At 43.3% G+C, this 113,101-nt stretch overlaps 4 protein-coding genes across 6 annotated transcripts; all 4 read left to right on the forward strand.

Moving 5' to 3' along the window:
* The first annotated feature begins 19,716 nt into the window (after positions 1-19,716).
* Positions 19,717-29,758, forward strand: LOC142185201 (class II histocompatibility antigen, M alpha chain). Its single transcript, XM_075260481.1, has 5 exons — positions 19,717-20,052; positions 22,524-22,784; positions 24,199-24,480; positions 26,270-26,398; positions 28,322-29,758. The coding sequence occupies exons 1-5, from the start codon at positions 19,971-19,973 to the stop codon at positions 28,324-28,326; spliced, it is 759 nt and encodes a 252-aa protein (XP_075116582.1). The 5' UTR covers positions 19,717-19,970; the 3' UTR covers positions 28,327-29,758.
* A 5,996-nt stretch (positions 29,759-35,754) lies between these two features.
* Positions 35,755-45,147, forward strand: LOC142185099 (HLA class II histocompatibility antigen, DM beta chain). The gene is made up of 6 exons (XM_075260351.1): positions 35,755-35,821; positions 36,082-36,366; positions 37,384-37,662; positions 38,310-38,426; positions 43,784-43,832; positions 44,389-45,147. Exons 1-5 carry the CDS (start codon positions 35,761-35,763, stop codon positions 43,819-43,821), a joined length of 780 nt encoding a protein of 259 aa, XP_075116452.1. The 5' UTR covers positions 35,755-35,760; the 3' UTR covers positions 43,822-43,832; positions 44,389-45,147.
* A 4,505-nt stretch (positions 45,148-49,652) lies between these two features.
* On the forward strand, positions 49,653-74,610 carry LOC142184800 (class I histocompatibility antigen, F10 alpha chain-like). The gene is made up of 8 exons (XM_075259886.1): positions 49,653-49,829; positions 52,481-52,738; positions 57,659-57,937; positions 58,524-58,796; positions 63,403-63,501; positions 65,494-65,523; positions 66,291-66,336; positions 72,638-74,610. The coding sequence occupies exons 1-7, from the start codon at positions 49,763-49,765 to the stop codon at positions 66,332-66,334; spliced, it is 1,050 nt and encodes a 349-aa protein (XP_075115987.1). The 5' UTR covers positions 49,653-49,762; the 3' UTR covers positions 66,335-66,336; positions 72,638-74,610.
* Positions 74,611-75,912: 1,302 nt separating this feature from the next.
* Positions 75,913-94,525, forward strand: LOC142184798 (class I histocompatibility antigen, F10 alpha chain-like). Of its 3 annotated transcripts, none has more exons than XM_075259883.1 (8): positions 75,913-76,047; positions 82,739-82,999; positions 85,754-86,032; positions 87,485-87,757; positions 88,787-88,882; positions 89,646-89,678; positions 90,297-90,371; positions 90,450-94,525. In XM_075259883.1, the coding sequence occupies exons 1-7, from the start codon at positions 75,978-75,980 to the stop codon at positions 90,341-90,343; spliced, it is 1,059 nt and encodes a 352-aa protein (XP_075115984.1). In that variant the 5' UTR covers positions 75,913-75,977; the 3' UTR covers positions 90,344-90,371; positions 90,450-94,525. The 3 variants fall into 3 exon arrangements, with proteins under 3 accessions (XP_075115984.1, XP_075115985.1, XP_075115986.1); XM_075259884.1 differs by having other exon boundaries at positions 90,297-90,345; XM_075259885.1 differs by lacking the exon at positions 75,913-76,047 and adding an exon at positions 76,079-76,404.
* The last annotated feature ends 18,576 nt before the right edge of the window (positions 94,526-113,101 follow it).

A 113,101-nucleotide genomic window follows, 5' to 3' on the forward strand; every position in this document is an offset into this window, starting at 1 on the left:
ACACAAGCCTAGGGACGCCGGATCCAAGTTGAATCCGGACGTTTCACCATTTTGCCCACAGGCAGTTCTATATACTGCCGGAAAGCTGACAGTGCGCTGAGTTCAGCACACTGTCGGCTTTCCCGATCTGTGCCCGGTGTGAAGAGCTTACGGTCCGGTACCGTAGCTCTTCTATGGTCAGAAGAGCATCTCTGACACTCAGTCAGAGACGTCCTTCTTCACAGCACAGCCAATCGCGCTGTGCTGTGAGAGCCGGGAGGAACGCCCCCCTCCCTCCCTGATAATGCTCGTCTATGGACGAGTACTGCGAGCAGAGGGAGGGGGGCCTGTGGGCAAAATGGTGGAAGGTCCTCTTTAAACATTGAGGTGGAATGAAGGGGCTCATGACACTGGGGGCAGACGAAGGGAGGGGGGAGAACGGCATGACACTGGGGCAGAAATGGAGGGACATGAATCTGGGGGCAGAGATGGGGGGGACATGAATCTGGGGGCAGATGAAGGGTGTATATGTAACTGGGGGAAAGATGGAGGGGGGACATATAGTTTACGGGTGACTGTAGGAGGATTATACAGTGTGGGGGCACATGAAAAATGAATGGGCGGAGTCAACATAAAAGTGGGTGGAGCTAAATTTGCCGCGGTGCGGCCCGCCGACTGGCTGGGATCTTGCTCTGCGGCCCACATGCTGAGTTGAGTTTGAGACCCCTGGTTTAGGCTGTGGATTTTCGCATTGAATTTCATTTCATCCTTTGCAACTACTTAGTGTGACGTCCACAGCAAATCATCGGCCAAATCCACGTATAAAATGTTCAGATTTTGTCACAGATTCCACTGAAAATCTACAAGAGTTGTCAGTTGTGTCCCATGATGATATAAATACACAACTGAGTTTTCAGTCCTTTGGTGTCCAATGAAAGAAATAAAAAAGTCAGATCAGACTCTTGGGTCATTTTCATGGATCTGATTCTCCCATTGAGGTGAATGGGTAGACGAAAAAACTGATCTCACGTGGATCTGTGAAACACATCGCAAAGAATCGGCTCAGTTGTGTGAATCTAGCTTAAAGCGAACCCATCAGGGTGACTCGGGACCCTAAGTCCAGTACTGAAGCCATGACGCCGGGATGTGCGTCCTCATCCTCCTGAAGGCCTGCGCAGGCACAGGGAGCACCAGAGATGAGTCCCATGAGACTGACTGGTCCCGGATCATGTGATCGCCATTTTTTTGGTTGACTAATGACAATCGTGATTAGTAAAGTTATAGATACAAAAATGTGAGTTTCTCTTTTCTCGCTGTTTATAGTTTATGAGAGAACCCGAGCTGACTTTACAATCGTCTTCCTGGTGCCGAGGGTGTTCTTTCTTTTTGTTTTTTTCTTTGCTTCGTAAAATAAAAGAATGATTTGTTCTAATAAAATGATTCCTAGAATGTTCTTTGTGGAACAAGTTTATGTCTTGGTATGCGCTGAGTGTTCGGGGTGTGACATCGAAACACTTCAGAGGTGGATATCAGAGTCTACAACTTCTGTATCTACTGCAGGACCCCAAAACCCTATAGTACTAGTTACAGCAGTCAGCAATGTCACGTGTCCATGTGCAGGGTCTAGTGTTGTGGGATCCCATTATCTTATTTCCTCCGTGTACTCCAGGGATACATGGGGATGTCAGTCAGTTTACATTTGTAAGTGACCAAGTCCTGGTGTGAACTACTCAATAAACAGATGAGTGTATGAGACAGCTCATTATACATAAACAACCTCTGCCCAGACCAGATGATGGACCCCACTATGAAGCCATATGGTCCAGTTTACATCTGTGTTTGGGTTGCCGTTTGGGGATCTAAAGAAACCTGCGGACCCCATAGACTATAATGGGTCCATGTGGTTTCCACACGAAAAATGCGGAGAGAAAAGTGGTGCGCACATGGCCTGTACGCAGAGGTGACCCGGGCTGATTACAGTTTGTGCGTTTTACATATAACCTCCAAGTTCTCCCCAAGGAAGAGACCTGGTTTATGATCACCTGGACATACCCGGGTCATTACACACCTTCCCAATTCATTCACCTTTAAATCCATACACCCCTGACCAAAATGTATCTATAGACGAGTCCCTTATACGTTTTATAGACAACCTTTCCCTCCATCTCGTCATCCGCAATAAACTACCTGAATTATGTGTGAGGGCACAATAGGGCGCCCAGACTGTATTACGGCCACAGCAACCATCAAACTTTTCTCCAGGTTACCCGCAGACATAGCTTGTAGAATTTTTGGGATCTAATAATGGTGACATAGGATATCCTCCTGTGCACAGGTAATGTGCGGGGGCTCTTGGAAGGGTATGGAAAACAGCAGGGTTCACACAAGACTAGATGTCCAGACCTGCTGAAAGGGGCCTCATTAGCACTTGTATGTGAACAGTTCCCAAAAGGCAGGAAAGGCATGAACATGTGACCCCTGTGTATGTAGAATGTCAGAACGGGGGATTACTGCTAATATACAAAGCCTGGTGTGGAGACTTTGCAGCAGAAACTGTTGAAAATCGGTGGAGAGAAAAGTCTACAGATTTCGGTATAAAAACGACAGACCCCATTATAGTCTATGTGCTGCTGTTTAACCCCCGGCAGACCCAAATGTCAGAGACTCGTGCGCAGATGTGAACCTATCCTTACAGGTTATCGTATGTTCCTGATACGTGCGGATCTCTCTGTCTATGGTGGAGCAAAAGACCCTGGTACAAAAAGGTGGCAACTGTCTAATCCAGGCTGTAATGTAAAATGAATTTGTGTCTGGGTGTCGGACCCTCGCAGATCAATTTCATAAACCTTCACCTTTAACGCCCCAAACTGAACTGTGTCCTTAAAGGGTGTAATAGTGACCCACCTAGTCTAGCTCTAGTAAGCGTCACTCTACATGTACAATCTCCATAGAAAAAGCTTCAACTGTGCAAGACAAGGTGTCTGCAATAAAGTGGCCTCTCAATGAAATTGTCATGTAAACGCTACAGGATGGAGCACAGACTGGTCACAAAGTAAAAAAAATCAGCATAGGCCTGTCCTGATACATTGTATGCTAAACTGGGATGTAAATAAAGCTACAATGTGAACAATGTCATGATTAAATTGCAACCAACTCTTTAATTTTCATGCAAACAAGCCGGATACATCCCTCTACACACAATGCTTGGTACAATGTAACTCCTGGACTCCCCCGTCTGAATTCCTTATTATTTTGTCTGGTTTATTGTTATAGTCTTGTGTGAACATCATCCTAGTAAAGGGCCGTCTAAACTCTACATCACATTGGTAGGTGTAAATTGACTCAGTCTGTGTGTTGGCTGGATTTACAGGCCTGAACCCTGCGCCAGGAGAGGGATTCCTAGTATAATAGTACAGGATTGTATGTCGCTGGGAGGCCGGGACCCCTGGCATCAAGGATTACTATAATACCAGGAGCAAGGTGCAGGACAGTAAATGTGGCCAATACACGGACCGAGTTTCATTTCTGAAATTCGGTTTTGACCTTGAAAAGGACTCCTAACATTGTAGTTATCTATGCTACTAAGGGAGTGTTCACACAGCCGGAAATGAAAAGGAATTTCTCCTCAATTTCTCCTCATTGAGGCACCCCACTCCTGATTAGGCCCGGACGAATGGGACTAGTAAGGAGGGAGTCTCAAGCCGTGGACCTGGCAGCTGAATCAGCCACGGAATCTGCAGCAAGAGCGAGCAGAACGCTTCTTTTTTCCGCGTCCTGCTGCAATCTCTTCCTCCCATTGAAAACAATGAGAGGCGGAATTCCGGGTGAAATCTGCCCCCAAATCTGTGGCCAATTCCTCCGTGTGAAGAGTCCCTGACATGGAGCCATGATCTGCTTTATTGTTTTTCTTACAATGAAACTTGATACAGAAACAAAACCCCACATGCTTGAGAACAAAGAATTGACGAATCGATTTAGTCATTAGCATTACAATTTACTCTTTGGCCATTCTTTTTAAAGGTAAACTTGTAACTAATACGCAATTCCATAGATAAGGCTGAACCGTTTGGTATTTAGCATTTCCATCCAGTTTGGGGGAGTTAGATTATTCACAGGACAACTGCACTGAAAGTCTGAGAATTTTACATAATGACATCAATATTAATAAATATGAGTGCCCTGAAATCATCATTTATCTGCCCCCCTATAACATGTGCATGTGGGGTGGACCATGATCCCTAGCGGCACAGTGATTCATGTGTTGTGTATTTGATTTGGACATGTCTCTCTTTACATTCTATATACTTGTGACTATTTCTTATTCAGGTATCAAAAGAATGATTTTAGAATTTTTCTAATCCATCAACCTCTTGTCAGTCACTGTGTTGCTATGATAGGCAACTTTTGTAGAATTAATCCCTTAATCATTTTATGATTTTGTGTTTCATTCTTTTCCCTCTCCACTTTCCCCCATAGGAGTCTTGTGAGTAGGGTTGAGATTTCAGGATCAATTTTAAAATCCGATTTCCGATCATTTTCCAGTCAATCCCGATCCCAGTCGTGAAATTTGCTCAATCGCCAATCTTTTCCGATCCTGATCACTCAACCCTACATATGAGGATTTTTGGGGGGTTTTTGTTGTACAAATTGTACTTTATAGTGGCACCATTGTACTGGAGAAACAATTCTGAATGTAATTGCACATTCTTCTTACAGACTTCAAATTTACAGTGTTCTCTGTACCTATATTCTGTGGGTCGCTGCAATCACAGCGATAACAAATTTATATATCTTCTGTTATATTGTAGCACCTAAAGTGTCCCATCACACGGAGGAAATGGATCCTTATAAATATTCTAAACTTTCTTTCCGTTGCCATATTGTGACACCCCTAACTTTTATATTTCCATGTACATTCCTGTGTCAGGTCTGTTTTTTTAACAGTTGTAAGTTGTAGTTTTTGTTAATAACATTTTGCAAATTATAAAACACTTTGATCCCTATTTATGCAATTGTTTGTGTCAGGGGAAACAATGAAAAAAAATGTGTATTGATTTCTTTTTTCCGCTACATTGTTGACTCTATGGGATAAATATCAATGTATTTTTACAGGTCAGGTAATTTCTCATTCTTCATTTCTATATGTAATTCTTGCCTGTGTAACTTTTATGTGTGATCTAGGGATTTAAGCTTTTATATTTTTATGGTTTTCTTAATACTTTCTGAGCCGTGCAGAAGTGTCGTACATAGATGGAGCATCATCACTGCAGTCTAGTATCTCAGGATGGATAGGGATATGGAAGGTAAGTGTGGGGTTGTTTCTGATCTTGCAAAATTCCCCCACTTTGGCCATGTTTTATGATATCAGACAATCCCTTTAATGCTGTACACAATTCTGCATCCTTCTATTTTTTCTGTCTTGCCCATGTTATCAGATGAGAACTGTTCTGTAAATGCCCTACGGATGTCATTGTCTCTTAGTAACTCTCTCGCTCTACCTGTTTACTATATTATTGTTGTAATGTCTAGATTTCACACTCTGGCTGCCGAAGGTGAACAAGTTTCATTTATTTGCAGGAATGCAACGTAATTGTCTGGAATATGTAAATCATACGGAGGTATTTGTAGAGTACAGGAGAATGGAAAGGGTTATTGTAAACTGTTATCTTACATTGTTTCCTTGCCACACCACAAGGGTTATCAGACTATCCCAAACTTCGTCAAGCACCTCTTAAAGGCATTATGCGGGGGCAAATACACATTACCAGTGCGACCCCTGCACTAGATAAATGTTAATACTATTAATGTAAACCGGTCCCCAGAGCCCCAGGATTACATTCACATGATTTGATTCTTAGTCACTTGGCTGACTCCAGTGGTTTTGGCTCACGATAATTCTATATATCACAAAGTGGAACTTTTACGTTTCGTTTTCTACAACTTTCCACCTTGATGGCCTCTGAATATTGGGAATTGTTGCCTCTCTCTAGTTACACAGAGCCACACTGAATGATCGTCCGTCACTGTCAGTCATACACAATATTTGTGAGATCTCTGCACCAGTCATGTGGACAGAAAAGTAGACTGTGACGTACTTTCCTGTCCGTATGTTCCCTGCAGAGATCTCGCGGCAAGCACACGGAGCCTATTATAGTCTATGGGGTCCATGTGCTTTCACTGCACACTGCTTGCAAATGCATTCGGTAGTCCATTTGGGGGGTTCCCATGCGGACTCCCCCGAATGGATTACTGGCACAGATGTGACGAGGCCTTACACAGCAGCTATGCCAGGGGTTTAGGTGTGTAACCAATAATCACCAAGGCTCAATATAAAGCAAAAGTGATTCCATCCTGTACCAAAGTGGGAAGAAAAGTCTACTCTGTCCAGTGTAAAACCCAGAGTCACCAGAATCTGGACCATTTGAAGTCACTCCAGGGTTCCCTTCCAATTTTCCAGCAGGTACCCGCATCTGGTTCATTTTTCTGGTGAACGGCGTACTTGTCACCAAGGAGTTCCACAGCATTGTCTTCATTTAGTTACAGAAATGAATGATTTCTATTTCTTTTGACATTTCTAGTTTATTATGTTATTAATTCCTATTTGGCACATGAATCTACACAGCTGTAAGTAAGGATGACTGTGACACGTCAGAGAGCTGACAATCTACAATACCCTCGTCCAACAAATGTATCAGTAAATTCCAAAGTTTGGCTTATACTTTTGTATGTACCTCCAGATGTCATGGACACTTACTTGCTTTCTTTATAGTTAATATACCCTACTGGATCCTTACCAGTGACTGCTGAGGTCATTGATTGATGGTCTGAGCAGTCACGTGAGACTCTGCAAGCCCCGGCACATAATGGAAAGGGGACTGGTAGCCGACAATGGAGTGCTCTGGATACCACAGGGTGCTCCGAATCCTGGACAAACTCTAAGTGTCCATCTCTAATACAAAGGAGCCGAGCCAGGTGCTGTCCTCTCTAAGGTCAGGTTAACAGTATTTTCTATGACCAAGGACACTGTAAATCCGGCCTCAATGTGGAGGACGTCAGTGGACAAACAAGATAACGAGGATCAGTGCCCTTTAAATGTATTCCTTGATCAGTAGAAGCAGGCGCTGATCCCACAATGATAAGTCCCTGACGTGTAGCTAATGGTTTATTCAGAGCATGATATTTATGATATTTATTCGGAGCATGATATTTCATTGGGTGAAGGCTTTCTTAACACTGAAAACTTCCTAAAAGATGTAAGTAAAAAACCATCCATATACATGAAAATATCTACTTCCCTGGATCAGAGATTGAAAGGAAAATTAAGTTTAACAAATGGATGGATATTTAAAAAAAAATTCAGCAAAAATTCAGCAAAAACACATAGAAAACATGGAAGAAAAGGAAAGGGAGAAAAAAATCTACCACCGTGAGTAAGATAGAAAATACCACAGAAAGGAGAGAAATAGACATGAAGGAAATACATCGAATGGTGAACATATGTGACAAATAAGTTTAACAAGTAACCCCGTATTCTTGAAATAATGATTATATGAAGAAGAATCTATAAAAGGCTGCTAAGGGTGTGACAAAGAGGAAAGCAGCGAGTTGTGGCCAAAAACAAATGGGTGTTCACTGTTCCGGAATGCGAGTCAAGCCGCCAAATGTGCGCTTATCTAGGACTAGCCTGGAACAGGGGCAGAAGGTGCAATGTGGTTAAAGGGATTCTACCATTAAAACTTTTCTTTTTGGCGATCACACGTCGGAATAGCCTTTAGAAAGTCTATTCGTCTCTTAGCTTTAGACGTGGTCTCAGCCGCACCGTTCCTTAGAAATACTGGTTTTTACCAGCAAATGAGTTTTCTGGCAGCGATGGGGGCGGGCCCCAGCACTCAAACAGCAATGAGAGCGTCCCCACCGCTGTCAGAGAAGTGTCTCCAAGCACCGCCTCCTTCTTTGTCCGCCGCGTCATGTTCAATGTCTTCTTCCCGCGCAAGCTCGTAACCTAGCAGAGCAGACTGCACAGCCCACGGGAAAATGGCCGCTAACAATACTGTGCAAGCGGCCATTTTCCCATGACCTGTGCACCTGCGCAGTCTGCTCTGCTCTGCTAGAAGTTACAAGCCTGCCCCAGAAGACATTGAAGATGTCAGACGAAGATGGCGGCAGACGAAGAAGGAGGCGGCGCTTGGAGACACTTCTCTGGCAGCGGTGGGGACGCCCCCATCGCATGTTCAGTGCTGGGGTCCGCCACCATCGCTGCCAGAGAACTCATTTGCATACCGGTAAAAAACGGTATTTCTAAGTAACGGCGCGGCGGAGACCACGTCTAAAGGTAAGGGATGAATAGCCTTTCTAAAGGCCATTCCAACGTGTGATCGCCAAAAAAAAAAAAAAGTTTTAATGGTAGAATCCCTTTAAGGCAACCAGACCATCCATGTATAATGAGTGCCATGTCCAAGGCTACAGTACGCTCAGGGAAAGTTCACACAGGGTTTTTTGGACCGGATTTTGACGCTGAAGCTGCTTCAGAATCTGGCTTCAAAAAACGACTCCTATTGACTTCAATGGGAGCCATTCACTTCTTTTTCCGCTAGCGGTTTCTTCCAACTCGTGGAAAAAGAAGCGAGCTCCCCCATCTTGCTGCGGATTCCATGGCTGAATCAGCTGCTGAAACCACAGCACGACACTTCCTCCCAACTAAGCCCATTCATTTCAGCCTAATCTGGAGTGTAATGCCATGACTGGATGCCGCGGCTAGCTGCGGGAGGAATTTTTTGGTCCGGATTCTGAAGCGGCTTCCCGGTCCAAAAAACGCCATGTGAACTTACCCCAATGTGGATTGGCTGGAGACAGGAATATAGACATGGCAGCAGCACTGGAAGGAGAAGATTCTGGAAGGAGAAATGGTTCACATGGCCGGGAGATGCGCGACTTCACATAAATAAATCAGGTGGTTGGAGGGGCGGCGAATGTGAATACAGAAGAATTGTGATTGGTGGCGGAAAGAAAGGGTTGGAGATGGAGGATCTGGAAGCAAGTGGGGGATAAGGTGGGAAATACAGGGAGGGGAATATGGAAATAAGTGCATGTGTTGTAGGCTAGGTTCACATCTGTGTTGGAGTCTCTGTTGGAGAAATTCTTCAGAGAAAAAGATTCTTCATTCTCAAACCATCGGAAACCCAACAGATGCCCAGCAGACCAATTATAGTCTATGGGGTACTGCAGGTAACCGCTGTTTTGGCGAATGGGCTCTCTGTTGTTTGGGTCATGACATGAATGACGGAGAGCCTGGTGAAAGTGTGAATCTAACCTAAACTGTTAAAATTGTGAGCTCCTGTGTGTTAAATCTCCCGTTCTTGTATACTATCTGAATACGCCTATTGTATAACGCCTGGTGCTCAACTGACGGATCACGTTCCAATATAACGTAATGCTAGGTGACCCTCAGATCCTGAACGCTTCTTTCAAATATTCTTTGTTATCTTGAGCTACTATCCCCATTATCTGCTGAGCACATGATGATTTTGTTGGTAAAGCTTTTATGCCGTTCTTTCATGGTGGTTACGCTGTTTTTGGGCAGATTCATAACTGCATTTGTAGGACATGTCCTCTATGATGGAGGTTGTAGACTTGTCTTCTATGTAAGGAGTCGCCTGGACTCTCTGCTTTCTCCTCACTAGTGGAATTTGCTTTTTGAGACACCATTTTGATATTTAAAATCTCTTCTTGTGATGTCAATTTTCTTGTGAAATGATTGAGGTTTATAAACAATTTAATATTGGCTGTGTCTGATCTGTGACTGTGAGCCAAGGACTTGGACATCTTCATGTGCATGAATGGATTTTTTCTACGTTTTACCAGTTGTATATTGAGCCCGGAGAATGCATTGATCCAATGCTGAAGTACATTGCTCCAAAACCCATCATATTTACCTACTGTACAACTCATCTTTATAGGACCAACCCCGAGTCCTGAAGGGTTTGGTGAACATGTAAATGCCACTAATAGTCTTATCATTTTTTCTGTCACTTTTATACTTATCAATACGTAAATGAAGAAATAATTAGATTATGTGCTTAAGCCCAGTCTGCAGCACAACGTCCCCCACCGTCAGGGGTCAGCGAGACGGATGGGTCCATTCCCTAAGTTAGAACATTGGGAATACTGACCGCTGTATTAGTCCACACCCAATGAAAGTAAGGGTAAGTTCACATCGCTCCAGATGAGATTATTTTAATACAATGCTCTTCAATAGTTAAATTACATGAATTAACTTACCCAAAGACAAAAATCCGATCTTGAATAATGTGGCCCTTTTTGTTGAGCCTCTTCAACATCATAAAAGTGGCAAGTATAGAAAAAAATATCTCCTATTCCCACAGCTAGGAACATGCAGTGTGATCCAGGGGTGCGGAGGTAGCAATGGCTACTAGTCCCTGGGGCCTCAGGGGTCCTGTCTACAACATAAGAAGACACCAGTATTGTAGATACCACATTGTCATTGGGGGCCATTACAGATTCTGAAACTTCACATTGTGTCTCTGCTGTGATCTATTTAGACAAGGGAGTTCCCTCCGATCATACAATACTGACATAGGTAATAAAATTGTTCTTTATAAAATAATAGTAAAATACACCAGTATTACCGATACCACGTGGTACGTTGGGGCCCATTACATACTTTGCTTTGGGGCCTAGGGTCTTTAGGTTACAGCTCAGTATCACATAGCGGACATTCACATGACCAAGTTTTATCTATGAAGCTTAGTCCATGTATGAGGCAGTGACACTACGCCGGGATTCGGACCCCAGGCATTATAGATATGTATGCTGTTAGAAGTCGCTGCCACCCAGCGATATATACTGCTCCATATATAATCACTACGTGTCAGTATTTCACGGCATAGTGTTCAGGCCAGTAAATCCAGCTCACACACAGACCAGGGATGAAACTCTGTCATGTGAATATTTGCGAATGGTGAACGACTTAGTGGGTGAGATCTATCATGAGGGGAATTTTACTCTGGAGTTTGTGTTGCTGAAATTTCAGCCAAATCTATCAGCTGTAGCGTGACGTCTAACACTTCTATCTTGACATCATATTTCACTTTTTTGCAATGCAAAAGGTCCCAAAAGTTGTGAGCAGATAACCCCAAAAAATTGCATATCCTTGTTTTGGTTTTTTTTTTAATTCAAACTTTATTAATTTTTTCAAAGTACAGAGAACAACAACAGTACCATAGGCAAAATAAGAGAACAGCAGAGAAAATGAGCATAAGACCAAAGACCATGACCATCCATAGAATAACAGCTGTCCATGGTATACGAAAAACAGTCAGGACCAGGCCCAAGCGCAAAGATGCGCTTCAGCATAAAGAGGCCAGAAATAACAATATCAATATAAAATTTGAAAATAGAGAAAGGTAAAGGAGGGGGGTGAGGCAGACGGGAGGGTAGGAAGGAAAAGGTAAAAAAAAAAAAAAAAAAAAAAAGAGTGAGGGGGGAGGGGGGGAGATGAGTGAAAAGAGCAAAATGAAATGAGTCGCAAACCAGAAAAAACTCCAATATGAAAACAAGTAAAGTCCGCGCAACCATCTGGAAAGAACATGGCAAACGGAGCTATCAACTCTCAGCAGAGGCCGACGCAGCATCCAGGGATTCAGAGCAACTCGGTGGAAGTTGCCAAGTCGCCGGTAACTGTAGCACCTCTTCCTGCACCAGCATCCAAGAGGGAACAGTGATAGGAGGGATGTTCAGAGCTCCCCATAGGCGCTCCAAGTCCTGAGGCATACGGACCACCAATCTCTTGCCATTGTGAGGAACCGAAAAGCCGAAGGGAAATAACCAGGCATAGTTAAACCCCTTAGCTCGCAGGTAATCCAAAAGTGGCTTCAGCACCCGGCGCTTCTGAAGGGTAGAAGGTGCCAAGTCCTGATACAGCTTCAGCAAGTGTCCCTCATAGGATAAATCAGCTGCATCCCTGGCTGCACGAAGAAGATCCACAGTATGCATATGGGAAAAAAGGGCACACACCACGTCCCGTGGCGGGGCCTCTGCACTAGGTTTGGGGCGAGCAGCTCTCTGGATCCTCTCCAACTTCATTTTTGAAGCGACATCCACACCCACCAATGAGGAGAAGACACTGGCTACAATAGAGGGAAGCTGTTCTTGCATGTAGGTTTCTGGGAGACCCCGTATACGCAGATTTCTGCGGCGGGAGCGATTATCCAAGTCCTCCAGTGCCAAATAAGTGTAGTTAAAGGGAGCAGCATGGGTATCTAAGCGTTCAGACACGGAGGAAGCCACATGCTGCAATTCTCCCTGACAGGTCTCCAGCCTATCCACCCGGTGGGTCACATTAGCAAAGTCCTCGCGAAGAGCAGTGAGCTCTTTCAGCACAAGGGCCATAGCATTTGAGAGAGATTGAGACAAAGTCTTTTTTAAATACCCCTTAGAGATAGATGACGAGGAATTATCCTGCAAGGAGCCATCCCCGTCGGAGTCAAGTGGCACTGCACGCTGTCCGCTCGATTCCTCAGGTGCCAACTTCCCTGGAGAAGAAGAAGATCCCGAAGCCTGCTGTTTTTTAAGGAATTTTTGCATTCCCACTGACTGGAGTGGCCTGTCCTTTGGTTCCGGAGAGTACCCAGCCTTACCCTGGCCAATCTTGACCATGGTCACTCAGCTGACAGGTTGAGAGCCTCCTGTGCTGCTGCTGATGGTTTGGTATGCAGCTGAAGAAGCAAACAGGGTTCAGGGGCAGGAGGGAGGAAGTGAACGCCAACAATATGAATGATAATAGCAGCAAGCAGAGATGGAGCAGAGCTGAGTTATGTTGGAAGCATCAGTGAGATGGAAGAAGCAGAGCTGATTGTAGCAGGAGAGCCCTTAGATAATGGGTTCAGGTGGAAGAAACATGCAGGTGATCGCATATCCTTGTTTTTGATGCAAGGTGCACAGATTGTATCGATTCAACAAACCTAAAGAAATAAAATATTATAGTTGAAGTCACTTCCATTTTTTACTGTCAATGGTTGGCCTGGGCATTGTGAGGCTGATAAACTAATAAAATGCACCAGAAAACCTCATTTTAGGTATTTTAACAATTCCTTGTGCCTTCTTAGACAGGTGGATGGGACTTGTTATAATGGAGACAAAGCTTAATATGCAAAACCTTGCACCAGAAAATGTGCCAGAATTCTGAACATTGCTCCAAATTTCTGGACAGAGCACAAGAACTTTGATGGAAACAAAGCTAAGTAATAAGTGGTGTAACATTAGAAATGACAGTGTAAAAGTACACCAGATTATATCAAATAGTATTAGACACCTTGTAAAATCCAGTGCAGTTCAGTCTGCTATCCAGTTTTCTGAGAGTCCGTGCCACAAAGCTCAGATAAAGATTGTCAGGTTTGTACATTGGTTGTCAGGAATGTAGAGCCGGTCATTGATAATGGACAGGCACTGTCAGCGGGGAAATTAGGATTTATTGGTCAAGCAAAGTGCCATGGTCATTGGTAGACAACAAGACAATGACGGGGTCAAAGGCAATGGCTGCCAGCCTCAGGGACAGTAATAATGATAGGCTCAGTGCCAGGGTCACTACTATGTCTGGGGCAGTGACAGGGTCTGTGATGATGTTGTGGCCACAAATTGTGTCCCTTATTTTTTGTTTTTTTTATGGACATCGATGGGGTAAACAGTCAGGCCATTGAGGAACTCTGACACGGTCAATGATCAAGGTAATCCCGGACAGGGAGATAATGAAGAGGATCAGACACATGGTGTGTATACTGGACATAAACATCAGCACAGGTTTATATTACATTGTACACCAGTTTTGGCATGCAAGGTATTATGTGCTATTTTTGTGCAAATAATTAGAATTTTGCAAATGGTGATGGGTGTGATATGGGCAGAGTCATCCTCCCCATCAGATGTATTATCATTTTGCCAGTTATTAGCACGCACCTCCTCTTACATCAGACTCATCCTCCATCAGCATTGAAGATACAAAGGCCGGTATTAAAAAAAACTAGTCTTCCTAAATCTCCCTCATTGTCTCAGACACATTGTGTGCGTATGTGACAGTGTCTACACAGGTGATGTATTTAAATGGTTTCTTCTACATAGTAAATACAATATACCCTTAGGCTGGGGACACATGGGGAGCCGAGGGCTATTCCGCTGTCATCTACAATAGCCACATTGTGAGAGAAGTTTGTTACAATACAGCTACTGTATATCACAGCAGGTTAGCCGCTCATCTACATGCTGCAACTAAAACCTGACCTGCAAGGTGACCTGCTCTGCGCTCCTAAACCCACAGTATGTCAATTGTTGCTTCACGTTTCTCCTGTAGCCATTACTGTGGGTGTGCAGGAAACAAAAGATTGTGGGTGTTTTTGCCATGGTAAATTTCACAAAAACAGTCTGAAAATATCAAGCAGTGTGAGCGATCCGTGTGGCCTCAGTCTGCATCTCTTTTTATATATTACTTGCCCTTTCTCTTGATCACATGGGGACCAGAAAGATGGAAACCCTGTCCGCTTAAAGGGCAGGTGCACGCAAAGACTAGGCTCTAAATTGATCCACCGGGATCCACTGATTTTATACTGAAACCAGCAGAGGGAAAAGTCCTACTTGTGGAATTTTTCTCTCGAGCGATCTAGTGTGAATCCAGCCTAAGCAATACATGTACAGTATATGCACATAACACATATACATGGGTGGCCCAATATTCTGCAAATTGTTCCAAAATTACTGTAACGTTTGAATATATATAAATTTATTGTGCATTTTAACATCACCTTGCTGTACAGTATATTAAAGTATATACTGTACTTTATAGCTTAAAGCTTGATGGATTTGCCAAGTTTGCTTGTTGCTGGCAACATGGTGGCTCAGTGGTTAGCACTGCAGTCTTGCAGCGCTGGAGTCCTGGGTTTGAATCCTGTCAGGAACAACATCTGCAAGGAGTTTGTATGTTCTCCTCGTGTTTCTGCAGATTTCCCATTCTACAAAAGACATACTGATAGGAAAAAAATGTCCATTGTGATCCATATATATATATATATATATATCCCTATAAGGGGCTCACAATCAAGATGGCTAAGCAAGGGCTATGGCTCTTTAGGTAAACTCAAGATCTAATACTATCTAAGCCCCCCACAAGGATCCCTAGACCAAGGATATATATTCTGGAATATCGATATTATTTCCTTGTTCTTCCCCAGTTATTGTCAGAGTCATGGTACTGAATGTAAGATCCAGGAGAGGGCAGCACATCCACGGCCGAGACAATGACATGTGCCCAGACAAAGTTCTTCAATTAGATTCTTCACTATTTGTAACCATGAATATAGTAATCCCCCTTATATGTACAATCATAGCAGAAAGAAGTCAGCTGGAATATCATTTTCTGGTGTAAAGTGGCAAACTCATCAGATTTTATTCACACCATGTTTGACACATTCAATTTTATAGCAAAAAAATACACAAACATATAGTAATGTGTAAGGCTGAGGCCTCAGGTTGCAGAAATGCAGCTTTTTTATTGCAGATTTTGCTCCATTTTTTATGTCAAAGCCAGAAGCAGAAATATAAGAGCGTTCCTGTATAGTTCTCCCATTCCTTTATAGCCTCTCTTGACTTTTGCTCCAAAAAACCTGCAGCACTGTATGTATATAGAAAAGAATAACATAGAGAGACGGCATACACATAAACCGTCTTCTTATATTCACTTGAGTTGTAACATTTCATCTCTACATTGAACCTTCTTCAAGTCTTTGTATTCTGATACTATGTATTTAGATTTCTATGTCTGTGAGGTTAATTTCTTTCTCATTTTGTTAACTATGTTATTTTTTTTTTTTGTGAATCCCTTTATATTCATCTCTCTGGAGACTGAGCGAGACGTAACACAGGACATGACATAAGGTCACATATGGAAGGTGCAGAGTTTGACAACTGAAGGCGGTAGATTTATAAAATGAAAGAGAACCTGTCAGCTCTGACACCATGCCGGAACCAAGGAATGGCAACAATCGTTACAAACATCTCTGTTTCATCGGGTGTTCCACAAGTTGTTGCCACTATTCAGCCATATTTTTGTGCATCGGTGGCTTTTAATGTAACGCTAAATGTATGCAGCTAATCTTATGTTATCCTCATTGTAATACACACAGAGAGATTCCTTATAACCCAGACAAGTCCTCAGTTCTGTTATTGACAATCTCAATGTGGTGTAGACAGAAAAACATTCTTTGCAGTTAATCGACATTGGGTCTTTTTTGTAAATTTGTCTGTGGTTTATTAACGGTTAATACATGTGGCACATAATTGTCCTGACCAGTCTGCGGGGAGGACGCGGCCTATCTTTGTGTCTTTGTGTATACGTCCTCATTCAGTACAAGTCTTAGTAAACTTCTCTACTTATTAATCATAAAGGAACGATAAGCTAAAGAAGACAACGTTACAGTCGGATACTCTGCTGCTGCTGCTGTGAATTAGCCGCTCTCCTGCCCTTCCCCTATTGCCGTAGCTTTATGACTCATGTAGGTGTACTCTAAAATAAAAATATATTTAGAGAAAATCCTTCTAGCAGGAACGTGAGCATTGCATCTTGGAAATCACCTACTGCAGATAAGTCCTGGGATTTCCCTAATAGTCGTGTGAAATAAAGTTTGACTTCCATGGTGACGATGGTTCTGCACTTACTACAAGCGTTCCGTCACACAGTTCTTAATGGGAAGCAATAGTGGACTACTAGGGACTACTGGGCGCAGGCGCGGCATTTCGCCTCACTGTACTTGTTACTGACTCCAAGCAGAACCTCCGCTCCTTCTCCAGCCCAGGAGTCACTGCTGCAGCCTTACTGTGGTCCCTTGGTCGCGGTTCTTCCCGCAGCGCTTTGAACAGAAATTTCACGGAGTTTTCCTCTGTGGACTTTCTGTTACCATTATATCTACGGGAAAGCCGCCGGCGTTTCTGTAGATATAATGGACAGGCTGCGATTTCCAAAACTGCGCCGGTTTTTACCGCAAAGTGGGCATGAGATTCGCATGAATCCTATCCACTTTCCAAGTACTGTAAAACGCCAAGATTTTTCCCGCAGCATTTCATTCAAAGTGGTTTTCCAGCACAACACTTGTTAAAGTAGGTCATCAGCGTCTGATCTGTCAATATCCAACACCTGTACCCTGTACAGATCAGCTGTACTGGAACCTGCAAAGTGGACGAGCAGGACATTCATCAGTGTGACTATTGGAATAATAGAAGCGAGTTTGTAATTCCCCATAACCACCGCTGTACAGTGGATCGACCGACGCGCCATGTCTATTACTTAGGTGTGCTGTCTGTCCACTAGTAGCTTCTGGAACCTGGAGGCTGCTAGAACAGCTGATCTGTGTGGGGTCTGGGTGTTTGACAGATCACATATGATGATCTACATCATGAGCATGAAAAATCAGTTAGGGGCAGAAAACCCCTTTAAGTTACAATGTCCTCAGGATACAATTTCCGACCTACCATAGTGTCTTCTGTACCATTGTAACTTGAAAACAGACTCAGTATACAATGCTTGGCCAAAGTGTCTAAGAAATCATCATGGTCATTTCAGTGGTAAAACGCCTGTATTTGTGAAGTGCATGCACTGACTGGCTGACTAATAGCGCCTCTCTATGGTATAGTGCAGTACTACATGCTCTGCACCTCTTTGTACCTCTGCTCTTTTGGACACAAGGTGAGAATGGCTCCGTGTATTTTTGGGTGCACTATTTATATTATTCAGGACCTTAAAAATAGCTCCTGTCCCCATGATAGAAAGTCATTTACAGTCTCCGGCAACTTCTATGTATGAGGAAGGGTTTGCTAGATGTATATGAGTTATCCTATTATTTTACCATAATCTTTGTTTTGTCATATTTTTGGGACATTTTGGAACCAATTACTAGTTTCCAATAGAGTTCTAGTCTCATGATACATTAGTGTCAAGTTAGAGCGGGTTCACACGGAATATTGTGGCTCGTCATTTGGTACGTACAAGCCGCGGGATCTTTTGCGGGCCGTATACGCTCCCATTGTTTTCAATGGGAGCCGGTACCATACACGTAGCGCTATTTTGCGGCCGCTGCAAAATCACGGCCGCAAAATAGCGTCGCGTGTACGGTACTGGCTCCCATTGAAAACAATGGGAGCGTATACAGCCCGCAAAAGATCCCGTGGCGTGTACATACCAAATGACGAGCCACAATACTCCGTGTGAACCCGCCCTTACAATGGTTGTTCCGGAACCTAATAAATGGGTTTTCCGAGCAAAAAAACCCATATTTTAAAAGGTTTGTTAGTGCTATTATTGGATTAATACCCTAATACCTTTCTGTCTTGAGTGATTTCTTGGTCTCTTTGGGAGCTCCTGGTGTCTTCTGCATTTGTTTACATGGCTAGCTTAGGGCTCTCTTATCCTACAACTACCATGATGCATTGTTCTTCACTCAGATCCCCCTTGTACTCCCTTCTCCTCCCTTCCCTGTTTCCCTAGCTAGCCTGCGGACTACTAGCTCTACTTAAAGAGGACCTTTCACCACTTTTGGGCACATGCAGTGTTATATACTGCCAGAAAGCTGACAGTGCGCTGAATTCAGCGCACTGTCGGCTTTCCCGATCTGTGCCCGGTGTGAAGAGCTTACGGCCCGGTACCATAGTGCTCTATGGTCAGAAGGGCGTTTCTGACCATTAGCCAGAGACGTCCTTCTGCCTCGCGGCGCCAATCGCGCTGTGCTGTGGAGCCGGGAGGAACGCCCCCTCCCTCTGCTCACACAGCTCGTCCATAGACGAGCATTATCAGGAGCGGGAGGGGGCGTTCCTCCCGGCTCCACAGCACAGCGCGATTGGCGCCGCGAGGCAGAAGGACGTCTCTGGCTAATGGTCAGAAACGCCCTTCTGACTGTAAAGCGCTACGGTAACGGGACCGATAGCGCTTTACACCGGGCACGGATCGGGAAAGCCGACAGTGCGCTGAATTCAGCGCACTGTCAGCTTTCTGGCAGTATATAGAACTGCCTGTGCCCAGATATGGTGAAAGGTCCTCTTTAAATAACTAACTCAACCCACCCCATCATACTTACCGTTTCTTCCTGTCCGGATCTTCTGAGCACAACAGATCCTTTTCTCCTTTTCCCGTCTAATGGCGCCTGCGCAATAGAGCCAGATTGCTACTATTGCGCAGGCGCTGGCAAAAGTGAAGGAAGTTACGTTTCGTGCCCAGAATATCAGTACATGAAGACAGGTAAGTATGATGAGGTGTGTGGTGGTGGTGCTGGGGGGAGTATTGGTGACATTCCAATTCCGGAAATAGGGAAATGGAACATCACCGGAAAATCACAACCACCCCGGCGATCTGGGCAAATATAAATTTTTGACAAAGTAAGTTATAAGTTAGGGAGGGGGAGGGTGTTTAGCTTAGTGTTACGTTATCATTTTATCCCGGACAACCCTTTATATTGTAACGTCAAGGACCTCTGTATTATATTATCCTGATAGCAGCCAAGTGAGGCTTAGTTACAGACAGAGGAGGCTGAGCGACGTGTCTACCAGGCAACAAGTGACAAAACCAAGAAAATTCTTCCATTGGCTGCATATGTGGATGTGAAGCCTACTAGGCGTATTCTGCTGGGTGCAGAGAGTCCTGTGACACTGGAGAGACACTGCAAGAGTTAAACATGCAAAAGTGAAAGACTCTGCGGGTTCCTGAGTGCAGACAAGACTCGGGGTGCAGCAGCACATGATGCAGAGGATTCCCGGTCTCTATTACTTATTATTATTATAGGTGATGCCTGGGAGCTGTGCACAGGGATGAGCGCTCTCCTAGGCTTACTATGACTAGTACTAGATTGTAGGGTTGGATCTATAGCTGCTACACTGGTTATAGAGGGAGCTCGCTGTCTGAGGTGCCATACACAGTCCTTACTCCATACTACAAAGACTTGAACATGCCGCCGCTCTGCCGGTCTCTGGACGGTCTCCATGCCTTGGTGCTGCTGCTTCCCCTGCTGGCCGTGCCGGGTCACTGTGGTAAGTGCCAATACTCGTCCATGTCAGTACGGGATGACCACACACAGACTCCCTGTATAGTATTATTGTCTTACGTTTATGTTTCCAAATGAATCCTGATATTATGTCTTTGTGATCTTAGTGAAGAGCGTATAGAAAAGTTTTCAATTGTAATGTTTTTTTTTTTTAGTAATTTACGCCTACTGTCCATATGCAGGGGGATCCAACCTTACCGAATCACATTAGTTCTGTTCTGTAAATGGAAATCATAGACAATAAGATTAGTATCTAACTGTAACTAACTATATAACATTCTTATCTCGTACATGGATGGCTGTCATTTACTGTAGAGGACCGCCCACTGGACTCCTGAGCAAGAGAAGGATTATTAAATAATAAGTTATACTGAATCTTCTGCCCTGTAACATACAGCATGCAGAGCAGACATCAGGACCAATGTGACGGGTTCCATTGCTGTGACCTCTTCACTGCTTATCCAGCACAGCGCCACACATTGTATAGTGGCTGTACTTGGTATTGCAACTCAGCCCCATTCTTTTGAATGGGACCAAGCTGCAGCCTGACCAAGTGATGTCACTGAGCTGAGAAGAGTGTGTGTGGGGGGGGGGGTGTCACCCAAATTCCAAAAGCTCTTTGAAAGGGGTTCTGCCATGGAAAGCATTTACACCTATACTATTAGACTTATAAATACCTGATCGGTGGGGTTCTGTCTGCCGAGACCCCCAACAAGTCTGACAACAAGCGCACTGAATTCAAGCCCCATTCTCAGCATTAGTGGGGGTCTTAGTGGTCAGACCCCACCGATCAGGTATTTATCCTATAAACGGTTGATTGGTGGGGGTTTAATTAAACTAATAATGACGGCCTATCCTATCATGGTCCCCGAGGACCCCTGTAAAGATTGCACTTTGCACAGCTAATAATGGAGGCCCTGGCTGATGCTTTTCTATACAGTATACATGTTTATCTAGTAAGTGCACGGTGACAAGCCTTCTATCCCCACATAAAACCTTCCAAGCTGTTGTGGGACTTATCCAGTGATCCGTCTCAGCCATGGAGCTCAGAATGACTCAGAGATTGGTAAACAACCTGGAATTGCTTTATCCTGATCAGGACTATGATGCCATTCAGGGCTTGTAATAGATCCCCTTAATTAAAGGGAAGGCAAGAGAGTCCCCATCTTAATAATCAGCATCTACTGCTCATAGTATTGCACTTCGGCAGGTCCTATTACATCCTCTAAATCAGGGGTAGGGAACCTTTGGCTCTCCAGCTGCTGTGAAACTACAACTCCCATCATGCTCCATTCACTTCCATGGGAGTTCCAAAGACAACAGAGCCAGTATGCATGCTGGGAGTTGTAGTTTTTCAACAGCTGGAGAGCCGTACGTTCCCTACCCCTGCTCTATATGGTGCCGAAAGTCTTTCTTATCAAATCTGCGCCGGTCTCTCCATCATTTGGGTCTGCCAAGGAAGGGCCGCTGTTCTATAATGGAGTCCAATAGGTGTCTGCCATTGCAACACTGAAACCAGCGGACGTAAAAGTCCTCTCTGTTAGGATCCAAAATACAACAATGATATCTCTTGCAGTCTAACATACAGTTGGAGACCAGATATTAAATTTCTTGAACAATAAAGACAATGTGCTGCCAAAAACCCCCCAATAATTTAAGTCTTATGTTAGACATATTTTTTTTTTTTTTTTTTTTTCAATTTTATTACCTATATTACAAAAATCCTAACCATCCTGCAGTTCTGACACCGTCCACTAGGCCTTATGATATACTGAGACTTCCTGTGTCCTGTAGATTTCTTTGCAGCAGTCCCCTCACTTACAGCACACTGATCACAGCGATCACTCTACCAGTCACTGAAGGTGTTTTCACAGCTTATCTACTTCCCATCAGCCCAGGTCACAGGACGGCCATACCAGTGAATAGAGTCTGCTCCCGTCCATTGTGTCTACCGCCTAGGGCACCTTTGTAGGAAACAGGAAGTCACAGTTTTAGGCTTAGTGGCAAAAGTTGGAATTGCAACTTTTTTTAATGGATTTTGTTTATAAAGCTTTAAATTTGAAACTCAAAAACATCAAAAATTCTTTAAAATATGTTTAACGATATAAATATTGGGTAATTTCCTGATAACACATTGTCTTTAACGTTATTAAAGCCCATCCATTTCCATTTCCAATATCAAAAATAGGGACCTAAGAGGGACTTGAGTCTGTCTCTAAACACTTGGGGTTGCCTGAGCTATGCATTAATATAAGACAAGGGTGTACAAATGACTGTGGACTCCTCCAAGAAGCCGTGCACATACAGGTCATGGAAGACTACCCCAGACATGATGTGTCTACTTATGGCACATTGGCTTCCAGGATCTGTTACTGTAACCTATAATGTAGCTGATACGTTCTCTGAATTCTGTTCATTCTTTTATGTCTTGCCGTCACTTTTTCTCATCTTTTTCAGATGATGAATATTCCTTAAGTCAGGTGTTGTTTTGTCAGCCCAGCGAGCCGTCCTCGGGGCTCCTGAAGATGTTTGGTGACGATCAGATGTTCAGCTTTAACTTTAGCGATAACACCGTCTCTCCTTGGCTGAAAGAGTTTGGCCGGTGGGGCGACCTGGCCTTCCCCGATCCTTCAACTATATCCGCCCATGTGAATTTGTGTCAACGGTTTAGACAAGACTTGACTGAAGTACTTAAAGACATCACTCCTGAGGCTAGAGGTCAGTTATTAAAGGGGGCTTCCATATCGGAGAACTAATCCAGGGTGAAAGTCAGTTTGCAGAAAGCCTGGACATAGCTGTTATTTAAGACGGCCTTAGTGTCTTCGGACGTTCACTAGATCCCCTTAGAGTCCCGTCTGGAAATCCTATTTTTGGAAACTCCAGAATGCATGCTCTAGTAAATAGCTGACTGATACTGCAACTTTAAGAGAACGTGTTACCAGAAAATGACCTATATTTTAAATCAAGTTTTATGTTAAACATATTTGGAAAGAAGTGGGTTTTTTTTATAAAAAAAATTTGTGATATCCACATTTTTTTTAAAAAAATTCTAACAATCCTGCAGTTCCGACTCTGGCCACTAAGCCAAATAATATCCTGAGACTTCCTGTTTTCTGTAGGAGATTTGCAGCAGCCACATCACTTATCAGTACATTGATGATCACAGCGATCATGTATAAGGAAATAAGACACAGAATCCTCTGGTTACAATAGGAGATTTCACAATCTACTTCCCCCACTCTATGCAATGACCTTTGAAAAGGTTACAGAGCATGCCCAGAGAACTGTCCTATAGAAATCAATAGGGTCCGCTCCAGGCCATCTGCAGGAAATAGGAAGTCACAGACTTTTTTAGGCTTAGTAGTAAGAGCTGAAATTGCAGGATTTTAGTTTTTTTTTTAATTTATCTTTTTAAATATAGATAATAACATGGAAAAATTACAAAAGATAAGAAAATATTAAAAAATTGAGAGTCTTCAGTAGTTATCCATTAAAAAAGTATCAACTACTGAAGACTCTCAATTTTTTATATTTCATATCCACCGGCTTACGCGGTACAAAGAGATATAAAATGAATAGGAAATAGATACAAAGTCCTTAAACTTTTACCTCCTACAACAAAAAAGCTATGTTTTGCAACGTGGGGCTTCAACCTAATGGGACTTTCCCATGAACAAAACTACATTTAAATTTGCAGATAAATAAAAGTGAAATATTATATTAAAATCTATATAAATACAAATTTTGCAGAGTTTTAAAGATTTTCTCTAACATCTTGTTTTTGAGAGTCTTTTGTTTTGATCGCTGGAACGTTCTGTGGTCTGGGACTTGTTGGAAACACAGGCATGATTTCTATATGGTGGACAAGTCAGCGGGCAGGGACAGTGCGGGTAATCCGGCAACAATGAGGACATCATGGCTGGTTATCAGAGTATACAACGTTCCGCAATTCATTGGCAATTGATCCAAACAACATATGTCACTACTAAGATGGTTAGAGGAAATCTTTAAAACTCTTGAACATTTTTACTAATTTATATTTGCAAAAATGTTTAACTTTTAATAATCCCACCCAGACGTCACCAATATGAAACAATATCCATTCAGCTCCTACATTGTATTTTGTCTTTAGGTGGCACACACGTGACCGTTTTCACCGCACATCCTCTCAGGCTGGGCGTGCCGAACACGTTGATCTGCGCCGTCAATGACGTCTATCCGCCGGCTCTCACCATCACCTGGAGGAGGAACGCCAATGTCCTGACAAGATCCTTAAGCACAAATAACTATTTTGCTGTGGACAGTCTTTCCTTCCAGGCCTTCTCCTACCTCAATGTCACCCCCTACCACCATGATGTCTTCTCTTGTGAAGTACAAGTGGGCGGAGATAACAGGACTGTTATACAGTACTGGAGTAAGTACCTCGCTGCCCTGTGTGAATGGAGGCTAAGGCTGCAGTTACAAGGTGTCTTTTTTTGTTACTATTGTTACTATGTTACCACGAGGCTGATAGGTGTAATAGCAACATAACCTAAAATACGTTATCATACAGATATTAATTAGAGGGCAGTAATTAATTTATTCATTAAATGAGCACATAAATACATGAATAATTAAAATTGATAATAATTAATGTAGAATTAATTAAAATAATACACCTAATTATTTACACATATGAATTATTGTGCAGGTATTCATTCCAGGTTCTCATAAAATGGGTCACATTTATTATGAAAGGACTCCAGAACAGTGACAACTTTTGGGGTGACATCAGTCTTAATAAATTACCCCAATATGTTTTAAAGGGTTTGTCCTGCAATGGACACTTATCCTCTATCCACAGGACGGGGTATAAGTGTCCCATTGCTGGAGGTCTGCCGGGTCCTCCAGTGATCAAGAGGAGTCCTTATAAGACCTCCTTGTGAATGGTGCGCCATTGTGCTTGCAGGACCGGCACTCCACTCACTTCTATGGGGTTACCGGCGCTGTAATGCATCAGTGTGCTGTAAGTGAGGTAACTGCTGCAAAGAATTCTAACAGGACACAGCAAGTCAGTGCAGTGGTCCCCATTGATTTATGCAGCGACTTGTAGATGGTTGGGGGTAGTGAACGTTCCTCTTTCATTCACATGAGTTTATTTACTTGCATGGACATGAGGTTATTCTCCAGGCACAGCCACACATACTGCCAAGCTTTATACTATTTACTGCTGATGTTGTGGACACGATCCCACTGATCACACATGGGTGACCGATCCTACAGATGGACCTTCAGTAAGCTGCGCCCCTACATCCATGTGAGATATCTGTATTGCTGAGTATGACCTCACGGGAAACCTTATCGCGTGCAGTAGATTACATAACCGTGATCCTGTTATAAGGGAACTCGTCCGCTCCGCTTTATGACAGGGATCCGTCCCCTTCCTTTACGCTTCATGTCCACATCCTTTTCTTTACGGCCTATGGGTTGCAGTGAAGCAGTGAGATGCCGAGTATTCCCATCATCCATGGCCAAACAATATCTGACAATCATCTGGGAAAGGAAAGAGATGAATAAACTTGTTACAACTTATCCTTATAGTTACAGACGTCTTAGAGGATGTGAGGACGAGGGATATAGGGATTAACAAGTGACACAGACTTACCAAACACTGATCCACTTATACTATTGTGGCTACCATACGACAATGGCCTACATGGGGTGCATCTTTGGCCCTTCTCAAAAGCAACTTGGAGCATTATGTTGCATCTAATTTGAGCAAAAATGTGTCCATTTTGCTAGACATGTGGGTGTTGCTTTGAAGAAAACGGTGTGGCTTATAGGTGCCAAGTTGCACCAAAAAGTGGCAAAATTGTGCAGTAATATTGTGTGACTGGGCAGGGATAAAGCAGCCTTTACCTATATACTGTATGTCTTTATACCTGAGAGTGTGACATGTCATTAGCAGGGAGAACAGTGGCAGCCGGAGACCTCTGGTGCTGCTTATCTCCAATGGAGGAGCAGATTAATATCCACCCTTGGCTTGTCCGCTATGGGACCGTCATTCTGCACCTTGGAATGTATAAGTTCTGCTTTCTGTATATCTAGTTCTCCAACTTCAATCTTCTTGTATACATTCACTACACATATCCTGAAAGTAACATGCAGTGCGGTTTTATGATAAGACAGATGCTAAGTGTTCACCAATCCTTTCTTACTTTCAGTTCCTCAGTATCCGGCTCCTTCTGAACTTCTGGAGAATGTCCTGTGCGGTTTGGGTTTCGCTCTCGGCATTATCTTCCTCCTTCTGGGCTTCTTGTTTTTCTACTTTGCTAAGAGGTTGCACAATACTGGTAAGCCGGGACCTTCCTCTTCTCTTAGCTGCAGTGTCTTCTCCTTGTGTATCCTATTAATGAGTTTGTGGGTTTGTGTGTTCGGATGTTTGTTCCTCAATCACGCAAAACCCGCTTGACCGATTTGGCTGAAAGTTTCCACAAACATAGTTAATACACCTGATTGCACAATAGGCTACTTTTCGTCACAATAGCGCACATACGTTTGTGCCAGGACCCCCACAAAACCCAAATTCACACCACCATCTCTACAATCTCACACACTTTGGACCATAGCAAGCCCCAAAATTCATATTGCCCTCTACAGCCTCGCCCCTAACCCCACACAATCTCATATACATATACTTTACCACTTTGCCCCTCACCTTACCGATACTCCAGGAGGCTCTCTTTAACACTCCGGAGCAGCCATGTTTGCCGACCCCCACCGCTCTGACAATCCGCGACACCGCCCACCCATGTCAATACCCCTAGGGGGTCTAATAAATGCAAAAAAAAAGTTTTAAAAAAGTAAAAAAAATATAAAAAAAAATAAAAAGGATTAAAAATTCAAATCACCCCCCTTTCCCTAGAACACATATAAAAGTAGTTAAAAACTGTGAAACACATACATGTTAGGTATCCCCGCGTCCGAAATCGCCCGCTCTACAAAGCTGTTACCTGTTCGGTAAACGCCGTAGCGGCAAAAATGGTCAAAAGTGCCAAACCGCCGTTTTTTCACTGTTTTGACTCTGATAAAAATTTGAATAAAAAGTGATCAAAGCAATAACATTTCCCGAAAATGGTAGAACTACAAAGTACACCCAGTCCCGCAAAAAAAGACGCCCTATACATCCCCGTACATGCACGTATAAAAAAGTTACGGCTGTTGGAATATGGCGACTTTTCAAAAAAAATTTTTTTAACACAGTTTTGGATTTTTTTTAAGGGGTCAAAATGTAAATAAAACCATATAAATTTGGTATCCCCGGAATCGTAACGAAACACAGAATACAGGGGACATGTCATTTTGGCTGCACAGTGAACGCCGTAAAACCAAAGCCCGTAAGAAAGTCGCAGAAATGCATTTTTTCTTCAAATCCACCCCATTCTGAATTTTTTCCCTGCTTCCCAGTACATTATATAGAATAAATAATGGTGGCATCATGAAGAAAAATTTGTCCCAGGAAAAATTAAGACCTCATATGGCTCTGGGAGCGGAGAAATAAAAAAGTTATGGGGTTTAGAAGGAGGGGAGTCAAAAACGAAAAACGAAAATCAAAAAATGCCATCGGCGGGAAAGGGTTAACTTCAAATACTTCTGTCCCAAAGTCACTATGTAAAGTTTCTCACAACACCGTATATATAGCAGCTCAAATACAAAGTAACTGCAACACAAAAGTCTCACATATTCTCTGAATTACAGCAACAACAAGATACAAAGTTACATTTCATATCCCAGACCTTATACACAGTACGAAAACCTTACCCGCGCCTGTATATACCCACTGCTACAATCACCGCAGACGACGTCGCGGGTACCAGCTAGTTGGATATATGTTCACAGATTCGGCTCAGCGAGCCTGCAGTGCTCCATCAACATCCATGTCCCAAAACCGCAGCCAGGATTTCAGGGAATTTGGTGCTGATACAATTTCTGCAGTTTAAAAGTCTCAAAAATATAAGGAAAATAAAATATGGCATTGGGTAAATTTCCTCTGACCTTCTTCTTGAACTGGAGGAGGGGTCAATACATTTTAAGTAGGTTCCAACAACTAAGATTTGTCACATTTAGAAATGCAGGAAATCACATGAAGTTAGGAAGAAATTGGATTAACGCCAGATTAACGATTTTCATTGTATTTCTATGATCAGGAGGATTTTTGCAGCAGGTAATAATTACTGATTATTGACAATGATGTTTTTCCTTTTTATTCTCCGCAGACTGATTCTTTTTCACTTTCTCGGACTTTCCTATTTTTTGCTTTTTAAAGACTGAAGAAACTGCAAAGCCTCAGCCCTTGTCTGGACCATGCGCATACCTCATAATGTGCCGGACCCCAGACCTCCTGTGATCATCTACGGCGCCATTTTATATGGTGACATGTTAGTATAACATCACAAGCCCCCTCTATTACACCCGACTATGTACCTGCTGCTTTCAGAAGATTTTCATGTGTCTGCGGCGTCACCAATATATCAATAAGGAAGAAGGAAGTCGCCTGACATTTAATTTTGAGGCAGATCAACAATAAATGTCTCTGTTTAGTCTGAGCCAAAAGCCGGCCACAGAAGACGGGCGTTGTCAGCACCAAAGGGAAATGTACGCAGGTCAACTTTTTGGGAAAAGGACGAGGGTGATGCTAAAAACAAAAAAGTCACAATTTATTTGGGCAGAAATCTAATTTGCACAAAAAATTGCAACTTTTTAATGTCTTCTATGCCAAAAAAACTGGGTTCTGGTCCAAAAACTGGGTAGCCGTGACTGAAAGCCGCGCTCTTCGCTCCAGATTAGGCCCAATGAATGGACCTAGTCCGGAGGAGGGAGCGTCTTCAGGCCGAATCGTGAGGCGAAACAGCCTGATCAATGAGCGTGTCGCTTCTTTTTCCGGGAGCCGTCTGTTTGGTCAGGAGTTTGAGGCGAATACGGCCTCAAAATCCTGACCCAAACCCCCGTGTGAATTTACCCTAATGTTTCCCAAGACCGGTGATGGAGACCGGGCCAACTACTGTGTATTTTCCATAAGCGTGTCATTCACATAGAAAACATAAAAGAGGTTTTATGGTTCATATAAAGAAGTGGTAGATTTTGGCCATAAAATGTAAAAAGAAAGCTAATTGATTCTGCTGCAATCTCATAAAGCTGATGGTCCTGATGATGATGATGTGATGTCCATGTCAGACACTTCACATGACCGAACACCATGTTTATTGCAGCCACACATAGATATCATCTCATGACGTGCCCTCTATAAGCTGCTGGACCTTCACAAGCAATGAGATTCCTGCATCACATACTAATATATTATTACTAGAGATGAGCGAGTACTGTTCGGATCAGCCGATCCGAACAGCACACTCCATAGAAATGAATGGATGCACCTGGTACTTCCGCTTGGACGGCGGCCGGTCGTGTGCCAGCTACGTCCATTCATTTCTATGCGAGCGTGCTGTTCGGATCGGCTGATCCGAAAAGTACTCGCTCATCTCTAATTATTACATTTTATGCACAAACATTCCTATTTATGAAGACTAAGGGGAAACCCTGCTGAGATGAAGGTGTAAATCTAATGCTCTTTGGGACTGGTTATTATGATGTTTTACATGCAATGAAGATTTTGGAAGCAATGATTTTTTTTGTGCAACTTTTTAAATAAATATTCATGACTATTTTATAAATGAATGTCTGAAGTTCATACGATAAGGGTCACATCTTAGGAATGTGCTTTGCAAAATGAAACAGAAAACTATCGGGCTTCATATAAAAACAGGTAGTAATAAAATGATGGAGGAGGGAGAGGCAGAGCCGAACACGTATATACAGGAAAGTCCTCATCAGTATACTAACCAGCAAAATGGTGCTCAGTAGTAACAAACATTTACTGGGGTATAAGGCCGGGTGCACACAGCCTATCCTGAGTATTGTGGCCTGCATAGCTTGCACATGGGACTGTGTAATTCACGGTCTTGTACGTGGACCAACAGAAATGAATGGGTCAATGTGCACAAGACACATGCCATGGTCATCTGCAAGGGGCTTTATGTGTACATGGATTTGCAGACCATACGTATCCCGCTAAAGATACCTCCTTTGTGGGGAAAGGAGAACATGCTCTAGTGCCACCTTTTGGAAGGTAGATCCCTACAGATCAATGCTTGGTGAAACCTGGAATTAAAGCAAAACCAGAATATCTTCTCCAAAAGGGAAGAGAGACCCAGGTGAGAGGTCATAGACAAAGACATGCTGACATCTCAGGAATAGTATTTATGATTTTGATTAATAATAATAATAATAAAACATTTCATTTCTATAGCGCCAACATATTCTGCAGCACTGTACAAAATGTAGGGTTCAAGTACAGACAAAAAGAGACATTACAGAGTAATAGTCAAGTCACAGGATGGGACAGAGGGCCCTGCTCAAAGAGCTTACAATCTATGAGGTAGAGGGGCTGACATAGGAGGTAGAAGGGGCGGTATTTAATGGTTACATTGTGTGTAACATAAGTAAATGCAGGTGAGATTGAATCCCAATCCAGTAGTCATTGTGCCTCTCTTGTGCACAGCAGCCGCTCATGTTGTACAAGTCAATTGCTTAGTGCCGGTTACTGAATGACAGAAGTGAGATAACCGGTGAAGGACAAATGTCCACAAATGTCTGTGTGCAGTTACTGGAGGTGACTTTGAAGTTTCGTTCACTTAAATTATTTCTTTTCCAAACCAAGAAGCAGAGACATAAATGGATAGATAGATAGATAGATAGATAGATAGATAGATAGATAGATAGGAGATAGATAGATAGATAGGAGATAGATAGATAGATAGATAGATAGATAGATAGATAGATAGATAGGAGATAGATAGATAGATAGATAGATAGATAGATAGATAGGAGATAGATAGATAGATAGATAGATAGATAGATAGGAGATAGATAGATAGATAGGAGATAGATAGATAGATAGATAGATAGATAGATAGATAGATAGGAGATAGATAGATAGATAGGAGATAGATAGATAGATAGATAGATAGATAGATAGGAGATAGATAGATAGATAGATAGATAGATAGATAGGAGATAGATAGATAGATAGATAGATAGGAGATAGATAGATAGATAGATAGATAGATAGGAGATAGATAGATAGATAGATAGATAGATAGGAGATAGATAGATAGATAGATAGATAGATAGGAGATAGATAGATAGATAGATAGATAGATAGGAGATAGATAGATAGATAGGAGATAGATAGATAGATAGATAGATAGATAGGAGATAGATAGATAGATAGATAGGAGATAGATAGATAGATAGATAGATAGGAGATAGATAGGAGATAGATAGATAGATAAATAGATAGATAGATAGATAGGAGATAGATAGATAGATAGATAGATAGATAGATAGATAGGAGATAGATAGATAGATAGGAGATAGATAGATAGATAGATAGATAGATAGGAGATAGATAGATAGATAGATAGATAGATAGATAGATAGGAGATAGATAGATAGATAGATAGATAGATAGATAGATAGGAGATAGATAGATAGATAGATAGATAGGAGATAGATAGATAGATAGATAGATAGATAGATAGTACTGCCTCCCTTCCTCTTTCTGGACTGTAGGATCACAGGGGCACTGCACAGATAGTACTGCCTCCCTTCCTCTCTCTGGACGTATGTAAACCAAGGGCACTGCACAGATAGTACTGCCTCCCTTCCTCTTTCTGGACTGTGTGTAGACCCGGGGGCACTGCACAGATAGTACTGCCTCCCTTCCTCTCTCTGGACTGTATGTAGACCTGAGGGCATTGCACAGATAGTACTGCCTCCCTTCCTCTCTCTGGACTGTATGTAGACCTGAGGGCATTGCACAGATAGTACTGCCTCCCTTCCTCTTTCTGGACTGTGTGTAGACCCGGGGGCACTGCACAGATAGTACTGCCTCCCTTCCTCTCTCTGGACTGTATGTAGACCTGAGGGCATTGCACAGATAGTACTGCCTCCCTTCCTCTCTCTGGACTGTATGTAGACCTGAGGGCATTGCACAGATAGTACTGCCTCCCTTCCTCTCTCTGGACATATGTAAACCAAGGGCACTGCACAGATAGTACTGCCTCCCTTCCTCTTTCTGGACTGTGTGTAGACTCGGGGGCACTGCACAGATAGTACTGCCTCCCTTCCTCTCTCTGGACATATGTAAATCAAGGGCACTGCACAGATAGTACTGCCTCCCTTCCTCTTTCTGGACTGTGTGTAGACTCGGGGGCACTGCACAGATAGTACTGCCTCCCTTCCTCTTTCTGGACTGTGTGTAGACTCGGGGGCACTGCACAGATAGTACTGCCTCCCTTCCTCTTTCTGGACTGTAGGTAGACACAGGGGCACTGCACAGATAGTACTGCCTCCCTTCCTCCCTCTGGACTGTAGGTAGACTCGGGGGCACTGCACAGATAGTACTGCCTCCCTTCCTCCCTCTGGACCTTATGTAGGCATGGTTAGCACTGTCTCCCTGTTACATACCCCAGCATGTAACATGGATGTAACCTTTTTCTTTTGTATCACATGTGACACATTCTTCTTGCATCATATTGTTATATAGGTTGTATTCTTTCATTTTCAATGTACAAGCTGAATTTTTGATATTTTTGAAAATTGAAATAACCTCATATTATCGGGATGGGGCAGACATGGGGGAAGTGTCTTATTAGGAAGTGAGATAAATATACACACTCTTCTGTGTAGAGGGAAGTTCACAATCTTTTTAGGGGATTTCCACCTTAAGCTTTTAGAAAAAAAATATCACACGCTAAAATATAAAATGCAGATTTTTTTTTATAACAACCTAGAATTACTCTGATTTATGCCAATACTAGGAGGAGAAATCAGGCAGGTTGCAAATGCAGCCCAAATGGAGGGAGATTCGGTCCATTTCAGACAATGCAAGGTATAGAGAGGATTGGTCTTCTCTGGACATAACATATAAACCTCTCGCCCTCTCTCTGACGCAGTTTCCATTTTCCAAACAAATTGTCTTATAACATTTCCTCCTGGCACCACAGTGGCAGCACTGGAGTCCTGGGTTTGAATCCTGACAAGGACAACATCTGCAAGGAGTTTGTATGTTCTCCCCGTGTTTGCTTGGGTTTCCTCCCACACTTCAAAGACAGACTGATAAGGAGAAAAAAATTCTTCCTAAAATGACAGAACATTTATTAGGGTGCTCCATCTGGTCAACCCCTTCAAGGCTCTCTAAATCAAGGCAGTCTGAGGTTAGGGTCCCCACCTGCATACATTACGGCCACCCATACCCTCATTGTTTAGAAAGTGACTGGGAGTCCACTTTAGCGCATAGGACTGGGCACATTGCAGCCAGTGAAGCTGAGCCGGGCACACTTCACAATGCTTGCATCCAATGTGCAGGGTATGTGCAGTGAAGAGAGGTACAAGTGCCCTTGACATCACCAGGCGCGTTGCACTGACATTGAGGCAGAATCCAGGGCTCATCTGTAATTACTGTGAGTTACTTCATTTGCAACACATTTCAGGGACCGGCAGCTGTAATTTGCACAAGTTGTAACCTTATATCCCTGCACCATAATGACAACTGGATAGTTTTATGGGGCAAATCACCTAAGAAGAGAGAAGAGTTGGAGAGTTGGGCTGACTTTTCCTTGGGGTACATCTAACCTTAGTTGCAGATGAGTTGCACTTAGGGGAACTCCAGACTCCTACAAACCACTGATCTGGATAATGAAAGCCTCCTTTCTATCATAATCCTGGACGCCGCTGACATCTCCCTCCATAGACAACAGCAAACACAGTTTTTTCTTGGAGACCTGAAAGTTTTCTTACCTGACTACATATTGCCAAGTCAGCAATATGAGATAGCTTTATATGCACAACGTGTTGTCAGGAATGGCTTCTGCAGCTCTTGCCACTTGCTGTTATGTCTCTAGCAGTTGTGTCGGAGGGTCCGGCGAGCCCCTCTGTCAGGTCACTATATGATATTATCTACTTGTTATGTGTTTGTTGCATTGTTCTTCGTCTTCTTGCTGCCCTTTTTCCCTTATCATAGAGAATTTTTGTTTTTGTTCACTCAAATTAGTGACATACAGTATTGTGCAAAAGTCTTAGGCAACTGTGAAAAAATGCTGCAAATTAAGAATAGTTTTAAAAAATAAAAGAGTTAATGGTTTATTTTTGTCAATTAATGACATATAAAGAGTGGATGAAGAAAAGTGACATGTAAACCCCATCAATATTCGGTGTGACCTTTGCCCTTTGCCTCATCAGTTCTTCTCGGGACTTGCAGACAGTGTTTGGAGGTTGTTCCCACCGCCATCTTGGAGAACTAAGCCCAGATCTTCTGTGGATGTTACTTGCTCCAATCCGTCTGTCTCTTCATGTCATCCCAGACAGACTGGATGATGTTGAGATCAGGGCGATATCATCACTTCCAGGACTCCTCCTCCTCCAAAGGGCAAAGGTCACACCAAATATCTATGGGATTTACATTTCTCTTTTCTTCATTCAATTAATTTTATTAATTGACATAAACAAACTATTAACCCTTCTCTTCCTGAAAGCAATTTACTGTGCAGCATTTCCTACTTGTCTATAACTTTTGCACAATACTGTACACTTGCCCAATATATGGTATATACCCTTTTCTCCTGGCAAAGATTCAGTGTGAATAAAATATAAGACTGACATTATTATTATTTGCACATATCATACATATAGAGGTGGTTGTTCTGTGTATTGTAACATTGTCCTGTGCTCCTTCAATCACTGATCGGCAGGGGTGCTGAGAATGGGATAGATCGTCAATATTAAAAAAAAAACAAAAAAACTTTAGTCTGAAACTCTTAGCCTAAGTCCCCACACAGCGCATCACTGCCAAAAAACTGTAGAAAAGTCTATGGCAGAAACATCACGTTTTTTGAGTAGTCTCTTCCACACATTATGGAATAAAACCAACGCGGAAAAGCGGCCGCATGCTTAGGGTACATTCACATGGAGGAAAATGGCGCTGAATTTGGCGTGGAATCCACCTCAGATTCAGCGCTGAAAAAAAAACCTCCCATTGATTTCAATGGGTTCCTTAACGTTTAGCGCTGAATCTGAGGTGGATTCCACGCCAAATTCAGCGCCATTTTCCTCCGTGTGAATGTTAGGGTTCACAAGGGGACACTTTGCGGTATTTTTCAGCAGTGTGTCCCATCTACTAATCCGCTACTGTATATCACAATGAGCAGGTTTGTCTCTGCAGCCAATCTGTTGTGGACTTGCCCGCTGAATGTGTTTAATCTTGAATACAAACATTGTAACTATTACAAGTCCCTGGATACAATCCGATAGCTTTATGTCATTTTCCCTTCATTCTGTCTCCTCGGCCCTTGTTTATCTGGGAGGTCAGCACTGAAATAAGTCCGTTCTTAATTTTTTTATTTTTAGCCTATCCAACTTCTCACTTTGTTTCATTTTGACATCCAGATCAGAAAGTACCTTACAGCGAGGAGCGAGGCTCTACCTAGTAACAAGTGATGACACCGTACTTCTGCCTTCCTATTGGCCGCCAACATAGAACAGACTTTCTGTGTAGAGAACTTTATATCTCATCGGCATATGCAACCGGACTGCAGAGATGAGAGGGTATATAGCTGGGCTGCTGCTGGTATACAGCGCCATATCTCTGCCTGCAACAGGTATACTGCACGCTATATCTATAACAATATATCACTCGCCTCGCTGTCACTGCTCTTAGGATTTGTCTTTCATGAGCCTAAATGTTGTACCATGTTGCATTTTGCATAATATTCGATTTATCGTTCGAGACTTGTTGTCTGTATTCCATCTTCTGCACATTAGCGCCACCTAGTGGACACGATGACATGAAGATGAAATAAAATACTTCTTTTGCATTTGTTTTCGCTTGTATTATTACATAGGTGTCTCTGTTTTGCAGGCTACGTCATGCAGGAGATTTCAAACTGCGGTTTTGGAGATGATAAGCAAGGGAACGTTACATTTCAGTATGCTATTACACTTAACCACCTGATTGCCCTGGTGTATGACCCCGCTAGCAATCAGTTTATCAATTATGCACCTTTTGAAAATATGTCGAAAGTGGTGTCAAATTATATTGAAGAATTCACCACTAAACTAGACATGTTATCGTACGTGAAATCAGAGGAGAAAAGATGCAAAGATGAAATACAGACGTTCTGGGACAGTACGGTGGAAAGAAGCGGTGAGTAGTAACACCCCAGCCAGAACACATGGGATACGGTAGATCTGGGATAGGGAACGTACGGCTCTCCAGATGTGACAAAACTACAACTCCCAGCATGCATACTGTCTCTGCTGTTCTTGGAACTCCCATGGAAGTGAATGGAGCATGCTGGGAGTTGTAGTTTCACAGCAGCTGGAGAGCCGAAGGTTCCCTACCCCTGCGGTAGATGATAAAATGGAGCGGATATTGCCTGATCCAGTAGGTGGCGCTGCACACTCTGACAGGCACAACATAGGACTTTGTATATCCATCCAGATATAGTCCTATAAATCTACATTTACATCTGTGCCGGACTCCGTCACAAGCTCCACCCGAAAATCAGAGTAAAATGACGGACACCCGATGTGCGTTCTGTGTTACTGCTCTATTAGCTGTCTGCTGGTCGTTGTTCTGATCCTCCAATGGAGAGACGGCGCTTGTGGGAACCTTGCATCAGTCTAAGGTGGTGATATAGACATACATTACATGTCATACTATAGGCTAAATTTATAGAATTTACAGACAGATGTATAGTCACTGACCTGTACCGATGGTACCTACTGTGTGCCGGACATTTACTCTCTGTAGTCACCCATGGTCTCATAGAGTGCAGAGCAGCCCTAGTGGAATATTGTCCCCAAAATAGGATGCAATAAGGTGTCACCATCTACTGCACCTATATGGTAATACTATTTACTATAGACACAGATATAACTACCGCACTAGATTACTGTATGCTTATAACTGCTATAATATCTATTCCTATAATACCTATATGTATAATTCTGCCTCTTATAGACATATATATCATTAGAATGCTGCCTTGTATAGAGAATATAACTGCTATAATACTGCCCCATATATACATGTATGTAACTACTTTCATACCCCCCCCTATGAGCACATATAGCGGTGCTATAATACTGCAGTAAATGACTATATTGCTGTACGGATACAATGTCTCAGTATTCTGTATAACACGTCTGTTCTCCGCAGTGACGCCGTCCATGGAGGTCTTTTCTCCTGAGCAGTTTAATGATGAGAATCTCCCGGTGCTCATCTGCTTTGTGTGGGGATTTTACCCTCCAGACATTGCTGTTGCTTGGATTAAAAACGACATGGTTGTGGTTAAGAATGAAACCCAGGCCGTGCGAGCCGGAGACTGGACCTACCAGGTGGTGCTGAAGCTGGATTTGAGGGACTCTCTCCCTGAAGACAATTATACCTGTATAGTGGAACATGCGAGTCTAAACCAATCCATGATAACAACCTGGAGTAAGTGTGACCCGGGATTGTCAGCAGCACCCCAGGGCCTCACTGCGGGCTCGGGGTACGGGGCTGTAACATGCAGCCTCACTTGTAATACTTGTCATTTATTTATTTTTAATGTGCACAGAGAGATAACAATTTGTGGACTTCTGTGTTTTTATTGGAGGGATATTCTGGTAATAACAAGTTATTACTTATGTCCTGGACAATTTCTAGCTTCTTATGGTGGTGGAGTAACCACTGGACCCCACTAATCTCCAGAATGGTGGCCGTGTGCCCAGTGCTGCAAGACCATAGCCAGACGGATTTGAGCGGAGTGGCCGTTGTCCACGTGCCCTGCTCTGTGGCCGGGGGTGATACACCTTGTCTGTGTCCTAAAGACTGAACGGTATTGCAATGTCCATGCAGAATCGGCGCTTTATTTATTTGTTTTTTAGTTATCATTTATCCATTTGATACGTTGTTACCAGAATATTCCTTTAAAATTCTATCACTCCGTTCTTTCTGTTTCTCTTACTTTGTTCTCTATTTTCCGTAAATACTTTATGTTAATATTAAGGTGATTTTTATTAATATCTTTCTCTCTTTCTATATCGCTTTTTGCGCTTGTTCCACTGTATCCCAGTCTCACCTGTCGCCTTTTATTCACACAGAACATGGTTTGACCTCCAATCAGATCATGAAGATCAGTGTCGCCGCTGTGATTTTTGGTCTAGGACTGATCAACTTGTTAGCCGGATTTATATGCTGGAAGAACGCCAAGAAAAGTGGTAAGCTCATAAGAACATGGACAAATGGAACTTTTCCTTCTGTCTCACGGGGAGAGACCAATAGAGGGAGGTAATTTTTTTAAGTTTAGTCCCGATCCTCCCAGTAGCTGCTGCAGGAAGACAGAAAGTCAGACATCAAAGACAGCGAACAGGGAGCGGTGCGGGATCCATCACTAGACAGACACCAGCAGGCGTGATATATGACAAGTTATTGCACCAGCAAGTATAGCGCTGTATCCAGGATTTATGATACAGACTGACACTAAGTTTAAGGCTAAGCCCCCACGTAGTGCGAAAAGACCACGGTTATAATTCATTGCATCGAGTCAGTTTTACCTGCGGAAATGCTCCTTGTAAATTTAATAAGGGAAAAAAAACTGCAGATAAAAATGCAATGAAAAAATGTGATGGGTTTCAGCTTTTTTTCCCGCAAGGTGGGGCCTTAGCCTAAATCTGTCTGTTCAGAGGACCGGGTCCTTAAATAAAAAGCCATTTACTAGTCCTTTAATAGTGTAGGCCATTCTGTATTACTATGGGCTCTGTGAGCCCAATAGAAATCTCCATGGTAGGGAGGAAAGAGAGGTATTTCTATTTTAGAGGGATGACCCTAGGGGAAGAAGAATCTCAGAGTGACCGTATAATATCAGAGTCTACACAATTAGCAGATTATTAATGAGCCTTCAATGTTAGGAAGTATTAGAAGGACTATGGACAGGACCATAGACAGTGAGTGGAGGAATCTGCTGCTTATACAGATCAGTGCGAGAATACAATAGATAGATTAGAAGGACTATGGCGCCACCTGCTGGACACTGGAGGGAACTGCAGCTGTGCATGGGTGTAGATACAATTTATTATATTGCATGGGGCTAAATACATTATACTATATTGTGTCCTGGTGCAGTTACTTAGCAATCTCCATTTCATTAGTGAGATGTGTATCGTCCCCTCTCCCAACACCCCTATACCTTATTCTTTGCTTGGCCTTCCGTGGCTCACTGATGACATATATTGAGTTGACACTTGCTGACCTTTGACCTGTGGCGTGGGTGGTGGTCATCTAAGTAGGTAAGCTATACCGCCAAGGTGCATGCTGAAGGGTATGCAAGAGGGCGTGACAGGTACGTTTTCCATTTCGGTGGATTTTTGTACATAATCCCCCCCTATTTTTTATTTTATTTTTTCCCAAAAATAACATTGCAAAAATATTTTTTTGGTAAAGCTGTACAACCCAACGCTTACTTTCCAAAATTTGCACTGACTTAGACCACACATTTAGACCTGAGCTCTTGTGAGACACACTCGGACTTGAATTTGCCAGGATTGTTTACAAAAATTTTGCACAAACCCAGAAAACTCAGGACAGCTGGAACCTCGGCCCGGTGAGGCTTGTCTGTGCAATGTAGTGACAATGGAAATTAATCTTAGGGTGGGTTCACACCAGTGCCCGGTCTCCGTTTTTGGGTTTCCGTCTTCTGCCGAGAGAAACTGGATGGGAGACGGAAACCTGGCGGTCAGTTATCAAACCCATTCACTTGAATGGACCTGCAAAGTGAGCGCCCGTGAGCGTCTTGTATTTTGTGTATTTTTTTAACTGGACACAAACTTGGACATGCAGGACTTTGTATCCGGTTTCGCCACCAGTAAGGACGACTCACCGCTCAGGAAAATTTACCAAAACCTGCTACAAACATTCAATGGCTGATGAATGTCCTAAAGTAATCTCATTGCCAAAATACATAGTGTGACCGCACCCCAGTGACGCTTGTATCATCTGCACTATTCATGTACCACTAACCCTTCCTAGGACTCACATAAGATTTCATGTTCCTGTCTTGTAGATGACTGTCCCGTCTTCCCCGCCATCTCCTGTCCTTGGCGTCACATGTTTGCTCCATGTTTTCCTGTTGCGTTCATCTCCTTAAGCAGGGAGGGCTCCATCACTAACCGCTCCTCGTCCTCGCTGGTGTCAGGTGACTCCGACTTACTGGTGGAAGAAGACAAAGACCTTATGGAAGACAGTGAGGCCGACTCCTTGGAGGGGGAGCTGATAGTGGTGGAGAGCCCAAGTGTCTGCGCCAGGTCTCCTTCACCTGTTCCCTTTTACCTGGGGGGTGCACTGAAGGGGGCGGTAAAAAATCTAGATGATGATAGACGCTGCTTCCCTATTTAATAGACTCAATACGAGCGCTATAAATACTGTAATCACCTATGTACAGGACTGTGCAAAAGTTATAGGCAGGTGTGGGAAAAATGGGTTAAAGTAAGAAGGCTTCCAGAAATAGAAGGGTTAATGGTTTATTGTCAATATACAAAGTGAAGTGAATGAAGAAAAGAGAAATGTAAATCCCATCAGTATTTGGTGTGACCTTTCTGCGTGGGAGGAGGAGTCCTGGAAGGGATGATCCGGCCCCCGCAGATATCGTCCTGATCTCATCATCATCCAGTCTGTCTGGGATGACATGAAGAGACAGACGGATTGGAGCAAGTAACATCCACAGAAGATCTGGGCTTAGTTCTTCAAGATGGCGGCGGGAACAACCTCCCTGCCCAGATCTGCCAAACACTGTCTGCAAGTGCCGAGAAGAACAGATGGAGGGCAAAGGTCACACCGAATATTGATGGGGTTTACATTTCTCTTTTCATCATTCAGAGAAATTAACAATCACCACTTCTAGTTCTGAAAGAATTCTTACTGTGCTGCATTTTTACATACCTGCCTATAACTTATGCACAGTACTGTAGGACAGACCCTCTTCCTTCCACACATTGGCCAGAGTCAATGCTGACCAATACTTAACCAATTTACCCCTGGTAAATGCTCCCTGTATGTCATTACCCCCATCATATGCCCCTGTATGTTATTACCCCCATCATGTGCCCCTGTATGTTATTACCCCCAGCATATCCCCCTGTATGTCATTACCCCCAGCATATCCCCCTGTATGTTATTACCCCCAGCATATCCCCCTGTATGTTATTACCCCCATCATATCCCCCTGTATGTTATTACCCCCATCATATCCCCCTGTATGTTATTACCCCCAGCATATCCCCCTGTATGTTATTACCCCCATCATATCCCCCTGTATGTTATTACCCCCAGCATATGCCCCCTGTATAAGCTTATGTATAATTTGTAACTCTAGGGTCACACTAGCCTTCGAGTTTTCGTTTTTGGGGAATCTCTATCCGCTTGAAAGGTGATTCCCTTCGGTCTCCGTTGACTATAATGGGGTCCACTGGTGGAAATTGGTGGAGAGAAGAATCCTGCTGACCTAATCTAAGCCTAATGTCCCCGAACACTGGTGTGTACCTAGAGTAAGACGGCTGCACATGTCCTGCACAGACATCAGCCTATACCCTTATAGTGCCCGCACTGTACATGTCTGTGTGTCTGTCATGTATGTCATTCCTGTATGTCGCTGTATCTACATGTCTATGTTATCTTTATGTTTGTCTTCTGTATTTGTCACATTGTTGCTTTGTCTTTATTCTATAAATATATCCCTTATTCGTGTCCTTATGTCTTGTCTTTATTATACTGTTGAGGATTCGCACCCCCCTACTGCTTCTAATTGTAGGGAAACCTTATACTGTCAAGTGGGTGTTTCCATTGCCCAGCACCTGCCCACATGACAATACAGGGATAACAGTAGCCAATGGCGCCAATATCTCTGCAGCGGGAGCCGAAATCTGAGAAGACCTTGTTAGGTTCAGCAGAGGTGCAGCGATATAAAGGTATTTAGCACTTTTAGGGGTTTGCCATTCTCTTTAAGGTTTTGTTGCACGCAGAGCGATTTCATCCTCAAAATAATGGCGAAAACAATGGATACCTGGCAGACTCCATTATAGTAGTGGGATCCCCCGCTCCCCGATCTTAATGCTTAGTCCGTTCATCTGATCTTACAATGGATAGATGGTGACAGCAATGCACATGTGAGCCCAGGCTCAGGCCTCATGCACATGACTATGTGTATACTCTGTGTGCTAACACTGACCCATTATATGCTATGGCCCCTTGTATTGTTATGGGCTCATCTATGGGGCCGTGAGCCTGGGACAAATCTCAGCACAGATCCTATTCCTGTTGGATTTGTGGCCTGGGCTCACTTACAGGTCTGTGGAGGTGCAGGCGGCAGCCGGATATCATCCATGTGCCATCCAACCACAGACCTGGCACATGCTCATGGTTATGTCGTAGCCTAAGTGCCATCTTTACAATGGGCTCAATACAGTAATGGGATGGAGGAGTTCTACAGTCTCTCTTTACCTCAAATTGGGCACATACGCTGCAAACTGGAGAGGGTTTGGCAAGAACCCTCACTGTAGTAACTTGCCACATCGTAAACATGGATTTTTAGGGATACTGTCAAAATAAGATATTGTATTAAAATCTATGATGTCTTGGATAGGGCAAAATGTAATGATCGATGGGACGACCATGAACTCCTAGAACCTGGTGCTGTGTGCAGGGCTGACGCTGGTGCAGGTACCTGCAGATCAATGTGATCTAGGTATAATGTCAGTGGCCGATGAGGGCTGTGTTAGCCATAGAGCAAACAGAGCATGTACACCGGGCCCTATAATAGCGGGGGCCCTCAGGAGACCTGGATCGAACAGGACAGTCCTACATTTTGGCTGCTGTCTCACTGTTGCAGGAACTAGGTAGCAATTTCAATTCTATCTGAACCCTGAGGATGCAGAAAAAGTTTCCTACAATAGTGAAGCACAGAGATATCCATTCCGTGCTCCACCATTCAGGCGTCTGCTGACAATGCCAGCGGTGGGGAGACGCAATGAGCTGTAGATATCACTAAGGCTGGAGCCTGCAGGCAAGATCCTGGGAACCGGGTTAGGTGAGTAACTTTTTTTTGTTATTTGTATGTAATATATTCAATGACTGGTCAGTAGGGGGCATTATGTGGAGACTATATGAGGAATCACTATATTTAGGGGTGTTTGGGTTATAAAACATTTGAATGGAGACCATGCACGTGTCTCCATCAATCAGCCCTGCAAGTGACCATGTTTTTTTGCAGTGGTGTCTTCCTCTCCTAAAGAGGCATATCTAACAAAAAGAGCATTGAAAGGGGTTTTCTCACAAATACTTACCCCCACGTATACAGGGGTGAAACTAATGGAACCTCCCAGAATCACGAGAACGAGAGTCTCCCTGTAGATGTAACAGTAATGCACATGAGAAATCCTGCAGACATGGATGGGAGGAGGTGAGAAGAGGACATGAGTGACCCAGCAGAGGAGATGGTCGGGGGTATCTGGGTTACTCTTATATGCACGTTTTGGGTATTGCAGTAAAGACATTACTTACAGTGGGGTCTTTTCTTCGTCTGCAGGTTACACTCCAATCCCAGGATACAATGATTTCCAATGAGACTCCAAGAAGTAAGTGATGGCTGAATATATCATATTTAGGATATTAGTGTCCTGCCGCTTACCTGGAGGCTGCTCAAACTCCAGTTTTCTGGATGTCTCAGAGGTCTCCCCTTGTTACAGGAGTCTCTGGATATTCTGGGAGAGCTGGAAGTGGAAGGGGAATTGGCTTTTGGTGACTTTTTATGCATTATGACTTAGACTAAGGCCCCATGTGGTAGAAACACATAGTTTTTTGTTGCAGTTTTTTTTGATCCAAAGGAAAAAATGGCTACAGAAGGAATTGGAGATCTGTAGGAATCTCTTCTACTTCTTCTTTCTGATCAATCCACTCCTGGCTTTGCGTCAAAAAAACGTAACAAAATCTGCAACAAAAAAAGCTGCGTTTCTGCAACATGGGCCCTCAGCCTTATACTGACTTTCTGTTCATCTCCTCCACCACTCTTACCACCATGCACGTTACATAAGGTAAACATGTGCCCTGGTTTTCTTTGATGACATGATACATTCTTGCAGTCATCCTAGTAGAACGTCTTCTGAGACATAGCCTGACCATCTTGTTCTTCAGTTTCAGGTCTACAGGAAACAAGACAAGTTAAACAGACCTCCATTGTATGGACCAGTCCAACGGCTCCATAGATTTGTACAGCCTCAGATTTGGGATGGACGCCGGACATTTCTCATATTTCAGTTTTTTATGTGTACGATAAAAAGGAGACTCTTGGGTTGAGGAAGATGACTGGACACAAAGCTCCCAAGGACTCCCATAGGGGTATATGTATCTGTATGTGGACACGAGACACTTAGAGGCGTCACTAGATGTGATGTTGTGGAGTTTACTTGCAGTTGCTTCTTTTGTATTACATGTTGTTTTTCAAATTTTCTTTGCCAAAATCAATAAGGAGACTCAAGGTGATCAAAGATTTGTACCGCCCTTCACCACAGATGTGACTTATGTATAAGTAACAATCCCATCTAAGACTCGAATATTAAAGGAGACGGTTTTTAGAAATAAGGGATATGAGAATTGTCCATTTATGTCACCAAGGTCACTTTTGGTGGAATGAAGATTGCAATGGCCAGGCTGCCGGTTACAACTAAGGCTGGGTCTTCGTCATTTGGTGCTGTATAGGCCGAGCCTAACACTGGCAATATACAAGACATTGATCGGGCAATGGACAGACACACGATGGTCAGATCATTCAACCAATTGTCCCGAACACAGGAATAACAAAGATCTTAAAGACAATTGTCTGAGGATCACAAGGATGTACAATGTTCCCATTAGTATAGTTTACCAAAATCTGATCATATAAAGAGTCAATGCAAGGAAATATAACATTATTTAAAAATGTTAATGTTTAATTTTTTTTTACATTATAATGTAAAAAATGTAACAATAAAAAATATAAACTTGTATATTTCTCTCCATTGTGTATCAGTTTCTGTAAAATATGATATTCCGTATATTTGTCAGCTTAAGTACTTATTGCCAAATTTCCTACAAAGGCTCACCTAAGTTGACCAAATGGCAAAAAAAAATCCAAGACGATGGCTTTTACTGTAGAGAAATGTTAGTCACCAGTGGGCTGTATGTACCGATCATTCACCGGATGTAATGATGCTTTGTGGATGAACATTTGATCGGCCAGTCGGTGCGGGGAGTGTGACGTTTGTATGACCCTTTTTACCCCATTTTCATTTACCCTTTTCTTTTTGTAAGCTGCAACTCTTGAGTCTTAAAGGGTCACTGAATTTTCAGACGATGTAGTCTAATTTCATAGAGCATTTAATCTAGACCAAAAAGGTGTGCACCTTATTTATAAATGTTGCTGATTTCTGCCTAAAAAAACTCTCTAACGTTCCTGCCACTAGGTGTCTCTCTTCTAGATAATTTTACTTTTTGCTCCCTGTCACTAGGGAAGGTCTGTCCATAGATACCACAAAAAAAGCCAGGTGACTTCTCAGTGAATGGATCGGGAGGGGCTGTTCTCTATTCACATAGTGAATGCAGAGGGGAGGGGATGATTTTCCTCATAGTCTCCACACATATCTGTATACTGCTTTATCTGTGCACACCTCACTGTTTACAATGTAAGAAAAGCATACTATGTACTTGTATCTGCTTCTGGCTGTTTGTGTTATTGCTGATGGGATGTTAGCCATAGACAGCAAGCAGCTTTCCTGACTGTGATTATAGATTGCTCTTTTTCTGGGTCAGGGATCGTTTTAACTGCACCATATCCTGTATTTGCAATGCAGTGTTTCTGGATCTCCAATATTATGGTCACTTGGGATTGTCTCAGATATTTGTTTATTGTACAGTTACTCCTGGCAGAATCACATAGTTTAATGAGTGGTAATAATAATGGGATGTGGGGGGCAGACTGCTCTTTGTACACGCCCCCTGTCTGAGATGTAAAATGTGCTGAAGCCATACTGGAGCTAATAGCAGCAGAATAACGGATAGGACATTATGTATGGAGACTTATATAGTCATAGAACAGACTGTCCAGCAAGACCCTGCAAACAGGTATCCTTTAAGAACTGTACAAAGGGGTATCAGGTTAATAAATGTTAATTGGTTCTGATATTCATTAACTCAACCAAGATAATTGGATACAATTTAATTTATTACAAAATATAAACATTAATGTCAAAAACTAGAGATGAGCGAACGCCGTTTGATCGAATATTAGGCCGTTCGGGATATTCGATTCCAATCGAATACAAGGCCGCAAACGCAGTAAAAATTTGTGTCCCCTCCCACCTTCCCTGGCGCGTTTTTTGCACCAATAACTGTGCAGGGGAGGTGGGACAGGAGCTATGACAACGGAGGCAGTGAAAAAAATGGAAGAAACCCATTGGCTGCCGAAATCATGTGACCTCCCATTCATAAGAATAGTGTCGGCCATCTTCGCCTCATTTTCGTTTTGGAGTGATAGGGAGGGCTTGGTCTCAGGGCGATAAAGTGCATTTAGCTTTGGTTAGGCAGCAAATAACAGATCTATTCAGAGCTAAATATAAAATCAATCTGCAAATCATAAAGCAGCGTAGCAGCAGGGGACGTGGGCGAGGACGTGGATACCCAGCTGTATATCCACTCCACAGTCCAGGTACTGGAGAGAAGCTGCCAGCACCCAATTTACTCTTCCTCCTCCTCCTCCTCCTCCTCCTTCAACCCCAGCCCCTACTTCTGAATGTGATTTTTTTTTTTTATAATAATTTGTTTTTTTCCATTCTCTCCCCCCCCCCCCCCAGGGGGTTGCAACTCAATTTTTTAGACCTCCAGCCCAAGGGCCTGCAAAATAATTTTTTAGGGCTCACCCCCAAGGGGCTGAAAATTAATGTTTTAGGGCTCCCCCCAAGGATGAAGTAAGTAGAAAAGGATGGCTTGCAACACTCTTCAAGTATAAAATTTCATCTTTAATTTATCTCATTAAAAGATACAGTTTCCACACCAATAGAAAACGTGACAGAAAAAAGAAAAAAATATATATGAAGAGTGTGTTTAAAAAACAGACATTTGTGGATGTGGTAAGCAACAGCCAAATATTCCTCTTTTTGTAGGGCCTGAAAATTAATGTTTTAGGGGTCACCCCAAGGGCCAAAAAAATAATACACTGCTGCTGCTGCATGGCTGTACTCACGCCAAGGGCCAAATACTAAATCTTTGCTGTTTAAAGGCTCAACTCACCTAAAGAACCAACAAATCTCTGCAGGTAGAGGCTGAAGTCACCTGAAGGGCCTCAGTCTCTACTGGAACTCAGCTTAAGGGCCTGGAACTTTGTTTGGAAGGGTTCATGTTAAGGGCTAGAAAAGTGAATTTTGGAAGGTCTTACCACATCACACACATCCACAATGACAGGTCAGGGGGGACTGAAGGATTTCCCATTGTCTATTCCATCTGTGCTTGTCATGGGGGACGTGATATAAAGGGGTGCTTGTTAATGTTTGTTGAGCTTAAATTTGGGTTTGTGTCCATCCATTTGGGGAGTAAAGAAGGTTTCCAGGTATTTCCCACTTTGATAGAGGTTGTAGTGAGTGTGTATAGTGTGTATAGTTAGGCTGTGATGTTGGGGTAATAGAGGGTCTTTGGTGTGTTAGATGCCCCCAGACATGCGCCCCCTGCTGTCCCAGTTACATTGCAGAGGTGTTGGCATCATTTCCTGGGGTGTCATAGTGGACTTGGTGACCCTCCTGAGTCGAATGGTGGGATCCCCTGAAACGGAGCATTTTCTCCCATAGACTATAATGGGGTTCCATATTCCTTCCAATAGTCCAATATTGAGCGGCTATTCAGAACGAATAATGAATATTGAATATTTTAGTGTTCGCTCATCTGTATCAAAAACTTTTCGGAAAAATATTTTTTTGCTCTCACCGAGGTGTGTCTTTGTCTCATGGATAGAACTAATCATAATCCTCGACTAGACACTATACATCTGTGAGTGTTTCCCACAGTAGAACCTTGAACAATCCTTAGTCAATCTCCATTTATGAACATACTGATTTTAGTCCACTGCAGTGCGGGAGATTTCACATCAGTGGTTTCCATGATAGTCCCTGGTGGAATCTGTGCCTGACGTATGAGAAGATATACCGGACACCGCGCCATATATCAGGCACGTCCTCCAGAGGGGCCAGCGCCCACGCTGAAAATAAAATACAAACATAAATAAATAATAAATAAAAACATTGTTAGGATCTGTTCACACTTAGTTTTAGTTATTTTCCATAAAGTTACATTTTTGCATCATTGCCCAGGTGGACAAATGACACATCTAGAGTATGGTATAAGTTTTGGGGGAAAAAAGCACAGCAAAACTAAATATGCTCAAAATTATCTTTCCAGCAAAACCTAAATGGAAACGTATGAATTTTCACTGTAAACTTTTTGCACCTTTTTACAACACAGATTATATTCCATATGAACCCTGGGGATTTGTGCAGGGGCTGATTCTAGAGCTTGTACAGTGACTGGAGACAAATGTATTTCTAGTAGATGCCAGTATGTGGCGGTATTACTCTGTTTTTACTATTGGCTGCACCTCTGGTTTCCTGGAAATCAGCTTACATCTCACCAGGGTGTTATTCATGGTTTTGCCATAGGGGGCACAGAGGAGACGTTCAGATATTTCATGCACTTTTTTTTTTCGTATGAGAAATTAACGAGGACATGTGCGCCTGTCCTGACCCCAACCACCGCACAGTTATAGGGAACTCTGCTGACCTGGCCTTATACACTGCTAATCCCATCCACTCATTGCAGAAAAACATCCGCAGAGAACATGCTGTGATTAAAAAAAAAAGTTGTGTTTTTGTAAATCGCAGCATGTCTTATACCTACGTAAATGCTGACGTTTTCCGTACAGGTATAACAGGGGCAGAAAGTCTGCGGAGGAATACTTTGTGGACCTTCTGTGAAACACACTGCGGAAAAACTACGATGTGTTATCGGCGGTGTCTTTTTGCAGCGTTTTTCAGCTGTGGCTCGCTACGTGGGAGCTTATACAGGAAATCTACCTGAATGACAGACGCCCATTGTGGCCCCGGGGAGTGTAAGAGACTGGAGCTTAGGTGGATCCCACACCAGGCGGGCACTTCATTGAGACTTATATACAATGCACCAGTCCTAATAAGTTCCCCCTCTGTGTGTGACCGCCCTGAATACGTTTGTTTGCCATCAGCTCCTGAGTAACCTCCTTTGCCTGGAGTATATGAGTTATCTCAGATATTACTTTCACTTCTTCCTTCTCCTCGGTCTCTGCCTGGTAACTGCTGAGTGTCTGTAGATTTAGTTTCTTACTGGTCTCGCCCTCACAGGCGCCCTATAAGCGAACGTCTTCTCTGTGTGTAAGTGACTGAGACATCCTGAGAGTATCATCGTATGGATCCTGTGCTGTGATATCTACACGACCCCGACTCCGATCTTCTATTCTATGTCAGGAGGAGACATGACTTCTTTTCTCCTGCTTTTCCTGTTAGTCCCTGCTGCAGTCCATCCTGGTAAGTGCACAGGGAGGGGAACAGTTACATTATGGTACTTGTAGTCCTTTATTGCTTTACAATGGCTGTCGTATTTCTATAGCACGCTCTTCTGTGCAATGTGATGTCTTTGTTCTTCCTCAAATGATCAAAAACCGGTAGTGAGTTGCTGCAAAAAAAACTCAGCAGAAAAGACCGTGGTGGAAATATATTATATTATACAGAAAAGGCATTTCACTAGGTGTAATGGACCTGTCGCAGCTTTTCTATGGTGAATTATATTTGCCATATGTAGATGGGATTAGCCATGATCCCTCCACTTTGCAGGTAATGTAAAACACAGCATTTTCACGTTTTTTTCCCACAGCGTTTCTGCCGCGATAAGATTGCAGCATCTACACTACGTGAGACCCCGGCCTAAATCAGTAGCCCAAAATTTCATACAATGACTGAGATTTCTTACTGTTTTTACATTGAGACTCTGGAGTAAATTTAGCACATCCCATATTTTTGGTGCATTGTAGGTTTATGTTGGGACATCTTGTCGCGTCCAGTTAGAGTTAATATTTTCTGATTTGCTAGACATGTGGGTGCGGCTTCTCAGAAGATCTGGTGCGAATAAATGTACCAAGATGCATCAGAATTGTTTTATAAAATTCTGGCTCAAAATAAACCAGGTAATAGATGGTATAAACCTGCACTAGGTTCGCAGTAGCGTTCCGTTTCCACCACTGTAAAATGGAAACCCCATACGCTTAAAAAGCAACTACCTGTGGAAACTCACAGACCTTATAGACTATAATGGGGTCTGCCGGGTTTCCTCCGATTTTATGCAGAATTCTCTCCACCTCTTTTAAGCGGAATGGGGGACGGGATCCCCCCGAACACAAGTGAGAACCTAGCGGTGGACTTTTTAAAAATGACAAAAAATAGCGTCCTCTTACTCCAGTAATGGTGTGGAGTAAGGACAGAGGTCTTAGATTTAATGATGGACCAAACCTATCAATCTTTGTGAGACGTTTCATGAATTAGGTGAACACTATGGCAACTCGGACTCCACAAAACTGACTATAAAAATTGATGATAATAGTCATCAGTTATTACAGCAGCGCCTTATAAATAGGCCTTGGATCAGTAATAGTCCCATCTCTAATAGGTCCCGTTATCAATAAATGCCACCCCTTTATTCCCTTAAAAGTTACTATCATAAATAATACCCCCCTTTATAAATTATAACTCACTGAACAATTTTACACCCCTTATAAATAGTTCCCCTCTTATAAGTAATAGCCTCCCCTTATAATAGATGTCTCATATATAATAGTTCCCCCCTTATAAATAACAGCCCACATTGTAAATAATAGTTCAACCTAATAATAGCCCTCCACACAATATAAAATGCTCCACATTGGCCCCACACAGTATAATAGGCTCGCCACAGTACAGAAGAATAAATCTCTTATTATAATAGACTCCCCACACTGCCCGCCAGTATAAAGCTCAATAGTGGCCCCACACAATATAATATGCTCCCCAGAGACCCCCAGTATAATGTACTCCACCGTGTCTTCATATGGTATAAAGCTCCACCGTGGCCCTGCACAATAGAATAAGCTGCCCAGAAGCCCCCCAGTATAATATGCTCCACAATGACCCCACACAGTATAATATACTCCACAGTGACCCCACACAGTATAATATACTCCACAGTGACCCCACACAGTATAATATACTCCACAGTGGCCCCCTAGTATAATGCTCCACGGTGACCCCACACAGTATAATATACTCCATAGTGGCCCCCTAGTATAATGCTCCACAATGACCCCACACAGTATAATATACTCCACAGTGGCCCCCTAGTATAATGCTCCACAATGACCCCACACAGTATAATATACTCCACAGTGGCCCCCTAGTATAATGCTCCACAATGACCCCACACAGTATAATATACTCCACAGTGGCCCCCTAGTATAATGCTCCACAATGACCCCACACAGTATAATATACTCCATAGTGGCCCCCTAGTATAATGCTCCACAATGACCCACACAGTATAATATACTCCACAGTGGCCTCCTAGTATAATGCTCCACAATGACCCCACACAGTATAATATACTCCATAGTGGCCCCCTAGTATAATGTTCCACGGTGACCCCACACAGTATAATATACTCTACAGTGGCCCCCTAGTATAATGCTCCACGGTGACCCCACACAGTATAATATACTCCACAGTGGCCCCCTAGTATAATGCTCCACAATGACCCCACACAGTATAATATACTCCACAGTGGCTCCCTAGTATAATGCTCCACAATGACCCCACACAGTATAATATACTCCATAGTGGCCCCCTAGTATAATGCTCCACAATGACCCCACACAGTATAATATACTCCACAGTGGCTCCCTAGTATAATGTTCCACGGTGACCCCACACAGTATAATATAATATATATTTGCATATTGACAAAATTATAGATGTCTCCAAAATGGAGGCAGCGATCCAAAAGGGAAGAACTTTGTTTCATTCAGGTGACCCTAATCTATCTACCTGGGGGGCTGGGGTGATATGCTGGTTCGGGTGACAGGCACCCCATTATGAGAATGTATTACCTGATATCCTGTCAGTATATGATATGTAACCCTCTGTATCTCCCTCAGACAGTCACTCTCTGCGGTATTATTACACCGGGGTCTCAGCTCCGGGGTCCGGACTACCCGAGTTCTATGCAGTCGGATATGTGGATGATCAGCAGATCGACTTATATAACAGTGACATTCAAAGGAATATTCCTGTGGCTCAGTGGATGAAGAAAGATCCGGAGTACTGGAAGACGGAGACACAGACTGCCAGAAATACTGAGGCCATTTTCAGACATGATGTGAGGACAGCAATGAGCCGGTTCAACCAGACTGGAGGTGAGAGGTGTATATATATATATATATATATATATATATATATATATATATATATACTGTATATACTGTATTCTAAGAGACTCTTGCAAATGTATCGAACTGCACCAACACTCCTTACACTACCTAAGACTCAGAATTTGTCTTTCTAAAGGTATTTGGTGGAGATATACATGGCAGTAGTCTCTTGTATAGTTAGGCTGGATGCACACGGAGTAACACCGGGCTTGTAAAAATATTCACAACCGTACACGCGAGCGCAGCGGACAGCTCCCGAACACTTCCCATTCACTTCAATGGGAGTGCTCGTAACGCCGGCAGCTTTCCTGTAGATTTAATGGGAAGAGAAAGTCCACAGAGGAAAACTCTGTGAATTTTCTCTTCAAAGCGCTGCGGAAAGAACCGCAATGCATTCACACAGCGGTTCTTTCTGCAGCGCTTTAGCGCTGCGATTACGGCCCGTGGGGCTTTAGCCTTAGGGTCCACACGGAGGAAAATGACGCCGTATTTGGTGCTGAATTTTCTGAGCTGAAAAAAAGCCTCCCATTGATTTCAATTGGTTTGGTAGATTTTTTTCCACTCGCGTAATTTTCTGCTAGCTAAAGATTCAGCGCCATTTTCCTTTTTTGGCACTGATTTTGATGCTGAATCCGCGTCAGAATCCACATGGAAAAAACGCCTCCCCATAGACTTCTATGGGTTCCTTCAGGCGGATTCCGCCTGCAAAAACCAACGCAGTCAATGGGTGGCGTAAAATCCACATTGCGGATTTGGGCGCAGAATTGGAAAAAAACGGTAGCGGTCCATGCATTGTGCTGAAGGAAAAAAAAAAAAAAAAAGACTCAAAAAATGCTCCAAAAACCGCTTCAAAGAAACATTTCTTAATTCCTGAAGCGGATTTTTTCCTCGCCAAAAAACTCCGTTCTAGCAGAAAAAACAACATTGAAGTTAATGGGAGGCTTTTTTTTCAGTGCTGAAAATCCACATCAAATTCCTCCCCATTTTCCTCCGTGTGAGTGGACACATACTATGACCTGAAGGAGCCGCCTCACAGGCCCAAAGCAACCAATCAGAGCCCAGCTTCAGTGATTCGGCTCCCTGTATAGTCAGCAATAATGACAGTCTTACTTTCAGGCAGTTTTCACCTGACCAATATGGCTGCTCAGTAAGGCTGCTTGCACACTACCGGATTTTTCATGGGTCTCTGGGCCGTGGATTGTACATCTCCATAGACTTCTATAGAGCTGCAAAATTCACAGCTTTGTGCACAGAGAAGTCTATGCAACCACCAAATCCATGGCCTGGAGGACTGTGAAGAATACTATAGTGTGCAAGAAGCCACTAAGGATACCAGATTTGTTTTGTAAGTGCGTGCATGTGTATGTGTGTGTGCACGTGTGAGGTCCGTGTGTGTGTCTGTGTATGCGTGTGATCCATGAGTATGTATGCACGTGTGTGGTCCATGTATATATATGCATGTATGTGTGCGTGTGATCCATGTATTTGTGCATGTGCAGTGCAAGTGTCTATGCATGCAATAGTTGTGTGTGCTCTGTTCGTCTGTGTGTATAGTGTGCATCCATCCGAGTGTGTTTGCGTGCGTGTGTGTGTGGTATTTATGGGGTGGTGTTTGTGTTGTGTGTGTCTAGAGCGGCCTGGTGTTTGTGTTGTGTGTTGTGGCATTTGTGTGGTGTTGAGCTTGTGGGTTGGTGTATGTGTGCTGTCTGTGTGATGTTTATATGGTGTCTGTGTGTTGTGTGTGGTGTTGCGGCCCCTGTAGCAGCGACTCTTTGGCGCCGTTGCTTTAATCTGTCCCTGTCAGTCACATCTGTTGTTTTTCCCTCAGCACTTTCACTTTCACATTTCCCCATTATATGTATAGGGCCTAACTTCAGGGTCCCAAATCTCATGGTGGGGGGACGCTAGCGAGATGTATTGTGCGCAGTATTCTGCTCCTGTGGGTGGAGAGGGGGCATGCCAAATTTCACCCAAATTGGGCGAGAACTGTGGATTTGTATAGAGCGGATACTGCAGGATTTGAGTTATATATATATATATATATAGAAGATAAGGGTCTATCTATCACCATGCTTAATTTACTTGAGAGTTCACATTCCCCCTAATCATGTCGCTGCCATTGGATTTTCTGGTGTAAACACTGTAGAGAAGAAGGCATTTAATACTTGTGCGTTTTCCTCATCCTCCTCCACCATTACTCCCAGATTACATTGTCAGTTTTTATTCTCTTATAATTTATGTCATTGCAGAATAATTTCGGATTACTTTTACTTTCCTTGGCAATTCTTCTCTCCACCTCAGTCTTCGCCTCCTTTATTTGTCTTCTGCACAGGTTATTTTTCTCCTTATAGTATTTAATGCCGTGTCGCTAATTTCTTATTTTAGCACTTTAGATGCTTCCTTTTTACCCCTCATTGCTCTCCTTCATACCAATGACCAGTCACCTAGTCCAGTATAAACACCTCCAGACATTGAACAATGGACAATGATTCACTTGTGATGGAATTTCTGATACCGAACTGACTTTGTTTTTTATTACATTTTGAGTAATTAAAACAGACAGAAATCATATAACTTATTGTGAACTGTGTCTTATAAGATGCTGACCTTAATATTATCACTGGTTGGTGGTGAGTCCTCTCGTGTGGATTGTAATGTACTGTAAGTGGGGGAAATAAGGGAACACATGTAACATGTAAGTGGGGGAAATAAGGGAACACATGGAACATGTAAATGAGTGCTGAGCCACTTGTTCTATTGCTGATGGGCTCTCGGTATGGACAATATATCTGCCTCTATACATGGACATGTGATATGCCTGAAGGTGTTTTCTGTACATGTATAGGTCAGATGTGGCACAATGCTAGCTGTATAGCTATTGGAGGTGCAGTGGTAGCAGTCGCTACTGGGCCCAGGACCCTAAGGGGGCCCCAAAGGTCCCTCTGCCACAAAATAGGCCACTATTCCATTACAGATTCTTCATTTTGGACCAGGATGATGATATAATCATAGTCAAGACTGATTTTTCAGGTTTTTAGAAGACTGGTCTCTGAATGGAGAGCCCGTACAGTGCTGTATACTGGTATATATAGTACGGCGATGCACATGTAGTGTAAGGCTGCAGCCATACTGTGTCCAAAAAGATGGTTGAGAATTCTTTTTTTTTTTTAACATTAAAGTTTATTGAAATTTTTCAAACAAATTTCAACACAATACACAAAAAGAAAAAGACAAAAAACAAAAGGAAGGGGGGGGGGGAGCACAGGGAATAGGTGAGAGGACGCTGAAACAGACCAAGTCTCTGAGACGGAGAAAAAAAAAAGTCCAAAAGGCCGTTAACAGAAGTTGGGGAAGGAGAAGGGACCTAGAAGGAGGAAAGGAAGGTGCAGGACGGCTCTGGCGCAGCAGAACCAGGGAGATTCCCAGTTCCCTACCCCAACTATCAGTAAAGGAAGGAGGCGAATCCCCCACCCCGTCCGACAAAAGACCATATAGGAGGGAAATAGTATGAGAAGGAGGCAAGGGGGAAACACACAGGCGCTCAAAAGGCCGTAGAGGTCTATGTAGGTCCCGCAAGGATCTCGAGGAGAGGTAGAAGTGTGACAATCGTATTGCCGCCTTCCATTGGCAATCGACAAGCGTATTGCCAATGGAAGGCGGCAGTATCCGGACAGGACAGGTGGGCAAGAAGATCAGGGCGTTGAATGAGCGAGGTGGCTGAAGTGACCTGTTGAAAACGAAGGACAGGAAAGTCTACTCGTCCAAGCAAGAAACGGGATCCGAACGCCGGAGGGAAGTCAGGGTTGACCGTGACAGGAGTCAACGGGCCATCATTAGTGAAGAGTAGCCGCATGGCGCTGTACCTGCGACAGACTCCCATAGTCTGGCGCGCCACAAAGGGGAGCGGATGATCCCTATCATCGGTCCAAAACTTCTCTCGAAGCCAGGGTAGGGCCGTAAGAGGGATAGGGCTCACAGAGTCCTCTAGTGACCCAAAGTTTGGAACGTGCCAAATCGTGCCAATCTAGGAAACGCGCAGCTACCGCCACTAGAAAATAGTTCGAGCAGTCCGGGACAGCCAGACCCCCATTGCGTTTTGACCTAGACAGAACATTACGTGCTATACGTGGAGGTCTTGAGGACCAGATGAATGTACCAAACACCTTATTGACCGTCACGAAAAAGGACGAAGGCAAGACTATAGGGACCGTCTGGAAAAGATACAACAATCTAGGGAGGACGTTCATTTTCAGGAGGTTGATACGTCCCAGCCAGGAGAGACCCTTAGTGTCCCACCGTTCAAGATCCGACCTCAAAGAGCGCAAAATCGGGAGAAAGTTCAAGGCATATGTATCCGCGAGACAGCGCAGGAGTTGCACCCCCAAGTACCGAATAGAGTTTGAAGACCATGAAAAGGGGAAAGAGGCTTGCAAGGCGTGGAGAGTCAATGGAGACAAGGAAACGTTTAGGGCCGTACTCTTCGCCAAATTCAATTTATAATTACTGAAGAAACTATATGTACCAATTTCTTTGAGGACAGACGGAAGTGAGATAAGAGGGTTAGTGATAAAGAGGAGCACATCATCCGCAAAGGCAGATACTTTCAGATGACTATTACGGACACGCAAACCTTGAATATCGGGTTTTGCCGAAGGGCAACTAGCAGGTGCTCCATGACCAAGGCGTGTAGAAGTGGGGACAACGGACAGCCCTGCCGGGTCCCGTTATGGACCGAGAAGGGAGGGGAAAGCATACCATTGACTTGGACCCGCGCCAGGGGAGAGTTGTAAAGGGCTTGGATGCGCCTCCACTTTGTAGTCTGCTGAAAGTAATTGAGATCTACTCTGGGATTTTAAGCAATTGAGGTGTTTTTTGTAATATAACATGTTCCTGTGCTGTCTGCAGGTTTCCATTTCTACCAGGTGATGTACGGCTGTGAGCTGGGAGATGACGGCAGGATTACAGCATATGAGCAGCACGGATATGACGGCAGAGAGTTCTTGTTCCTGGACACACAGACCGCCACATATATCGCCACCATGTCCCAGGCTCTGCTCACCACACAGAGATGTAACAGTCCAGAGGTACAAGCGGGACAACGGAGCAAGAATTATCTAGTGAATATCTGTATTCAAGATCTGAAAGAATATGTCATGTATGGAAGAGAAGATCTGGAGAGGAGAGGTACCGTTATACCGCCATACCACTTATCATTATCATTCTCTGTTTTTGTCGCATGTTTTTCTCTTTTTTCCTCCTAATGTTATCATACACTTATGTTCTGAGATTGGGAACATCTTTCATGAGAGAAGTAGTGAGGTGTGAGAATTATAGGGCAGGGGTCACACAGCAAATAGAAGGTTGTGTTTCCAGTTTGAGGCTGAATTCTTGACTTGCATTCTACATTACCTGCAAAGTGACCGGTATCCTGGCTGATCCTATCTACACATTGCAGAAAAACTCTCCAGCGACAGCCTCTGCCTTCTTCTCCACCTCCCGCCTCTTCTCTCGCGCTCCTCTCCTCTTTGCCCAAAAGCACCGACTACGCATGTCCATTAGCCATTTTCCTGTGGCTGAATGGGAGGGGCCACGGGAAAATGGCTGACGGACATGTGCAGTCGGCCATTTTCCTAGGGAGTGATGTATGATATATGTTCAGAACACAGGGGTCCCCGGAGTGTTATACCCAGTCTCGGCTGATACAGAGAGGAGGAGAGATCAGATCTGGCGACAGGGCGGCCATTTATATTTCCTTCTTTTCCCCCCTCAGTTCAGCCAAAGGTGAAGGTCTCCGGTCAGGAGAAAGATGAGACGCTGACGCTTCACTGCCAGGTCTACGGATTTCACCCCAAACCAGTGGATGTGAAGTGGATGAAGAACGGGAAGGACGACGTCCCCACATATCAGACCACACACACCCTCCCCAATCCTGACGGCACCTATCAGATCAGGGTCACTGCGGAAGTGATCCCCAAAGAGGGCGACAGCTACTCCTGTTATGTGGACCACAGCAGCCTGCCCGAGGCGCTGAACGTTATGTGGGGTGAGTTGTGTCCATTATGAGCCCTATATGGTGACCTGTGGTGAGTGACAGTTTCCGCAGGAATCCGATGTCTTTACTAACATACAATTCAGCCACACACTGGCAGTGATACAATGTCTGCAATGTTCTGTCACAGATTATATATATATATATATAGCACAAGCATCACTACAAGGCTCTGCACTTGTGTCTCCATCGGGGTTCTCTTCTGGTCTCCGGATGTCTCACACCCTGGGTCAGTGTCATGAAACTTTAATGAAAGTGTCCTGACATCGTACGCCCCATGTCACCGCTGACTCTGGGCCTGAAGAGGCTGGAGGAGACCCCTGAAGAAGCAGCGGACACTGCGAGGATGCCCAGGAGAGTATAATACCTCCTTATGATGTTTCTACACCTCCCCCGCTGCTTATTATACACTGGGCTATGAAGAAACCCTAGACTGTAATAATTTCACTTCTGATTCACAGGTGATGAATCCCTAAAGTTTTGGGTCAAACCTTAAATTTTTGAAAAGTTCATTGCGATCCGGTTCTCTCATCTCCAGAACTACATTGCTCTTTATATACCACAGATTGTGTATCTGACTCTGTATCTCCACTTGTAAGTGTGCACATGGGCTTGTGTGTATTCAGAGTCTGCTGTATGGAGTCTGGATTACACACACCTATATATATGTAGTAGATGTATATAGTAGGATATACACACATAAGCACACACACTTATATGTGTGGATACAGAGTCACGTGCACATGACTTTTGGATATGGGATGTCCCTCACTCCTTCCTAAAACCACCCAAACTACGGTAAATAATGACTTTGGAATAAATGCACAAAACACTTTATTTTGGGTGTCAAAATAGCCACAGCTTTATTAAACTCACAGAAGTAAAATAATGACAGAAGGAGTCAGGTGAAGTGCTAGACCATTGGGATTCACGAATACTGTGAGATCCCCAGCTGTCTGACATACAGCACCCGGCCAGACAGCAATAAATAAATAAAGGGGGGCAGCACGCTCCGGCTTGCAATTCTAGCAGAGCCAGTACACTTTAAGGGCACCAACGACCCTGTGCTTAACCCCTGTGCCCGCCCCTGGATGACGTTACTATTACGACATCCTTCAGGCTGGCCATTTCTAAAGCTCAGCCTGTCACCACCATGAGGTTTAACCTCCTCTATTAGTTATAATAAGTCTACAATAACTTGCCTGCAACTTCCACCTGACTCCTCAACCGCAAAAGTAAAGCTGTGACAGTTTATCAATGGACCATGTGACACGTAATACTTTATTACACACGACTGACTAAATAATGGCAAACCCTCGACTCACAAAGAGTCATCCTACAGCACTCAGGAGAGGAAAAAACGGCTGTGGAGGAAACCTCTAGGGAATCATGGCTGGAGGACGGCCCTTCCCTTGGGCTTAGAAGGATAATGCCCAACAATAACTCATCAGTCATCTCATAATTGAATATATAGAGCCAAATACACAATTACAGTAACAAAGCAATGATACAATAATTAGACATTATTAACATTAGATAGGAAAATGTGAAAAAAATAAATAAAAAAAAAGTATAACATAGTGATGCAAAGAGGGCGGGAAATGCTTCATCCAGGTCTTGTGATGAGAAAGAGGATGAAGATGGGTGAGACAGGAAGTGACATCTATTCCTAACTCCTCCCCCCTACAGTAACACACTAAGCACTATATACATAGGCAGTCCGTAGACTTACAAGTCATTCCTGCTCCGCTAGGGATTATGGGTAAAAAATATGCAAATCTATTCTCCTGGATGGAATTAGGAGAACAGAGTGCACTCTGTACACCACCCTATAGAGGGCAGCATCCTTAACATCATGAACGACTCAGTTATAAAGTCTTTTAATCATGATGTGGATTTAATTGTCAAATCAGTATTTCTGTCCCAAAAGGAACAGATTCCCAGCTATGGACAGCGCTGTTTCGGCCTATTGGGCCTCCTCAGCATAGCGTAGGGATACTGATTTGGCAGAGTGAGAGACTATAGACCAGGGTATGGGGACACTCGTCCACATTAGGGAGAGCGTGTGCCTATATAGGCAGTACGGAGTCTTACAAGTCATTCCTGCTCCGCTAGGGATTATGATGACTAGTCTCTCACTCTGCCAAATCAGTATCCCTACGCTATGCTGAGGATGGCCCAATAGGCCAAAACAGCGCTGTCCATAGCTGGGAATCTGTTCCTTTTGGGACAGAAATACTGATTTGACAATTAAATCCACGTCATGATTAAAAGACTTTATAACTGAGTCGTTCATGATGTTAAGGATGCTGCCCTCTATAGGGTGGTGTACAGAGTGCACTCTGTTCTCCTAATTCCATCCAGGAGAATAGATTTGCATATTTTTTACCCATAAGCACTATATACTAAAGCAGAATATACACAGATATACACTCCTAAAGCAGAATATACACAGATATATACTCCTAAAGCAGAATATACACAGATATATACTCCTAAAGCAGAACATACACAGATATATACTCCTAAAGCAGAACATACACAGATATATACTCCTAAAGCAGAACACACAGATATATACTCCTAAAGCAGAACACACAGATATATACTCCTAAAGCAGAACATACACAGATATACACTCCTAAAGCTAAATATACACAGATATACACTCCTAAAGCTGAATATACACAGATATACTCCTAAAGCTGAATACACACCGATATATACTCCTAAAGCAGAACATACACAGATATATACTCCTAAAGCTGAATATACACAAATATATACTCCTAAAGCAGAATATACACAGATATATACTCCTAAAGCAGAATATACAGATATATACTCCTAAAGCAGAACATACACAGATATATACTCCTAAAGCAGAATATACAGATATATACTCCTAAAGCTGAATATACACAGATATATACTCCTAAAGCTGAATATACACCGATATATACTCCTAAAGCAGAACATACACAGATATATACTCCTAAAGCAGAATATACACAGATATATACTCCTAAAGCAAAACATACAGATATATACCCCTAAAGCTAAATATACACAGACATATACTCCTAAAGCAGAACATACACAGATAAATACTCCTAAAGCTGAATATACACAGATATACACTCCTAAAGCAGAATATACACAGATATATACTCCTAAAGCAGAACATACAGATATATACCCCTAAAGCTAAATATACACAGATATATACTCCTAAAGCTGAATATACACAGATATATACTCCTAAAGCTGAATATACACAGATATATTCTCCTAAAGCTGAACATACACAGATATACACTCCTAAAGCTGAATATGCACATATACAGTATATACTCCTAAAGCAGAACATACACAGATATATACTCCTAAAGCTGAATATACACAGATATATACTCCTAAAGCAGAATATACACAGATATATACTCCTAAAGCAGAATATACACTGATATATACTCCTAAAGCTGAATATACACAGATATATACTCCTAAAGCAGAACATACACAGATATATACTCTTAAAGCTGAATATACACCGATATATACTTAAAGCTGACCCAGTCTGTATAAATCTACACAACTACTGCACGAAGAAGAAACTGCAGGAGTTATTGGTTCCCCCATCCCAAAGTCATGTCCCCCTTTGCTGATGGCTCCGGGGGTGTCTTTCTGTTGTATATAAAGGTCAGTGTAGTGCCGGCTTGTAGTGGCCGTACAATATCATTCCCTACAAGTGTGCACTGCGCTGATCTCCATATAGCTGTATACACGTGACTCTTTGCACATGGTTTTATGTATACTGTATGTAGTACACACATAACTATGCACACCCCTAATGTCTAGATGTAGAGTCTGGTGCACACTGCGGTATATAGAGATCAGTGTAGTATATACTTGTAGGTAATGATATTGTACTGACATGGATCCTGGTGGCCTGGTAGAAGATCTGCCACTACCCGGTACTAACATCACACCCAGTATTGTTAGGTTTTGTAGCCTGCACTATGCCGGGTATATGAATGACCTGGTAAGAAAATGGTGTAATTGTGTTTTTGTTTTTCTTCTCAATTCCATCAATCCCAGTCTGAATGTGTCTCAGCTTACCAGGACATTATATGTTTTACTCCTGGTGTCACTTTTGGTCATGATGGATGGATGGATGGTGAAGAGAAATAGAAGACCCCAGAGCTAAATGTCCGGTGTCAGAGCAAAGTGTCTGACTACTTAGGTCAATGCAAAATTTTAGTTTTTCCTTTTTAATAATTTTGCAAAAACCTTTAAAATTCAGTTGTCACTTTTCCATTATGGGGTATTGGGGGCAGATTGATGGGAAAGAGTTTTATATTTTACTACAAGATCTCAACATAACAATAAGTGAGAGCAGTGAAAGGGTCTGAAGACTTTGTGAATGTCTTGTACACTAAGAAGGAGTCGGAGGAATGGAAGTAAATCTGTATAGTGTCCATGTATATAATACTATTACACTATAGACAGGTCATCACTACTATAGCGCAGGTTACTGTGACCCCTGATACATGACGCTCTCACCGCCATAGTCACCTCTATCATCTCTCACCCTCAGAACCAAAGTCAGGAACCTGGAGCATCGCTGTGGTCATCGGAGTGGTCGCTGGGGTCGCTCTACTTGTCGCTGGAATTGTTGGATTTCTTCTCTATAAAAGTAAGTGTCAGTAATGTAGAAGGTTCTAACCAGGATGACTGTGTGTATGTGTGTGTGTATATATATATATGTGTGTGTGTATATAAATCAAATCAAATGAAATAGGCTTTATTGGCACATCTGAATGGATATTTGGCATTGCCAAAGCTAGTAAAGTGTGTGTGTGGGGGGAGTTGGAGTCAATGGGGAGAGTATGGGGGGGGGGGCTGATTTGGGGTATAACAGTCCGTGGAGTCTCATCTTCCTCTTGTTTGGTGTACATGTGTGTGTGTGTGTGTGTGTATATATATATATATATATATATATATATATATATATATATATATATATCCTATTAATATTATAAATGTGAAAGTTTGTGAGTTTGGATGTTTGTGGGTTTGTGTGTTTGGATGTTCGGATGTTTGTTCCTTAATCACGCAAAACCCGCTCAACCGATTTGGCTGAAATTTTCCACAAACATAGTCACTACACTCGATTGCGCAATAGGCTACTTTTTGTCACAACAGCGCACATACGTTTGTGCCAGGACCCCCACAAAACCCAAACTCACACCACCATCTCTGCAATCTCACACACTTTGGACCATAGCAAGCCACAAAATTCATATTGCCGTCTGCAGCCTCGCCCCTAACCCCACACAATCTCATATACAGATACTTTACCACTTTGCCCCTCACCTTAACGATACTCCAGGAGGCGCTCTTTAACGCTCCAGAGCAGCCATGTTTGCCGACCCCCACCGCTCTGACAATCCGCGACACCGCCCACCCATGTCAATTCCCCTAGGCGGTCTAATAAATGCAAAAAAAAAAGTTTAAAAAAAAGTAAAAAAATATAAAAACAAATAAAAAGGATTAAAAATTCAAATCACCCCCCTTTCCCTAGAACACATATAAAAGTAGTTAAAAACTGTGAAACATATACAAGTTAGATATCCCCGCGTCCGAAATCGCCCGCTCTACAAAGCTATACAAATATTTTTCCTGTTCGGTAAACGCCGTAGCGGGAAAAATGGTCAAAAGTGCCAAAATGCCGTTTTTTCATTCTTTTGATTCTGATAAAAATTTGAATAAAAAGTGATCAAAGCAATAACATTTCCCAAAAATGGTAGAACTAAAAAGTACACCTGGCCCCGCAAAAAAAGACGCCCTATACAGCCCCGTACACGGACGTATAAAAAAGTTACGGCTGTCGGAATATGGCGACTTTTCAAAAAAAAATGTTTTAACACAGTTTTGGATTTTTTTAAGGGGTCAAAATGTAAATAAAACCATATAAATTTGGTATCCCTGGAATCGTAACGAAACACAGAATACAGGGGACATGTCATTTTGGTTGCACAGTGAACGCCGTAAAACCAAAGCCCGTAAGAAAGTCGCAGAACTGCATTTTTTTGTCAAATCCACCCCATTCAGAATTTTTTTTACCTGCTTCCCAGTACATTATATAGAATAATTAATGGTGGCATCATGAAGAAAAATTTGTCCCAAGAAAAATTAAGACCTCATATGACTCTGGGAGCGGAGAAATAAAAAAGTTATTGGGTTTAGAAGGAGGGGAGTCAAAAATGAAAAACCAAAATCAAAAAATGCCATCGACAGGAAGGGGTTAACTTCAAATTCCTCTGTCCCAAAGTCACTAAGTAAAGTTTCTCACAACACCGTATATATAGCAGCTCAAATACAAAGTAACTTCAACACAAAAGTCTCACGTATTCTCTGAATTATAGCAAAAACAAGATACAAAGTTACATTTCATATCCCATCCCTTATACACAGTACGAAAACCTTACCCGCCCCTGTATATACCCACTGCTACAATCACCGCAGACGAAGTCGCGGGTACCAGCTAGTATATATATATATATATATATATATATATATATATATGTGTGTGTGTGTGTGTGTGTGTGTGTGTGTATCTCCCATTATACATTCTATGGAGTCTTCAGGTTCTTCTCCCTAATTCCTTCTCCTCTTCTTATTTTAGAAAAGAAAGATGGCTACAAGACGACGGGCAGTGAGTATTGTGTATATGTGTCTGTGCGGAGATGTCACTAGCTGTGATATTACTAATGCAGTGTGATAGTGTATGGGGAGGACGGTATATGTGACTGGGGTGTATATAGGTAAAAAATATGCAAATCTATTCTCCAGGATGGAATTAGGAGAACAGAGTGCACTCTGTACACCACCCTATAGAGGGCAGCATCCTTAACATCATGAACGACTCAGTTATAAAGTCTATTTAATCCTGATGTGGATTTAATTGCCAAATCAGTATTTCTGTCCCAAAAGGAACTGATTCCCAGCTATGGACAGCGCTGTTTCGGCCTATTGGGCCATTCTCAGCATAGCGTAGGGATACTGATTTGGCAGAGTGAGAGACTATAGACCAGGGTCAGGGGACACTTGTAAGTCTCCGTACTGCCTATGTAGGCACATGCTCTCCCTAATGTGGACGAGTGTCCCCTGACCCTGGGGTGTATATAGTGAGATATACTGTATATAGATAAAGATACAGCCAGCCTGATATTCCCCTCCAGCAGCAGGTATATACATGGGGGGTCAGGGGTTGGGGGCTACTCATGTGACAACCCCTTGTACCCCGTCCCCATCTTGTGCCATAAAGGGTTAATACCTCCTCAGCTCTTCAGGGCTCACATCGGATTATCCGTCTATCTGAGACACAGAAGTAAATAGGAGTTGTGGGAACAGAATATCTCGCTGTCTACGCTGTTTCCGTACGGTCTATATTTTGCTTGAAATATTCTTCTATCTTCACAGCTTCGGACACTTCATCTGACTCCAATAATCCAGCCAACGCCTAAAGGTGAGTGGTTATATACGGCATATATGTATACTCATAGTATATGGGCTCCCTTTACCACTACTCCTACACCAGGCCGCACTGCCATAAAGAATATTACAGCTCTGAGGCCTTCACAGGACAATTGTGGGGACAAGTGCGGACACATTCATTTCTCTGGGCCCAGACAGATATTTAGTGGCCGTGTGTCGGTGCCATATACCGAGGACCACAATCTATGACGCATGTCCTATTCTTATCTGCATTTGTGGCTCAGACAAGGGGATCAGACAAGTCTTTTTGCGGATCACGTACTGACATAGTTTTTGCGGGTCAGTATTTGGGGACAGTATAAACCCCTCTGGTCATGTGTAGGAGGCCTCAGGACATATTTATACCACACAATTGGTGTCATTACAAAATACACCTCAGGCTGCATGACATTGGCATGTGAGGATGGGGAGGCAACCAATACCCATCTGATAACTGCCGTGACCCCATAGACTTATACAGCCTATAACAACCCCTACCCAACCCCCACCCCTCCCCAAAGAAAGAACCTTCCCCATATAAAATAACGACAGACACACTAGGGTTGGATAAATTGGCCACAGCAGCCGTTTTATTATGTAACAATAACAACCAAAACAAGTAAGTATGTCCAATATCCATTATTAATTAATTAACTGAAATAAATTAATTACCAAATAAATAACCGCCAAAAACACCCCTATTAATTAGCAATCCTAACTAACTAGCTAACGATGAATAAATTGGGGGGGAAGTCCTTAGAGTTGCAAAGTCTGGCCGCCAATCTGCACATCAACATTTACCCCCAGCCGTGAGCAATGGCTCGAAGGCACCATACCATTCAGACTGGCAGTTCACAACTAACAACCACTCCCCGGGACACCGGCCCAGCAGGAGTGCAAAAACCGCCAGACTAATACACCAATTTAAACTAGGGGACTTGACCACAAGTTTTTTCCCCCAACTAGCACTATAAAACATCAACAACTCCAAGGACCCCCACCCCGCCACCGTGAGCATACCTTGACCCATCAAGTATGCTCACCCCCCACCAGCAACAAGGCCCGCTCGAACCCCCCCTGCAGACCCAGCGCCCACATATCAATACCCACCGCATTTAAATGAACACCATCTGCTAGCCAGAACCCCCCCTCCAAAACCTCCAACTCCGCATGCCGAACACAAACCCCCCCATGCCGAACAACAAAAGACCCAAGCACCCTGTTCACTTTCGATCTGGCCTTATTGACCTTGTGCACTGACCTGGCACCCCTCCAAACATGTCTAGGAACAATATCGGACCACATCACCTCTAAAGACGGGTGGTCAATCCACAACCGAAGCAGATCATGCTTCGCATCGCGGACCAATTGACGGAAAGGGCGGACAGCCAGGTCATTACCGCCAAGGTGCAACACCAAAATGTCAGGAGCCCGATCCAAGCGCGAGTAATGATTAAATTCCTGCAACATCCGACCCCAAACGATCCCCCAAACACCCAACCAGCGCACCTGCACCGAGGATCTAGGAAAACCAAGATGCCTCCCATCCGGGCGCAAATCAGCCCGTAACGCTCCCCAGTGCACATAAGAATGCCCGAGAATCCACACCAGCCGGGGCGACACACTTAAGAGACAAAAAAACCAAAATGAAAAACAACAACCAACCAATACATATCACAACAAATGAGGACGAACATAAGACAGATAACGACGAGACTCCCACCTACCAATACGTCGCCGCCTCGGTCGCAGCACCAATCCGAAACGAATGAGGGGCGAAACTCGCAGGGTCCAACCCCAACTCAGCTAAACAAAAGCGAAAAACCGACGTAAACTGAAACCGGGACAACCAAGACCCATCCAGATGACGCAGAAGCGGGCCCGCAGAAAACGGACAACTCCCACGAAACGCCCGAAAACACCCAACCGGGCACATGGAGGACCCAGGCACCGGGTAAAGACGCACAACCTTACCCTTACCCCCCTGGTCCGTCTTAGACCAACGGATAGAAAACTCGACACCGGCCTCCGACAGCAGCACGTCCTGCCACAAAACCCCACCCGGACGCGACCGACAAGGAGACCTCAAACGCCGAAGAACACACCACCCCCACAACAGAACCCAACCTCTCAAGTAACTGAAAAAAAACAGGACGACGACCATCCGGACGAGACCTGCCCCTCCTAAAACCTCGCGCCGCCTGCACCAACAAAAAATCCTTCGTAACATCCCGAAACCCACGCAGACGAAAACCAAAAGCCAACCCAGCTAAAGTCCGAGAAAGCTTAGACACCGACCAACCACACAACGAGCCACGACCAATCAACACCAAAATCGCCGTCAAAAAATCCTCCTCCGACACTCCATCCCCCAACTCACCCATAACCTGCACCAAAGCACCCCAAGCCGACTCATATGCCAGGCGAGTCCCCTCAGCAAGTGAAGACCTGATCAAGTTACCCGCCGCCTCGAGACCACGTCCCACAGATGAGCCGGGCATGGATGATCATCGACGTCCGCCTCCGGGGCCACCAAACGGAACCTCTCCCACTGAAACCGAGACAGAGAATCAGCAGTAACGTTAGTTACCCCAGGAACGTGGACAGCCACCACCCAAGCATTCAGCGTCAAACATTTAAAACCAAGTAACGAAGCAAACAAATAACAGGAGGGGAAGAGGCCGTAAGAGAATTGATAGCCGACACAACAGACTGATTATCACAGTGAAAGCGAACCTTCCTTTCCCGAAAACGCTCTCCCCAAACCTCTACCGCCACCACAATGGGGAACAGTTCCAGCAAGCAAAGGTTGCGCACCCAACCAGACTCTACCCAATCGGCCAGCCACCGCCCTGCACACCACTCACCCTTAAAATAAGCACCAAAACCAAACGACCCGGACGCATCCGTATACAGATCCCAATCAACAGTGTCAACCGCTGGAGATAACAGGAGGGAGCGGCCGTTATACCACTCCAAAAAGCTAGCCCACACCCCCAAATCATCCCGGTGATCCCATGTCAAGCGAACAAAGTGACGCGGAGATGACACTCCCGCGGTCGCGCTCGCCATCCGGCGACAGAAAACCCTCCCCATTGGAATAATCCTGCAAGCAAAGTTGAGCTTCCCCAACAACGATTGTAGGTCCCTCAACCTGATCTTACGCAACTTACAGGCCCTACCAACCTCCGCTCGCAGTGCCACCAACTTATCGTCCGGGAGACGACATTCCATCCGCTCAGTATCAATAGTGATACCCAAAAAGCTAAGACAAGGGGAAGGGCCTTCCATCTTACCCGGCGCAAGCGAAACCCCAAAACGACCAGCAACCCATTCAAGGGTCCGGAGTAAACTACTGCAAAGTGGAGAATCCGCCGGGCCCAAGCAGAGGAAGTCGTCCAAGTAGTGGATAACAGACCCAACACCAGTCAGATCCTTCATCACCCACTCCAAGAACGAACTAAAAGCCTCAAAGTACGCACATGAAATCGAGCAACCCATCGGGAGGTAACGATCCACGTAGTACTCCCCGTTCCACACGCACCCGAGAAGCCGTAAACTCTCCGGGTGCACCGGAAGGAGGCGAAAGGCCGACTCAACATCCGACTTAGCCATGAGCGCACCCCGACCGTACTTGCGGACCCAACCCAACGCCGTGTCAAAAGAAGTATACACCACGGAACTCAATTCTTGAGGAATACCATCATTCACCGACTCCCCTTTTGGATACGATAAATGATGTATCAACCGGAACTTGTTAGGCTCCTTCTTGGGGACACCCCCCAATGGGGAGACCACGAGATCCGGCACTGGAGGCGAACTAAAGGGGCCCGCCATCCTACCCAGATCCACCTCCTTCCGCAACTTCTTCAACACAATGGCAGGATACTGCCGAGTCGACACCAAATTCTTAACCAACAACGAAGAACCACAAACAGACGACGGAATCCGAAAACCAAACGCAAAACCCTCCTCCAGCAACCGCGCACCTTCCCTATCCGGGTACCTACTTAGAAATGGCAACATCTCTGGAAGCCTCACCGGAGTCCGACCCATGACCAGCTGACCCCCCAGACTGCTTCCCCTTTCCCTTCCTAAAACACTGAGAGGAGCCGTGAGACGTTCCCCCGCAAACAGAACAGGAGTGCTTGAATTTACAGGAGGAGCCGAACTTGCACTGGCCCTCATTGTACCTCCAACACACTCCCGCTGGCTTGTCCCCTGCACCTGCAGCCTGACCCGAGGAATTCCGACCCGAGGAGCCGGATAAGCCGGCTGCCCCGTGAAAGGACTGAGACCCCCGAGAAGGCGCCGTCACCCGAAGCCAAAGGGCAATATCCTTCTGGTCCCATCGGATAGATGGGCGAACAGCCCGGCGCTGACGGAACTGCTTGTCATAGCGGAGCCAGGACTGTCCCCCGTATACCCGATAGGCCTCCCCAATGGAGTCCTGATAACAAAACAGACCCGAACAATGTTCGGGAAACTTCTCACCAATGACACTAGCCATGATGGAAAAAGCCTGTTGCCAATTCCCGAAGGTCTGAGGAATAAGCCGCCACCGCCACTTTTCCTCTTCCTCCTTTTTAAACTCATCCCGTTTACCATTATCCAAATTAAATTTTTCCAAAGGAAGCAAGGAGAAAATCTCGACATATTCATCCCGCCAGATTTTTTCCTTGACTTCCTTCTTCAAATGAGCAGCCAGGGGACCCTCAAAACAAACATACACCTCCCCCTGAGCCCTATCATCCAACCGAATACCATCCCCGTCCTTTTCCGTCTGAACTGACACCGCTACCCCCACGTCCTTCCTAACAAAACTATCAGCAGGCACCACAATAACCGGGGGAGGGGGAGGGGAGCCCACCCACGCCGGGACAGGGGACCCACTCACGCCAAGCCCACTACCCGAACGCTCCAAAAGCTCCCGCAAATTCCCCAACAAACCCCGCAGCTCGTCCCCAACACTCTGCGAACCCCCGCCAACCCCGACATCAGAAATCACTGCCTCCCTCGCCGCAACCCCCGACGCCTGAGAACGAAAAATAGCAGGTAGAGAACCAGACAAAGACATACACTCACCTGGCTGTGCAGAAGCTGTGATTCCACCAGCCGCCAATCCAGAATCCATACGCTGAAGACTCGACAAACCATCCTCGTCCAGGCATTGAGGAGACAACGGCGGCGAAGCAGGACGTGCCCCATGGGAGCAGGAGGGACAGCCGGACCCGGAGGGGGAAAACAAGTTAGTGGAGGAACGGCCAGACGACCGCCCGCTGGAAGCAGCCTGATGAGCCAAAGGCGCCGAACTACGCCCGACCACACTGGGGAGCCGGCGTGCAGATACAGGAGCAGAAGAATATTCACTCTCGCGCCGACCAGTGACCCCCCGACCGGAGCATCGCCAGGTGGGGTCGCCGCAACCATGGTAGAAGAAGATGGTGGAGTATCCGGCACGAAGGGGGAGGGCGGCACAGGCCGACCTCTCCGCCCCCTCCCAACCGTCGTTCCGGCCCGCAGAGAAGGATGCCTCCCAGACCGTGAGCGGCTGCCCTGAGCTGTAAGGCGCACCAGAGGGGCTCCGAACGCGTGGCCTGGAACGGGGGGGCGACATCTGGGCTCAACCGCATGGGAGGCCTAGACCTTCTCCGTGCACATGTAGAAGCTCCGCCCACCGGAGCCGGAGCACTATCAGGCCTAGGGGATGCCGGCGGGGAAGATGGAGGCAGCATGGGATCAGGAGCCGGAGGGACAGCAGAAACAAGTGCCCTCACCTGCTGAGCCAGCCATTCGGCGTGCGTGGAGCCAGCGGCAGCCCGGAGCTGCCCCAGGAGCTGGTCGAGGTCGGCCATGGCAGGGGGGGAGAGTGCAGCGTTCGTCCTCCCAAAATTTCCTCCGCGGCGAGATTGGCCGCATGGAGGAAGTGCCGGAGGCTATAAACCCTCCCCTAGCAACTCGCGCCGCGTAAGCCCCTCCCCCTAGATCCCGGCCTGCCCACCTCCAGCCCTGTCATGTCGGCCTCCGTCGGACGCTGTGCTGCGCTCCGGCCTCTCTATAAATAAGCCCTCATACAGATACATTGGTGGGAACTAAACACTCAGAACATGGCAATGCAAACATGAAACCTTCCCGTCCCCTCACGTCCTTTATACAATTTCTTCCTGTAGAGACAATTCCATCTATTCTCATTCGTGTCCTCGGGTAGAGAAGGTTGTCGGCCATTGTTAGGATATTATTAGACCCGGGTAATGATCTCTAATGGGAATGTTTTGTACTTTTTGTCATTCCAGGCCCAGAAGCCTCCATTCTTCTAGGCTGCAGAGTATCTCACCTTCCCATCTGTCATTGTGTGTAATGTAGAAGGACCTGCCGTATACAGTCATCTCATCTCTATTCAGCCTCGGCCTGCTGCAAAATGGCGACTTGTGCTCTTTACTAAGATAGTCTGGCCGGTGCCTGACGGGACTGACATTGTATTGTCTGCGGGAAATATTCATCTGACAACTTCTGACTAATAATTGTGTGTTGTCACCTAAATCTCCCAATCCCTGGGCCTTAGCCATTATAGTCAGAGCACATATCAGTGGGAGGAGCATTTTATGTGGGCGGAGTCATCTTAAAAAGAGGCTGACTTAAAGGGGTTGTCCTAACCAGACCTATCAGCCATAAAGACCAGTTCTCTGGAAATGTGCGACCACCTGCAGACCTTTGGTCACATTGGGGCAGCTTACATTACGACAACTTGGGACAACCCCTTTAATAGATCTCATATTAGAAGGATCTGATAGTAAATGACTTGTATCAGACGTTTCGTTACATTGTAACACTAGTGATAGATTCTTATACGGCAGGTTCATCTCCAGGATATTGTCAGACTGTCTCGCTACTGATTTACATTTTGTAGGTAATTATAATAAGGTTTTGGGGTTACGTCTTTACATTCTCTCTCTCATACAGTTACTTGCAGTATATACATTATATACAGGACACGATGGCATTATATTACATTATACGGCTTTATTTCAGGCTTTTCACATTTACAGTCGCTTCATATTTTCAGGATTTGGGTTTTTACTGTAGATTAAGTTTTGTTGTAATTTTCTTGTTTTTTTTTAATGTATTTGAGTGATTCGCTATCAGTATAGGAGACGTCACACCGCACAGACACAAACTATGTAAAACGCACCGAAACTTTACAAACTTTTTCTTATTTCATAAATCTATAGCCCAGGTGATGACAGTAAATGTTGTAACATACTTTATTAAAGAAAATGGAATGTTTTTACCTTATTTTCCTCTTTACAAACATCTTTTCCTACACAGATGTCCATCCAGATTTAAACTGCAGACAATAGAAGTCTATGGAGAGGGAGATGGAGGACGACCCCTGAAGGCGGAGACACAACTGCTCTATACAGGGCTCTATATGGAGCTGTGTTGTGAGAGAAATGTCTCACTAGATACTGTAGACAGTCTCATGTCTGTCTCTATATGCCCTGTCTTCCTCTCCCTGCCCTCTCCATAGACTTCTTTATAAACTGATCTGTCTGTGTACGGCCTCTTTATACAGTCAGTGATGCAGAGAGAGACAAAAGGAGGGAAATAACTAAAGAAATGGTAATTCTCTTTAATAAAGTAGATTATATGTTATTACCTTCTATTGAAAAGAAAAAATTTTTAAAAGTTTGGGTAAGTTTTCTTGTCAGGTACAATTCTCCGTTCTTCCATATTACACAGGTGAATGTCTGGTGTAAATAGTAAAGACTTGTTCTCCCTCCATATAAGATACAGATCAGGAGCGCTCGCCATTGTCAGCTCCGCACCCATTATTCATCTCACATGTACAATACAGTGAGACATCGCTATATATATTATATGGCCCCGTGTGACGAGGATGAGGAGGGTCGGGGTACCTGGTAGTGATGTCACTAGACTGGATATAGTGTGTAGGATCCACCTCGGTTAGTCGCACATGTGATAGATCAGTATTGTGGGTCCGCCATAGACAAGCTCAGGTTGTGCCGGATATAAGCAGTTTGGTGATAGAAAGTGACCAATGATCAGGAATAAAAGAAGTTTCTACAGACGTGAACACAATGGCGGCCGCTGAATGTCAATGGGAAGAATCATCAGTGATTGTGATAATATATCGGGATGAGGATGTGATGTGTGCGCCGGAGATACCGAGACCTTATAGGATGGATCTCCTGCTTACTGACTGTCAGTGGATTTACTGAATCAATAAAGTTTATATACACCAATATGACTGGTGTCTGTGTGTTACTTTTACTAAGGAAATATAATATATAATAAATATTAGAATAATGTTTTCACATAGAAAGACGGCTAGAAAAACCTGGAAGTTTGGAAAAAGCAAAATTTTATCAAATAAATTGACATTTACGAGAATATTATTATTATTTTGACATGGGAATGTTGCAAAGTTTTGCTCAGGTTAGATTTGTGCAAGTTTTTTCTACTGTTTGCACCACAAACTGTTGTGTGTTATAGAGCAAATTGTATCTGCTGAATTGGTGAACAAACAATGAAGAGCTTCCTCTATATTTCCCATTCCTCTTGTAGCCACTCCTGGCTTTGGCTCATAAAACCGCAACAAAATCTGCAACAAAAAAGCTGTTTCCACAATGTGGGGCCTAAGACACTGGTAGCAACATGGGAGACACAGACAGGAGCACATACTGCAGTATACGGGGGTCAGTATATACGGCTCTAGCTATAGTACTGGGATATGGTAATGCTGGGACATTGTACATCATCATACTGCCATGTGTGAACCCGGTCTAATATGGATATGTATCTATCAGTATTGTGTAGCCGTGTATGAGTGACCAGGCCGCTCCCAGATCTCCCCTGATGGTATATATATATCCATGGCTTTAGGTTCTGGTCCTGATTTGATGTTCTGTTCTTGGTTCTGTATCTGCAGAATAGCAAAGCAATAGCAATAGCAAATACTTTATCATGGACACCTAAGTGTTGTATATAGGGCAGTGCGGCAGATAGTGCACATATATATATAGACCCCGATGTGACCCCCACATGACACAATGTTCCCTGTACAGGACATTACATGGAGGTCAGTAGTCTTATCTATACAGAAAATGGCGTCTCCAGAGATTACTGTTAATGACATTGAACATCCAGGACCAAGCGCGCAGCTATAGGACGAGCAATGGTAGAAGTCACTGCCGGGCCCCAGACCCTGAGGGGGCCCTAAAGGCCCCTCTGCCACATAAATGGCACAAGGTAGGGGCCCCTTTAGAAACCCTGCACTGGAGATGATAGAGTCAGTACGGCTTTGTTCACACCGGGGTCTTGGCTTCTCTCTTCATACATATAATCGCTTCATCATTCTCCTTTATATCTCACAAGTTTTCTATAAATCTCCAGATTCCCTTTCACTTTCTCCAGCTCTAACCTCTCCGTCCTAATCTGCCCGGTAACTGCTGATCAGCTGGAGAGTCATTTTCCTATTGGAGGAGACTGTAACTCCCGTCCAATCAGAGCTGAGCTCCGCCCCCAGTCTGCAGAGTTACATTGTTACACTTGTATTCAGACCCGGCGACACTCGCAGCTGTATTTGTCTTGTCACTCGGGGCCCCCCAATATATGAGGGCCAGGATGAGGAAGATGTTCCTGCTCATTGTACTTCTCCTCCATGTGTCTGCCGTGTATTCTGGTCAGTATATAGGAGATCAGTTATTATATGTGATATGACATGATTAGTATGTATTATATATGTAGTATGTTGTGTATTATACATTGTACTTCTCCTCCATGTGTCTGCCGTGTATTCTGGTCAGTATATAGGAGATCAGTTATTATATGTGATATGACATGATTAGTATGTATTATATATGTAGTATGTTGTGTATTATACATTGTACTTCTCCTCCATGTGTCTGCCGTGTATTCTGGTCAGTATATAGGAGATCAGTTATTATATGTGATATGACATGATTAGTATGTATTATATATGTAGTATGTTGTGTATTATACATTGTACTTCTCCTCCATGTGTCTGCCGTGTATTCTGGTCAGCCACGACCTCCGATTGTAACCCCCAACCGTGATCCACCTAACCCGGGGCACCGACATCAGAGGGCAATTCTGTCCTGGATATCCTGACCACAAGACTTATTAACCAACCTATTTCCCTAACCATCATCCGTACTACCAAGTGGATGGAGATGGCCCCTTAGTCCTCCACCCCTGTTTTGCCTCCCAAGACCCCTCCTGTGCGCGCCGCCATAACAAGAACAACTATCCATATTAAGGGAGACAAACTACTACTGCGCCCTCCTGTGGCTAATGACTGAACCTTCCCTGCACCTTTATTTTATAAACTAGGGTGAAATCCTCCTACTGGTCCTTCCCTGACCCCCCTTGAACTCTGAACAACCTGTCTGTTCCTCATCCCATTTTAAGTCATGTGCATTTGCACAGACAGCTGAAAGCAGCGATCGCTCACTATAGGGGAATTCTGTACCGGATTCCCCGTTAGTGAACAATCTGGGCGACGGCGCACGTGCCAACAGAGAGGGCTCTGAGCGCCATAGGTTCACCATCACGGCTATACAACATGTTTTGTGAAAGTTTATCAACGGTTTTTTGCAACCACAGGAATCACCTGCAGGATCTGCTGCAGCCGAGCAGAGAAAGTATTGGAAACACGAGTGTGAGGGCGTCTGATACTCGTATGTACTGCGGGTTCTGTCTCCGTCATCTACATACATGTACAGAACAGAGGAAAAACAAAAATATCACGTCAGTCAGCAAACAAGAAAGTGAATGTTCATGTAGATGTCTGCCAGGGCTATATAAAGGGAAAACATAACATCGTAGGCACGAGTATCATACATGTTATATGCCTTCATGCCAGCGCAGTGCAGGAATAGAGACTAGCCCTATAGAGACGCTCATGGAGAGAGGATAACATTATACGGTCTGTATAGAAATAGCCATTGAGATTATGTATTACTTTGGTATCACGACTGCCACATTTCTGCCGTGTTATTGTACAAGGCGCCTTCACTTGTGTTCTGTTATCAAGTCTGAAATGCTATGTGTGATATAATATAAGGAGGAAGACGCAGATCGCTGTTAAATATTATATATTTACAATATTCTCTAGCAGACATGGGGTTAACACTCTACTGACATCATAGTCTTATATTCTTGGAACATGGGTGCGGTTAGAGTACACTATTTTAGAAATCTCCTTACATAGCTACAAGATGGAAGGTAACACCCACTCTCATGAATATAAATGAGTAAGAAATACACATGTCTGGGTCTGTCTTTGGGAAGACCAGGGGAAGACCAGGAGGTCTGTCTTTGGGAACACCAGGGTGGGTGGTCCAGGCAGATGGACATCCATGGACGTCGTAACCAGCCCAAGTCCACCAACCAGATGACAAGCATGAACAAAGCTGTAACTACAAGATATCCAGATGATGTAACTTCTCTGAAGATGTAAGCTATTGACAATTGACTGATATTTGTGTTATTTGGACATTTTCCCTGTTCCTGTGTTTTCCTTCAAGATATTAATAAACCTCTACACTGATTTATAACAAGCTGACTTCTTCCTATCGTGGACAAGGCCAGGTCCGGATATTTAACAGTGGACACAAGTCTCACCATAAAATACAAGATATTTAACAGTGGCGAGCCAAGCACGGTCTATGGTGAAAAGTTTTGTTAAAAAGTTCAAATTCTTGGATGCAGTCACCCTTGCCAGTGCCTCAGATAAGAAGACTTTATTTGAAGCTGCTAGTTTATTGGACATGGCCAGAAGACATCAGAAACATATGTCAAAAGCAAACCGAGTATGTCCAAAGCAAAAAGCAAAGCCTATTAAGAGATATCTGTCAAATCAGGTTAAAGTGTCCCCTATTTATAGGAGGGAAAGTGACAAAATCTATGATAAACGTAGGAAATTACATGTTGCATATAAACCATATGCCATGCAAGAAAATCCACAAATTGAAATTCCATTATTAACTGAAATTAAAGAATTGCAGCCAACCAAATCTATTGAGTATCTGCAAAGGAATGTATCTGGGAAGGGACCAGTTGTTTCCAAAATGTCAGATCTTCCCAGTAACCAGGAGGAATTTGAGCTGCCTCATATTCTTAGGAAGAGGGCAAGCTTGGCATTCTCTCATGACCTGGTGGAGTTATTGTGGGATGTGATTGACAGGAAGGTCAGGGGTCGAGTTTAAAAGTATCTCTGAAAGAATTACTGTATTATTTACTTATGTACTATTTGGCTATGTAAAGAGAAATCCCTTTTATATGAGGAGAAGTCCAATGATCAGGTATAACCCACATGATTATGTGATAATGTTTATAAATAATCCTAATTATGCTATTGTGAATAATACTATGGATCATATTATTATATACAGTATTTATATATATATATACACACAGGAGGAGAGTCTCATGTGTGGTGACAGATTTTCGTCATAGTCCACTCTCTAGATGCAGAGAGAGAAGGAGCATGTTATATACAATATATGAATATATGACATGTATATGAATATATGTACAATATATGAATATGATCAAATAGTATTAGGAGTCCATAAAGTTATTAAACTTTTCCATTGGTTAAAATCAATATTGTATTAATTTGGTTTTTGCTAAAGTTTATCCATTTTTCTCTTCAGATATAGATATATGGAAAAATGCAGAAGTTCAATCAGTGATGTCCATTCATTCATCATTCTTTCTTCTAGCCAAAAGAATGCATGGAGTGTCTAACTATTAATGAGTAAACAAATTAACATGGTGTGACTAATAACAATGCATGATAAAGTGATAGAAGTTATAACTTACCTTAAGCATGTTTTTCAATAGTTTCATGTAAAGTCCATGTTTTTAGGATTTTCATGTATAATCCATTATGTATGAAGGCATGCAACTAGGCATGGAGCTCTTACTTACTGTGAATTAAGTGTCCGTTCATGTGGTCAGTTGATTGACAGCAACACATTGTGACCTGAGACCCTGATGGGCTGGTCAGTATAAGTGCTAAGTGTTATGTGTCGACTGGTGTATACAACAGATCTGTGACATCACAACTAGGCCTAAGAAAATCAGGATGCATCCAACAAGGAAAAAGAAACATCTATCCAGCAAAGACGTTTCTTTCTATTTTCTATTTCTATTTTCTTTTTCTATTTCTTTCTATTTTTTATCTTATGTGATCCTCTATATTAAACTGGGAAATTAGCAAATATATTTGAAATCCATTGAAAGGAACCTCATATGTTTATACCTACAGGAAAACCGAGTGTTTAAGTCACATGAGCTGAGGAAAGGTGACAGATGCACTAGGATGAAGGTTATTTTAGTTTGTGAATATTTTGTAGCAAAAGAAGAAGCTTTTGACTAAGATACAGATAGCTCTTCAATATATTTGTTCAAACCTGACAAACAATAAAGGTTTATTGGGGTAATTGGATCATGGGATAATAAATATATTAGTTATGGTGGAAAATCTAGTTAGCTATAGCCAGTATTGATTTATTGTATTATTATTCATTATGTATTCTTACATGTACACACACACTTGCATACACTTACACACATCAACATCTACAAACATTGGGAAAACAAACATTGGGAAAACATAAATGTCTTAAATGCAAATGAGATAAGCTAATCATCTTCATGAAAGGAGAAGTATAATATCATCAAAGGATATGGGATATCAAGAGAGATAGTCTCTGGTTTATTCTTCAAACTTCTGATTATAGGATGTGACATATTTTGAAATGTTTATGTTTTATATACTTATTTCATATGTATGGTGTTCACATACAGCCAGTACACAAGAATATATACAGTTAAGTTTAAGACAGAGACAAGAGTGTGTTGGCACAAGTGTTGTCTCTATTCTTGGTATTGGAGGTATCTGAAAGGTTAAAAAAGGACACAGGAGTCTGTGAAGAGACGAGGTGTTAAGAGGAAACTTTAGTCACATAAGTTTTTATGAATAAAGGGTTAATATTGTGTCTCAGATAAAGAACACAATGATATTTAATAAAGTAATGTTCAAAATAAAATTATTTCTTATTAAAAAAGGTAAATAAAGTGACTAAACTTTAGAAAATGTATGATAAGTATGATAACTCATTCATATAGGAATATATGTTTAGTATAATTGGTGAAAAGTTCTAACTAAAGAATAAATATTGTGATTGTCTATAGAATGGTAATTAATGAGATCACATTATATTTCAAAGTCATGTTGCAATTTGTCATCACAAGTAAAGTACACATACATATTCATACATATAGATATAAAGATATATATATGTTGATATATGATGTTTATATAGATTATTGTATCCAAAGTACTATTATCAGATAGTTTGATAAATGTATTGAATATCAATATTTTATAAGTCAAATATAAATATTGATACAATATAAAGAGAAGTATGTTATATAAATGAGTGGTATGGTACACTGTGATATTATAGTTTAGTTAATTGCCTAGTTTGGCTTAGTTATTAGGGAAAGAAAACTTATCTTCAATCAAGTCCAAGATTATGATAAAGTTTGATATCAAATGTTAATAAAAAGACTTTAACAGTTACAAGAAGAAGATGTGCGGGAAAAGACAAAATCTGAAGGTATGATGCTATATGCTTAAGCTTATGCCAAGGACTGTGTTTAAAAACTATTACTGGAGTTTGGAACCTTTGATCAGCTGATGATTGGACAGATATAAAGACGTCCTCATCAATGTTTGGTGGAATCCTTTCTATTTCAAGACTTCAAGTTGTTTGGTGAGCAAAAGGGTTGTGAATGATAGAACCTGAACACAGATATTGTGTATCCAAGAGACTGAGATTCCAGGACTGAACCTTACTGACAAGCAGCAGGGATGATGTCAGAATTCACACTTGCCTTGCTTTTGCAGTATTGCTCCAGAAGTGTCACATTGTTGTTCTACAGTGACAGGTGGTCAAGGGAATTACAGAAGGAAACTCCTCTACAGTCTATGTCTTGGTGAAATGAAACATAACATATGGACTTTGTTGATAATATGAACTTTAATGGACAATGTTATAATATCTGCACAACACGGAGGAAATCTAAAGGACTTTAAGTCAAGAACTACATTTGTGGTAATAAGCCTTCTATTATGACGGAAGAAGATGACCAGAAGACCAGACGATGAAAGAAGAGCCTTCATCAGGTGTAGGTTAGATAGTGGATCAAATTGTTTTCATCTTTGATCACAGTTTACCATAACATACCATAACATTTATTAATGTCAAAATGTATCGCAAATTGATGAAATTATTGTTATATGGACAATTAATGAAAATTAAGTTCCAGTATTCAGCAAAGAAGAAAGAAGATATAATCTAATTGTATGAATATTGTCGTATGGTATATCTTGAGAGTTCAAACAGATATTTCACTCTCAAAAGGGGGAAATGTTAAATATTATATATTTACAATATTCTCTAGCAGACATGGGGTTAACACTCTACTGACATCATAGTCTTATATTCTTGGAACATGGGTGCGGTTAGAGTACACTATTTTAGAAATCTCCTTACATAGCTACAAGATGGAAGGTAACACCCACTCTCATGAATATAAATGAGTAAGAAATACACATGTCTGGGTCTGTCTTTGGGAAGACCAGGGGAAGACCAGGAGGTCTGTCTTTGGGAACACCAGGGTGGGTGGTCCAGGCAGATGGACATCCATGGACGTCGTAACCAGCCCAAGTCCACCAACCAGATGACAAGCATGAACCAAGCTGTAACTACAAGATATCCAGATGATTTAACTTCTCTGAAGATGTAAGCTATTGACAATTGACTGATATTTGTGTTATTTGGACATTTTCCCTGTTCCTGTGTTTTCCTTCAAGATATTAATAAACCTCTACACTGATTTATAACAAGCTGACTTCTTCCTATCGTGGATAAGGCTAGGTCCGGATATTTAACAGTGGACACAAGTCTCACCGGCAAATACAAGATATTTAACAATCGCCATATGCCGCAAGGAGGTGAAGGAAGGGGAGTAGGAGGGTTTATTATCTTTTGCACCTTCCTTGGGCCTCTCTTATACGTCACAGTATAATTTCACGTCCAGTTCTACCTGAACAAGTTCATACAGAACTGAACCGTAAGATCGCTTCAACACCCTGCAAAACAAATCTTCAGAGCTTCAGCCATCCTTACATTCTTCTTTTTAGCAGAGATGACTTTGTGTTAAGGGCATCGCCCCAGAATATTGTCACTGTCACCTGGATTGTCTGACTGCTGTATTGTATGTAGAACCCTGAAACTGCCACCAGATATGTGTAACCCCCTGTTATCTCTCAGACAGTCACTCTCTGCGCTATTATTACACGGTGGTCACAGCTCCAGGGTCCGGGCTGCCCGAGTTCTCTGCCGTTGGATATATGGATGATCGGGAGATTGTGAATTATAACACGGACAGCGGCCGATACCATCCCAGAGTCCAGTGGATCGAGAAAGTGGAGCCTGAACACTGGAAGGCACATACACAATTGTGTAAACAAGAGGAGGCTGTATACACTCAGGACGTGAAGATAGTGATGAGCAGCTTCAACCAAACTGGTGGTGAGAGACAAATCTACTGTATATACGTATTAACACACACTATACTGTATACACAATGTATATACTATACTAGATAACAATAACTGACAATACATATTGCAGCCTTGGGCACCAGTGTAGGCAGCTCAGACATATCTGCCTTCTGCAGTCTTATACACAAAACTGCGCTGCTCCAGGCGGAGGGGAAACACATTTGGAGGGGGGGGGGAGGGAGACACTAAATGGGAAAGCGAGCGCTGTGATGTCCTCGTGTCCAGGCTCTGAGCGAAGTCAGAAGGAAGAAACATTGTTACCACCTTGAAGAAAGTGCAAAAGTATAATATGGCAGCTAAGCACACCATTCATTTGCAGATTTTGCTGTATTTTTTTGAGCCAAAGTTAGGAGTGGCTACAAAAGGATGGAAAGTTCTTAGGCTACAGGTCTATAGGGTGTCCGTCAAGAAAAAAAAAAAGCTGGGGGAAAAAACGTGGCGGCAATGCATTGCGATTCTTCCCACAGCAACTTGGACAGAACGTTTTGGAAATTGCTGCGTGTCCTCAAAGTGGGGAGAGGATTCCACTTTTTTTGTGCGCCGTTTACGCCACCTGGGGTCCCGGCCTTAGACATTTTCTTTTTGTTAATTCTACTCCTGATTTTGGCTCAAAAAACGCTGCGTTTGTCAAATGTGGGGCCTTAGACGTAATTCGGAGAATTTACTGTACAAAAATGTTTTTTTTGCAATTACCGGCCCTAGACACTAATATAGTAAACAATATACTGCATACACTTATATACAGTCCTATGAAAAAGTTTGGGCACCCCTATTAATCTTAATCATTTTTAGTTCTAAATATTTTGGTGTTTGCAACAGCCATTTCAGTTTGATATATCTAATAACTGATGGACACAGTAATATTTCAGGATTGAAATGAGGTTTATTGTACTAACAGAAAATGTGCAATATGCATTAAACCAAAATTTCAAAAGTCTGGGCACCTCAACAGAAAAGTGACATTAATATTTAGTACATCCTCCTTTTGCAAAGATAACGGCCTCTAGTCGCTTCCTGTAGCTTTTAATCAGTTCCTGGATCCTGGATGAAGGGATTTTGGACCGTTCCTCTTTACAAAACAATTCAAGTTCAGTTAAGTTTGATGGTCGCCGAACATGGACAGCCCGCTCTCAAATGATCTGAAAACAAAGATTGTTCAACATAGTTGTTCAGGGGAAGGATACAAAAAGTTGTCTCAGAGATTTAACCTGTCAGTTTCCACTGTGAGGAACATAGTAAGGAAATGGAAGACCACAGGGACAGTTCTTGTTAAGCCCAGAAGTGGCAGGCCAAGAAAAATATCAGAAAGGCAGAGAAGTAGAATGGTGAGAACAGTCAAGGACAATCCACAGACACCTCCAAAGAGCTGCAGCATCATCTTGCTGCAGATGGTGTCACTGTGCATCGGACAACTATACAGCACACTTTGCACAAGGAGAAGCTGTCAGGGAGAGTGATGAGAAAGAAGCCGTTTCTGCAAGCACACCACAAACAGAGTCGCCTGAGGTATGAAAAAGCACATTTGGACAAGCCAGCTTCATTTTGGAAGAAGGTCCTGTGGACTGATGAAACAAAGATTGAGTTGTTTGGTCATACAAAAAGGCGTTATGCATGACGTCCAAAAAAAACAGCATTCCAAGAAAACCACTTGCTACCCACTGTAAAATTTGGTGGAGGTTCCATCATGCTTTGGGGCTGTGTGGCCAATGCCGGCATCGGGAATCTTGTTAAAGTTGAGGGTCGCATGGATTCCACTCAGTATCAGCAGATTCTTGAGAATAATGTTCAAGAATCAGTGACGAAGTTGAAGTTACACCGGGGATGGATATTCCAGCAAGACAATGATCCAAAACACCGCTCCAAATCCTCAGGCATTCATGCAGAGGAACAATTACAATGTTCTGGAATGGCCATCCCAGTCCCCAGACCTGAATATCATTGAACATCTGTGGGATCATTTAAGAGCGGGCTGTCCATGCTCGGCGACCATCAAACTTAACTGAACTTGAATTGTTTTGTAAAGAGGAATGGTCCAAAATCCCTTCATCCAGGATCCAGGAACTGATTAAAAGCTACAGGAAGTGACTAGAGGATGTTATCTTTGCAAAAGGAGGATCTACTAAATATTAATGTCACTTTTCTGTTGAGGTGCCCATACTTTTGCTTCGGTCACATTTTGGTGTAATGCATATTGCACATTTTCTGTTAGTACAATAAACCTCATTTCAATCCTGAAATATTACTGTGTCCATCAGTTATTAGATATATCAAACGGAAATGGCTGCTGCAAACACCAAAATATTTAGAGCTAAAAATGATTAAGATTAATAGGGGTGCCCAAACTTTTTCATAGGACTGTACACCTTAATGTGAGATTGTGATAGGATTAGGATGGGGGGATGTCGTCCACTCAGATAGACGAGCAGTCTACATCTAGGTGGAGAGTCAGGCATCTTCCTTCCTGGACCCCAAATTATCCGTCACCCTGCAGGGGCCCCAATAGCCCATTACCTTGCAGTGTCTCGCTGATGCTCTCGGCCGGCTGTTATGTGGGCACATATCCCCGGGTCACAGATCTAGGTCAAGGCAAGAGCCAGGCCATAAACTACTAACAGGACCGCAGGACAGAAACAATTAGAGGCAAGGGCTACGACCAAGGCAACGACCAGTGTACATACATGATATATGTGCTGTGTGTAACATGTTCCTGTGCTGTCTGCAGGTTTCCATTTCTACCAGGTGATGTTTGGCTGTGAGTTGGGAGATGACGGCAGTATCAGTGGATTTGAACAACACGGATATGACGGCAAAGAGTTCATGTCCCTGGACACACAGACGTGGACTTATATCCCCACCGTGTCCCAGGCTCAGATCTCTGCACAGAAATTGAACAGTCCAAAGGAAAGAGTTGGGGAAAGACACAAGAATTATCTGGAGAATATCTGTATCTATAGGCTGAAGAAATATATGAAGGATGGGAGAGAAGATCTGGAGAGGAGAGGTGAGTGGATATTAAGTATTTGCTAATAGTCTTTTATTTTCTGGGGTTGTCATGATGTTTTTTAGTGCAATCCCCACAAAAGCAAGAATGGTGAGTTTCTTTCTATATCCTATTATGTAACGGTCTAGTCCAATAGGTAATGGCCAAGATGAAGAAATACCTCTCTCTGAATTCGGAGAATCTCCTCTGCAATCTCAGCTCCTCTTTGACTCCTTACACTTCTGTAAATGACATTTTGGTGCTGCCACTGGTAATGGGAACAACAACTACAACTCCACCATTGTTTTGGGGGGATTTTTTATAGTGTTTGAGCTGCATCATGGCGACTTTCATAGCTCTGCCTACAATACTCATTGATCGCTGCGTACATAGCAATTGGGAAGACAGGGACGGTCATAAACTATCCCTGCCTGCCCTCTGGGATGTCCAGTCGTAGTAACAGTATGTTGATTTATTGATAGCGCTTTGGGGAATGTATGATTAGTTTAATTACATTTATTTTCAGCCCCCCAAGGAGTTTCAGCCTTAAAGGGGTTGTCCCATCACAAGGATCCTCTCTATACTGCTTGTTAATGTGGATGTAAGACTTTTCCTAAATACACTGCTTCAGTAAAACTGCTTTGTGTGTCCACTACCTTACTTTATTCAATTCATTGCTGACACAGCCCTGACTTATCTGCTCAAAAGTCAAGTGATGTATCTGCTGCTCTCGGGAAGGGGGGGGGGGGAGGAGGGGCTAAGTGCACGGGAGTGAGCCTGTGTTTCTAGCTATTCCTGTGTCTGCACCATATGACCTAGCTCCCTGCTATCAGATAGGGGAGAGGAGCTGCTTTCATTTCTTCTGTTCTCCCAGTTATCAGGTTAGCTAATACAATTGTGTTCATTATGGCAGAGACAGGCAGTCTCTGTATGTAACACAGAATGGAGTTGCTCCTGCCTGTACTTCATAGTCCAATATTGAGGACCTTTGATGACATCACAGGCCCTTCAGCCACTCCATAGGATCACGCTATGTGGTGGGCGGAGCTACTTCTAATTTGGGGGCGGAGCTAAATGGCAGGTTGCGTGTAAAATCCCGCCCACCAAATGATGCAAGAAACCAGGAAGAAAGAAGATTTTACAGCAGTGAAGACTGGTGAGTATGCGACGTGGGAATACCCCTTTAAGGGCTTAGATGGCTGATACAGTATAGTGCAATAATGTTGTATTGCAGTATACAGTACTGTATATATACCGCTCTTCTATTACACTCTGCTTTTCTAGTAAGCAGTGCTAACCCTAGTGAGATTTATGCAGTCACAGAGATCTATTCCTATATGTTCAGTGCACAGGGGTCTCCAGTGTTATACACAGTACAGGGGGCTCTGCTGGTTGTACAGATTGCTAGAGGGAGGAGAGATCAGATCCGGCTACAGGGCGGCCATTTATATTTTCTTCTTTTTCCCCCCTCAGTTCAGCCAGAGGTGAAGGTCTCCGGTCAGGAGAAAGATGAGACGCTGACGCTTCACTGCCAGGTCTACGGATTTCACCCCAAACAAGTGGATGTGAAGTGGATGAAGAACGGGAAGGACGACGTCCCCACATATCAGACCACACACACCCTCCCCAATCCTGACGGCACCTATCAGATCAGGGTCACTGCGGAAGTGATCCCCAAAGAGGGCGACAGCTACTCCTGTTATGTGGACCACAGCAGCCTGCCCGAGCCCATGAAGATTGTGTGGGGTGAGTTGGGTCCATATTGGGGGGATGACTGGAAGACTAATATGTAGTATGTCATGACTGGTGGTCACTATTGTGACATGTCATTGTATAGTCTGTGGACAATAGTGATATGAAATCTATATGAGTATGATACCTGAATGGAGTTTGTTGGGTTTGGAAAGGCAATTCAGTTTTCATTAAAGGGGTTGCCCCGGGATAAAAACTAATCCTTTCACTAATATAAACATCCTGACCCCTCCTACTTTCTAAATAACATGATTATCAAAAATGTATATTTACCCATATCCCTGGTCACATGACCACCTCAGGGACATTTGCAGGTTATCCGGTTATCTGGTTATTCCAGAAACGGAATGTCACTACTACCCATCCCCCATCCACTCCAACATACTTACCTATCTTCTTTCCACTCTTCCCCCTGCGGACGGCTCCTCCCTCCTCTATAGTCCGAGCCCTGCTCTGCAGCTGATAGTCCACCTCAGGCGTGGGAGCTGCGCAGTAGAGTTAGATCATCAGCTATGGACACAGAGCAGCGCTGGGACAATAGTCAGCAAAGAGGGAGGAGCCTTCCTGCAGGACGAAGCCTGGAAGGAAGAGAGGTAAGTATATAAAGGGGTCGGGGGTTGGGCTCAGTAGGTAGGGGAGAGCTAGTAGTGGGTGGGATAGCTAGAGAGACAGGGTGGGGGTGTATGGGAGGGAGGGAGAGAGGAAGGGGAGGGGAGGGAGGTGAGAGGGGGCTACTGTGGAAGTTACATAGCAGGAAGCTGAACCCTGTAAACAAATGCAGAAGATACCAGGAGCTCCCAGAGACCCCCAGAAATCACTCAAAACACTGCTAAGGGTATATGAGTGCATGTATTAACCCATTAATAGCACTAACAGACCTTTTTTTGAAAAAACAAAAAATGTTTGACATTCCATAGACGCACTGATAGGAAACTCAGATTGTGAGTCCTAAAGGGGACAGTGAGTGATGACAATATACAGTATATAATCTACAGCTTACATTTTCTCTTTTCTAACTTCTAGAACCAAAATCGCTGAACGTCCGGGTCATCCTGATCACCGCTGCGGGGGTCATCGCTCTTCTTGCTGGTGGCGTTGGTGGATTTCTCTTATATAAAAGTAAGTGTCAGTGATGCAGCGCGACTAGTCTTCTACAGGAATCAACATAGATGAACACACACACACATGTGTATATATATATATATATATATATATATATATATATATATATATATATATACTGTATGTTCATATGCTTCTAGACACACATACATGTATTTTATTGAGCTGTGACTCTATAACCATGACAGATGACAATGACTCACTTTGAGGTTTCCTACTTCTGTAAATATGATGTTCTCTCTGATCTTATCTATGATGTTGGGCGGTTAGAGTGGAAGATACAGAATATAACTTGTCTCCATTTGCAGGTGTTTGCTTTTTTTTAACCCCGACCCACTTACATATCTCTGCCCGGGGTATGAAGATAACACAACCGAATGTGAGATCCTTCCTATACATGGACCCCAGACTCCCGAGCTCACACAACTCTTGTATTTTCCTTCTTATCTGCAAATAGTTTTCCCTCTTCCATATAAGCATATACAGAACGTCTGGCTGAGTGCTCTACACCCCTCCCCCCCCTGTCCGATTAGGACATATATCTAAAATGGCGCTACGCATATTACTATAGTTGTTTGAAGCCTTAGCCATGTTGGTTCCTCTGCGCCACATCACCCTGCTTGTACCTCAAATTCTGTCCTGCTTTCTTTCCTAATTTGGGTAGTCGTATGTTAGCAGCAGAGATAACGGAGAGACTGACTTGATGACCTTTGTAGGATACGATTATTCTTCACAATTTTATCTCATTCTCTTATTTTAGAGAAGAAAGATGGCGGCTACAAGACGACCGGCAGTGAGTATTGTGTATAGGCGACTATCCTGAGCTGTCACTAGGTGTGATATATGACTAGTGTGCTGTGATATGACTGTATATGAGTGGCGGCTGTGATAAGGGATGACTAACGCGCTTCAGTGGGAGCCCAGATCAGAGTCAGAGTCACATATCTAGGACTAAGTTCACACCTGCACTAGGTGCTGCCTGCCACAGATCTGTCCAAAATTTCTGGGCAACAAACTGCTACAAGCCTTATATTTTCAGCTAAAAAAGACATCCAGCAGACAACTGATGGACCCCCATTATAGTCAGTGGGGTCCCTTGGGCTTTGGTCACGTCTGCTTTGTTTATGGTCTGTTTTTCGGTTCTTCTCGTCCTCCGATGGATTTACCAGCTCAGATATGAACATAACCCAACTACAGCATAGTCCTGAAGGGCTGTCTGTGCCAAAGCCAGAAAACTGAGCAAGTATTGAAAGCCGCTGTATGTGAATGAGAAAGACAGAAAATAACTAAAAATCAGAACAAAACCAGCAAAACAAAAACTTTACAGAGTCACACAACTTTATATATGTGATCTGATCTGACTATTGTGAAATTGTAGAATGTTTCCTTACATAACTTCCTATTTCCGCAGCTTCGGACACATCCTCTGACTCTTCTAATAATCCAGCCAAGGCCTGATGGTGAGGAATAATGTGAGATATAAAAGGTGATCTAGAAACAGCCTCATAAAATAGATATTGGCTGGTTTATATTCCTAGATATCTTATTATATTTTATACTATAGGAAGATTTCTGCAAGTCTGGAGAGAAGAAACACAAATGTCTCTTCTGGCTCTTAGATGCAATTCAGCAATTTTACAAGAAGTCTCCTGACTGGTCACATAGAGATATAAGATCACGCTGTGCAGCTCATGAGATTGAACCACCAACAATTTGCAAACCAAAAGCTATTCCAGAGCCCTGCAATGTCCTTGTCCGTTACTAGGTGTCCCTTACTGAGCACTCACTACTTGCTGTACACTGCTGGACTTTCCAGAAGCTGCAAACAAAATTCTGAAAGAGGTGGAATTGGAAAAATTTCTAATGGATTTGATATTTACGGCGTTCACTGTGTGGTAAACACGAGATATTATCTGTATTCTGCGGGTCAGTACAGTCACTCAGATACCAATTTTATAGAGGATTTGTAATGTATTTCAAAAATTGAATCCATTGCAAAATAGAAAAAAATTAGTGTTGCCATATTGTGACACCTTTAACTGGGTGCGGCGTCTTTTTATGCAGGACTAGATGGCGCTTTTATTGATACCATTTTTGGATCACTTTTTATTCAAGTTTTTATAGGAGGCAAAGTGTTGAAAAAAAAATCACCATTTGTCCATTTAGATTTTTTTCCCCGCTACACCGCTCACCGTATGGCGTCAATATTTTTCTATTTTAATAGTTCAGATATTTTGGAGCACAGGAGACCTAAAGGGTTTATGTTTCTTATTATTTCTCTATGTGATCTAGGGAAAGCTGGGTGATTGGAGCTTTTTATATATTTAGTGAGTTTTTTATACTTTTTTAAAAATAACGTATTCTTTTACTTTTATTTTCATTCCACCTATGGACTGGGAATCCTGGGGGGGGTCTGATTGTTCATATTATTCATGGTAATACTAATATATTGCAGTGAATAGTAACATCCACTCACTGCTATTACAGGCTGCCTCTGGCAGAAGTGATGTAATGACAAGTCTGGGAACCCTAAAATAGGCTCCTGGCTGTCAATGCAACCGATCACAACCCCCAGTGTCAATCCAGAGGGCAGCGATTGGTCAAAAATGGCGGCTGTGCACTTTAGATGCCATGGTTGCATTTAACCTCAGCATCTACAATGTTTACAGCTGCGATTGGTGTTGGGACCGATTGGAAGTGTTATCAGCAGTTGTCGGCTGTATTGTACAGTCAGTATCCGCTGGGTATGGAAGGAGCTCAGCTCCAGCTCTCTCCATACAACCCTTTGCACATAATGTTGTAATTACGTGATCATGCACAATTACAACATTATGTTCATTCACTAGGTCCCCCCGCGTGGTTCTGGGATTTTTGCTCACCGTTCTCGTGATCATTTTGACCCCACGGGGTGAGATTTTGCGTGGAGCCCCAGATCGAGGGAGATTATCAGTGGTCTTGTATCTCTTCCATTTTCTAATTATTGCTCCCACAGTTGATTTCTTCAATCCAAGCTGGTTGCCTATTGCAGATTCAGTCTTCCCAGCCTGGTGCAGGGCTACAATTTTGATTCTGGTGTCCTTTGACAGCTCTTTGGTCTTCACCATAGTGGAGTTTGGAGTCTGACTGTTTGAGGGTGTGCACAGGTGTCTTTTTATACTGATAACAAGTTTAAACAGGTGCCATTACTACAGGTAATGAGTGGAGGAAAGAGGAGACTCTTAAAGAAGAAGTTACAGGTCTGTGAGAGCCAGAAATCTTGATTGTTTGTAGGTGACCAAATACTTATTTTCCACCATAATTTGCAAATAAATTCTTACAAAATCATACAATGTGATTTTCTGGATTTGTTTTCTCATTTTGTCTCTCATAGTTGAGGTCTACCTATGATGTAAATTACAGACGCCTCTCATCTTTTTAAGTAGTGGAACTTGCACTATTGGTGACTGACTAAATACTTTTTTGCCCCACTGTATATATATATGTATAGTGTCAGATAAAAGATGAGTCCAAGATCAATCAGTTCTATTTGTAAAGTTTCCAGAGATATCACCAATAGGGTTGAGCGATCATGTTCGGAGAAGATCGGATTCCTATCAGCGATCAAGAAATTTTCACGATCGCGATTGGAATTCCGAATACGATCTTTTTAGGTGGGATCGAGATCGGTGACTATTTTCCTCAATTCTTTGCTTAGCCTTCACACTGAGTATACGCTCTACTCATTCTGAGCGGAGTGTATACTCAGTGTGAAGGCTCTGCTGCGGTTCCATAGGAAAGAATGGAAGCATCCGGCACACAGCCCTAACCCCCTGTGCGCCGGCTGCGTCCATTCATTCTAATGGGAGACTAGCTAACATCTCTAGTAGCTACTTACCTCCAGAGATGGCTTCACCGTTGCCCGGTGTTCTCCTTCTTCTTCGCCTCACTGCCGCCACCTCCCAGGTTAGTGTTTAAAGAGTTAGGAAGGCGGGGCTTGTGGCTTAGGAGAGTGTGGGTGGATACAGGGCGGGGAGACGTGACATCTCCCCTCCCAGTACCCGCCCACACTCTCCTAACCTGGGAGGCGGGGGCAGTGAGGCGAAGAAGAACGAGAACACCGGGCACCGGAGCAGCCATCTCTACAGGTAAGTGGACACCAGGGGGGACTAAGTAGCCAGAGGATTAAAAATAAATCACTACACAGCGTGGATTCTAACAATTAAAGCATTCAATTGTTAGATTCCATGCTGTATAGTAAATAGGATTGTTTTTAAAATCCGATCTCCGAATAGTAAAAAAAATCCCATTGACTTGCATTGGGATCGGAATTGGGATCGAGATCGGGTTTGAATGAAAAATGATCGGGAATCAGATTTTAAAATCTATCCTGAAAAGTCAAGATTGGCTCAACCCTAATCGCCAATTAAAAATACAGGGATTGATATATCTACTTTCAAACAACTTTTAATTTTCTGACATTATTTGTGTCATTAATAGTTTTTGCACTTTATTTGCAGATTTTGGCTCCTTTCTGTGAAATCCTGCACATATTTTTGCCTTATTTCCCTATTGAGAGTTGAAATCTGTACACTGCTTGTACTAGGTGGGTGCAGACTTGTGTATAAGGCAGGGAAACTTCCAAAATAAAAGGAGATATCTATGTGATGAAATATTTGTACAGTATGTAGGTGACTTAGTGTGCAGATTGTGGGAGATGAGGGGTCAGGACGGGCAAGTCCTATACTGAGAAGAGATCATTCTGTACCCGGTCATGCTCGGGCATCTCTGATCTCTGCGATGGTGCGGGATCAGGAGGGGTTAACATATATTACAATACAATAATAATCTTATTCGTTGTGCTCAGTTTTACACAGTCAGTAATCATCTACAATAAGCGCTGTGCAGAATACTGAATAACGCTTCACATGAACAAAATATACCAGATGTATCATCCTGGATCAGTCACCGTGATAAATCTGATGTATCTGTAGATTGTCTCGTCCCAGGTTTATAGAAGTTATTAGTTGTCTTACTTTGTGCCAATATTTTGGGGCAATATTGATGTAAATTGTTCCAGAAATCTTGCACATTTTGACTACTAAATCTCTGTCTGGTCTATAACAAGAAACCAAAGACTGGTCTGCAACACAAGAGACGACACGGCACAAGAGACGACACAACACAAGAGACGACACAACACAAGGGATGACAACACACATAAGACGACACAACACAAGAGACGACACAACACAAGAGACAACAACACACACGAGACGACACAACACAAGAAGCGACACAACACAAGAGACGACACAACACAAGAAGCGACACAGCACACAAGAGGCAACACGGAGAAAAGACCTATAAGATAAGGAATAAAACACTGGATAAGAATCCTAATCTCTTCCTGCACAGCTATAGATTTACATTACATAGAAAGCAACACGAAATGTTACAAGTAATTTTTTCTGTTTGTACCTCCCATTTACCTGTTGTGTCTGTCCTGCCATTAGAATTAGATTGTAAGCTTTTGCGAGCAGGGATTTCTCTCCCTTTGTCTCATTGTTCATGTTGGCTGATGAGTTGTCATTTTTTGTGTGTTATCTCTTGTAAAACACTGCAGAAAATGTTGGTGCTACATAAATAAAAGAAGCCGCGTGAGGTCGTGTGAATCTTCTTCCCCGTCTTCTTCTGATCTGTAAACTGGTGGCTGCTATTTTCAGAGATTGATATCAGACAAATTCACTGAAGATTTGAGAAAGTTGTATCCAATTGTATTTGGTGACAAACAGATTCACTCATCTCTATAACAAACACAAGTCTTAAAGATCTTTGTAATGACATAGATGTTTATTTTACCTATGTTATCTATAGGATATGCAACAAACACACCAGACAAACTGACTTTAAAAGGGGGATCCGGTTTCTAGTACTAGAGGCCTATTCTTAAGCCATCGATACTAGAAACCGGATAACCCCTTTAATTCCTCCCATGATACCCCCCCCCCCTCCCACCGATCCTCTACACTGGGATCCTGTACTTGTAAATGGGGAGACATAAATGCATGTGAGAGTTTTACAAGAAGTCTCCAGTTACGTTTCCATCCTCATCTATTGTCTAAGTTTCAGATAAATGGGAGACAACATGGGAGACACGGACAGGAGAGCCGGATATCGGTGTTTAGACAATCCTACAACCCCAGAAGCTTCTAGTAATTCTGCCCCATTACTTCTCTCTACAGAGACTCATTCAAAGAGGAACTTTCACGTCCTCATAGATGTGCGGTATTATCTACTGCTAGAAAGCCGACAGTTCCGGGCACTTTTGGCTTTCCTGTATCTGCCCCAGTGCTGGAGATATTGGGGCTATTGGTCCTCGCTGGCTGTGACGTCCCATGTCCCTTTCCTTAGTGACCGATGAGGCCGCTTATTGGATGTTGTTGACCTGGATGTTATATATTCTTGGATAACATTCATACAAGGTTGGTGACACGTTGTAATATTAAAGGTAGACTAAACTGTGTGATGTGTCTGACCGCTCACAGAGACCACCAACAATTTCCAGATCAAAACTCAAAGGATTTGTCCACACAAGACATTTTTGCTGCAGTTCTGCTGTGCTATTTGTTATAGATACAAGTTTTTTTTATACAGACATGTAATTTAAAAAAAAAGTTAAAAAAAAAGTTATCATAACTGGGAATGCACGTACCACCCATGTAGGCTTTACAGCTGCACAGGGGTCTGGAGGGAGGGGGGGCCCGGTCTAACTACAAAACTAATTATGTGTGCTCCGATTGAGAGACGACATAATATTTATGGCCAGCAGGTGGCAGCACCCCATAGTGATCTGTAAACACAGGACCTCGGGCAGGCAGCAGTGTAGGATTCACTTCTCGGCACCCTGGGGGGAGAATTTAGGTGAGAGGGAGAGGAGGACCGCAGCCATATTTATACTATATATTTTTTATAAGATTTTGCTTTCATCTCCCCCGATCTGCTAGTTTTATGTTATATACTACATGAATAAGAAGATCCTGGATACTGTGGGGCAGATTTATTAAGATTTCTTTTAGAATTCCCCCCTGCTGGTTGTATTAAAGTGTCTGACATCCCCTTTAAACCTGACCAGAGCTGTAAATGACTCGGTCACTTCCTATACATGAAGTTTATTTCTCCGTACATGAGATATGATAAACTTTCTAGGGTGTCTGTAGAAACTGCACATACTCAGAGGGGTAACGTGTGATCCAGAATGGGGGTCATGTAAACAATATCTGCACATTGATGAACTCTGACATACCTCCCAACTATCAATAATGGAATATTACAGAGATTACTGAAGTATTAATATCCTGATCCTGTATATGGACAAACACCTTGGTAACCTCAAAAACACATTCTCGAGGCCGGGTTACCATCCAGGAACAGTAGAAAACCAAATCACCAGGGCCATGAGAATACCAAGATCCGATTTATGAAATCCAAAAGAAAAATTATTTTAGAGCTCACCTCAGCAGGCTTTTCTGTGAAGGATTCATCGTCTTCTCTTCAGGGCATATTCTGGACTACAGAATGATTCGGTAAGTACTGTATATATGGAAAACAAGACGAGCCGGCAACTCTCTGAAGATCTAAAATTTAAGCCATCATTAAAAGATAGTCTATACAAGAAATGAACAAAAACAAACAAAAAATAACCCCTTAAAAAAGGCTAACGCATTTCGGAAAGCATGTTCCTTTTTCAAAGCATACATAACAATGAAAAGTGTTCATCCTTAAATACCTTCCTTTCCCCTCATGTCGGTTCCGGTTCGTTAATTTCAATTGCAAACATGTGATAGCCGCATGATGATTAAAAGTTACATTTTAGACCTTCAGTCTTGTTTTCTATATATACTTATGAAATTACAACACCAATCAGGAGAACAATCGGGTGCCCCTGGTCGTCACATATAACCCCCACCTGGAGACGCTGAGAGGTATCACACGCAAATTACATCCACTACTGCAAAAAGACCACCATGTAATATCCATATATCCAGACCCCCCTCTCCTGTGCTACAGACAGCCACCAAACCTCAGGAATATGGTTGTCAGCAGCTCACTGTCACCTCCAACTAACACAGGAACATTCCCATGTGGACAGAAAAGGTGCAAAACCTGCCCTCACATACTGACTACTGACAGGATAGAAATACCAAACTCTAACAAGGACTACAAGATCCCAGGTACGTTCACCTGCCGCCACCTAATGTAGTGTATGGAATAAAGTGCACCAAGTGTCCTGGGGGGTCTGTATATGGGGGAGACAGGCCAGACACTTAGGATAAGGATGAACTCGCACCGTCACACAATTACAGAGCAGAGAATGGACCTCCCGGTGCCAAAACACTTCTGCAATGAGGATCATAATATCACCAAAGACATGAAGATCCTGATACTAAGAGGAAATTTCAAAAGCAAAAAAGACAGAAGGGTATGGGAATACAATCTAATGACAACCTGTGACACTCTCCAGGGGGGGTTAATTCTGTCACATGGTTTTATGTCCATTTACAACAACTAGACACCACGTGACTGATCAAGGGATCATAAAACTCAGAGCCGTCCTGTGAACTGATATTTTTTGGACTTATCTGTTTGCTTGTTCTGCTTTCCATCAATTATGCACCAAACACTCTATTCCTGTATAAATGTGCAGCCTTCAGAAACTGTGTTATACCAGCCTGTTGAAGAGACCTAGTAGTCTCCACAGCTTGCAATCTAGCAACAATTTTGTTAGCCATTAAAAAAGGAATCAACTACTGAAGACTCTCAATCTTTACATTTCATATCCACAGACTAACACGGTACAAAGGTCAAAGGTTCACCACGGGGCCCCGCCATTCCTAGTTACGCCACTGGTAATAATTCATATCCAGGTTATATCCCGACCTTCACATCACACAGAAACATTTCTAATAGAATCAGACAGTATCTCGCTGACCAAAGAGCTGACAATCTATTAGTAGTCTTGTCCCGTCTGAGATCCGCACATGTGTGGATGAGATTAAGGAACTCACTTTGCTGTGATATTTTTTTCATAGCATTTCCACAACAGCCAGAAATGCGGCGTCTCCATAACATGTGGCCTCAGCCCAAAACCGCCCGCACCCGACCAAGTACAGTCTGAGGGGGGAGGGGGCCGGCGCTCTGTGCAGAGTATTATGGAGTATGTCTTATCCAGATCCGTGAAAACAGATCGAAATGGATCGGAACCGCCCATAGAAATCAGAGTAAGGCCCCACTGGGCGGAAATGCAGCAAAAAACCGCAGCGGAAAAAAACACAGAGAAAACACTGCGTTTCCGCAACTATAATTGACATGCTGCATTTTTCAAAAACGCAGCTTTTCCGCAGCGTTTTTTTCCCGCAGTGTGGGGCTAGGATTACTCAAAATTGCATTCACTGTGCTGGTACTGTAAAACACGCGCTTTTTTTCTGCTGTGTTTCCGTAATGCCCAAAAACGCTGTGTTTCCGCCCAGTGGGGCCTTAGTCTAAGACGGAAGGCAGTCGGTTGTCATCATATGACGTCCTTATGACGTTCTCTGTAATGGCTCTGTGGATTTGCTTATTTACGGACAGGAAATTCATTCATATTAAAGATCCTAAAGCAAAGGTATGTTTAGGTGAAATCTCCTCCACCTGGGACCAATAGCTGCACAAGTACACAAGTGAAACAGAGGATTTGGGGGTAAATAGCTGCACCTCTTTTTTAGGCTATGTCCCCACGTGGCGTAAACCGCCGCGGACACACTGGAAACTTTTTCACTGTGGTGTCTCCTTATGAAGTTGTCGCACCTCCTTGGTAAATGTTGTGCACATATCTGAGCTTAGAGGCGTCTTTTTAAGCCATTTCCACTTTGCCCCTTTTTACCGCAGTCTGACCTGAGGGGTTTTTAAGGACTAGTTCACACGGGGGAATAAAGGCGGTTTGTGATGGCGGATTTCGAAATCTGCCTCATTACAATAGTGGTCTATGTAGACTGCTAGCAGAAAAAAGAAGTGACATGACCTGTCTTCAGGCGTTTTCTGCCTAAAGAAAGCAATACCCCAAATCATCCCCCCCCCCATACAGCTGTCACCAACTAAGAAGAAGATGAGACCCCACGGACTGTTATACCCCAATTCACCCACCCCACCCCCCATACTCACCATTCCCCCCCCAACCCCCAACTCCCCCCCCCCCTCACTTTACTAGCATTGGCAATGCCAAATATCTATTCAGACATCCCAATAAAGCTTGTTTGATTCTTGATTCAATAGAAGTGAATGGGAGGCGAAAAACGCACGTTTTTTTTTTGCGCTTCTTTCTTGCAAAAAAACGCAACACATTTTTTGCACCCCATTCACTTTATGGGAGGGGAAAACCACCTGGCATTTTTTGAAGCAGTGTTTTTAAAAAAAACAAACAAAAAAAACGCTCCAAAAAAAGCTCCAAAAAGTGTGGCAAGGTCCAAAAAACGTTTCCTAATTAGGAAGCGTTTTTTTTCGGGACCAAAATAAGCCACACGTAATTTACATGTGAACTAGCCCTTACACCGGCCGTGTATTGGGGACATTTTCACCTTTTTTGCCCCTTTTTTTAAAAAAAGTACAGGTCATAAATACAGCATGAAAATGGTCGCTATTTAGACCACGTCCCCTTTCCCAGACAAAAAGTAAAGTGGCGCGGGCGGCATAACATGTGGAGAAAAAGGTGCAAATGCTTCATACATAAAGTGCAGAGCGGGAAAAGAGCACAGAAAGGGGCAAGAAGCCTAATAAATGTGCCCCATTATTCCCAATCCTGCAGTCCATGGCCACCACATGTAGGCTGGTATATAGTCAGTATGTGGCAGCCATGATGATATAACTCGGCCTACTACAAGTGGGGCTGATTTATGAGCCTGCCTGGAAGTCAAACTGTCTTTGTCACCCACAGCAACCAATCACAGCGCAGCTTTCATTAGACAAAGGCAAAATACACAATGAAAGCTGCTTCCTCATTGGTTGCTTTGGGTGACAAAGACAGCGGCACTGTAAGACATGATAATAAATCAGCAGCGTTAGCGGGAGATGATGGGAGTTATATCTATAGTGATCCCTACAATCCTGGAGACTCCTGCAGTCCTGGACAGAGGCCTTGTACCTGTCATGGATGTATCCTATATGGAGTGTGTATATATATATATAGCGGTGAGATATCAGAGCGTCTCCTGTCATGGTGTATACATATATACAAGAGGCTGATAGATTGTAATGACTCGCCAGGACTTGTTACGTCTCCTGTTCACACTTCTAAACCTCTCGGCTCCTATTACTTATAGATATGGACAGAGGTGTAACTTGGGGCTCCTGGGCCCCAGAATATGTCATGGGCACCATTTATTATGTGTCATCTTCTTATGCTGTAGAGAGGCCTTTGGCCCTCCTGATGCTCCTGGGCCCGGTAGCCATTGTTACCTCTGCACCGCCTATACCTGCACCCAGTGGCGTCACTACCGCGGTAGCAGCAGAGGAAGCCGCCACCGCTCACTCATCTCTATTCACACGTACTCTATAAGTAATACTGAAGGTCTGCAAGGTCCATGTCATAACTAAGATGTGTATTTTATCGTCTCCATATCAAATCTACACAAGACTTTAAAATGTAATAGAATGTAATAGCAACAAGCTCCTCATTACAAAGAACTAAGATTTAGTCCCCTTGCAGACAAGCATGGGCGATATCCGCGGGCTATTCGTCTATGGGGTCCGAGGGTAACCACTTTTTTATGCAGGTTAGGTTTCCGTGGTTCTATTCCCCCCCCAAACAGAAACCCGAACGCAGATGTCAACCTAGCCTTACGCCAAAACACTTAGTACAACATGGAAAAAGCACAAGCCAGCACGACAGTCCAATTGATAAAAATTCTTTTAATATTTATTAAATATTAGTTACCACTTAAAAACAATAGTCTACAGGAGGGCAGATGGATTTAGCCAAAAACACAAACAAATAGTCACACAGAATGAAAAGCATAAGGCGCTATGCTGAACCATAGAAATATAAACCTAGGTAGCCTGAGGAAGCCAGTTTTTGTGGCGAAACGCGTGTGGGGGGGGGGGGGGGTCCTTCTACCTATCGGCTATCTGTTTGTGGGCATCTAGCTGACCTTTATCCCTTGAAAATGACATCAGGTAATTAATATAGTTACTACTGCATTGGGATGTTTCAGGCTCTGTATTGGGATGTTAGAGATAAGCTTGTGTGTGATTGGCTGTAATCATATTACTTTATGGGAGTTTGACTCCTGCTAGTATAGACTATTATTCTCATGGCCTTCTCACATTCCTCTATACATTCTCCTCCTATTTGATAGATCTCTTGCTATTATTCATGATGTACTAATACTATATTGATGTTATATTGGTGTATGTACACAGGTTATGAGAGACATACTTTGAATGTTGTTGTATATTAATAATGTTCTACTGTTAGGAGAACAGAGCTCTGTCATTCCATATATGTGTATTTAATCTACCTAGGTTTATATTTACCGTATATACTCGAGTATAAGCCGACCAGAATATAAGCCGAACCCCCTAATTTTACCACAGAAAACTGGGAAAACTTATTGACTCGAGTATAAGCCGAGGGGGGGAAGGGGGGGGGGAAATGCAGCAGATACTGGAAAATTTTAAAAATTAAAATGGTCAGAGTTTTTGGGTGCAGTAGTTGCTGGTACCGGGGGAGGGGGTGTTTTGGTTGTCTGTCTGCCCCTTCCCTGAGCTTGAGCACTGCTTTTTCTTCCCCCACTTGGAATTCAGTCTGGCTGAATATAGGGGATCTGCAGTACTCCTATTAACCCCTTCCCGACAGAACAGGAGCACTGCAGATCCCCTATATTCAGTAGACCGGGCGCTGTCAGACACAGGGAGACCTAATGTGTTTGTGTTTCACAGTCATTTTCTACTTTTGTATGTATTCTAGGAAAAGTGAGAGTGATTTAGAACTCTTATTTTTTTTTTTTAAATCTTCTTTTTTTTTTTTTTTGCACTGTTTTATGGGAGATTCTACACATTGATATTGTGGCTGGTCATAAAAAAAATCACAAAAAATAATTTAAATTTTTTTTTTTGCTGACTCGAGTATAAGCCGAGGGGGGCTTTTTCAGCACAAAAACTGGGCTGAAAAATTTGGCTTATACTCAAGTATATATGGTATATGGTTCAGCATAGCGCCTAATACTCTTCATTCTGTGTGTCTATTTGTTTGTGTTTTTGGCTAAATCCATCTGCCCTCCTGAATACTATTGTTTTTAAGTGGTAACTATTTGCCAATATATTTAATAAATATTTAAATAATTTTTATCAATTGGACTGTCGTGCTGGCTTGTGCTTTTTCCATGTTGTACTAAGTATTTTTTTCAAGCCAAATGTGTTATAATAAGAGGTGTTTCTATATGAAGTTTTTTACACTAAAACACTATCATGACTATCAAGCCTAGTCCGGGGGAATGGAAGGGGTGTATAGGGGTATATAGAGGAGAGATGAAAAATATGTCATTGGAAAAAGTCAGAGATTGTGGTTCTGGTGACACTAACCTATCTATCTGCAGGGCTGGGGTGATATGCTGGTTCTGGTGACAGTAACCTATCTCTCTGCAGGGCTGGGGTGATATGCTGCTTCTGGTGACACTAACCTATCTCTCTGCAGGGCTGGGGTGATATACTGGTCCTGGTGACAGTAACCTATCTATCTGCAGGGCTGGGGTGATATGCTGCTTCTGGTGACACTAACCTATCTATCTGCAGGACTGGGGTGATATGCTGGGTCTGGTGACAATAACCTATCTATCTGCAGGGCTGGGGTGATATGCTGGTTCTGGTGACAGTAACCTATCTCTCTGCAGGGCTGGGGTGATATGCTGGGTCTGGTGACAGTAACCTATCTATCTGCAGGGCTGGGGTGATATGCTGGTGACACTAACCTATCTATCTGCAGGGCTGGGGTGATATACTGGTCCTGGTGACAGTAACCTATCTATCTGCAGGGCTGGGGTGATATGCTGCTTCTGGTGACACTAACCTATCTCTCTGCAGGGCTGGGGTGATATGCTGGTGACACTAACCTATCTATCTGCAGGACTGGGGTGATATGCTGGTTCTGGTGACAGTAACCTATCTATCTGCAGGGCTGGGGTGATATGCTGGTTCTGGTGACAGTAACCTATCTATCTGCAGGACTGGGGTGATATGCTGGTTCTGGTGACAGTAACCTATCTATCTGCAGGACTGGGGTGATATGCTGGTTCTGGTGACAGTAACCTATCTATCTGCAGGACTGGGGTGATATGCTGGTTCTGGTGACAGTAACCTATCTATCTGCAGGGCTGGGGAGATATGCTGGTTCTGGTGACAGTAACCTATCTATCTGCAGGGCTGGGGTGATATGCTGGTTCTGGTGACAGTAACCTATCTATCTGCAGGGCTGGGGTGATATGCTGGGGTCTGGTGACAGTAACCTATCTATCTGCAGGGCTGGGGTGATATGCTGGTTCTGGGGACACTAACCTATCTATCTGCAGGGCTGGGGGATATGCTGGGTTACAATGGCAGACTCTCTCTAAAATATTAAGTGAGGTTTGCAAATCATTTGCAGGTGTCCCAGGACCATCGTAGGAAATTCTGACATATCCGTGGACCAGGAGAAGAGAAGCAGCAATGCTGCAGGGAACAGTCCAGGCTCAGGACTCGGCAGCACATTTAGTTCACATCTGTGCCCGGCCTCCGTTCTGCAGGTTTCCGTTTCCTGCCCGAAACTGTACGGGAGATGGAAACCTGCCGGCACTTTTCAATCCATTCATTTGAGTGGGTTTGGAAAGTGTCCGGCTGTGAGCGTTTTGTGCTCTCCGCAGTGAAACCGTTTTTTTTTAACCGGACACAGAGTCGGACATGCAGGACTTTGTGTCCGGTTAAAAAAAAAATGGTTTCACTGCGGAGAGCACAAAACGCTCACTGGCACTCACGGCCGGACGCGGTCTGTCGGGTTTCCGTCTTCTTTCTGCAGACGGAGATCGGGCGCCGATGTGAATGAGCCCTCACCTGGACTTTCTTTGCTGCATTGCTCCCTTTTACACAAGAAAGAACATAAAATAAGAGATTATCAGAACTACTGGACATAATATAAGGGGGAGGTATAGAATCTCCATTGTTCCCCCCTATACTATAATGGCCGGCATTAGGGGTGCCCCTATAACAGTATGAGCCGAGGTGGCCCCACAAATACTGTCAGCATGTGTATGAAGTGTACGGCACCTCTGAGCACATTGTGCAGCTTATATAAAGAATCAATCTACAGAAATCTTAGTTACTTAGCAAATCTATTCTATTTCTCATAGTTCACTGATCCTGAGCTGATATCTGTGTAATCCTCCAGAGCTGCACTCACACGTGTCCACCAGGCAACATACATGTAACCTCATGCAGGATAAATCAGCGATTGCACAGCATTATATTAGCTCATTTAACCTTCTGGTCTTCTGACTGTTAACCAGTTGTTGACTGCACCAGTGCTATCAACGTATTCTCATGGCAGGATAGAAGAATAATAAAGAATACTAAGGCTATGGTCACACCTGCCATAGGAGACTCCGCCGCAGATTCTGTCTAAAATCAGTAGAGAGAAAAGATGGAGGACTCTTCACTCCGCTGATTTCAGTATAAGATTGGTGGAAACCAGTAATTGTATCGGTTTCTTTGGGGAATTGCTCCACTATACTTTGCACTAGTTTTGCTCAATCTCCCATTATAACGATGATAAATCCACCAGACACCGCCATATTCCTGTCTGCCCAGCAGGTGGCAGTATATCGCTATACTCTCTATGGGGTGACTCAGGAGGTTTCCCGTAAATCAGATTGTTTCCTCTCGGATCATGTCATTCATGTCTGTGCGATAGAGGGAGCAAAACCTGCAAGAAGAAGAAGAAGAAGAAGAAGAAGAGACGTCTAATAATTCACCAGATATTCCTAGAAGATGTAACGTCAGGAGGGAGAGAGACAGAAATCCATCAGAATGTGCAATAATTCTATCTATAACTTCTCCATTATCATCACCTTATCACTGCTTCATATCCAGGTTATATCCCGACCTTCACATCACACAGAAACATTTCTAATAGAATCAGACAATATCTCGCTGACCAAAGAGCTGACAATCTATTAGTAGTCTTGTCCCGTCTGAGATCCGCACATGTGTGGATGAGATTAAGGAACTCACTTTGCTGTGATATTTTTTTCATAGCATTTCCACAACAGCCAGAAATGCGGCGTCTCCATAACATGTGGCCTCAGCCCAAAACCGCCCGCACACGACCAAGTACAGTCTGAAATTTAAAGGGATCCTATAAACACAATTTTTTCACCCTAACATGTCGGAATAGCCTTAAGAAATGCTACTCGTCTCCTACTTTTTCTTTTTCTTCTCTGCACCGCCGTTCGCCTGCAATCCTGGTTTTTTCTCAGTATGCAAATGAGTTCTCTGGCAGCACTGGGGGCGGGCCCCAGCACTCAAACAGCACAGGGGGCGTCCCTAATGCTGCCAGAGAACTCTCCAGCGCCGCCTCCATCTTCTTCTGCAACGAGGTCTTCACCACGTCTTATTCCGGTGACATCTTCTTACTTCTAGGCCTTAGACAAGGCAAATGGCCACGAGAAAATGGCTGCTTACAATACTGTTGAGGCGGCCATTTTTCTTGTGGCCATGGGCATGCGCAGTCGGCTTGTCCTAGACCTAGAAGTAAGAAGACGCCGCCTGAAGAAGACAGCTTCTACATCTCTGCTTGCTGTCAGTGAATGGGAAGACTCTGGTTTCTATCTGTCCTGTCCTAGTATACAGGAGAGGATACGCTGCAGATATAACACACCCAGGAGGAGCAGCCATGTGTCAGAGTAGTTATATATGGTGGCAGCTCTTATATGAGCAGTATACGGGGGTCAGTATATACGGCTCTAGCTATAGTACTGGGATGGGGTAATGCTGTGACATTGTACATCATCATACTGCCATGTGTGAACCCGGTCTAATATGGATATGTATCTATCAGTATTGTGTAGCAGTGTATGAGTGACCAGGCCGCTCCCAGATCTCCCCTGATGGTATATATATATCCATGGCTTTAGGTTCTGGTCCTGATTTGATGTTCTGTTCTTGGTTCTGTATCTGCAGAATAGCAAAGACTCTGATACTTTATCCTGGACATCTAAGTGTTGTATATAGGGCAGTGTGGCAGATAGTGCACATATATATATATATAGACCCCGATGTGACCCCCACATGACACAATGTTCCCTGTACAGGACATTACATGGAGGTCAGTAGTCTTATCTATACAGAAAATGGCGTCTCCAGAGATTACTATTAATGACATTGAACATCCAGGACCAAGCGCGCAGCTATAGGACGAGCAATGGTAGAAGTCACTGCCGGGCCCCAGACCCTGAGGGGGCCCTAAAGGCCCCTCTGCCACATAAATGGCACAAGGTAGGGGCCCCTTTAGAAACCCTGCACTGGAGATGATAGAGTCAGTACGGCTTTGTTCACACCGGGGTCTTGGCTTCTCTCTTCATACATATAATCGCTTCATCATTCTCCTTTATATCTCACAAGTTTTCTATAAATCTCCAGATTCCCTTTCACTTTCTCCAGCTCTAACCTCTCCGTCCTAATCTGCCCGGTAACTGCTGATCAGCTGGGGAGTCATTTTCCTATTGGAGGAGACTGTAACTCCCGTCCAATCAGAGCTGAGCTCCGCCCCCAGTCTGCAGAGTTACATTGTTACACTTGTATTCAGACTGGGCGACACTCGCAGCTGTATTTGTCTTGTCACTCGGGGCCCCCCAATATATGAGGGCCAGGATGAGGAAGATGTTCCCGCTCATTGTACTTCTCCTCCATGTGTCTGCCGTGTATTCTGGTCAGTATATAGGAGATCAGTTATTATATGTGATATGACATGATTAGTATGTATTATATATGTAGTATGTTGCGTATTATACATTGTACTTCTCCTCCATGTGTCTGCCGTGTATTCTCGTCAGTATATAGGAGATCAGTTATTATATGTGATATGACATGATTAGTATGTATTATATATGTAGTATGTTGTGTATTATACATTGTACTTCTCCTCCATGTGTCTGCCGTGTATTCTGGTCAGTATATAGGAGATCAGTTATTATATGTGATATGACATGATTAGTATGTATTATATATGTAGTATGTTGTGTATTATACATTGTGGCTGTATTATTGGTGTATACCGTGTATATGGGCGGTGTAAGGATAGATATATGTGTAACGTGCCTGGTGAGTGGTGATATGTATGTGACGTGCAGTAAATGTATTATGTATTAGAATACAGAGCGGTGCGCGGCTCAGAGGAGGCAGAACATGTACAGCGATGTATTACTATTGTGCGTCAGTTGATGGAGTGTATATCATATATACAGTGGAGGAAATAAGTATTTGATCCTTTGCTGATTTCGGACGTTTCCCCACTGACAGAGACACGGACAGTCTATACTTCTAAGGGAAGGTTAAGTATAACAGTGAGAGATAAAATCTCAATAATAAAATCCTGTAAATCACATTGGAAACATTTTATACATTTATTTGTATATTGCAGAGAGAAATAAGTATTGCAGTGTAATATCTGGCTGCCGCAGGCTACAATGACCTGGACTGCAGATGTTACCTGTACTCTATGGCTCAGTAACATCCCACAGATACCAAACTTATCTCATTTGTTTATGTTTTAACCCCTTAAAAAATGCAACTGCAATAGAAATAAATGAGAGACAAGTCTCAGGACCTTCAATCGGCTCCCGAATGTCATGACAGCAGATCGCCAGCTCCGGATCTCATTACAGGGACCGGTGATCTGCAGTAGATGTGACCGCGGAGTTTCAGAAGTCAGTGCCGGCAGTCCAGTGATTGTGGTTATTAGCGCTGGGTTTCTGCTGTATAATAATCTGTATATCTGTATACACTGTATATATCTGTACTATTACGGTGGAAGTCGGGAACGGGATCATTAGCCCAAGTCTTCTCTTTTGCGTTTTCCATCGATGCCTATACCAGGAAGCCGTAACTTACCATAAGACCATATAGACATCATTCTTCTATTTTCCATCACTGTAACTGTATTGTAGCTTTTTGCAGAACCCGTTGTAGGGTGTAATGCAGCAGATTTGGGTACGTAGATCTCATTGAGCTCATACTTGGAGGGAATGGAAAAAACCTCCACTCCACCATTGTCATTCATTGCCGTACATGTTGTGCCTTTCATCTTGCAGCGTAAATAACAAAAACGTATTCTCTGGATCCATAAGATTATATGGAAGACAAACTATTACTATTCTTGTAGGGTAAAGTCCTTTTTTTCTAAACTTTTATATTTGCATCATCACTTACTAGGATTGAATATAACACTGTAAGGCTAAGGCCTCACGGGCTGGAAACACCTCGCTAAAGCGCTGCCAGAATAACTGCGGCGGGAACGCTGCGTGGTTCTTCCCACAGCGCTTTGAACAGAACATTCACTGAGGTTTCTTCCGTGGACTTTCTGTTCCCATTATATCTATGGGAAAGCTGCCGGCTGTTATTGATAACATGGTCTATGTCCTGCATCACAAGTTACCGGAGGAGCTCGGGACAGACTCCAGCCCCAGACATCCAGTGTTATGTTCTGCTCCACTTTGCACTAGTTTTGCTCAATCTCCCATTATAACAATGATAAATCCACCAGACACTGCCATATTCCTGTCTGCCCAGCAGGTGGCAGTATATCGCTATACTCTCTATGGGGTGACTCAGGAGGTTTCCCGTAAATCAGATTGTTTCCTCTCGGATCATGTCATTCATGTCTGTGCGATAGAGGGAGCAAAACCTGCAAGAAGAAGAAGAAGAAGAAGAAGAAGAAGAGACGTCTAATAATTCACCAGATATTCCTAGAAGATGTAACGTCAGGAGGGGAGAGAGACAGAAATCCATCAGAATGTGCAATAATTCTATCTATAACTTCTCCATTATCATCACCTTCTCATTGCTTCATATCCAGGTTATATCCCGACCTTCACATCACACAGAAACATTTCTAATAGAATCAGACAATATCTCGCTGACCAAAGAGCTGACAATCTATTCGTAGTCTCCATAACATGTGGCCTCAGCCCAAAACCGCCCGCACACGACCAAGTACAGTCTGAGGGGGGAGGGGGCCGGTGCTCTGTGCACAGTATTATGGAGGGTGTCTTATCCAGATCCGTGAAAACAGATGGAAATAGATCGGAACCGCCCATAGAAATCAGCATAAGACAGAAGGCAGTCGGTTGTCACCATATCACGTCCTTGTGATCTTCACTGTAATGGCTCTGTGGGTTTGCTTATTCAGGAAATTTAAAGGGATCCTATAAACACAATTGTTTCTCCCTAACATGTCGGAGTAGCCTTAAGAAAGACTACTCATCTCCTACCTTTCCTTTTCTTCTCTGCGCCGCCGTTTACCTGTCATCCTGGTTTTTCTCGGTATGCAAATGAGTTCTCTCGCAGCACAGGGGGCGGGCCACAACACTCAAACAGCACAGGGGGCGTCCCTAATGCTGCCAGAGAACTCTCCAGCACCGCCTCCATCTTCTTCTGCGTCGAGGTCTTCACCGCGTCTTCTTCTGGCATCTTCTTACTTCTAGGCCTCGGACAAGCCGACTGCGCTTGCCCGCCGGCCACGAGAAAATGGCCGCTGTGGAGGTGGCCATTTTTCTAGTGGTCGTGGGCATGTGCAGTCGGCTTGTCCTAGACCCAAGGCCTAGAAGTAAATAGACGCCGCCAGAAGAAGACAGCTTCTATATCTCTGCTTGCTGTCAGTGAATGGGAAGACTCTGGTTTCTATCTGTCCTGTCCTAGTATACAGGAGAGGATACGCTGCAGATATAACACACCCAGGAGGAGCAGCCATGTGTCACAGTAGTTATATATGGTGGCAGCTCTTATATGAGCAGTATACGGGGGTCAGTATATACGGCTCTAGCTATAGTACTGGGATGGGATAATGCTGGGACATTGTACATCATCATACTGCCATGTGTGAACCCAGTCTAATATGGATATGTATCTATCAGTATTGTGTAGCAGTGTATGAGTGACCAGGCCGCTCCCAGATCTCCCCTGATGGTATATATATATCCACTAGCTGGTACCCACGACTTCGTCTGCGGTGATTGTAGCAGTGGGTATATACAGGCGTGGGTAAGGTTTTCGTACTGTGTATAAGGGATGGGATATGAAATGTAACTTTGTATCTTGTTGTTGCTGTAATTCAGAGAATACGTGAGACTTTTGTGTTGCAGTCACTTTGTATTAGAGCCGCTATATATACGGTGTTGTGAGAAACTTTACATAGTGACTTTGGGACAGAAGTATTTGAAGTTAACCCTTTCCCGCCGATGGCATTTTTTGATTTTCGTTTTTGACTCCCCTCCTTCTAAACCCCATAACTTTTTTATTTCTCCGCTCCCAGAGCCATATGAGGTCTTAATTTTTCCTGGGACAAGTTTTTCTTCATGATGCCACCATTATTTATTCTATATAATGTACTGGGAAGCAGGGAAAAAATTCAGAATGGGGTGGATTTGACGAAAAAATGCATTTCTGCGACTTTCTTAGGGGCTTTGTTTTTACGGCGTTCACTGTGCAACCAAAATGACATGTCCCCTGTATTCTGTGTTTCGTTATGATTCCGGGGATACCAAATTTATATGGTTTTATTTACATTTTGACCCCTTAAAAAAATCCAAAACTGTGTTAAAAAATTTTTTTTTTTGAAAAGTCGCCATATTCCGACAGCCGTAACTTTTTTATACGTCCGTGTACGGGGATGTATAGAGCGTCTTTTTTTGCGGGACCGGGTGTACTTTGTAGTTCTACCATTTTCGGGAAATGTTATTGCTGTGATCACTTTTTATTCAAATTTTTATCAGAATCAAAACAGTGAAAAAACGGTGGTTTGGCACTTTTGACCATTTTTCCTGCTACGGCGTTTACCGAACAGGAAAAATATTTCTATAGCTTTGTAGATACCTTAGGGGATACCTAACATGTATGTGTTTCACAGTTTTTAACTACTTTTATATGTGTTCTAGGGAAAGGGGGGTGATTTGAATTTTTAATCCTTTTTATTTCTTTTTATATTTTTTTTACTTTTTTTTAAACTTTTTTTTTTTGCATTTATTAGACCGCCTAGGGGTATTGACATGGGTGGGCGGTGTCGCGGATTGTCAGAGCGGTGGGGGTTGGCAAACATGGCTGCTCCGGAGCGTTAAAGAGCGCCTCTTGGAGTATCGGTAAGGGGAGGGGCAAAGTGGTAAAGTATATGTATATGAGATTGTGTGGGGTTAGGGGCGAGGCTGTAGAGGGCAATAGGAATTTTGTGGCTTGCTATGGTCCAAAGTGGGTCCTGGCACAAACGTATGTGCGCTATTGGGACGAAAAGTAGCCTATTGCGCAATCGGGGGTATTAATTATGTTTGTGGAAACTTTCAGGCAAAACGGTCGAGCGGATTTTGCATGATTGAGGAACAAACATCCGAACACACAAACCCACAAACATCCAAACTCACAAACTTTCAAATTTATAATATTAATAGGATGGCTTTAGGTTCTGGTCCTGATCTGATGTTCTGCTCTTGGTTCTGTATCTGCAGAATAGCAAAGACTCTGATACTTTATCATGGACATCTAAGTGTTGTATATTGGGCAGTGTGGCAGATATTATATATATATATCCTATTAATATTATGAGTTTGTGTGTTTGTGTGTTCGGATGTTTGTTCCTCAATCACGCAAAACCTGCTCGACCAATTTGGCTGAAAGTTTCCACAAACATAGTTAATACACCCGATTGCGCAATAGGCTACTTTTCGTCACAATAGCGCACATACGTTTGTGCCAGGACCCCCACAAAACCCAAACTCACACCACCATCTCTGCAATCTCACACACTTTGGACCATAGCAAACCACAAAATTCATATTGCCCTCTACAGCCTCGCCCCTAACCCCACACAATCTCATATACATATACTTTACCACTTTGCCCCTCCCCTTAACGATACTCCAGGAGGCTCTCTTTAACGCTCCGGAGCAGCCATGTTTGCCGACCCCCACCACTCTGACAATCCGCGACACCCCCCACCCATGTCAATACCCCTAGGCGGTCTAATAAATGCAAAAAAAAGTTTAAAAAAGTAAAAAAAAATATTAAAAAAAAAAAAGTATTAAAAATTCAAATCACCCCCCTTTCCCTAGAACACATATAAAAGTAGTTAAAAACTGTGAAACACATACAAGTTAGGTATCCCCGTGTCCGAAATCGCCCGCTCTACAAAACTATATAAATATTTTTCCTGTTCGGTAAACGCCGTAGCGGGAAAAATGGTCAAAAGTGCCAAACCGCGTTTTTTTCACTGTTTTGATTCTGATAAAAATTTGAATAAAAAGTGATCAAAGCAATAACATTTCCTGAAAATGGTAGAACTAAAAAGTACACCTGGCCCCGCAAAAAAAGACGCCCTATGCATCCCCGTACACGGACGTATAAAAAAGTTACGGCTGTCGGAATATGGCGACTTTTCAAAAAAAAAAAATTTTAACACAGTTTTGGATTTTTTTTACGGGGTCAAAATGTAAATAAAACCATAGAAATTTGGTCTCCCCGCAATCATAACGAAACACAGAATACAGGGGACATGTCAGTTTGGCTGCACAGTGAACGCCGTAAAACCAGAGCCCGTAAGAAAGTCGCAGAAATGCATTTTTTCTTTAAATCCACCCCATTCAGAATTTTTTCCCTGCTTCCCAGTACATTATATAGAATAAATAATGGTGGCATCATGAAGAAAAATTTGTCCCAGGAAAAATTCAGACCTCATATGGCTCTAGGAGTGGAGAAATAAAAAAGATATGGGGTTTAGAAGGAGGGGAGTCAAAAACGAAAATCAAAAAATGCCATTGGCGGGAAGGGGTTAACTTCAAATACTTCTGTCCCAAAGACACTATGTACAGTTTCTCACAACACCGTATATATAGCGGCTCAAATACAAAGTAACTGCAACACAAAAGTCTCACGTATTCTCTGAATTACAGCAAAAACAAGATACAAAGTTACATTTCATAT

Source organism: Leptodactylus fuscus, chromosome 11 (genome assembly GCF_031893055.1).
Source record: "Leptodactylus fuscus isolate aLepFus1 chromosome 11, aLepFus1.hap2, whole genome shotgun sequence".
NCBI lineage: Eukaryota > Metazoa > Chordata > Amphibia > Anura > Leptodactylidae > Leptodactylus > Leptodactylus fuscus.

Coding starts and splice junctions, on each gene's coding strand:
- LOC142185201 (XM_075260481.1), top strand. CDS start 19,971: ATGCCGCCGCTCTGCCGGTCTCTGGACGGTCTCCATGCCTTGGTGCTG. Junction 20,053..22,523: donor GGCCGTGCCGGGTCACTGTG/GTAAGTGCCAAT, acceptor CATCTTTTTCAG/ATGATGAATATTCCTTAAGT. Junction 22,785..24,198: donor CATCACTCCTGAGGCTAGAG/GTCAGTTATTAA, acceptor TTTTGTCTTTAG/GTGGCACACACGTGACCGTT.
- LOC142185099 (XM_075260351.1), top strand. CDS start 35,761: ATGAGAGGGTATATAGCTGGGCTGCTGCTGGTATACAGCGCCATATCT. Junction 35,822..36,081: donor CATATCTCTGCCTGCAACAG/GTATACTGCACG, acceptor TCTGTTTTGCAG/GCTACGTCATGCAGGAGATT. Junction 37,663..38,309: donor ATCCATGATAACAACCTGGA/GTAAGTGTGACC, acceptor TTATTCACACAG/AACATGGTTTGACCTCCAAT.
- LOC142184800 (XM_075259886.1), top strand. CDS start 49,763: ATGTCAGGAGGAGACATGACTTCTTTTCTCCTGCTTTTCCTGTTAGTC. Junction 52,739..57,658: donor CCGGTTCAACCAGACTGGAG/GTGAGAGGTGTA, acceptor TGCTGTCTGCAG/GTTTCCATTTCTACCAGGTG. Junction 57,938..58,523: donor AGAAGATCTGGAGAGGAGAG/GTACCGTTATAC, acceptor TTCCCCCCTCAG/TTCAGCCAAAGGTGAAGGTC.
- LOC142184798 (XM_075259883.1), top strand. CDS start 75,978: ATGAGGGCCAGGATGAGGAAGATGTTCCTGCTCATTGTACTTCTCCTC. Junction 83,000..85,753: donor CAGCTTCAACCAAACTGGTG/GTGAGAGACAAA, acceptor TGCTGTCTGCAG/GTTTCCATTTCTACCAGGTG. Junction 87,758..88,786: donor GCCCATGAAGATTGTGTGGG/GTGAGTTGGGTC, acceptor TCTAACTTCTAG/AACCAAAATCGCTGAACGTC.